Source organism: Dendropsophus ebraccatus, chromosome 4 (genome assembly GCF_027789765.1).
Source record: "Dendropsophus ebraccatus isolate aDenEbr1 chromosome 4, aDenEbr1.pat, whole genome shotgun sequence".
NCBI lineage: Eukaryota > Metazoa > Chordata > Amphibia > Anura > Hylidae > Dendropsophus > Dendropsophus ebraccatus.
The window spans coordinates 89,668,231-89,812,409 of NC_091457.1; the positions used below are offsets into that span (position 1 = coordinate 89,668,231).

At 40.3% G+C, this 144,179-nt stretch overlaps 1 protein-coding gene and 1 long non-coding RNA gene across 7 annotated transcripts; one reads left to right on the forward strand and one right to left on the reverse strand.

Annotated features, from left to right (window-relative positions):
• Positions 1-6,943: 6,943 nt before the first annotated feature.
• TSHZ3 (teashirt zinc finger homeobox 3) lies at positions 6,944-74,860 on the reverse strand. Of its 2 annotated transcripts, none has more exons than XM_069966238.1 (3): positions 73,509-74,860; positions 71,225-71,402; positions 6,944-11,888 (listed from the first exon to the last, which is right to left on the reverse strand). In XM_069966238.1, exons 2-3 carry the CDS (start codon positions 71,262-71,264, stop codon positions 8,698-8,700), a joined length of 3,231 nt encoding a protein of 1,076 aa, XP_069822339.1. In that variant the 5' UTR covers positions 71,265-71,402; positions 73,509-74,860; the 3' UTR covers positions 6,944-8,697. The 2 variants fall into 2 exon arrangements, with proteins under 2 accessions (XP_069822339.1, XP_069822338.1); XM_069966237.1 differs by lacking the exon at positions 73,509-74,860 and adding an exon at positions 72,257-72,379.
• LOC138788404 (uncharacterized) lies at positions 71,580-98,427 on the forward strand. Of its 5 annotated transcripts, none has more exons than XR_011362592.1 (4): positions 71,580-71,855; positions 73,768-74,644; positions 76,356-76,474; positions 98,056-98,427. It is a non-coding gene; the product is annotated as an uncharacterized lncRNA (long non-coding RNA). The 5 variants fall into 5 exon arrangements; XR_011362591.1 differs by lacking the exon at positions 98,056-98,427 and adding an exon at positions 94,197-94,706; XR_011362590.1 differs by lacking the exon at positions 98,056-98,427 and adding an exon at positions 91,428-91,593.
• Positions 98,428-144,179: the final 45,752 nt, after the last annotated feature.

The window sequence follows — 144,179 nt, forward strand, 5'->3', positions numbered from 1 at the left end:
GGGGGGGGGGTCAGATTGTGGGTACAGAGTCACTTTAAGGATACCAAGGCCAGATAAGAGTACTACCTCCGGAACAACATCTCTTTTTCTGTGGTAAACCGGCTTGGCTTGGTTACTACTTGTATTTGTTTGTGTGTCTTGTTTCAGTTCTGTGTATCACCTTTGGCCGTTGCCAAGTTGTCCTTTACCGCCTAGGGTAGTTAAGGGAAGTAGGTAGAGACAGATGGGTGGGTTTTAGCATTAGGGCTCACTGTCCTAGTGCCCCTAACACCCCCCCCCCCATTACTGCGAAAGCTGTTAGCATAACAGGGGGTCTAATTTCTGTATTTCATGGTTGTTCAGCAGTAGCTAAGTACTACAATTCTTAGAATGCATTGCTATCTATCACAGTCTCCCCACCCTGCCTACTCCCCTCCCACAGCACTTCTGTCAGTTCCCAGCCCAAAGTATTTACAGAACATTTCATTTCACTGCAGACTATTGCATCTGCTGCAACTCCCAGTCTGCTCTTTCTGTAACATTATTTAGTTTAGCATAAGGTAACATGTTGTAATTACCCACCTCACTCTCCCTAAATGTCCCAATTAAGATCTATATGTATGTGTATATGGCTGGGATACAGTGATGTAGGCTAGAGAGGCTGGTCAGAGATTGTAAGTAGGGATAGAGAAAAGATACAGCCACACCTCCTGTGACATCAGAGGATGATGCATTGGAGAGAGGGAGGAGCTTGGTTGCTGGAGACAATACACATTTTGTAGCTCTTCTATCTTCCACTTTATTGAGGTGAATCATGCAAAAGCCAGTACTGTTAATGGTAACACTGTATTAGTAAGGTATATATCTTGGGGTGATAGTTTGAATAGTTGATAGTTTGGACACAGGAAGTCCCTGAGCACTCATGGAGTGGGACAAGTCTTTACTGCACGTGTGTGTAGAGCTGCTGCACATCCACGTTCAGTAACAGAGAATCCTGGGGGTCAGCTCTCCTGTTACACAGCACCAAAACCTCTATAACCACACAGTAACCACCAAAACCGAGGGGGATGAGTGAGCCAGAAGAGGACAGAGCCAGCCTTGGTAGTTTAGAGACAGTTTGGGCACATAAAACACTGGATTCACATGTCAGGCTGCTTAGTGCAATGGAAGCTGAGCCCTGCTTTCAGATCTAGCACCTGTGTACAATTTGTTTGCAGAGTGCAATGAGATTTCGAAGCAGGGCTCAGTCCTGGAAGCTTTTTTTTTTTTTTTTTGCAAGAATCTGTTACTTTCCCCAGAACCTCCACAGTGCCAAGAAAAGAGGGGGTAATAAACCAGAAGGGGGAGTATTTTACAAATGTATTAATCCTAAAGCCAGATAACAGCGAAAGTCTATGCCTGCTCGTAGCTGGTATATGCTCCATGTTGAAGCTGAAACCAGGAAGCAAGGAAGAAATGAAGAACAAGACCAGAAATCAGAAGGTATACAGACGGTGGGAAATTCAAACAGTGACAGCTCAGGAGGGATGATAAGTATAAAAGCAAGGTTTCTGATTGTTTTTTGTTTTTTTTTTCCTTAGCGCGGGAGTTGTCCTTTAATATATTTAGAGCAATTCACTCCAGCAAATCTTTCTTTTAGACCGGCAATCCTTAAAGGGCTGTGTCAGTGGCTCACTCTCACCCTCCAGTTTCGCCTAGGTTCCACTGTCATCACAACCTGGCGGGAAGTGCCAGCTCAACCAGTCAGTGACTGAAGCGGCATTCCTGAGCCTAGTTGTGGTGTTGCAGGAGCTGCAGGAGGCCATCAGAGGTTCCTGTGTAAACATGAGATGTGAGGTTGATAACAATAAAGGCAAACTCACAGCACAAATATACATATATCCATGCTGTCAGTTTGCCAAACACACAGCAGTTGAATACTTACCTAGTGCGCTGTTGCTTGCGATACAGCATCCTCTTCATTGGTTCTCCTGTCCAGCTGCTGTCTTCAGGCCCTGCCTCCTCCAGAATGATTTAAGGTGACAGGGCCTGAAAAAAAACACAGCTGGATGGGAGAACCAGAGAAGATAATGCTGGATCACAAGCAGCGCACTAGGTAAGTATGCAATTGCTGTGTGTTTGGCAAACTGACAGCATGGATATATGTATATATGTGCTGTGAGTTTCCCTTTATTGTTATCAGCCTCACATCTCATGTTTACACAGGAACCTCTGATGGCCTCCTGCAGCATATGTGTACAGTATATCTGTGCTGTCAGTTTCAGTTGCCGCATGAACGATACATGGATCATTCATGCAGTCCAGTCACTCATAGAATGCACTGTAAACAAGCGCCCATTTTGCTGATCGGCACTGGTTTGTGGCAGCCCATGGGTGAGAAATCGCTACATGTAAAAGGACCCTAAGGCTGCGTTCACACTACGTATATTTCAGTCAGTATATTTCAGTCAGTATTGCAACCAAAACCAGGAGTGGATTAAAAACACAGAAAGGATCTGTTCACACAATGGTGAAATTGAGTGGATGGCCGCCATATAACAGTAAATAACTGCCATTATTTCAATATAACAGGCGTTGTTCTAAAATAACAGCGAATATTTGACATTAAATGGCGGCCATCCACTCAATCTCAACATTGTGTGAACAGAGCCTTTCTGTGTTTTTAATCCACTCCTGGTTTTAGTTGCAATACTGACTGAAACATACATATACTGACTGAAATAAACGTAGTGTGAACCCAGCCTAAAGGTGCGTTTACACGAAACGATAATTGGCCCGATCGAACGATTAACGATGTCGGAGTAACGATTTTTTTTTCATAACGATCAGCGTTTATACGGTATGATATATCGTACGGAAAATTCGTTTTGCGATCGTTTTTTGATCGCTTAAGCCTATCTCACACATTGGTTAAATCGGCGAACGATTGATCGTTCGCTGCGTTTACATGTACAATTATAATCGAATTTGATCGTTATCGCGCAAATACGCACGATAATCGTTACATGTAAACGCACCTTGAGTCCATGTTCACACTGCGTATGAGACCGTCCGTTCCGTGACTCCGGCCAGGTCACGGAACGGCCGGTCTCAGCCCGGATGACCTTTCCTCCGTGGAGCTCTGATGCAGGCGCATCAGCACGCGCCCACATCAGAGCTTCCCATAGCACAGAGTGAAGCAAATGGCCAGAGCCGCTCGCTTCTCTGTGTGAACTGACAGGTCCTTCTGCGGGTGGAATTCATTGAATTCCGTCCGCAAATAATGGACCTGTCAGTTGTTTGCGGTGGCGTATGGGAACCGGCCGGAGCGTATACGATGTGTGTACGCTCCGGCTGGGATCCCAAAGCAAATAATGCTATGTTTCACCCTGCAAATCTACGGCTGTAGTTCTGCGGCGAGAACTACGGCCGTAGATTTACGCAGTGTGAAGATAGCCTGACAGTGGTTAATTGTATTCTATTTTTCCATTGACAGCAACATATGAGTGTGTTTAGTTTTGATGGTTAAAATGACATTAACTTTATTCTGCAGATGAGTACCTGATAAAACTGCAGAATAGCTGACAAACTGATATGGCTCTGGTTATGTGTTATTAGTTTAACTTTATTCATCTTTAGGCTATGTCCCCACTAGCTAAAAATGAGGGACTTTTTTCTTGGATGGCCAAACAGCATTTCTCATGCAACTTCATGCCAGTGCCGTGATGATGTAGATCATAAGATCATGCTACTGGTGCGCTGTTTATGCACTCCCCTAAACCATTTGGGTACTAGGGGTTAGGACATGTTGCAGATTATGGCTATGTTTAGACATGGTAAGAGACCGGCCATTCCGTGACCTGACTGGGTCACAGAACGGCCAGTCTCAGAAAAGATCATCCTGTCCGGTACTGCAGTACTGGCCGGATGATCTTTAGCGCCGCTTAGTTCTGATGCGGGCGCATCCATGCACGCCGCATCAGAACTCCCCACTGCACACTATGGAGCATACAGCCAGAGACGCTCGCTTCACTGTGTGCATTGACAGGGTTTTCTGCGGACGCTATTCAATGAATAGCGGCCCAATAAAACTGACATGTCAGTTTTCCACAGCGCCGCTAGGGATCCCGGCTGGAGTGTATACCATGTGTATGCACTCCGTCTAGGATTTCCTCAGCCTGCAGCACTACGTACGTTCCGTACCAATCACGGCCATTGCAACAGCGGCCGTGATTAGTACGGAACTTACGTTGTGTGAACATGGCCTATTAGTGTATCGGCATTACTGCAGCAGAGGATTGTGCAGTATTTTCTGAGGAGGGGTGCTCACTTTATGAGGGCTCTTAGGTAACGTATATGAGTGCAGGTCCAACCTTTAGTATCCTCACTGTTAAAAACTAAGGGGCCCACGGCAGCTCCACTTTTGTCCATGGACACAAAGAAGAAAGTACATAACCTTTTTAATATTGAGGAGGGGGCCTTACTGTATATACATTTATACAGCTCTCTTTGAACTCAATAAATCTATCTTTAAAAAACGTGTAAACACTTCTCATTCAGTCACTGCAGGCAAGAAGGAAAGTTTATGTCTGTGTGAAAGGAAGTAGAGGATGTGTGGCTTTGTATCGGGAAAATGTAGCACTGAACTCCCTAAATCCATCTGAAAGTGTTGTGTAGAAAGTATAGCACTATAGAAAGTGTCCCAATATGACTGCAATTGCATATTCATGGAGTTGTCAGCTAATATACAAACAACTGGTGAGGCTTCATGCACATACCTGCGTTCTGAAAGACTATTCTTATTTATACATAATAGGGAATACTCAGTCGGAGGTAAAGCACCTCATTAGGAGCTATGCATCCAACAATATGGTTCTGTATCATAGGTCAGAATTCAGAAGGCCCAAGAGTTTGAGGTCTCTTCTTAATCTTGCTGAATATGAAGTATGTCTGAGTGTGTGCCAAATGCTGCATCAGAGTGTGAATCCAGATGGGATCTCCATTTAAATTAGGGGGTGTTCCCTGTACATCCTTATTCATCAGCGCTAAGACAAACTTCTAGCATGTCAGAAACCATTTTATTACCAATAGACTGCTTCATTGTCTTCTAATTGGTAATCTTCATTCCGTCCTCCTCTTCTGAGATTCCAGATATCAGGCAGTTTAGTGCTGACTATACGAGTTGTATCATCTTTAGGTAGAAGGAACTGATTTCAGGGTGTGAAAAAAGGACTTCACATTTTGAAGATCGAATTATATTATTATTTTAGAGTTTTTCAAACAAAAACAAAATGAAAATGGAAAAAAAAAACTCTTTATGTCACAGAGATGAATACTTGCAGTGTCCCACTTTATGCACTGGTTGTAACCACCTGATTTTCAGACTCTTTAGTGTTTAATTAAAATGGATCGTTTTAAATTATAAGATAACCACAATTATTTTTTCCAACATTTACATATTAAATGTTTGTATTTGCATCATCAATTCCGTTTTCTTGTTTCTTCATAGGAGCTCAAAAATGCCTAACTGTTGGACACCAATGATAAGACACACAGGATCTGTTGGAGTCTGTCACGATAGCCATCATTTTGAGAAGAATACAGCTGCATATTTCTGTCTAATAAGATAGTGACTCAACACAGAACAAAGCCTAATAGTGTCATATATTCCAATGATAGTGGACATCAGCTATGGAGCCTATACTGGATGCCTACTGAGGGAAGACTACACCTAATCCCACTGTATAGGCATACAGTGAGATATAATGCTAATAGGCTCCCACAATATAAAAAAAGGCTTTCTTTTATTATTTTATATCTTTATATAGAATAGTCTATTTTATTCTAAACTGCAATAAAAAGAATAGTGATGTATACAGTCTGATGGAGGCCAAAAAAGTAAACATTTTGGGGTGAAAGGAGTCCTAATAAGGGTATTTTCACACTGAGAAAACGTGGCGTTATTCTGTGACGTGAGTTCCCCTGTGGAATTTCACCACATTTGCTCAGTGTGAACATAGCCTAAGATATTGTTTGGAATCTTTTCCCAGGGTATATGTGAAATGTTGCCTTAAAACGTCATGTGAATAGAACCTAATGCTTACTGTCTATATAGTTAGAAGTCTTAAGTCTGCAGTATACATTATGTTGTGAGCAGCCAAATGTATGAAGGAATCCAGGAAAAGGAACTGTCCTACATGAAAAGTTTTTACCTTTTCTTTTTTAGTGGGGAGGACTATACAGCAAAAGATCTTAACCCCCTCCTGTCTATGCCTGATGCTGCAGCGACGTTAATTTACGCCGCGCTCCGGTGCTGAGAGTTAATCCTGCATGACCGCAGCATCTATAAGACTTCTGACAGAGAACTCTCCCTCTACAGAGAGAGATTTCTCTGTCTGGTGTTAATCGGGGCTCTGCTTCCGGTTTCCTGGCTACGGAGGTCAGCGGCGGGAAAGAGAGGAGGCTGGGGGCACGGGGCGGGCGCCTGTGAGCTCTGCCCCCTCCCTTCTCTCCCCTGCCGCTGTCACAAGATTGTGACAGCGGCAGGGGACAGAGGAGAGGTGGCAAACATGGGCACATCAGCTTATGGGATCATTATGATCCCATAAGCTGATGTACTAAAACGACCTGGGCATTGATGCATCAATGACCCATGGTCGTAAAAGGGTTAGTATAAATGTAAATGAGCTTTTTAACATCTATTCAGCTGCTTAAGTTTTTCCCTTTTTGTCCCTCTTTTTTTAATTCCACTACATATTACGCTTGTATATAAAAGTTTGTCATATTTGGAAACATTCTTGTCTACTGAACCATATGATGTTTTTCTATATATTTTTTTTTCCAGTGATTCTCCCCCCCCTCCCCCCATTTATTTTAGCCCCAGGTAGATGACTGGATCAACCTGTTCTGTAAGCATAAACACACACTGCGATTGTAATACCCTTGTTAGCTAGGGAACACTGCAGACATAATTGTGAATGTGAGTCGAGATTATATAGCAAAGGAAAAAAGACAATTTTTAATGCTGTTGTAGAAAAAAAGGTTATATGAAGAAGATTCATATAATGATATTTCATTGTCAACAACAGAAAAAAGGACACAGAGTGCATTACAGTGTCTGTGCTGTTTACATGCCAATATTGTATACACATTTTCCTTGTATGGTGTCAGCTGTCAGTTATTTCTGCAAATTAACTGCCAAAAATGGAGAAGAACAGAATCACTTAGTGAGTTGGTAACCACGGGTTACCTTTCATATGCTTTAAGATAAAGCGGCAGAATGGGATCTTGGGAAGATAATTAGACAAAACAAAACAGAAAAAAAACTTACAAAAATGAAATAAAAAGGCATTCTACAATACGGGCTAACAACCCGAGGTGCTTATAAATAAGTAAAAGAGGTTATATTACAGAATGCCTCTTCATGTTGTAAGCAAAGTTTTCTAGTACAAACAGTTTTTATTTTTATTATTATTATTATTTTTTCATTTTAAAGCATTAGCAATTCTCAGGAAATACAGTACACTTTTTTTTTTTAATTATCCGAATACTTATTTAACCCTTTGAGCACTGAGAATGATTAGAATATATTTGTTTTACGTTAATAAATATTAAGAGAAAATGGAAAAAAAAAAGTTTTGTGCAAAAAAAAAAAGCAGTGCCGGTTACGTATTCCTGTGGTTTGTGACTTTAATTCTTATTGGCGACAAATGATATTACATTGCTAATAAATATGTATAATTTAAACATGAACTTTTAACAATATAGATGTATAGTAAAACAATCATATTTTTTGTTTTTAGAATAGTTTTTGAATATTTTATAAAGACTATTTGTCGTATGCTTTGAATAATTTACACCATTTGGGTGAAAAACTTTTTTTTTTAGGAAAGCAAACCTCTCATTGACAGAATCAGCAACCCTGCTGGCATTTAAAAGGTTAATTAAAAAGTAATTTACACTATACATAGGCGCAGCTTATGTTAAATGGGATACTGCCTCGGCTACTTAAAAACACTAGTCAGAATTGCAGGGTGTACCAGGGTGGGTGGAATAAGGGCCGGTTTGGGGCTTTTGCTGAAAACATCACATCACAATCTCCAAAATGCAAAGCTGTACACTATATACAGTTTTTAACCCTTTCCAAGCATAAGGGGTCTGTTGCGCATTGCACTGCGATGCGTTCAAGGTTCCAGGGTGTTGTTTTAGAGTGATTAAAACAAAAATGACTGCAGTTGTAGAATTGAATCATGAAGTGGATCTGAGCCAGTAGTTTTTATTTAGAAAAGAAATAAATAATAATAAAAAGAAGGCCTCCTTCCCCCAAATAACATAAAATAGTGCTCCAAAGTACTCAGAGGGCTAAAGGTCATATGCTGAAAAATACTAGCACACAGGTCAAATGAAAAATAGTGTACCAGATTTAGATATAAATGCTTAATGAAACTGTCCTGTTAATTCATGCAGTCCGGCACACAGCTATATCGATTTACACAAGTCCCAAACACTTCCCATGGCATTATAACCTCCGTGTGTTACCTGTAACAACAGCTGAATATGCACCTCTATTAAACACTGTACAGTTTTACAAAAACAGTTCGCACCCCCAGAGAGAGAAAAGAGGAGAGAGTCTCTCTGGAGACAAAATAGGAACGTGTGCCAAGTATTGTAGCTTTAAGGCTTTATCCTGACAGTTTTCCTCAAAGCAAATTAGTCATTTTAACATAAAAACAGCATATACTACTGCTTTTCTAGCTCTGACACATACAGAAGGTGATCTTCTGGAGACTTCCCATGTGTTTTACTCAAATGAAGTTTTACAGCGTGCTTGCTCGCAAATGTCCGGTTGCAAAGCTTACACTGATAGGAAGTTCCAGTCTCTTCTTCTGGGGAGGATGCCACCAGCTTTTCAGATGGAGATTTTGCTTGTGCTATCTGATTGTGTATCTGTTCACTAGAAAGTTTAGACAAGTCCCTTATTCTAAAACCTAGATGTGATTCAAGGTGACTGATGTACGTTGAGGGTGTCCTGATTTGCGAGGCGCAATCATTACAAAAGAACACCGGATGCCCAGTGTCCAAGTTCTTGAGGAACTTCGTCCCACCTGTCCTTCGTAGCTGGTATTTCACATTAGCTAGCCAGTGACTAATTGTGGTCATTGAGAGTCCTGTAAACCTGGAAATGTGCATTCTTTCCTGGGGGCTCAAGTCTGACATGACATATTTTCCTTCAGACGTTTGTCGCAAACTAGCTGCAAACTGGGCTTGTAGGATAAGCAAATGCTGTGGGTTCCAGTTGGACTGACGCCCTTTCCTTTTTTGAGCTGGTGTGTTTTCTTCTGGTTCTTCTATTGTGGTACCGTCAATGTCAGATTTTTCAGATATACTGGTAGGTGTAGAAGATTTTGATGTGTGGCTTTCTGTCAGGTTCTTCAGCATATCTGATATATCTGACAAGGCATTCTCGCGCAGCGGTGAGTTTGACATGAATGACACGACTGCAGATGTCTTTGCTGTTGTCACTGTAGATGAAGAAGATGCAGAAGATGTCGATGTGGGTGACAAAAGCGCTGAAGCCAAAGAGCAGTTTTTGTCACTCTTTCCTTTCGTCAAATCTATGGGCTGGTCATTGTTGACATGATAAAAATAACGGTCTGTTAAGTGGTCTGTTTTTTTGGCTTGGATAGGTGGGGTTGCAACTGCAGCTTTTTCAGCCAAGCTGTTACTCATTTTAAATAGCATGCTCATGGGATCCAGAGCAGGGAGAGAGGGCTTAGCTGCCTTGCCAAGGTGAATGTTCATAACAGATTGCAGTGCACTTAATGGATTAACAAATGGTTGTTCTGGAGGGTGATCTGTTATTATAGCAGTACTGCTACTTAAGCTGCCTATTATTGACTTGACATGGTCCTTGCCATTTTCTACTGGCTCTAGAGTGGAGCTTTCTTTGCCATTGTCTTTTTGTGAAACTGGACTGTTTTGCTGGCTTTTAAATACAACTTCATTCAAAACATCACTTTTTGGAGGGTCACTAATCTCACTGCCACTGGGAGATGGTGTTGCCCTCTTAACTGGGGAAAATTTTCCTTCTGGCTCCTTCATTTTCTCTTCAACTTTAGCTACTTTTTCTGTCACTTTCTTGACTAATTCTTCCATGGCATGAAAGTTGGTTTTTGGCACAGGGGAGGTCTGACTGCTTGGAGGGGACACCAGTGGTTGATTTTTGGTAGGTGACATGACATCACTATTACCATACATTGGTTTTAATGGAGTACTTTTCCCTGAGGAGCCTAGCGATAACTTCATCATGTTGGGGAGTTGGTAGGCAGCATGAATGCTTGGGTAGCCTCCCCAACTTGGAGTGCCATTCTGAGCTTTATTAATGGCAGATGTTACAGTATTTTCTAAAGACTTGAGGATATCTAACCCACCTTTGGGACTTTCTTCTAAATCGTTTTCGGTCAGGTAATGATATTTGGAAGAGACATCAAACTTTTCCTCTTCTTCGCTGGACTTTTCCTTGTCTTTGATTTTATCATCTGAGATAACTTTATCTTTGTCCACTTCTTTTTTTATTTCAACAGTCAGTTTTGGTGAAAGGGAGGCATTATTATTAGCAGGGGGTGTAAATGTGGTGGCAGCTAGTGGTACGGATTGTACCTTTTCATCCAGTAAAGAGGTTGGCGTAGCAGGGGCTTCCATGACAGGTTTTCCTTTTTTGAGTGCTGAATTGGTCACTTTTATAAAATGTCCTGTGACCATCATGTGGGCAGTGAGTTCTTGTAATGTGTCATGTGAGCTGCCACATTCCATGCACTTAAGTATCTGGGATTTTCTAGCTTCAAAATGCCAAGCATAACTGGCCCCATTTTGGTGCCCATACCGGTTATTTGGTGTAATATATGGATTTGAATTCTTTTGCAAAGCTTCATTTGCATCTGAAATTGTTGGTTTTGTCGTCCCTCCTGTTGAATCAGGAGAACTTGGAAGATCAAGTTCTAGAGAGAGCTTTTTCCTAGAAGCTGGGACAATTTTTGCTGCTACAGGGGTAACAGGTTCTTTAAGAGGCACTTTTTGGTAGTGTTTTGTTTTAATCATGTGAACACTTAGGTCCTGAAGAGATTCAAATGAATGACCACAGTACATGCACTTTAACACTTTTTGGGCATCTTCTTTCCCTTCCATTTCAAGTAATGAACGTTTACGTGGCTTTGACCAACGTTTTGGATTATTGTTATCGGCTTCATGGTTATCATCTCTGTAATGTCCCGTTTCATTCATGTGAACTGTCAGTTCTACAAGTGTATCATATGCAGCACTACAGTCTTTGCAACGGAACTTACTGGCACCTGTGAAAATGGAACCATAGAGTTTACTGCTTTGTCGGTACAACTGGACAGTGCTGAAGAGGCTTGGCTCAGGTAGGACTCTGCTCTGAGATACCTGCTGTAGCGTTTTAGCCATGGCTGTCTGGTGCCAGTCAAAACTTCCACAGCTGCTACTACTACTACTGCTGCTGCTGCTACTGGCATTGTTCTTTTCTGAAGTTGACTGGTGAAGATTTAAGCTGAGGTTGGACCAGTAAGAATTTGAAAGGAAATTATTGTAGACTGCTTTCATCTGCTCTAAACTGTCTGACACATTGGAGTCCTCCAAAGGAGCCAACATCTCTTTGCTCTCCTCTTCATTTTTGATGGAGCTACTTTCAAAGTCAGCCATGCGGTCACTGGTCTCACTGACGTGAGATTCGCTGTCCATCTCATGGCTGGAGAATTCTCCGGCAGGAGAGTGCTGGTAGCTCGGAGAGTTATTTGTGAAATCCTTTTCAGGACAGACATATTTTGCAGATGGCTCGCCTTCAACGACAGTGTCCTCGGCTTCAGCATCGTCTTCAACAAGGGCGGCTGCCTTCAACTCATCCGAGACATATGCTGCAAAATCGTAAGGAGAAAAACATATTAGAGAAGGCTGTGACCTCATAAAATATCAATAACTTTCATTTACAATTTACATAAAAGTACATTCACATCTAATAATAAATAGTTAAATTGTGGTGTTTTTTTATTTTTATTTTATTTCTAAAAGAAAAAAAATAGCTAAAGGAAAAAAAAAATCTCTTCAAACATAATTTGCCACCTTATTCTTCTCAAGGGGCAACAGCTTGAAATTAAAACTAAATTTGAAATTAATGAAGCACATTCTAGAGGTGGCATTCATTTCTAAAGTAATAAATTACTTGTATCAACCTTAGAGACAGCAGTTCCTGTCTGTCAATTAATATGTCTTATGCTTTTTCTACCCCTAATGCATTTCTTGACAGACAGTTTCACAATTTAAATTAAGCACACATTTTTTTACCCACAACGTTTTTGATCCTCAACCTTTAATAAACATAAAGTAGAGAACTATCAATATGATTCCGACAATGAAAGAAATTTACATCAATTACAATAAATTAAAAAATAATTTAGATTTTGTATGTGTCTTCCGTGTATAAAGAAAATGGCTTAAAAGCTTATAATCACTTTTAAGTAATGTAGGTGCAGATCCTGTACTGCTAATTCATTTCCATTAACTCTTTGCTCTCCAAATAGCCCAACTAACAGTGAATTATGGGTAAAAAAAATCTTATCCTGTGACTAGTCTAAATGTGGATATATCCTCTTGAGATTAGAGAGACATGACAATTATTTCAGAGTTTTCTCATTCATTCCTAACTAGTTTACAAAAAAAAAAAAAAGAAAAAGAAAAACTGAACTGTAAAAAAAAAAAAACATTTTAATATTATTTTATGTGTCCTTTTGTAGTAATGTTGAATACTGACTTTGATAAGAATATCTGAATATTGTTATAATCCAATCCTTTGGCTCTCTGTCCCCCCATCCAGGAACTTTCTTGTTAGTATAGTAGAGAATATTCCTCCCTGTTACACGAGGAGCCCGAGGTTTGATTCTCTAACAGAAAGTCATTCAGCTTTCAAATAATAATAAAATAATACAAGGTCAGATTGAATGGACCATGTGGTCTTTTCCTGCTACCAATCTTCTATGTTTCTATTTGGTGGCATAAACCCAGTGTGAGAACCACAATCTTGTTCTATATGGCCTTTTGGCTGGCAGCTTTAAAACCTTTCATTTGTGTCACTTAGGCCTGGCATGTCACAGTGGGGAGTCAGGTTCATGTGCTATAGAGGATGTACTGTAATTTTATAGTAATGCAGTCGACATGAGGTCAGATGGACCAATCACACATAAAAAAAAATGTCAGCCACTTTACATCAGAAAGCAATAGGTCAGCTATGTTCCAGGTCTCTATTCTGAAAGAATGCAATAATGAAACGTTAAGTACAATGATGGGAAAAATAAAATCCAGCCTGCTCCTGAGATCTAATATCAGGATATAGACTAAGGGTGCGTTCACACCTACAGGATCTGCAGCAGATCTGCAGCAGATTTGATGCTGTGTTCAGTTATTTAAATGAAATCTGCTGCAGAAAATCAGCTGCAGATCCTGTAGGTGTGAACGCACCATAAAGCAACTTTATTCGTTATTAGGATAAGAGGTTAGCTTGTCCCAAGTCCACACTATGCTCCCCATGTATTGTTCTTAGCTATAACATATGTAAGACAACAGTAATGTACTGTTAACGGCACCAGGTCACTTAAAGACACAAAATAGCTGTTAGGATCTCTGCCGCCTTCTGAGGCCACAGATGGGTTAAGTCGTCAACCTACAAATGATAAATTCATGGGGAGGAGGCGATGGGAAGAGATAGATCAGACATGTAACCTCTCCACAGGGACGGCCTGGTACTTCCTGGGTGATTTTCCTTTGTGATTAAAGATGTGGCTTGTCGTTCCTCTGTGTATCATAACACTTTCACTATGGCCTATTACAGCACAAATTGATTCCTACCCACAAGAACCTGTCTCTCCTTTTGTTACAGAGGCTACTGACACCTCGGTGCAATTTTTTTCTTTTGTACAAGAAACTGCATATAGTGTGAAATGGCGAATATATATGGATTTTCTTTTTATCAGAGAAAAATTGTAGCTAAAAATGACCAGAGCTGAATAAAGACAAATTGCTGAATATTTTTAGATGGGTAAAAAAAGGAATATGACCAGATATGATCCTGCCCTAACACCCACCTAGATATGTGAACTATAGTAAAACTTTCAGTAAAACTACAGGTGCAACAACATACTTCCAACTTCTTGTACTGTCCCTATGGTTTGAGATTCTGGTCAGGGTTAGGACAGCATTACGTATCTGGAAGTGCTTCATATCAGGGTGATTTTACAATATGTTGGAGATATCTGGCTGATCACCACAATTTTTTTACTTTTCTGAGAAAAATGCTTTCACTGTTCAAGGGGGTAAGAGACAAGCAGATGTCATCTCTCTACCTATTACCATCCAAAGACAATAATAATATAAAGCCAAGACGTTTTATACTCCATTGCACCTTTGAAGAAATAAGAAAAAAAACATAAAATGCTTTGCAAATGTTTGAATTTAGCTAAAAGAACAGGAAATTTGACTTTTCCCACAGAACTGGCATGCTAACATACAAGAAGTTAGATATGTCTAGTTAAGTCCCCTTTAACCAACAGAGAATCTTAGCTTCACAGAAGGGAGACGGTTGTCAGGAGATTTTCCTTACAGGACCCTTACTGTGACTTGTGTTAATGAAGTTAATTGAATTTACGATCAATAATGGTTAATTATTGCAATTTGACATTCAAAGATAAATGGCTGCAGGACAGAGAAATGTCTTGGTATGTAGGTCCTCAAACACATTAGACTGCGAGAGGGATCACACGGCCGGTCATTGATCCAGGTACAAGACGATCGACCTGATAGCTCTGATGAATGCACACATTCCTCAGCTACAAGTACATGTTCTACTAAACTGGTCTAACCCTTGTCACCAGCTGGATCTATATCAGCTATACCCTACAAATCTATGGAGATAGATTAGAGAACTCATGCAGAAAAAAGAGAGGCTTCAATAAAGGTGAACTTTTATTATACAGAGTATTAATGTAACACTGTGTAATAAGACTTTATGAATCAATCTGGATTAAGGAGAATCTGTCACAGTGAAATATCAAGTACTGCCTGCAAAGCTTCTAAGTGCAAGGGATGAAGATTCGGACCTTGGGACCTTTATCCATGCTATAAGCAAATAACCATCATTTCATTCATGTATAGTGTTGACCATTTGCTTTACTGCCTCTTTGTGTGTGTTTCTGAGTAATTCACGTTGCATATGACCACATAAAGGTTACATATGTCCACTGTATTATCGACATGTATGTAGTAACATGGTTAAGGAAACAGCCTCTATGCATGGAGCTAGTAAAGACTTCTACAGGATCTGGGGAGCCAGACTGAATGTCCATTTATATCAACTTATATAGTTCTTAGTTTCCATTAAAATGAAATGACTCAAGTATTGCTCAGTATGTCTTACTGATTCATCCTTATATTTTCACCATCTGTAATAATTTTTAATAGTCAGCTGGGTCTTCAGCTCTCTGGAGGTTGTGCAATGAGTGTAGTGTTATAAATAATATGTTTGGGGGCTGACGCCTTAGGATCATTTATGAGTGGTATACGCCCATCTGGAAAACTACTTGTAACAGCTTTACATGTGAGATCTAAGATATCCTTTATTCCAGTTATTATATGCCAGTATCTGAACACGTCACGACTGAGAGTCCACATTATAAAAGACAAGAGCTGGAAGGCTCATAAAAAGTACAACAATGGTAAATGCGGCTGCTCCCAGTAACTTTATTTCAAAGTGTCCTCTTGAGTTCCACATTTCTGCAGCATAAGAGAGAGCAAACTGGGTTTATGTGAGGTTTGTAGCTGAACTAAAGCCACAGGATTTTATTAGTGTCATTCTAAATTTCCTCAGCTGTCATTACTTTATAAATAAGATTTTTATGCAGGAAAGCAGTGAGCGGCCATGTTTAAATACAAAATGATGGGTAATTAAAAAATGCACTAAATGTCATCTCTATGGGCGTGATCTGAGACTGTGATTTATTCTGCAAGGCAAGCGAGTTGCTCTTTGGTTGGTCCAGATAAATAAAAACAGTATAATACCCGACAAATCAATACTAGAGATGAGCAAATTTGCCGAAAGGTCGGGTTCGCAGGAAATTGTCATTTGATTCCTGTTTCCTGGAGAAGGTGGATGCAACCCAAGGACTGTCTGGAAAACATGGATATAGCCATAGGCTTCCCTAGGCAGTGGGATTCAAATGTTGATCGCTCTGGTTCCTGCGAACCCAAACTTTTGGCAAGTTTGTTCTTCTGTAGTGTTGAGTAAACCTGTCAAAATGTTTCCTAGCAGCCTTAGGGCCTGTTCACACTACAGAAATGTCAGTTCATTGAGTGGAGAGGCGCAGAGAACGGAGGCGCGTGAACCCTCCCATTCAAACAGCAGGCAGGATTTGGCGCCAATTCGGTAGTGTGAACGGACCCTTAGGGTGGCATCCAACTTCCATGTTGAGAGCTCGTGGTCGAAAAACATTGCCGAACCCAAACATCTTGACAGGTTCACTCAACAGTATTCATCTCTGACGGATACAAAGGTGAAATGTCTATAGTTTGGTGACCTTACATTATTTCCCTATCTGTACTGACCAAAGGAGCACTAGAGAGGAATCTTGGCATCTGATTGTCTAGCACATCAAGCCACATGGAGATCAGATAAACCAGCAAGGCATGACCCACAGGGTGACCTTGGCTTTTTGTCTACAATGTCACAGAATGCTGGACCCTATAGTTCCACAACTGGAATGTTCTTCAGTTATCTGGATACAAAGGACAGCAATACTCTACTGCCATGTAGTGCACTAGTCTTACACATGTAATTTAAATTGGGAATCCCTTTAAACAGGGACAACCAGGCTTTACAGGGTTAATCTTAGAGCAGTTGCAAAAAGCAAAGTTTTCTGTAAAATGACAATGTTTTTCCAATAATCCTTTCATTCTGCTTGGTGCATACCAAACATGTTAAATGACCACTTAGGAGATTTATAATGACAAACTAAATGTTGTCAAAGTAAAAAAAACCTTGCTGATTGCAGAGCTCTGACAATATAAAGGCGCTGTGGTGCTCTGTCAAAATGTAAGATTATGCAAAAACACCATTGAGAACGCTGCTAATCATCTGCTCCTGTCAATTACAGGAGGGGTGTGTGACAGCATATTTACATTAAACACGTTCCGTCAGCTGAAACCTTTAATGTTAGACGGCAATAAATTCCAGAACCAGGACCGACTCCTACCAAGCTGCGGCAGGACAAAATAGCAATCAGCGCTTGTACTGCCAGAGCATCCGAAGAGCATGCACATAATGTTATATAATCTACCTGTCTATTGTATTTATAGCTTCAGCACACATGGATAGAAGACAGTGAGCTCTACTGCTGCAGTATGTGTCCGTGTATATCTGTGTCTCATAGTCTAAGGTCTGCAGGTGGGTCACTGTACTTGCTTTACAATACCGTTCATGGCTGGGAGACAGGATGCAGTGAGAGGAGCAGACAGGGGCATAATAAAGTGATCCCAAATGTTAGGAAAATTACTTATCAAAGTGGACACTGCAGCAAGACTAGACTGTCTCGTCACGTCACTGGAGGGAAGTGATGCAAACCTTTCCCATGGCATACATTTTGCCATTATGACGTATAAGGTTCAGAGACCCGATAGGGGTAGTGAGTGCAAGTATACCTATGCATAAACAACTATAGCAATGCAAACACACAATCTGTTAGGCTCAGGGCACAAGGACTGTTGTGGTGGTGGTACAGAATACAAGAATTCTCTATTTGGTGATCATATACATCCCTTTGTCATGCTCCACTCCCCCACACCCTGAACCAAGCTTACCCGGTATATCTGTTCTGCCATTTAAAGGGATTGTCCGTCAAAACACTTTTTCTTTTTTAAAATCAATTGTCAGAAAGTTAAAAATATTTGTTATTTACTTGTTATGTTTTCCCATACTTATCAGCTGCTGTATGTCCTTCAGGAAGTGCTGTATTTTTTCAGTCTGACACAGTGCTCTCTGCTGCCACCCCTGTCCAAGACAGGAACTGTCCAGAGCAGGAGAGGTTTTCTAGGGCGATTTGCTACTGATCTGGACAGTTCATGTCTCGGATAGAGATGTCAGCAGAGAGGACTATGTCAGACTGGAAAGAATTCACCAATTCCTGTAAGACATACAGCAGCTGATAAGTACTGGAAGACTTGAGATTCTGAAATAGAATAGCTGAAGTACCCCTTTAAGCTCTGCTTATGGTTCATTACTTGCTGCAAGTAATTCCCCTCTGTTCTACTGACGAAGGAATGGCTGCTCCTTGTGGAGTGAACAATCTGGTTGATATGGTCCAGTACATACACGTCACCTGCCACTCTTTTGTTCTTTTAAGAGGAACTTCATTAATACAGAGATTCTCAGATTTACTATGTAGAAAAAAATGGGGAATGAGAACTTTCCATTAGGCCCTGATAATATTCCGGCAATTTCTCCACCCTTTTAGCAAATAAAACACTGGAACGTCCCAAATCATTCTGTAGTTTCAGCACAACAGATTACCATGGGGTTGACCTCTAAGCAACCGACATATGCTAGGCTGGGATATTTGTTTTAGTAAACCTTCAAAAGACCTCTGCTCAAATATTATCTTAGTGCTTAGATAAATATCTTAGAGGATCTGTTCTGATTGACAGCGGGGAGTTGGAGTAATGTACTGTTCCCTGAACTCACCTAAATCCATCTGCTGCTATTGAGTAGCTGCTAACAATACTAGCAAAAATCTGGATATGATTTGTATGTGTGAATGTGATGCTGTGAATATCATGTATACAATATGTGTGGCTATGATATAAGTTGTGCATATGAAATATAGTGTGTGTATTGATATAATGTGGATGTGGATACGGTGGGTTGATATGATGTATATATGTGGCTATGATATAAGTTGTGCACATGATATATAGTGCTTGTGTGTGTTGATATTATGTGGATGTGGATACAGTGGGTTGATATGATGTATATATGTGGCTATGATATAAGTTGTGCATATGATATACAGTGCTTGTGTGTGTTGATATAATGTGGATGTGGATACGGTGGGTTGATATGATGTATATATGTGGCTATGATATAAGTTGTGCATATGATATACAGTGCTTGTGTGTGTTGATATTATGTGGATGTGGATACAGTGGGTTGATATGATGTATATATGTGGCTATGATATAAGTTGTGCATATGATATACAGTGCTTGTGTGTGTTGATATAATGTGGATGTGGATACGGTGGGTTGACATGATGTATATGTGCAGAGATATTATGTGTATGTAGATATGATGTGTAAATGTGTGTGTTTGTGTATATATATTAGAAATGATCAGATATGATGTGTGTGTGGTTGTGCATATGTATATGATGTGTACTTTTTGTGCATATGATATATGCATTGATAGGAAGTGTATCAGACGTGTGTTGTAGACATGATATATGGATATGGTATCTTTATTGTTAGCAGAAATTGATTTACATCCTCTACCTTTCATCTGACTTGCCAGCAGAGGGGACTCTCCAGGTTTACAGTCAGGTGCTGCCCTTAAAGGATAAAATAGGGAATCATTTTACTTTCCGGGGAACACAAAGCTTTTGCAGCCCATGCTCTCTGCTTATACAATGGATTAAGTGTGAAGCACCATTTAAGAAGGTGAATGGCTGCCATATTTACAGCAGAACAATCATTTGGGCCATTTTTATATGGCCATATTTTTCACTAGTATTTGTAAGCCAAAAAAAGCTTTGAATTATAAATGTATTTATTCTCTTAATGTGTATTTGTTTCCTGGTCTTGGCTTACAAAGACATATGCAAAATACTGACCACAATAAAAAACTGTAATTCAAGTCACATGGTCCCTTCTCCCCGATTATGGAATTAGCCAAAGAGTAGCAGGATTTCATTTTCGGCCCTAAACTTACCTCCTTACAATACTAGGAGTGAAAACACACAATATGGTGTCGTATGGGGTTGAAATGTAGCAGCCAATCACTGCATTAGTTTGAGGGCAGGTGGCTGACGGATCCTGCATTTTCATCCTAAGGCTATGTTCACACAATGTCCAAAAAAGGAAAAAGGCGTCCACTTTTTGTTGTAAAAAGGCGTCCATTATTGCATCATTTTAATTGACTTCAATAAATTGCAAAAGTCTATGGAATTATGGACATCTTTTTCGCACAACATATTCTCCGTCATTTGAGGTGGACGTCATTCAACACACTGTGTGAAAAAGATGTCCGTAATTACATAGAGTTCAACGCAATTTATTTAAGTCACTTAAAATGATGCAATAACGGACGTCTTTTTTAAAACAAAAAAACCACGCCTTTTTTGGACGTGAACATAGCCTAATTGTAATCTTCTTAAATTGCAATTATATCATGTTATTATCTGATCTGCTTTGGGGTTCTAAAGCTGACCAATCACCCTGAATGCAGGATGAATTTAGATCCCCCCCCCCCCCCCCACACACACACACACACCTCGCCAGCATATCCTGGAAACTGCAGTTTTTAGATATCTACACATATGACTATATAGGAATATGAATTGTGCAGCTGTCAAAATGACCTTTCAAGGAGTTGTTGTTTGAGCAATTTCTTTGCAGCTTCTAAGAAGCACCTAGAAATAGGGGCAAGTATTTTAGTAGGTAAAAGTTGTAGCAGTACTCGAGTGACTATACACTGTGGAAAAAAATGTGGAGGAAAGGGGGAATTTTTTAGGAAATGTGCGGTTTGTGGTGAGATCATGTACGTTCTGTAATTGAATGGTACTATTCGGCAGAGCTCCAGCTCCCGCCGGTGAGGCATTAAACTCTTAATGGTGTTTGTTTTTACAGATGAAAATGTGTGTTTGCATTAAAAATTGTAAAATAAATGTTGTAGTAAAGGGTCTTACTGTAGGAAAATATGCACAACGCAGCACATTCTCTGCCCAATCAGGACCCTCGCTGTGTCACCAAAGTCATAGTAATACCGTACCAGATGATCAAACAGCATCAGCTACAAAACTTTTGTGGCCATAAAAATTAGAATCTATGTAAAAAAAAAAAAAAAAAAAAAAACAGAAACTGACGGTGGAACAAGTAACAGTCGTGAATTTCGCTCTTGTTTTATTCCTCAGAACGGAATCATCTGAGCTCCGCGTAGTAGAATCTTTTACAAACTGGCCTGTCAATCATGCCTCCAGTGCACACAATGATTGACAGCTCTGCTTCATAAGAGGTCGAGTCAGCTCTATAAAACAATACAGAGTAGGCACTTGCAGCAGATCAGGGATATTGAAGGGGTCGGGCAGATGGGGAAAAAAAGGATATTTATATCTTTTCATCTTTCAGAGTTGCACACAGGTGAGGTGTATGGTTACATGGGTGGTAGAAAGTTCTAGTTCTGCAACCTTGTCTGAACATAAAAACTAGGTTCACAATTAGCTAGTATGCTGTATAGCAATTTACTGCATGGCGAAACTGCATGTGTTTTACTGCAAACTTCCACACTATTGCGGTACAGTATTTGGCCATTGACAAAAAAAACACACGGTATAGCTGTGCAGCTTATTGGTCAAAGGTCTGTACAAATGGGCATTCCAATATTACATAGCATGTAAACGCTACAACAGTAGCAATAATTTCTAGAATTTTTTGAGCTTTCAGTTACTTCATTGTCCCCGTTTCTCTTTGGGAAGTGTCTATGTTTCCTGAAAAGCATCCAATTTAAATGTGCTAAAAAATACAGTTATAGTATACATTTCCATACATCGGCCATATGTTATTCCACAGAAAATAGCAGATGTGTCTATGCGTATTGGATGCATTGGGACAGAATGTGTTGGATTGCTGTACAGTATAACATTATACAGAAAACTGGTACAATGTTATTTCATGCATAGTAGCCACATAGGTGAAAAAAGGGTGAGCGCAAACATCAAGTTAAATGGGGACATGCCTTGAGGACAACTGAGGAGGAATGTTATGGCCACCCTTTGCCTTATACCTCTTCAGGAAGCTGAGCTATATATCTGTATATATATACACTCACACACAATAGCTGAAAATAAAAATAAAAAACATAACACAACTGGTTCAGAACATCAGCAAAGACAACAAAGGGGCTATAGAAAATGGCTGATACGGCTGTAAATCAGCACAGTCAGAAAACAAAAGTCAGCAATAAGCCAAACCGTAAAAAAGTGCAATTAAATTTATCATAATAAATTAGCTTTTAGCGCCAGGATCAGAATTTACAATACAATTTTCCAATCTCTATGTAAAGGTTTAAATATTTTATTGCATACGTGAGCTGGAAAGAAGAGACGACAAAAAAAGGTTTAAATATCACAGATCTGCGCGGAAACATTGACGGGGGGGCTGTGCCGATGCACAACTGTATCCAAGGTAGTTTGTAAAAATTATTTATTTCCACACCAGTTAATTATGATGAGAGTCTTTGTTGAATGCACAAGCATATAAAAAGTGCTGATATTTTATGCATCTTTAACAATACCGTGCCTCCCCGCAGTGCATTGGTAGATCCTTGACATTTACCATCCACGCACAGCAACTATAATAACGGGGTTGATTGCCTCTTTTGCAGATGCAGTAATTTAATAACTGTGATCAGTTGCATAAATTTACTATACAACATCTTAAGTTAGCCACATTAAAATTAAGCAAAATTGTAATCTGTTGATAGATTGGTCATACTGCACAGTTCTAAGTGAAAGCGATTCACTGCTTCTCAGAGAATTAAAATTACAGCAAATGATGGCGGGAGGATATTGATTTTTGGTGCCAAGCCCACCCCCTCCCTTGGAACAGGGCTAACTGGGATATCTGTAAAAACAGAGAAACATTTAATATGGGTGTCACATGGGGACTCTGAGGTAGTGACAACTTGGTGCCTCATTATGATGTGTAGAGCAGTTGTCACATCACTAAATTCACACAATGTATATTTTTTCAAGTAATCGTGGCCGTTGTTGCAAATTGCAACACTGGCAGTGATTAATTGAAAATATACATTGCATTGAAGTCTATGGAATCCTGGCTGGAATGTATACACTCTGTATACACTCCGTCCGGCATTCCTTGCGGCAGCACAAGACAAACAGGGCAGACAATGTAAAATACACCTCCAGCCACACTTTACATTGTCGGCTATGGGTAATTGGAATGTGGGCACACCTGAATGTGCCCACATCCCAATTCAAAAGAAATTACGTTCATCTGGCCGGTAATGCAGTACCGGCCAGGATAAACTTCACTGACACCAGCCATTCCATGAAACGTCTGTGTCACAGAACAGCCGATGTCTCATGTTGTGTGAACCCGGCCTAAAGTTTGAAAAGGGCTGGATGTTGGTCCTAGACCACGACTGGGAACCAACCTGAGGGACCATAAAAAGGCATATAGGGCAAATATTGTTGGAGCCACATCTACTGCTGTGGTTAAATGAGGGTATTTTCATTATGAAGCTATTTGCTGTCTACTCATATAAAACCAACGTAGACAGTGAGATTTACCTTACAGTGGTGAATTATGGTGCCTCTTAGTAGTAGTTCAACTGTGCAAAAAAAAAAAAAAAAAAGATACTTTATGCCCCTTTCCAAGAAGAATAAACTGTATCAGTAAGATTCCAAAAAATCTCGGATTAATCCATCACCAACTTTAAGTTCCGAGAATAACAGTAGGTTACACAGAACTTCTGAGATGACTGCAAGTGTCAAGGTCAAGTACTTCTTGTATTTGTCAGGAAATTCCAAGCTGCCTTGTAATACTTATGATATTATCCAGTGGTTTAAGTTACAAACACTAAACCCACGCTCTTCACTGTGCAGGTGAATACAATCCATTGCTCCTTGTTATCAGTCACTGCAGGCTAGTTTAAGGCTTACTGTAGTTTTCCTCATTGGAATGACAGAAAGGGCAGAAACCTCCCTCCCTGTACCCCATGATCGCTACTCTTTCACATATCTCCAGTGCTGAGAACCTCCAGAGACATTTACATCCATACGTGTGACTGATATCAGCTGCTCCTCTTATAACACTTCTACAGATGACTTCAGGTCAGTGGTCCTTAAATAGCAAGATTTCCTAAGGAACACTTCAATTATGATCTTAAAACTAGATGTTTCTACAATTTCTACTTACAGGAGGAAACAGGTTGGTTAAGGTTTTTACGAATTATACAACTGTAGTGAATAATCTGCTAAGATATGGGCCATGATACCATCAGATGACTGCAGTTTTGTCATTCTACTGGACTTTCTATCCATAGACATTCACCATAATGTAGACAGAGGCTCTCAGGGAAACTGAAGGCTGCCGGCTACTAATTGGTGCAGTCATATTTTTGTGGTTAGAGAGGATGCCGGAGGTGCTCCTGCCTGACCCACCCCTAACAATCATCTGTGCTCCAGTTCACTTAAGGTGAAAATTAACCAGTAAATCTTCTCACAATCATCAATTATTGCAATTATCCATGTGAGCCTGTCCAAAGCTGACATTATCCAGCGCCTGACTACAGCCACAATGCACTTGTGTGAATCTACAACGCCCCTGAAATCTAAGAGTAATAAACACAAGTGTCTGCATACATTAAGGGAACGTGAAATTATTAGCTCCATGGAAATACATGTTATACTGTGCTGCAAGGTGTAAGGCTCTGTGCACACTGAAAGGGATAAATAAGAAAGGAACTGACTGATTACCAATAAAAAAACAATCACAGCTCAGCTTTTACTTTACCAGAGTTCATGAAGATATGAAAGCTGAGCCGTGATTTGTTTCTTTGGCCAAATCAGCCCATTTTTTACCCAATTTTTAATCTCCCCCTCTTCTCCCCACAGTTTAACCCTCTTGGAAGAGGTGCAGTATACGTTAAGGGGGTATTCTCATCTCAACTAACTTAGATAAACCTGTAGGGCTTGTCAAGTTAAATATTTGTGAAAATACATTCATTTAGTAAACTTGCCTCCTTCCCCTGATATGCACGCTTATTTTCTTCTATTGTTGACTGATTGTCCAGGTTACTGACCACCACTCTGCTCTAAAAGCCGTAGCATGACTGGTGTATATATAGCTATAAAGTACATGCATACATATATAGGGGGAGATTTATCAAACATGGTGTAAAGTAAAACTGGCTCAGTTGCCCCTAGCTACCAATCAGATTCCACCTTTTATTTTCCAAAGAGTCTGTGAGGAATGAAAGGTGGAATCTGAGTGGTTGCTAGGGGCAACTGAGACAGTTGTCCCCCATAGTGTATATACTGTATAATATATAAATAGGTATACTATAGCTATGTGTATACCAGTTAAACCACTGCTTTGAGAGCATAACGGTGGTCGGTAACCTAAACAATGAGCTGTAAACAATGGAAGGCACAGAGCCGCATATCAGGAGAAGGAGGCAAGTTTTCTAAGTGAATGTATTTGCAAAACTGTTTACCTTGATGTGCCCTACAAGTTTAACTATGTTAGCTAAGATGGAAATACCTCTTGAATAAGATTTTCTGGCATATACCTCTGACAGGGCTCTGACCTATGCCACTGTATATGCACAATAGCAAGTAATGCCCAATAACACCACATGTAAAAAAAAAAAAAAAAAGAACATGTACAGTATTTTGTACAGTTTGTTTTCTCTCTCCAATAAATATTGTCAAGGACACTTGTGTGGCCTACATTAGGCAAGTAGAGTTATATGGTTTTACATGAATAGAAACCAGTGTCACAAGTCATGTGTATTACGGTGGCCATTAAGCCCCATTTACTTCAACTGAGCTAAGCTGCTATACCAGACACAACCCATGGACAGATGTGGCACTGTTTCTGGAAGACAACCGCCATGTTTTTCTAATCCTGTACAAACCCCTTCAGCCCCGCTATTTCCTATGATGTAACTGATGCCTTCAGTACATACCAATTGCCTGTACTATATAAAAAACAGCTTACATAGCCCAGAACATCTGGTTCCCTATGTGCACCTGGCACTGATATGGTTCATTAGAATTCTGGACATGTCTCATAAGCACAAAAAAACTTCTGCACAAATATGGAACTTTTTACAATTTTTTATGCATAAAAGATCAATTTTATTGATTAAAAAACAAAAACATTTTATTCCTTCTCCTATCTTTTATTCATTTACAAGAGAAAACATTTGTTCTGAATACTTATTACTGAGTGAGAATGCATAATCTTAATACAGGTTATGTGTATTAATCTGATCAAGCACTTCAGCAAGAATCAGCACAGACTGTAAATGGTTAAGAGCCTGGGAAAAGGCACAAAAACTTCTAACCAGAGGTTCATAACACAAATAAAGAGCATACAACAATGTTGTCCGTTCTGTACGGTTCTATCTCCTCTCCAATCTCATCCCATCCCATAATTATTTTAGGAAGTGACATTAGCACAAGCTTGTTCACACAGGGCTGATTGTAAATATACCTGAACCTCCTTCTGTTTTGCAGATTTTTTGGCTTGGCTTGCACAGTGTCACAGCAGACGCCTCCTGCTAAGAATACGTTCTCTGTGTGCGCGTCCTATGCAAACAAACCCCTAACAGAAATGTTACTGGGGGAATAATAGCCATTTCCAATGATAATACACAATTTTAGCACTGTCGCTTAGCTGATTTAGGTGCTTGGCCAGTGTGTCAGGCAGACTGCCTTAGTTAGGTAAGCTTCTAATGGGTAACTGGCAGATTGCGGCAGTCCTATTTCTGCTGTAGATTTGGTTTGTCACCGAGTATCCATTACCTGCCATTCATGTTTGATCTCTTTGGACAGGTCTGATCAAAAGATGTCATTTGACCTACTCCACTTGGCAGTCACTTGCCTGACTCTCATAAAAGGGGTATCCGGGCTATAAATAAAATGACATTATTATTTTTCTGACCTATCATGTAGTAGAGACAATTATGATAATGCAGTGTCTGTCACAGGGAGCCCCAGCAAATTGCTGGATCTCACACCACTGTTTAGTTTCCTTATTTGTTTTTTTTTTTTCTCCCCTTTTTTCGGCTGCTTTTCTCCATTTCAACTTCGAAATAAAGCAGAATTGAAACAGCTAATGCTCTTCCTTGCACGGTGACAGATTCAGGGCTCTCTCCGTATGTTACTGACATGCAGATGTGACCATCACGCTGTGTTTGTCAGTAGTGGGAGGCTGTTAGGAGTTTCTCTTGGATTCGTGTGATGGATACAAGCTCGCCCCAACAACCCCCCCCTTCCCCCTTTATCAAGCGACTTGAAAAAAAGAAAAATTATTAATACGGCAAAATTACACACCATATATGACAGATGTGCAGCAATAAGGACATGCAAACTTGTGGGGCCACCGGCTGATGTGACAACTATGGGGGGGGGGGGATCCAGCAAGATAACAAACATTGGATATGATGTAGTCTATAAGGAAACTTTGTGTTGTCTTCAACATAATCATTTCTGCACTAAGAAAATAAAAAATGAAATAACAAAACCCCTCTCTAGAACATCCAAAAGAAATACTTAATAGTTGGGCCTGAAGTCTGCGCCTATAACTTCCTCTGGCCCAGACAAGTCCCAATAAAACCTGCTCCAACTTAAATTTTTCTGAAATGTTATAAAACATAAGTCCTGTTGCTACTGGATACAACAATATTTTTTTTAAGATTTTCAAGGCAGGCTAATAATGTGGATAGTAATAGTGAAAAAACCCTCTTGTACTTTAGTTATCCAGATTTAAATACCTATTTCCTGCTACAATGCTAGTGACCTCCGTCAACAGGGTGAACACAACTTTAACAGTAGAGAAATGACTCTCATGAATATGAAAAATAACATTTAAATGAGATAAGAAAGCAAAAAAAAAAAGAAAATAATATATATATGGCTGTAATCAGAGTCTTTTTTTAAGAATACGGCTCTCACTAATGCAGAAAACAGCAGCGCTTCGAGGCAATTTAAGACTGCAAAACACAAACCATTAAGTTTCTGCATTATCTTTTAATTTAATCTTGAATGATTTATAATCCATCACAGAGGCTTCAACCATATCCAATTATTCTCTGCTCCTTGATTGACAAGAAAGGTGATTTATTAAGCTAATAAAAAGTGATGTGAGCTGAGCTCATATAAAATATAACCAGCCGGACAAAGACGTTAAAGATACACTGTCCCCCTTTTTATTTTTTATTTCCTGTTCTCAGCCAGGGGGTGGGAGGATGAATACAATTCTGTAATTCTCCAGTAATCAAGTGACACCCAAAGCCAGTGTGGCTAGGCCATGTTAATTACTGTTCCCCGGATGGAGATGACCCTGTTTAACAGGGAGGTATGCACCAATGCAAATGAGCCGAGTTTGGTTTTTGCAGCCTGATATCATGGGGAAGGGAGAGATAGCGCCTCCTGTAATTTTATTCTGTTGCAGACAGAAAATATTAATATCACATAGCTCTGTTTCCCAGTTACTCGGCAGATTCCCCCCCCCCCTTTCCTCCATCCCCAGCACTAAAAATGCCTTCTCTCTTTCCCGTCTGTGAAAATGAGGCTGGAATCCCAGTATGTCTGTTTGCAAATCTCCATTATACATCAAGCAGTGGTAACGGCAGAATGCGTGTATGCATGAATTAAGTAGAAGGCAGAATAGTACTAAAGTCATCTTGTGTAATTGTTTACCTAATGCAGCACGAATACTCTTGGGGTGGGAGGGGGGGAAGCAGGTTTGTAAGATGAAGTGCAGGACTATAAGTCCTTTCCTCATAAACAACAGGATACCAGTTTAATGTCCAAGATGCTCGCCTGTCTCGGTGAGCACAGCACTTCAAAACTAATGGTGCAATCAAAGTCTCTTGCAATCACACAGCCTGTGCCTTTAGAAATAGTGCGATTTGCAGCAGTCATGTAGCGCCGCTACACAGTGCCAGAACGCTGTCCAAATAGCACAACGCTACGGCGCAGTACAATTACAGAACCAGTCACTGCCACAGGATGTATCGTCAAAGGAGTTTCACACAGTCAGGCCTAGTCGTAAAAGAAAAAAATCTGCCTGTAATATATGGTTTTAAGGGATACATGTATTTTTTATGTTTAATTTTACGTTGGCCATGAGAATAACAGCAATTATTTAAAGGGTGAGAGGTGTCGGGGGTTTCAGGAAAGATTACTTAGAGCAGACACTTCCAGAATGCCCAGGGTCAGCAGCCGATTTGCTTCTCGTGGAATGGTTAGAGAGCACTTGAGCATTAACATACGCTACTATTACAGCCCCAGGGGTAATGAAATCAAAGAAAGGTTTTTGAAGGATGGTCTAATGATGCTAAATGCACTTATATTTTTATGTCGGAGGCATTGATTTTTTTTCCTTCTCCTCCCTAGCAATCCTCCTCTACGTTTGCTCATGTTGTAGACATTAGGGCTGCAGGTAAAAGGGTGGCGGTGATTACAGGAGGACAGTAAGCTACACGCTAAAATTAAAGACAAAAGGATGTAAACAGGATGCGTAATTAAGACACCACCGAGCCAGACACTATGACTGCTGTATGACATAAGACAGAGCGCCGGGGAGCACAACTGCAGCTTACAGGCTTGTCTGCTTAGGGCCTGCACATCGAAACACACATATAACTGCACATCTGAAGAGCCTCATCGCATATCTTGTCTACAAAGAACTGAGAACATGCATTCTTCTTGTGATCAGAGCAGTACACAACACATTTAGTATTTGTTCAGGGTTCTACTAGGCCTACTAGCATCTATCCAGAGGAATTCCTAGCATAATCCAATCTGCTCAGTATGAGAAACATTGTCAAATCAGGGGCTGTTTGGAAGCCCAAAATACTACATGACCCTGATATAGATATATAACTGAAACATTATATATATATATATATATATATATATATATATATATATATAATAGCTGTCAATCACTGATTAGGACTGCCCACTGGACACCTAAGCCTAGAATGAACAGAGATTTAGATCAATAAATAACAACTTATATTGAATCTTTCTCAAGAAAACTATATACTAAAGGAGAAATCTCTTTAAAAAAAATAAAAATAAATAGGCAGAAGGTGCAGGAAAATTATATAAAAAAGTATACTACCCATTCCCATGCCCCCACAGCACAAGTGCTGCCTTGTCAATCTCTGAAAGCTGACAGCACCCTACAGCACTTTCTGCTGGAACGTCACACCGCTACAGTAACTGACTGGCTGAGGGGGCGATCCATCAGTGAGGCTGTGACATTACAGCAGCAGGAACCGGACTGTGACGTACCAGAAAGCAGGGCAAAATAGCATCCGAGAGTAGCTCTGCAGGGGCAAGGAGACAAGTATACTTTTTTTTTATTATGTTCCCACATCCCCCTGCCTGAAATATTTTTATTTTTGTGAGTTCTCCTTTGGGCCGTTATTTGGCCCTCAAAACAAGGGCCGTTGTTTTGAGTATCGAACAACAGCTGTTATTTTAAATGAAAAATTGCATTGAAGTCTATGGGCAGCGGCCGGAAATAAATGACATGAACATAATTTGGAAGTCTTTAGCCAAACATCGGACGTTGTTCAATACGTTGTGTGAAACAATGGCCATTGTTTGCATTGACTTCAATGCAAATCACTGCATTATAAAAAGAACAGCCAATCTTTATTAAAAAACTATGTTGTGTGAACCTAGCCTAAATCTGTTCAACTCCTCTTTTCCTACAACTTATTGCCTGCATACTGGACTGTATTTGTAATGTGATTTACTGCAGTGTTTCTGAAACTGCAGTACACTTCCCAAAAGAGGTTTACACAACGCAGGTTGAGAGGGTATGTGGGTGGCGTTGTGGAAAAAAAAATGTAAAGCACTGGGACATTGCTAAATTGTTATTGTTAGCATTTACCAATGCCCTGGGGAGCACCAATAACCCCCACCCCCGGGCGTAGTTAAGGTAGAAAGGGCACCTGTATCTGTCCCTTCTTTCAGGGCAGTCTGTAGCTCAGCGCCTCTTCCAGCAGCTGTACTCAAATGACAGTCACTGTGTGCGGAGCAGGGGGTACTTGTGTAACACTGTATGTAGCTACAGGGGGCATTATTATTTGACATTACTTGAGCATTATTGCTGGAATCTGCAAGTCAGTCACATTGTTATACATTTATACAGGGCCTATGGTAGCTGTGTGATCTCAGCCTTAGTTAGTCAACATTTACACCCCATTATATCTTTGGGGTTATTCGTCTGTACCTTACATATACTGTAGGATTCAGTAAGTGTAAAAGACAAGAAGAACATATAAACTCTGAATCCCGCACCTTAGTGCATCTCCTTATCATATTTAGATTATTCACTGTATTTAAATCCCTGCAGTAAGGCTTTAAATCAGCCAACTGACTTCTATTCAGGTAATAGTGTGCATAGCAAAACCTATGAAAGCATTAGACTGGACTGGGCCATTGTGAGTAGACAAGGTCTGTTGTTTCCAATCAATATTCTCAAATGAACAAAAAACGCCTTTAGGTGGGAAATCGAACTATTTTTTGAACTACAATATAAAAGTAGAAGAAATGAAGGAAGGAGGCTCTATTAGAAGCTGAACGATGAACGTACGTTTAAAAGATCCATAAACACATATTTGTCTGCAAAATGTTCTTACATAAAGCGGTTATTGAAGGGGGCTCCGTTTTATCTTGGTGTTATTGTAATTTTATTGAATTGCTTATTCTGTCTTTGATATTGTGTTTTAATGGTGACATAAATCTGTTTTATGTCTGATAAAAAAAAAACTTCATTCTTAGCTGGTAGAACAGTTAATTTGACAATTCTCCTTAAAAAATGAAGGAAAAAAACAAAATAAGAAAAAGAAAACAAAAAAACAAAACAAAAGAAAGATAAAAATCCCAGGAATAAGAGATTATACGGACGCCACTATAGAACCGTGGTTGGTGTTTTACATTACTGTCTCTTTACATCTGCTCGTTGCCATCTGTTAAATGCAGAATATCTGTTCTGTATATACTTCCCTTCACGGGTCACCACGGTGTGATTTTTTTAAAGTATGCTATTCCTTGACAGACGGCACAGCCAGCCATTTTGTTGTCCCAGAATGTGGTTTCATCTCATATGGACATAAACACATAGGCTCACTAAGAAGTTACTTCAAAAACTTATGATAGGAATTGCTTCCAGCACATTATTATTGATGTGCTATCCTGAACTCAGGAAAATAGATAAAACAGAAGCTATTAACAGAACTGATGCCCCTCCAGGGATTGTAAGGTTACCCCCTGTCAGCCCTAGTATAATTGGATCACTCATGATGTGCTAAGTGTGATGGTCCCAAAAACAAAAGTCTCATAATCCAAGGCATGCATTATACTTATTTTTTTTTTATATGTGTAAAGGGAATTTGTTACCTCAGATGCACATATAGCACCACAGATACACTCACATAGCCACATAACTGTCCACGGAGTTATTTTTTTTTTTAATAAAAGTACATTTTTCTGTCCATTGAAAGTGTCATAGAGATGTAACTGTGATGATGCTCGTGATGATGTGCTGCCACCCCTTCTTTCCCTCAGAGCACCCTCTGCCATCTCCTGCACAGAGTGACAAGCAGGGCTCTCATGGTCCCAGTGTCGGACTGGGGTATCTGGGGCCCACCAGAGGAAATTATCCTTGGGGCCCACCAATGAAGAACCAGTGAGAAACAATATGTCAGTCAGTGTTAGTGCAAGTTCTAAAGCTGGGGGCCCACTGGAGGATCCTCAAGTCCTCTGGTGGGCCAGTCCGACACTGCAGGGTCCTGCTAAAATCCCGCTCTGTATTTACACTTCCACGTGTAGAGCAGCGGCCTCAGGCACCCACTGTGGGTCTCTGGTGCCGCTTTTGAAGACGGAGAGAAAGCACAGCTCCACCAAAATTTTCAGCAGGGCTGTGAGAACTCTGTCACTCTCAGCGGGAGATGGCAGAAAGGGTGGGGGGGGACATCAGTGCGGGCATCATCACAGTTACACCTCTATGACATTATGCACTAAAACGTAACTCAATGGACAGCCATAAAATGGTGATGTTACGACACAACTCTCAGAGCTGGATGATAGCAGGGGGACACTGAGGGGCACAGGGCACTGGAGGACACTGAGCATACCCCTGCCATCATCCTCTCCAGCAGCCACAGCCCGCACAGCTCTAGGAGTCGGGTCGTGACATCACCATTTTTTCCAGGAAGTGAAGCCTTGATGCAGTAGTAAGTGCAGGGAGAAAAGCACTTTATGTGCATTTCCCGTAATAAGTGTATATTGGTGATTTGTATAACTTTTGGGAGGCAATACAATACTTAAAATAAAAAATTTCAACTGACTCTTCTTTTAAGGAAAGCTACAGCATGAGACTATCTCTTTAGGGCCTGAATTCTGTAAAAATAAATATGAAAAGTTAAGGATTCCAGGCGACATAAACATCAAGTGTCACAAAAAAAAAAAAAAAAAAAACAGGACACAGAGGAGCTTGTCTCGAAGTTTATAGGGACGGTTAATTAGTTTGAGAGGTATAATTCGTTTAATTACCACAGTGTCTGCTGTGTCATTCTTTCATCTCCCTCTCGTACAACTCAGCCTGCTCCCTGACCCGTAATTCTAACAGTTTCACAGATATCAACATGGGAAACGTGGATCCAATCCCAGTGCCCTGACACACTGCACTGAGAGGAAGACGTTCCTGCAAACCTAATGAACCCTGTTTTATTTGGGCTCTCTGCCCACACGAGCCTCTGCCAGGAATACTTGCAATTTCCAGACTTATCCTGTGAAGCTGGGACGGCAAATAAAAGCTTGGAGAAAGATACCCGACACATTTCGAGGATCTCAGATGGAATACATTGCATTGATAATATTACAATCTCTAGCAAGCACCAAAATGAAGTCAAGTGTCCATTACTAAGATGTAAATGATGGCCTAAGGAGAACAATTTGAACACACAATGCCCCATATTTGCACCCTTGCCCCCTTTCTTTAGCAATTTAGGGTTGCTAGCTTTGTTAGGGCATCTTACAGACAGATTTTCGGTATATTACATGCTGTGATCCGTGGTCATAGGGACAGAATTAAAGAGGCTAGGGGCTTATCACACAGTGCACACAACAGTTTGCTATTTTCTCTTTGGAAAATGCTGTTTGACTGTAAAGGGAACATGTTTGTTTTGCTGGCCTCACAGTAGGACAGACTGTGTTGCAATCCTACATCTTCTGCCGTGCCAGATTTTCCAAGATGAATCTCACAATACATATGGTTTTAAAGAGCAAATAATTAGAAGCAAAAATGATTAACCATTAAGGGGGTGTCTGCCAGGCCAGTGCTCTGCTGTTGGTTCTAGAAACACAAAGGGAGTATGTAACTATCATCCACAGTGCTTCAGCTATAAAAGGTTTCTTATACTAATTAGATATTGTACATTTTTACCGCTACAGGTATCAAGAACACTAAAATCAATGTCTTATAAATAGTGATACTTTGGGAAAACAGTAAGGAAGAGGATGACCTAAATAATGGAGATGGAAAGACATTTTTGCACTTAACCCCCTAAAAGGTTATTTATGGATGCAACTGAGTTCAGTAAAACAATGTCATAATATCTGCCTACCTTTAAAGACAATGCAATGATAAACTAATCAAAATATCTGTCAGGATCCTACAGGTATACTCACATAGACACAGATTATTGTAACCTAGTTGAACTTAACCCAAAGTCAATGATCTCCATAGTGCACGGTCTACAGCAGTGCTTTGCAAAGCATCATGAGGTCATGTGATCTGGCACTGCTGAACAGGATACTCTATGTGTAATGTCCCACCTTTTATCAGTGTTCGCCACTAGGAGTGATCGTTGGACCCCATCGTGCTGTTTTTTGGAGATATTGAAATGCCAAGTAGGAGTATATACGAAGAATAAGCGGCATTCACCATGCAATGAACAATGGGTCATTTATTTATTTGTGCAAACTCTGATACATCAGGTAAAGGCATTGCAGGAGCGTTCCACCAAAACAACAGCTGTTTTGTGCATGGGCAATTCCTCAGGCCTTGTGCTACTTGTGAGGCATAGAGTCATTAGGCCTGACCAGGGCAGGAGGACCACCTAATACAAGCGGCAACCCTGTGTAAATGAGTCCGGTTGGTGTACACTACTATATACACTTGTTCTTTCTGAAGATATTGTACAGCAATCCTCAATGCAAAATAAAAATTTCCAGCATTTCCATAACCTATGTATATCATCTGTGAATAGGATAGGATAATTATGTATATTTACTTACTTGTAAACCTAGATAAACAGATAGCAGTGCAACAGAGATACTGTATTTGCACATTATGATGGAACAGAAATATTTATTTCCCGATTGTCTAAATGAAAACTGCATATCCAAAGGCAATAAAATGGCGCCACAAGGAGATACAGAGCTGCAGGGGAGCTGATGATCTTGGCAGCCATATTTAGTACTAAATTCTAGCTGTCCTCATCACATTTCTGAGAAGTGAACAGTGAATTAATTCTAAGTGTCTGACTTCACCTCCTTGCAGAGATCTACTCTAAAACACTGAGTCTTAAAGAACACATCTTGGGCTGAGTTCGGTTAATCTAAGGACAATTAGTTCTTGCCCTGCAGACAGCACAATCTATTCTAGTCCCCTACACAGGGGCCATGGAGTAAATTTCCTGATTCTCTCTTTCCAGTTACTGTTCTAATGCCCAAAGCACATTCACTGAGCACCAACAGACTAAGTGAATGCTGAGAACAGGCCGCTTCTTACTCTTCATATCCCAGGATATATGCTAAGCCACTCAGTGTGAGCAGAAATAAGTGAAGATACAAAGACCCCTGGGCTGGGTGAAATAACTTGGGAATTATAGCCACAGAATGAAGGGGTGTTTGTTTACATATGTTCATCCATACAACACCCTATATAGAGATCAATATATTCGCATATGGCTACAAAATGACACAATATAGACAAGGAGTACACTAATAGAGCCTTTACCTGTTGCTATAATACTTGTGATGAGACACTTAGACTCTGTTCACATAACTTCTTTGGTTTTCTTAAGGCAAATACAGTACATCAGCAGCATTTCTCAAGGTATGGAAAATGGAGGGCTCCAGCGTATATCTCTGTATAAGTATACAATGGCATACACAGGCCACTGACAGCCACTGTAAAAAGAGTATACTATGTGATATAGTAATTTCCAGGTGCCTGTCTCTAGAAAACTAAACTGGCATATACCCACATATCTGAGATCTTTGGAGAATTATTTGAGCCTTTAGGATAAGTTTAAGGGTACGTTCACACTTACCGGATCTGCAGCGTATTTTCTGCTGTGGATCCGCAGCAGATCCGCAGCAGGTTTCATTTAAATAACTGAACACAGCATCAAACTGCACCATCAAATCTGCTGCGGATCTGCTGCGGATCCTGTAGGTGTGAACGCACCCTAAAAATACTTATCAGATGATTTCCTGGTGTAAAGAAAATGTAGGGTTTGAAGGGGTTATCCAGCAGCTGCTGTATATCCTGCAGGAAATGTTTTCTTTTCAGCCTGACACAGTGCTCTCTGCTGACATCTCTGTCCGAGACAGGAACTGACCAGAGCAGGAAAGGTTTTCTATGGGGACTTGCTACTACTCTGCACAGTTGGCCACATGACCTCTGTGTGTCTGAAATCCCTGCCCACCCGCTACTTGATGGCTCACAGTGCTTGCACCGCAATTGATACAACCAGATACCACTATGTCAGCTGTCATTCTGCCAGGGCACATGCAGAGTTTTAACAGCAAGCAGTAGAAGAGTGGGTATTTTTTTGCACAGAGGTGATGTGGCCATCATGATATTACATGATATCATGGTAAGCCACACCAAAACACAACATTTCTGCTAAAACTTTGTGGGTTTTTTATCATAAGCCATGCAAAAGTTTACTCCATAATAAGTCATACAAAATTGCAAAGTTTCTGCTGATAATGGAATATACTTAATGCATATTTGTTAGTTTCACTATTTTTGAAGTGCAACTTTTTTTTTTTTTTAATTGTCTAGGAGGTCCTGGACCTAATGGAACCTGTCATGTTTTGTAGTGTTTCTACCTGGCAATAGATAGATAGATAGATAGATAGATAGATAGATAGATAGATAGATAGATAGATTTGGGTTCATTAGGTATAAAAATATATACCAAGGTTCTTTTACCAATGAGTGTGCGTTATGAGTGATAATGGAGGCCACATTTCTATTACAGGACTCTGAATAATATATGATGTTGCCACCACTACATTAATCCATGCTATGGATATGTGTGGATGAAATTGCTTACTCTCCCAGCAATGTGTTAATGAGCCTCTCGGGCCGTCCATGATGGGAGCATGCCGCTCGGCAAAGGTAGTCTGCAATGTAACTTAATACAAACTGAGAGCCTGTATGGCTCATCTCTTCCTGAATGAAAATATCATTTTAATCAGATGTCTCTTCCAGAAAAGTACTTCAGCGTTTCTTTGTTAAATCTTTTGGTAAGGTCCTGACAAAATGATATTAGTTTTCAGATGTGAATGTCTTATCATAAACACCTACCCTAAGACAGAAATAAAATGTGCAGGATTTTTTTTTTTATCATTAAATTATGCGTACATTTTTAGTTGTTTTTTTTTTTCCCCAGATAATATTCTGTGCTGGGAAAATGAATGTATTGAGGTGAATGATAAAAGTCAGGACTGGCAGACTAGAAAATTCTAAATGGTGTATTACGAAGAGGATGTGGGGTAATTACTTCTTGGTGTCGTCACACAATCAGGGAGCCCATTACAATTTTAATAATTTGTATCTGTAGCACTTTGTATTAATATGCATGTCGCTCCCTAACTCCTGGCATTCTTATTTTATCATGGTGTCTTTTGCCGCTGCAATAAGTGGATTTGCTAACAAACAATGTCTGCATAGGGTATGTTTACACATGGTAGATACATTGCAAATTCGCTGCAGATTTGTTGCAGATTTTTCTAATTCCCTTTAGGCTATGTTCACACACAGTATTGTAGTCAGTATTTCTGTCAGTATTTGTAATCAAAATCAGGAGTGAAATCTATACAGAAGAAATAGACTGGAAAGATTTACATGGTTTCTGTGTTTGCAACCCACTGCTGGTTGTTGAATATATACTGACAAAATACTCAGAGAAATGTTGTGTGTGAACATATGGAGTAGGGAAATCCAAATCTGAAACAGATCTGCAGAAAATTAGTTTATGTGCCATAAGTAAACATAAGTGATCACGGGACATCAGTATGTACAGTCTATGACAAGGTGCATATGAACCTGCCATATGAACCAGATCACTTCACTAATTTTGTTCTTCTTCAAGGTATGAACAGGGCTACAACATGAACCTAACCTAATATACTAGGGATTGCATGTGTAGTAGTTCCAGTTGTATGACTCCCTAGAGATTCCTTTATAGTGCCGTTCTTGCAGGTTTAGAGAGCATGCTGGGTAGTGCCAGAATAGGTCTGGGTTGCCCAGGTGACTATGCTGGATCTTCACACTCTTGTACTTCTAACTACATGACTACATGCACTTTAGACCTTGACATTTTGGACATCAGTCTTTACATTGAGGGATTAGAAATGAATATTAGATTTAGGAAGTACAGTATTAGATAAGTTAAGGTTTGAGTAGGAAAAATGTTGTCATTGTGATGAATGGTTTTTGGTAAAGTTTTTAGGTAGACATAAGATGCAATGCTTATTTTTCGTAACATAACCTTGAATTGTTTCATGCATTCAGCTTTAGAGATGTGATTTTTTTTTCACCTTAATTTTAAAGTGTTTTAATCCACTTTTGTCCATAATCCACTTTTAACAACCATTCTCTGTATTTTAGATCAAATGCAATAAAATGGCACTGTTCTTAAGAACAAAACTCGCTGTCCTTTCTCTGTGTGCCGCTTTCATTTGCCTAAACGTATATAAATCTTAAGAAATACCAGATTAGGGATTGTCCTAGTTACGGAATTTAATCAAAAAGTTTAGTTTCTAGCATCCCTTTGATGGCGCAACAAAACTGTGAAATTCTATTTCAAAGGCCTGGCAAAGACTACAAGTACACTGTACAGACTGTAAAACCAATTGTGCTTTTAACGTACTGTACATAACTGGGGAAACACAATAACAGAGGCAAAGCTAAGAAAAAACTTTTAAGAATATTCACAATGTGACCTGTTCTTCGGTGGTCAGATCAGAGCCCTCCTTGTATCATAAAACAATGTAAAGCTAAAATATAACAGACTTTATAAGATGATAACTGACCTCACACAGTGACTGTAAATGTGAGCAACCACTTGGATTACATCTAAGCGCTAAATTCACCAACAAGATCATTTACTAACTTCCTAACATTACTTTCTCCTAACCTAAGAAAGAAGTTATAGACTACCACATTATGTAGGACATACGCGCTAATCTTTTCATTCCCATTTCAATGAACATGTCCTACACGGTATGTACAAAGAAGCCATCCAGCAGATTACAGGTACCGAAACAAATGCCTCAGATATAAGGCTCCTGTGCTAAAGTGATCATGTCTTTTGGATCTGGTAAAACTGTATACACATTCCCCCTAAAACTGCCTGCTCAGCCAATCATTGAGTAAAGTGGCACAGGGCTACAGCCAGTGATTGGCTGAGTGGGCAGTTCCCTGCTGAGAGAACTCGAAAGCAGGAAGAAATAGTGATGAGTAGAGACTAAATGATGTCTGACCAGAACCTGTGGGGGATCAGGGTAGGCGAGTATGACCCAGCAAAATATAAAATATTTTTGTGCCTGGATTAATACTGGTCATTTCAGCCATATTCTTATATAATCATACTAAACTGGTAATAATGGGGTCCATATGTGCATGCAAATCACCATTCCAGATTAAAAAAAAAAATCCTAAATTAAGTAGAGCAGTAAGAAGGAAACTCCTGTACCTCATGATAGGGGCCAAACCCACAGATACACACCCAGAAAAGCCAATGACCGGAACAAAAGATAACACAAAAGAGTTTTCAGTTAACATTTTTCAAGATTTGAATTCATGGCTAATGCTAATATGTATCCATTCCACATCTTAAAAGCAGTAAATAACAAATATTATAAACTATAGCAGAGATACAATCTATCTGGTTTACTGTAGACACCACACATAACATACATATAAGAGAATGGGCTCAGTGCTAACTGGAAACTGGCCACTAACATCTAGTAAAGATTTCACTCATAGTAACAAGTAGATTCTTATAAAGATCAAATTAATCATCATGAAATCGAAGGTAAAACCTAGTAAATAGTGCTATCTCCTTGTTTTTCAGTGTTGCGCTGTAGCGTGGGGTTACTGGAAGCGCGGCACTGTGATGCTGTATCATCCCCAGAATTGCACACTGTCATGTGAGTCTGTGCTGAGAATGTGTCTCAAATGGGCAAAGTCTTAAATACAGCAAATCTCTTTTATGAAGATTCCCTCAGGAGAAGACACATATTTCCTTTCAAAACGAATGCTTTTCACAGACATTACAGCCACAGAAAGAGCGGCTTTGATCCTTTTATTAGCAGAATGTTTCTCTATGATGTGCACAGAGATCCACTTCACCTCTTTTCCTGTACACAAAGTAATCCCTTGTCTTAAAAACCAGCAATTCTGACACTGAAACACAAACACGTCCTAAAAAAAAAAAAAAAAAAAAAAAAAACTGAGAGGAAGCAAGACAGAAAGCTGGGTGGTAGGGACACTTTCAATCCCCAGGGACATGTGGCTCGGAAGCTGTCCCATGGATGCTTGTTTTCTTAGGGGTTAACATTAGTAAACACAATAGGCCTCAATGGTAAATCCTGGACATGGAGTGTGTGCTCGGAGACAAGCCTTTTACTCTTGTTCAGCTGAGGACAAAGAATTACACAGGCTAACAGAGTGAATAAAACGGTGTACAGACACAATGGAGGGAATTTACTTTTGCTCAGTCGTCACATATTTGTACTTTCAAACATTGGTGCACGACAGGTATATGGCATTTGAAGGGGTTGTCCAGCGAAAATCTTTTTCTAAGGTTTCCTATGAGGATTCCCATATAAAACCTCTCCTGCTCTGGACAGTTCCCGTCTCGGCCAGAGATGTCAGCAGAGAGCACTGTGTCAGACTGAAAAGAAAACAACATTTCCTGCAGGACATAGTATACGCTCCGGACAGGATTGCAAGCGGCCGCAACGAAAACTGACATGTCAGTTTTGTGAGGCCGCTATTCATTGAATAGCGGCCACACAACCCTGACAGTGCACACAATTGAGAGTGTGGCTCCGGCCGCACTTTCCATTTTGTGCAATGGTGAATTGGGATGCAGGTGCAAACGGATGCGCCTGCATCCCAATTCAATAGAAATGAAGTTTATCCGGCCAGTACATAAACTTCACTGACACCGACCATTCTGTGACACAGCCGGTCACAGAACGGTCGGTGTAATTTGTTGTGTGAACATGGCCTTATAGGGATATAATCACTGGAAAAATGAGATTCCTTTGTTTACTACTGCAGAGGATGACTGTTAACATTAGAAGGGGCCCCAATGAAAAATAATTCTGATCATAGCAAAATACATATAGTTGATGAGCAAACCTGCCAAATGCTTGGGTTTGTCCAAACCCAAACACTTGACTCCTGAGGTCTGGAGAAGTTGGATGCAGCCCTAGGGAGTCCTAGAAAACATGGATATGGTGCTTGACAGGTTTGTTCAACGCTAGTTCTCCCCTCTTAGGTGGAATGGAGAGCAATCTCTTGCTCTGAAGAACTTGTCGGCATTACACAGACAAGCCATTTATTGAATGCACACTATGGGGGAGATTTATGAAAGGGTGTAAATATACAGCTGGTGTACACTGCCCACAGCAACCAATCACAGCTCAGCGTTCAGCTCTGGTAAAATATAAGAAGAGCTGTGATTGGTTTCTGTGGGCAGTTTACACCAGCTGTATATTTACACCCTTTCATAAATCTCCCCCTATGTCTGCATGGGGACACGCTCTGACCATTGTATTGTCAAGAGACTCTTCTAATATGTAGGGATTGTCCAAAGAGAAAAACAAACTTTTACTGAACCACTGAATCGAAGCATATCATAAACAGATATATAGATACATAGATAGATACTGTATATCTGTGTAAAAGTGTAAAACCTTCTTATAGGGTTTAACCAGGCGTAGAAAAACATGGCAGCTTTTCTCAAAAAACAGTGTCCTTAGTCTGGGTGTGATTTTACCGCTCAGTTGCACTAAAATAAATGGAAATAAATTGTTATACCACACACAACCTGGAGACAGGGGTGGTGCTGTTTTCGCAAAAAAAGTAGCCGTCCTTTTTCTAAGCCTGGATAGCCCCCTGAAAGGGGGAGCAGAGGAAGGCTAAACATGCCAGCATGGAATTTCCAATAGCTGCACAGTGCCTCCGCAATATCGGAGACACTGTGCAGCTACTGGACATCGAGTGCAGGTGTAGTTTTGCCCACATGAAATGACCGTGACTAGCCTCACCCCAACATCTTGGCAGGCTTACTTCTGAGACATGGAATCTCTGGAAGTGAGCACTGGAGAGCAGAAGGCATCAGACGTCTTTTGCTCCCCAATCCCTTTAACTTATCATCACTAAGAAGCCTTGTGTACCATCTTAACCTCTCAGCTATACAGAACTGTGATTTGGGCAGAAAATATGAGCATAGATGGTGAGCATGCACTACAATCCCTCTGCATTCAAGCCATTTTTCCATAGGTTATGCATGCAAAATTTTGTCCAATGATCCATCAAACTCCTTATCCTAAACCTACTTCCATATTACAAGAATCCTCAGCTATAATTTAAGCTTGTCACACACAGCTGTTAGTCACTGACCGGTCACTCATTACCCACAAGCCCCTGTGTCTGTATCGGCCACTTTCCTCTGGAATTTACCAACGCAGCCGCTTCTATTGATTTCTGTAAATGTCTCTGTATTTATTGTGCCATGTTGCTACATGATTGCATTGTTTCTGTTTTAATTCCCTTAAATGTTCCTTTACACGTTACATGCAGATAAATGCAGCAGAATTATATATTTTCAAAGTCATTTAATCTTGGCTGAAATATTTGCTTCAAACTGTGCAATATTTACTTGGAAATGGAAATATTTTGTACCTCTCTCTTCTCAGGTGTTTCCTTTCTGTATATCCAGTGGGGATAAGAAGGTCATGGCATTTAGCTGTATAGATGCAGAATTTACACATGTCCTTTAAAGAGCACCTGTCATCTATGCATAGTGCCGCCATTTTGTGAGGTGATCTAATATTAATGCTTCCTGTCAATTCCCTATCACCTTCTGACATTACTAAAGCGATCACGTCAAATATTTATGGTTCAATTGATGTCAAATATTTAACTGGGTACTTTTTGCAATGGATCAGACTAGACAACTGGCGCACACAAAACTGGGAGGCATTGCTCACAGCAGCCAATCAGATTTTAGCTGTCACGTTTCTAGCCTAAACCCGATTGGCAACTCCAAATGTTATCTGCATTGGTTTGCATCTAAGAGCTCAATTCTGAAGGTCAGGACACAGATTCAGGCCTGAGTAGATGAAAGTTCCAATCTGTATTTATTTTAGAATGATTATTATTGTTGAGTGGACTTCTTCAGCTGTTCAGGTTTGGCAACGTTCGTCGAACCTAAAACCAAACACTCGGCACTTGACTCCCAGCGGCTGTAGAAGTTGGATGTTACCCGAAGGAGTCCTGGAAAACATGGATACAGCAATAAGATATATCCATGGTTTCCTGGTAGCCTTAGGGCTGAATCCAACTGGTTTCAATATAGGGTAGATGAGTATCAGGCCAAAGAAGTTCTATAATTCTCTCAAAATTAATTACAATAATAAAAAAGACCACAAAAAAAGAGCATATTATATACTAAGACTCTGATTGTTGCTGATTTCTGATTAACATGCAAATGCAGGATCTGAAGCTTATTTAAGTCATCAAAATATGTTTGTATGTAAAATCAATTATAATAACCTTGCTACTTATTTAATTAAGGATGCAACCGACGGAGTTCATAGTGTTACTTCTGTCTTTTGTTGCTCAGCCTGTCAGACATTAAGACTATTAGGGGGAATTCACATGCCACATATTTGTTATAGGAGTTTGCAACTGTTATATTCATCTCAATGGGGCTTGGAAAACATCTACATACTTGCCACCAAAACAACCGCATTCAGATATATGGAATGAATTTTCAGTGTCAGGCATTTCTGCAACAAATCTGCCACTTAGGAATATACCGTGAATTTACCCTTAGGTTTATTATGACATGTTGTCTTTTTTTCTGAAAAACCTGCAATCAGAGTATGTTCATACTGTATGTTGCGGTCAAATGGTATGTTTGCAGCTATAACACTAACCCCTAACCTCACACACTGTCATAGACACAAATAACTCTCCCACTCTGATGTTCACCTTAGTTATTTCTCAGTCACTATCTGATCATACTGTATTACTCTCTCTCTCTCTGTATATATATATATATATATATATATATATATATATATATTAATGTTTTTGGAACATTGGAGATCTGATATCAGCTTATTAACCCTTCTAAAATCTTGTCCAAAATACATACATGCTGCACTCACGATTTGAAACAGACTTTAGAGCCATGTATACTGAGAGAAATCACCGGCTGCTCTATACTGTTATTAGAATGACAGCGGCACATCTGCATAGTCAGCAATGGTGGGTAACAAGGAGCGCTGTGTGACAACAGCAACATGCTCAGCCTGCGTGCATCTGCCATTCCATGCCAAATACCTGGATATCAGCGCGTGTAGTTTATTATTCCATTTTAGGCCAGAGCGGACCCGGCAGGCTCAGGGAAACAATACCAGGCAGTGTGCTATGAAGGAAGGGACCTGTTAGTTTTCTATATTTTATCTGTTATTAATAGCATTAGTGAAGACAGGACCAAGACTAGTCATATAAACACAGCAACAGGCAACTTAAAGATCCAGAGCCACTGTATCACAGGATATTGGAACCAGGGGGTTAACCACCTAGAACCCTTACCATCTATCTCATACAGTATATAAATGATAAGTGTCAGTGGCTGGAATACCTCTTTTTAATACTGATGTCATTTTACTATTTATTTACTGTGACAGACAGGCCTTGTCAGAAATGATCCATACCCCTATAGCTACTCCATTGTTCATAGGCACATAAGACCTATAATGGAGAAAGTAAGTGCACTTGGCATATTCTTGGGATACCATGTGCTTTTGTTTTGCTTTTAGTTTTTCTCATACTAAGGCATGAGGCTTCACTTTTTATTAAACAGCCTGAAAGAATTTATTTTTATTTTTTTTTTTTTTTCCAATGGAGAGAGAAAAATTTTATGTCGTTTTGGTACAAAAGACATTTAGATGCAAATGACATGATATGCCTTCAGTATAGTAGTTCTGTGGTTCCTTGGGGGACAATTCTCAAAACAGCATTCAAGATATCAGGCTTATATTAGTGCTATGCAGAACGGAACTGGAAGGGAAACTCGGAGCTGCTGCTTAAAAAGTCTCCCATGTTCCAACAAGACACTACATACTGCTCCATCTGCTGTGTCACAAGGTGGCTTATTAGTTGTAGCTTGCATGTCTACGTATGAATGAAAAAAATAAACGAAAAAGTCTCATCCATTCTAAATATGTGCGATCTCTGAAATCTTTATCAACCTATTATTACAGTAAATTGAGGATTTACTCAGTTAACTGCACCTTCCACAACAAAAATCACACAGATACAAGTAAAAGAAATTCTATACAATAAAAAAAAAATCTACTAAAGGATTTTTTTTTCTTTAGTAGTGTGGCCAGAACCACTACAGAAAACTATTAGACTAGCACTGAATGAATGTGAGTGATATAAAGTTGTGCTGCTATACTGCACTGTGTCCTAAAGCTGTGATGGTGAAGCAGGGTAGTAGAGCTGCCTCCTCTGTAGGGCTCCTGATATGTGATCCTGATATGTGCCCTGTTCTGACACAAAGTCTAAACTGTCTATATTGATTTATCAGTATCTGACTTGTAAGAAGCCGACAGTGATGTGAGAAAGCCACATTCTGTGCCCCTTCACCAGGTACTGTAAGGCCTTTGTGATTGCTATACTGTGCCTGTAGCTGTCAGTCCTGGACCGCAGCTTGGAAACGGAACAAGCCAAGCAGTTTCAGATTCACTGCCACAGACATGCAGTGACTGTACTGTGTTGGGGAGAGGCCAGGTTTGTGTAAGCAGACAATTCAGGTCTTGTTCCCATTAAAATGCCTGTGTAACAGAGGCAAAAGCCTTCAAAACCCACATTCACACAGTGTCCAGATTGATTTGGGACTGACTACCTAACACATGAGCATCAGTCCCCAATTGCAGATGGAATGTCATCTCAGCCAGTCGGGTTATAAAGTGGCACTAAAGAAACTAGAAAGCAAAATGCCTGCTACCTTTATTCAACAAATTTAATATATATTGTTAACAAATACTTTTGATTCTTAAACATATTCTTTCTATAAGGATATTGTAACTTCTCAGACATAAGCATGTAGCTGCGGCCTATGGAATGCAGCAGTGTTCCCTGGGCAGGCCATAAACCCGCCAAAAACCCCGGCAAAATGGAGGAATGGTAGAAATTTACAAGGCGCTGGGAATCTTCCATATTTAAATCAATCAATTGTTTCCCTCTCTCTGGAACACGCACTTCAAATCCTTCCTGCTCCAAGTGAAAATGTTTGTGATTATCGCTCTCTTCTGTCTGTCACAGCTGCCAGAAATGTGTTTTACAGACCCAGGAACACAGCACGCATTATTGGGCCCTGGTAAATCCTCGCAGCGTACGTCATACTGAGATATGTGCACAGGGAGACGGCAAACTCTGCACTTATTGTGACCACCTGTGATAATGTGATCCCTAACTTATTGATACATAGCTTTTTTTTCTGGCCACCTCCAGTTTCCTAAAGCCATTGCAGGACATGATAGAGGTAAAAATGTGAGTTTGATGGGGAGAAGGGAACAATGAAGGAAATAGCAAATTTATCACCGGCAAAGATTGACCGGCAAAGAAGTGACCTACTGAGCGTCTAGGACATGTTTTGGGCACTTCCCCCATTGTGGTCAGACAGTAAATTTATCATTATGAAAATATAATTGGTTGGCGTGTTTTCCTGCTGTGCTCTGAGCTCTTTACCTATTTACGACCGTCAGACAGGGGAATTTCAGCCATGGCATGAAGGAAAAGTTTCCTTTCGTTGTTTACAGTCCCAGAAATTGAGAACAATTGCGGTGGAAGATGTTGACACTATGCCAGGTTTATGCAATTCTATGGAGACACTGTGATCCCTGCGTTTCCTCAATGCCTACCGATTAATCAGACCAGACTTGCTGTATGGTACTAAAATAGTGCAGCCGAATTAACCTGTGCAGTACTGGGGAATGGAATTACAAATATTTAATGAATGTTATATTATATTGTGTTTATTTAAAATAACAATAAAACTGACAGGTGAAATGAATGATAACATTGGTACTTGTAGATGGATAGGATCTATTAGGCAACAAGTGAACAGTCAGTTCTTGAAGTTCTTGTGTTGTGTTGTAAACAGGAAAAATGGGCGCACATATGGATTGGACTATTTTTAAGTGCTTAAGTTGTGATATGTAAACAAATGTCTCAATGCATCTTCAAAACGCAGGTCTTGTGGGGTGTTCTATATATGGATTACTTAGTAACTATCAAACGTGATCCAATAAAGGACAACCAGTGAACTGCGACACAAACTGGTTCACAAACTGCTAAAAAAGATGGCTGAAAAAGATCTCAGAACATACAGTGCATTGCAGAATGCTGGTATGGACCTATGTAGCCTTCAACTGGTCAGAGATGGGAGCATCAGAACCATGGACCATAGAGCAGTGGAAGAAGATGGCCTGATTCGATAAATTCAATTGAAAGAAAACAGACAAGTAATACTTACCTGTTCTAGTTCCCTGTAGTGCTGCTGCACCCGACCCTTTACTGGTCACTGATTGGCTTAGCAGCCAGTTCCTGTAGGGCTGTGATGTCACAGGAACTGGAAGATAAAGGAGAACAGGAGGGAACAGGGGTCTAGGACTGGCAACACTGTGGCTGTAGGGAACTGGGACAGGTAAGTATAATTTATTTATTATGCTTCTAACACCTCCTGCCTGTATTTTTTTTTTTAATTTTGCCTGAACTTCCTCTATAAAAGATTTGCTGTTAATGTTTTGATGCTGTTGAGGCTTTGCAAGTTTTAGCCATGTAGTTATTTAATGCTATGATTTAACTGAACATTCAAGCTAGTATTACCGTATTACCCTATTTTTTAGTTTTGGGGATGTTTAACTGAGGTAGTCGGTGAAGATTTATCAAGATCATCGTATCATCGTGTTAAATAAAGCGCCTCTTACTAAATTAGACTGACCCTTTGCCTACTGCACTGCCATGGTAAACACTTGTATGCAAACGTATTCATGATAAATCAGGAGTGGGAGGATGCCACAGGCACAGATTTTTGCAAAATCTTCACCTATTTTCTGTGGCGTACACAAGGGGCACAGATGATAAATCTGCCCCCTTATGTCTCACCAGAGGCTCAGGCTGCTGCTCCCTGCTCCTTTCATGCCTAGCATACTGCAGCTCTGCTTTCTAAGGTTGGCTGCTGTGTGTGAGCACAAGCTCAGCAGGAAGCCAGTGCATGTTGATAGGATTTTCCCTTACACCAAGGACAAATGATTAAACTATAATGAAGCTCCTGTAAGACAAGAAGATATCAAATAACTAGCCCACATACTGAGCCAAGGAGAGAGCTTGAAGTTCTGCTTCAATTTAGGACCCAGCGATCCCTATCTCCTATTAATCTGGCATGTATGAAATAGAGCATTGTGCCAGATTACCAGGAAACCACCTGCCAGTCCAGCACTGGCGTCTGTGGCAGCAAAGACCACTTGATGTATTTTAATTCCTAGTGTTCATTGGCTGAACACAGACGTCATCACATTTTGCTTTTAGTTGGAAAGTAATCTTGAGTCAGCTCATAGTAAGAGAGAATCTGCAGCTAAGGAATAGAATAGGATATAAAGGGAATAAAAAACAAAACAAAAAACAAATTCACACGATTCTGCCAATGATATAATTAGGTCGGATGAGTAACAAATGAAATAAAGTCAAATAAGGCCCCCCTGATCTGCCATTACATTGTGCAAATGTCTCCATTGTTTACTCTTGTGCTTAATACATTTTCTAATATCAGACAAAGCATTGAACCAGGCTGGATTAAGCAGGAAGGAACTTGGGCAGATGCCTAGGGTCCTAAAATGTGTGGGGAGCATATAAAACAAACTCGCAAAAACTAATCTCTGACTTAGGTGCAGAAATACAAAGAACACAAGAGCAAGACCAAACCCTTTATGTGATGAAAGCTAACATGAAGAACAGCGTGGCACAAGAACCCAGCCAGAGGTATGCTCAAGTAGACATCATTTACCCTTGCCCTCTTTTGTTATGGGCATGTCTGCTATGTTGCTTAGTTTAGAACATTCACCACTTAGACTCAGAAATAAGACGTGTTCCCCCCCCGGACCTCCTCACATCCTTGCGGGACTGGGGGCGCTGTGCAGCGGGATGGGTAGTGGCATACGGTGGTGTGCGTTGGGACATGCGGAGGAAGTGGGGGCCATGGACCACTTTCAGGGGTGCCCTAGTTTACAATAGGGGGTGCCTTGTTTTCAGGGGGATGCCTTACTTTAGGCTAGTTGGCAAGGTAGTCGGGGTGTCTTGTTTTAGGACGGCAACTTATTTTCGGGCAAACACTATTCTGGGGGCCTCTTGGCTAATAAGATTTGTTTATAAGGTATACAATATACAGTACATATACTATACACATTCATAGGTTCCATGTACTGGTTGCCGCATTAGATCCACTAGAAATTTATATTATTACTATGGTTTGCAGGGATTGAAATGACAGGTCCAATGTCTTTAAAGAGACTAGTTTATGCTGCCCTTATTTAAGACAGCATAAACATAGTGACAGATTCCCTTTAATATCAAAGTTTATATTGAATAGTGGCTTCTGGAAGGTGGACTTGATATGAAAGGTGACTTAGATCCATATCATTTTCCTATCACAACAATGAGCTGCCTGGGCACAGTACAGTTAGTGTTGTCATAGTAACACTGGAGTTTTTCCAAATATTTCCTGGACACTTCTGGAAATTTTCCTTAAATTATGTAATATCTTTATTACAATGAGTTACCAGTAATTAAAACCTGCCAATAGACTGTATGATATAACAAATATGCTGAAATCAAAAGTCTGCCTTCCCTCTATTAGTTCTGGAATCCTACTGTAGCTCAGAGTTGTCTCTATAAATAAATACATTTATATGTATGTGTATATATATATATATATATATATATATATATATATACACACACACGCTTCCCATTTATGTGTCACCAACGTCAATATACAAAGTAGTGTGATCATTACCAAATGCTCTCATAATATACCAGAGATCTGATCCTGGGACCGCTAAGGGTGCGGCAGCAATTTTGTGATTAGGCAGAATTTTTATTTATTTATTTATTACTTTTTTTTAGCCATTTAATCATAAGTTTATGCATTGCAATGAATGAAAATGTTTCTACATATGTATGTGTAGGAGCAATGATTTAACCTCTATTGAACTGATTCTGTAAAAACTAAGCAGAAGAAAGTGACTCCCACAGGAATTTTATAGAAGAAATCCTTGAGATTGTGGGAAGGAGAAAGGAAGAATGCAAACTGTGTCATCAGTGTTTTACTGGTATCCGCCTAATACTCAACTGCTCAGTATAAAAAAAAGCTTCCCAGTCCTGGGTGGATACTATTTGTCACTTGGTTCAGAAAACAAATGCAGCCCACTAAGAAGTTTCAGTTCTTCTTGTGAAACGCGTTAGCAATTACTCACACAACCCACACACATGAATAATGATGTGGCCCTGTGCTAACCCTGTCAATCTGAGCCCTGCACAATCTTATCTGGACCAGTCATTACGATTAGTCAGGTGTTTTTATATGGTTTCCTTTTAACTATCCAAGTTCTTGCCAGGGTACACAAATAAATGTCCCGTTATGTGCTACATGGTATAACAAAGTAACTGTAAAGGCCCTCTTACACCAAGTGATTATCAGCGGCATTTGGCTGATTTACGGCCGTTACGGCTGATAATCGCTTGGTCTAATAGCTAGTGTTAAAAGGCAAAGATCAGCTGACATGAACTATGTCGGCTGATCCTTGTCTTTTTTAAGACGCTGAAAACAAATGATGCCAATATTGGCGGTCTGCTGGCTGTCGCTCTATGTAATAGGAGTGTTGGCAGCAGACCACCACTCTCCTCTATGGGCTACACGAATGATCTAGAGGTTGCAGGGCAGCCCCCCACAGCTCCCTGCGGCCCACCCTGCTCTTACTCGCTTACAGTCAGTATGTGAAATAGCACTGGCAGACTTGCCGGACTTCAAACTCAAATGAAAGACAAAGGGCTTGGAGCAGCATGATCTCTTGGGTCATGGACCCATTGTGATGCACTCTTCTAACATGTCCCTAAGACCAACAGGGCCAGGCCTGTCTGCAATGAGAAGTAGATTGTCTTTATACACATGGGAGGTTTTACAATCATTACTTGCGTTAAAAAATCTTACTAGAAGGATTAAAGATTTTATATGTAACTGCGGCTTTATTTGTGGTGACCATACATTGGTATCCTTGTTCATTGGCCAGACATCTCCCCATGTAATAAAGGATGTGTAGCTAAAAAGTAATGGAAATAAAGGACTGCATGAAAGATCTAGTGATCATTCGTGCACCCCTGTCTACAAGCTAATCAAACGATGTAAAGGTATTTAGAAAAAACAATCACCGGTTATGTAAATCACCTCTCGCTATCATTCTGCAATCGGCCCATCTCAAAAAAGTACGATTAGTGACTTCCTAGTTATTCAATTCTATATCATAGTGGTGTAGTAAATCAACAAGGCTGCCTTGTACCATTACAGTCCTAGGTTACAATTAGAGTCCCTCTATTTTGCCCTTCTGTTTGTAAGAGGTTTGGCCTCATTCCAGCGTCCGTAGTTCTGTCCAGACAGGTCCTAGTAAGGATCCCTATCTTCAATGCAGAGGTTCGTGAATAGCGGACTACTAAGAATGTACACCAATAGTCCGGTCTGTAATTGTGGGACCACACTACACACATGTGACTGAGGCCTTTCTACCACACTTATACCGATAGGTTAATCATTATCTGAAATCAATGGCCTACCTTTAGTAGAGTCAACTAGTATTAGATTATTGCAGGTTCCACCTCTTGGTACACTGACAATTAGCTGTTAAAGAGGCCAGACACAGCTCCATACTTATAATAAGCTGTAGAAAGCTATACCACCAGTGCGGCCTTTACTAAAAGTACTGAGCTGTGTCTACTTAACAACAAAGGGGAACCCCACTGATCTAACATGGATGGCCTCAGCTTAGGATACGCCATCAGTGTAAAGTACCTTAAAGTGTAATTGTCACTTAATTTTTTTTTATTTGCAGAAATCAATAGAATAAGCGATTTTAAGAAACTCTACAATAGGTTTTATTAGGCAAAAAAGACGCTTTTTGTACTTAAAAAGCAGTTTCCCAGCCTCACCTCTCACTTATCTGTTCATTATCAGATAAAGCCGTCTTCATAACAGAGAAGCAAAGTGAAGACAGGTTTGCTGAGTGCCATTATATCCTATGAAGGGGGGAGGGGCTGAGGGGGATGAGTGAGCAGGAAGAGGAGACAAGCTGTACAGTTTGGAGACTGTCTAGGCACATAAAATGCTGGATTCAGGGGTCTGAAAGGTCAGTGCTTATCTGGGAGCTTGGTGAGATAAGAGTGCAGTATGTGGCATTGTGTAGGGCTACCTTTTCTAAAGCTCACTCACCCCCCTTGACCCCTCTCCATAGAGCGGACACAGAAATCCTGCTTCTTCTGAAGTGAGGGGGAAGGCTGGAAAACAGCCTTTTGAGGTTAGAAGGAAACTTTTTTGCTTAATTAAACCTATTACAGAGTTTCCTAAAATCGCTTGTACTATTGATACTTATTAATTTCTGAAAATGTCATTTAGGGTAAATTCACACGGGCGGATCTGCTACAAGTTTCCTGCGAAAAAACGCTGCTCAAATCACACAGACATCCTATGGTCAATAAAAAAACGTTACAAACACGCTGCGAGTTTTAATCTGCGGATTTATCGCAACGTTAAACTTGGGGCAGATCCGCCCATGTGAATTTACCCTTAAATGACAGTTATGCTTTAACCCCTTTCATTGGCTTTTTTATGGCATTTGCCCCAGTGTGTGTGTGTGTGTGTGATCTTCTGGAGCTGACACTGAAGTATGTTTTCAAAGCTGCAGAATATACTGTCGCTATACTGTAAGTAAAAGTGATTGAATAAGGGTAAAAAAAAATATTCATGGACAGCTAATGATGAACTTTAACAAAGTCAGTCATCCTGTGAGCTGAACCAAAGACAGTAAATGATTATTGACTGAACTGGCAAAGTCAAGGAGGCAACAGGGACAAAGTACAAGTTTGTAAAAGAATTGCTAAAACAATTTCTAGAAGGTTCCATCTAAAAATGTTTGATATTAAATGCTGGAAGTCTCTTCTCTCTAGTATACTAACCAGAGGGAGGAGGAATGGCAAATACCTCTTTGCGCATTAGTTTACAATATTTTAACATTCTCCATTATGGATTGCTGTGTGTACAATGTCTACATGTGTTGCTGGGGAGTGTAAGCAGAGCTGTATGTCAGATCAATGACCCTGAACATTTAAGTGGAAGTGTATGCATATTCTAACACATTCATGTCAGCACTAAACACACTATATGACTCTATTAACTGTTTAGCAGCTCAGATTCCTGGGAAAGTACTGACAGGCATGAGAGGAAAAATCTGTGCATTGGTTCTTTGGATTACTTAACTGAACTTTCGAGATCCATGTACAATGGATCCAGAAATGCTTAGGTTGAAGAGTTGAACATTTAAATAAATAACCTCACGGTATATACCTCTTGCCTCAGTGACATCATATGCATTCGGTCCAGATAAGGGATTTGTAGTATGAGCGTGACTTGAGCATGAGTTAGACTGCTTGGTATTTGAATGCCAGTGGCCTTAAAGGGGCTATGCAGTGCTACAAGAACATGGCCACTTTCTTTCAGAGACAACACGACCCTTGTCTCCAGTTCAGGTGCGGTTTGCAATTAAGCTTCATTCACTTCAATAGAACTGAGCAGCAGAACCCCACCCAAGCTGGAGACAAGAGTGGTGCTGTCTCTGGAAGAAAGTGCCCATGTTTTTGTAACGCTGGATAACCCCTTTAATACCAGAACATGTGCGAGTATCGCTCATCTCTAATTTGTATTTAAGAAGTATGCATTGTTCTCCTGCAGTACTCTGCAATATATTACCAAGATGGTAACAGACCTGCAGATTCAATGGCTTTTCAGAACTATACTTCCTTGTTTAAAACAAAGCAAACATGGTTTATATAAAAATTATGAGGGGTTGGAGCTTTTAAAGGCAAATCTACAGGAGAGGTGATAAGTGTCTGATTATGGTAGGTCCGACCTCTGAGACCCCTGCAATTTCCAGATCAGAGCCCTAATACTGCATGGAGAGGTGGGTTAGCACAACCTACATACATTGTCTATGGGAGTGCCGGAGATAACCGAGTACAGCACTCAGGTACCTTTGGTGCTATCATAGACAATGCATGGACTGTGTGCTGATCCACTTGACTATACAGGGAGAAGTAACAGGTCCCCATTCTGGTAATCCCAGGGTTGGACCTGTGGATAGGGTATACGTTTGCAGAGTCGGGAATCTTGATTTAAACTCCTATGGGCTCTTTCTAACTCACCTGCAGACATTAATTAACTATTGCCTCCTTCAGATTAATTTAAACAGGACTGAGTCTCCGGCTACTTGGAGATGCACAGCAAAAATCTGCACATACCTTCAGCTTCCTGCCTCCCAGTTTCACTTTGTATGCACAGATTGTGAGGTTTTGGACACAGATAACCCCATTAAATGTTGCTAATCCGCATCCAGGCTACCTGATGCATCAAGAAGTGAAAAAACATTTCTCATAAAACATGCATCAGAAAAGCTGATGGGACATGAGTGTGACACATATTTCGTGTGAAGTTTGATGACGGTTCGACATCAGAATTTACACAGAATTCAAATCATGTGAACATTCCCTTATGTCCATGTATGCTATGAGATAACCCAATGAACTGTGGGGTGGCCTTTTGTTGGTCAATTGCTATCGCGTTTGTCCAAAGAAGCCTCAATGTGGTTTCAATTGGCATCTAAATAAAGCCAAATCTACATAGCCAAAATTAGAAAGCATGGACACATTTGATTCCCGAAACTATTATGTGAAATCACGAAATCCTGGGGGACAACGTTAAAGCGACTCTGTACCCACAATCTGACCCCCCAAACCACTTGTACCTTTGGATAGCTGCTTTTAATCCAAGATCTGTCCTGGGGTCCATTTGGCAGGTGATGCAGTTATTGTCCTAAAAAGCAACTTTTAGGCTGGGTTCACACACAGTATATTTCAGGCAGTATTTGGTCGTCATGTCAGGTCCTCATGGCAACCAAAACCAGGAGTGGATTGAAAACACAGAAAGGCTATGTTCACAAAATGTTGAAATTGAGTGGATGGCCGTCATTTAATGGCAAATAACTTCCATTATTTTAATACAACAGCCGTTGTTTTAAAATAACAGCAAATATTTGCCATTAAATGACGGCCATCAACTTAATTACAACATTGTGTGAACATAGCCTTTCTGTGTTTTCAATCCACTCCTGGTTTTGGTTGCCATGAGGACCTGACATGAGGACCAAATACTGCCTGAAATATACTGTGTGTGAACCCAGCCTGCAACTTACAGCCCCGTGCCCTACAGGCGTGGCCTATAATATCTGTGCCCTAACTTTGCACCACCCCTCCGTCCCTCCTCCCCACCCTCTTCATCATTAGGAATGCCACTGGAACATTTTCTCCATGCTGAACATTTGCACAGGTGTCTTAATGATCCAGCCCATGTGCCGGGCTGACACAGCTGACGAATAGTAGTCAATCTGCCTGGAGCATTCCTAATTATGAGGAGGGCGGGGAGGGGGGACAGAGAGGTTGTGCCAGCCTAACGTATACACAATTTAGGCCACGCCTGTAGGGCACGGGGCTGCAAGTTTAAAAGTAGTTTTTTAGAACAATAACTGCATTACTTGCCAAATGGATTAAAAGCAGCTATCTGAAGGTACAAGCGGTTTGGGGGGGGGGGGGGGGCAGATTGTGGGTACAGAGTCACTTAAAAAGAAAATCCAGACTCTCCATTATCTATTAAACCACAGACAACAATCTAGACCAGGAGGGAAGGGGTTCAAGAAACTAGACTGTAAGTCACGTACTCGGCAGACATTGCCACTTTAAATATCTAAAAATGAGCGCTAGCTACAAAAAAGGTTGAATCAAAGTTCTTTCAACTTTTTATTTAATGGAATTCCAGAGTGGAGATAGAAACGCTGGGGGCGACTTATTGCAAAGTATGCAGGAGATTTGTGACAGGACGTTAAAACTTCATGTCAAGCCTTTCATGCAAACAATAAATATTACTTCTGCTCATAATCAGACTTTTTCTCCAGCTTCGTCTTTGAATGTTGAACCTTTTTCAATTAATTAAAAACTATGCACTGCAGAGTGCATATTTTATCAGCTCTCAGCTGCTTAAGTGCCTAGAACAGACCAGGCAGTTTTTCTTTTTCTATTTTTTTCTAGGCAACCCAGAGTAAGTACTTGCAAGGGTCATATCTTTTTAATTATCTTTTCTCTCTTTGATTAATTATTCCGTCTGACAATAGCGGGTTTCTAATGCTATTCACCTGCCTCTGATGATTGACAACTTTTCTGTCTGATTCAAAGCAAACAGCTGCTGCCACGAGTGCCTAGCAACGGGGCTGTGATGGATGAGCCCCCAAGATGGATTGATGTAATAAATCATGTCTACGGCTATAAAACTGGGGGGATAAGAATACAAGAGGACAAAAACAAAACAAGGTTTCTTCCCATGAGTCCACCCGCACCCTCCCAATTACACCTGAAATAGACTCTCCCCCCCCCCCTTTTGAACGACAAAGTTCTTTGCTTAAAAGGGAAGTGGCTCAAAGCTATTAGTGTCACATAAACTTTTCCCAGGTGAAAAAGGTAACTTTGTCTGTCTCCAAGGGACAGATGTTACCTATAGTCATAGTTATGATGCACTTTTTCTTGCACTTCTACATTTTTATACTTTTAACTTCTGCTGTTTGTTGTCAATAAATTACCTGCCTTGCAAAAATGAAAATAGTATATCTATGTAATTGAAATGGGATCAAGTTTTCATGACTGTATATCATCACCCCAACTCACCAAATCTCACCCTTACAGAATTAGAAGGAACAATTGGCAACCACGTATCCTCAGCTATATGATTATTATTTATTTTGAAAGCTGTACATATGATAGGGGGCTAACATACACATGGTAATGTAAAATCATGTACAAACTGGTACTATACTCTACAAGGTGAAGGGAGGTAGACAGTACATAAGGGGAGCAGACGGTCACCGGGCCGTTAAGTGGCAGCAAAGTTAACATAGGTTGTAGCCTATCCTGATAATATGAGATTTCAAGTTGCTTTTAAAAGTTGTGATGGTGCTGGGGTAGTGAGTTCTAGTATAGGGTAGTGAGCCAGATGTGTTGGGGTAGTGAGTTCTAGTATAGGGGAAGCTCAAGAAAACTCTTGGAGACGCGTGAGTGAAAGACAGACAAGCCATAGCTTCTTGGGCATGCATGTAAACTTTTGTTCCAGAAGCTTCACAATTGTTATGTGAAATGACTTTGTAGTGTAAAGATCTGACAGAAAACCTACACATACATTTTGGGAATGAGAACCTTCAGAAATTTTGGAGTAGGTGCACCCGTATTATTGTCTGTACTTATAAACATATTGAGTAGTTCTTATTACACCGATGCTAAAAGTATAAACATTCCTCTAAGGTTTAAACAGAAATCTGTGTTCCCCATGTCTACTCTTCCTGTCATAAAGGTAAATGCAATCTATAGTTCTCTGTTATCAGACGTTTTACATCATTCCTACAAACTAGTGCCAAAAACCTAGAAAAATGCTTGCTATCCATGACTATTATATATGGCTCTGTTCTGAAATTCCATTTACAGCACTGTAAGCCAATCACAGATCTGTTAAATCCTGAATGGGGGTATGGGTGTACTTGTATTGTGGAATCTGTCACTATAAAGTTATAGAACATATTTAGTACTGTCATTGTCGCTGTTGGTCCCCCATAATATTTTAGAAATGAGATTTAATTTGTGGGCTGATCACTAAGGAGGTAAGTTACAAGAGTGAATTTTATGGCATGACTGATGGCCCATCCTTTAGACCATTTAAAAGCAGCTGCTGGAAAAAGTCAAAGACAAGTTATTTTTCCGAGCTATGCAGTTGAGTTTTACTGGTGTGCAAAGTGCCAAAAGATGTAATAATGTCTATTGTTATGTAATTATTTCACAGACACAGTGGAGACAGACAAGTAATGAAGTATGCGTTCTCTAGACAATATGTAAAAACAATCTTTTTCTTCTAAAAAAAATAAAATAATAATAATAATAATAATAATAAAATTGATAGCTCTAACACATGTAAACGGTAGATGATCTCCTGCGCTGAATGACACATGCATCATACGATAGTCACCTAAAGATTGTTCTTTCTGTCTAATGTACATGACATATATTAACTTCCTGTATTAAACAGCCAAGGAAAAGGGAACTTGGAAGAATAAAATGGGGCTTAAAAGACAAATGTATCAATAATCTCATAATAGCTAAACTCATTGATTTTGATCCGGTTTTCACAAGGTAAGAACTTATGACCAAAGAAATGAAAAATGAAAATATAAATATTCAATTTAAAACACATTACAAAACTCACATAGAAATCTATGTTCATGTGATATACCAGATATTCTGAATATGATATAAAATAGTCAAAACACAATAACTGGTACCTAAATATATAAAGATGACTGCAAGCCAAAAACAAAGTCAGAATAATATATCAACAAGGGAAGATAAAATGTATTCTTCATACCACCTAGGCTTAAAAGACTATTAAAACACAAAACCTCTTTAACATCTTAGGTGAACTACAAATATCACACTGCAGAATTAAAATAGTTTTCTAGAAATAAAAAAACATGATGGTCTACACTTAAATAAATAGACCACACCACAGGCAATGTGGTTTGTCCATCCTGTTGATCAGAGGCCTAATGATAGGCAATCAATGTTATATATCCAGAAAACCCTTTAAATAATGACTAGTACTGGCAAACCATTCTTATAAGGCATAATAAATACACCCCACAACTATCATCATTTCCACTCTATACTTATAACCTATGTCACACTGCACTGTATCTATCACATCTTCATCTTACTCCAGGTCAGTATAAAAGTTAAATATTAACAGAAAGATACAATCTGAGTTTTTAAGCCATGACAGGTTGCATTGTTTCCAAGAAAAGTTGAAGTAAAGGAACCGACCAGGTGATGATATCCTTCGGTTACTGAAGGTTTTGGCTTACAATACACCAGTTGAGGGATGGTGGTTTATATAGGCTAAAGTCTCATTTTTTTCTTTGTTTTTCCTATTTGCTTTTAATGTTCTGCTAAGTTCCAAAAACTGCTATGACGACACTTTATGAAGGGCTAAAGTTCTCTGCTAATGACTCCATACAAACAATAAAGGAAGAGCAAGTCATCCATCAAAATCTAGAAAGATCGAGGCCTTCATTCAACCCCTGCTCGTCCACCTCTCAAGTTACTGATGTACACAGCGAGTCTAAATAATATTCAAAATGATAAATGGCACCGCAAGCCTGATATCCGTCATCAATCTTTCTGAAAACACATCCATCTTCCGCAATGTTTGATTCCTAAGGAACCTGGAGTTTGCAGATTCATTTACACACACCCCACCCCCATAAGCAGATGCCAGCTGAGTGATATCTGTCAAAAAGGTTTGCTTTCCCACAAGTACTTAAAACTTAAACAAAGCTACACACAGAGAAAAAGTTGGGAGAAAACATGAAAAAGACTGGATGTGTCCGATAAGCAGGAACAACACAGCCTCTTCAATCACAAGGCTGAATAGTGCCACCCCCTACAACTGTACACACGCTCCTTCCTCCTCACAATCTGCACTGCTGCTTCACTGTTCTAAGGGGGAACAGACAGGAGAACACGGAACGTTGCTCTCTTTTCCCTTGTTGTCTGGCAGGGCCCATTTGATAAATGACACATGTCATTCTGTCAAGAGCAAAGGGTGGGTCAGTGATATATGACTTAGCTGAAACGGAAATCGACTCTTTGGCATTGGTGAAGCTATTCTCCACCAGGATTCAGTCAGAAAATTAAATCTACAACATTTCAAAAGCACAGTCAGGGCAACAGGACAACTTGTCCTTTATCCCTTTCTTTGCCCTTCACATTGATACTTTAAAAGATGGGAAAAAAACATATATACATATTGACTATTTGGGTCAAAAGCAGCAAACAGGAAGTCTTTACTGTAAGGAGTGATGCTGTGTTCGGTTGTGGGGCAACATAAAGGGACACAACAAGCAAATTAGTTTATTTTTCTACATAGTGCATAAGAGAAATAATTTAGATTTTTTTTTTTGGGGGGGGTGATTCAGTTAGGGGTCTCTAACTACTTGGAGTATTTGGAAGAGGTTAACTTGGGGGAGAGATTGTTTTTGTGTGGGGATTTTTTTTTTAAGCATATTTTAACGTATGTAAATAGGCACACATCTATATATGCGCGCACACTGAGAAATATATAAAAATTAGCATGTTTGCAGTAATCGTCCTGCAGCTTGACATCTGCATAGTAAATTTTAAAAGAAAAAAATTGTGTAAGACAGGCTGGAGCGTCTCCCTCCCCCTCTCTTTCATTAGCTCACTGGCAGGGTGGCACTTGTGAACCTCATTACCGAAAGAGGATTTATGAAGCTGAACCCAATGGCAGAGGAAAGGCATCTGTCAATAATTGTAGAGAGCTGTAGTCACAGCTTTGAAATCTCATTAAGTATGCACTTATCAGACATAAAGATCAAAAACATTACTCAACTCCGACAGAATCTTATGGAGGAACATTAATTAGCTACAGGCCTACAGTACAAAAAAAAAATAAAAATGAGAGACTTCCTCTCACACCTGCCCAACCCACAAACCCAAATCAAGCAACGCTCGCCCTCCCCCTCCCTCCCCGTAGACACAAAAAATAATTCTCAGCATCTGAGACTGATCAAGTACATGAAACAAGAGAGAGAGAGAGAAAAAAAAAAACTCAGTTCAGACAGTCTTGGCGGTGAAAAGAGAAAAGGAAGGAGCTGTCACAATTGAGAAGGATGTCAGTACTGGCCCTGATTACAAGGGTCTATACAGTTCCCAGGCCTTTTTATCATCCTTGCCATCAAAAACAGACTCTGTGTCACAGATGGATGACTGATGGATGCCAGTCTTAGGCAGCGTCCGCCAGTCTTCCAAGGCGCCCCTGCTGTGATCCTGCCCTCCAGCAACAGCCCTGACCCAGCTGGAAAGGAACTTTCTGGGCAATGAGCCCAGACCCAAAAAGATACTAGATATAATAACGTACCTCCATCTTGTTCCTGTAGCAAATAAAAAAAAATGATAATAGGTTACTCTGGGATAATCTGTTCAGCTGCAGGAAGAACAGGATGTTTTTATAGACCAGACTGAAACATATGCAAAAGCCTGAGCTGAATAAACCTTCTATGCATGTCCCTGACAAGTCCATTCAAGGTGCCTGCCTGTAACTATACAATAGAGTGTCAGCTCTTTTGTACAGTGACCTCACCTCTAGTATTGTTGTCGTTGCTTTAGAGCCTTGTGTATAGGACTTATTTGTTGCACTAATTCTGTCTCCGGCTGAATAACACACTTTGCATATTTCACTGATCAATTACTCTATATGCAGTTATTAGTATTTACAGAGCACTGTATACATGGGGAAGCGAATGACTTCTGGAAGGACGGAGGGGCAGGACCCTGCAGTATATTACTGTATTAGAAAAAAAATCTGAGCAATGACAAAGCAGACAAATCTGTTGGGCTTTTCTAGAGACGCCGGAAGTCCGGAGAAAAAAAACGCACTGACCCTGGGCAAATTAGAGAATCGCGCAAGGCAAGTGAATGGTGACCAACCAGGATGTGAGAGATTCTTGATCAGTTTCCTGTGAACACCATGCATGATTTCCACATGCATTATTAAAGGCCAACAAAATCCACTCTTCTATTTGTGTTGTTTAATGATGTTAAATAATTAGAGGGTCAGCTCTACAGACAAGGGTTCCGTGGAATATGTCAATGCCCTATAGGAACCTGCGTCTCCGCAATAACAACTACAATGTCCAATCTACTGCAAACTTGTGATCTAAACTTTAGCTGAAATTAAAAAACACAAAAGGCAAAAAAAAAAAAAAAAAAATGGCCATCAATTCCCTACAGTTATGTCTGCGCCTATACAGTATACTTTTCCTTATGCAAATATGGTCTGGAACATAAGGACTGCAAATATGTTTTTTCATGTGCCCATACGTATATCTCTAAAACAAAGCAACAGCCAATGCAGAAAGTGTCAGGGACATCTGCTTCGATAGCAGGCTACCAAATAAAGCAGCAAGTTAAAAAATAAAGGCAGCTGAGCAGCATTCTGTTTCCTGAAACGGTTAACAGCGATGCCACTCTCAGCCTCAGAGGAGCCAATGGAGGGATGAAGTCTGAACTTATGTGGGTGACATATTCTGTAATGCCATAGCTTTCTCTGCATATTTCTTCTAAATATTAGGAAAAGCCTGCTGTGTCTAACAGTAAAGACCACCCATAGCTAACCATTGTGTATTGTCTATGGCCTGTCAATTAAAGGGACACTAAACTGCCAGTATTACAATCTTTATTTGTTGTGTATTTGTTGAATCTATTGCTTTCTGTTATCAGCTATTTCAGGCTGAATGGCTATACAATCACCTCTACACACACAGAGGTCTTTTTCTTGGGGTAATTTTATCAATGCTTACACCAGAAAAAAAATGATGTAAAAAGTCACAAATATTTGCAAAAAACACATAAAAGGCTTGTAAAAAATATGGCTCAATCAATATTTGTCACCATAACCACAAGTGGTCCAAAATACCGAAAAAGGTACACATTCTTCCAATATAGTACTCCACTGTGTTGGTTTTACTACTTGCTAAAAATACTGATCAAACTACTATGTGTGATCACAGACATAGGAGAGGTTGATCAAACATTGTGCAAGAGAAGGGATGAGCAGTTGCCCATAGCAACTAATCCTCCATTTATAAAAAGCCTGTTGAAAATGAAAGCTGGAATCTGATTGGTTGCTTTGGGCCACTGCTCCTCTGTTCTGTTGCACAAATTATGTACTGGTGTTGTACGGCTGAATGTGATGTCTAATCCCTTAAAGGTGTGATAGTGGCAACTAAGTAATTTTAGTTGCAGACCAAACTAAATTTAGAGGCGCAGAATATAATACAAATGCAGCTCTGGTACATTGGTCTTTTATGAAGTAAGGGAAAACTGGTTCATTCCCAGTTTGGACTATGTATATCAGTACAAGGTAGAGTTAGGCCCATATATGCCAATTTATATAACTATTACTGCACAGTCAAAAATATCCCAAGGATCTTCTGGTTCTCCGGGATTAGCAAAACATGGCTGCCTTCTCCGAAACACAGCACCACACTTTTCTGCATGTTGCATGAGGTACTGCAGGTACTAAGCAGACTGCAGTGCAACACGAAACCTATGGACAGTTTTGGCACTGTGTTTGGGAGAAAGCAGCCATGTTTTTTCTAATCCTCTTTATCCACCTGCAGCACAATGAAAAAGGAAAAAGAAAATGATCATTGGTTTTGCAAGCAGCCATAAAAGTTTCATGCATCCTATTGAAGGCTGACAGATTCTTCCACGGAGTCATCTTTATAAGTAACACAGGTTTCCTTGGGCGCATTGAATATGCCAATCACCGGAGGTAGAACGCAAATGTTACTAGCTCCAAAAAATAACTAACGGGCCATTTTGCAATTCAAACCACATAGAAAATGCTTATTTGGAGAATTACAAGTGGGTGGTTTGCAGTATATTTTTCCATATGCTTTACAGCGCTATCTGTGCCGCGTGTAACATTTATGTGATTAAAGCAATTACATCTTTGTGAATTAATTATAAAATAGCTCTTCGTTTTGTAGACTGCTCAGCCATTACCAGAGATAAGGAACAAACAAATAAAATACAACTTTATTGACTGTTTTAACAGCAGACAGCCAAGGGGGAAGAGACCTCAAAAAAAAAAAATTTGTAAAAATGTCACCACTGCCATCATGTTCAAGAAGGAGATCCATAAAGGACGTATTACCTGCCACATCGACACCCTACACCGCTAACTGCTGTCAGGGCTGTATAATTAATTAGGCCTGTCTCATTAAAAGAAATGGAAAAAATGGGGGGAAAAAATGGTCTAAAAAATAAATATGTTCTTAAATAATGACCACGCTTTATTAATGACCATAGTTAATGGAGGGAAGAGTTATACATCTTTACTTATGCAAAATAAATTCATCCGGCTTCATTAATATTCATCTATATTCAAATAACATTTAAAATGGAATCGAGCATTTTGATAAGCCAACAGCTAATTGTATTCATATTGTAATTTACAAAGGAGAATACAAGTGTTAGGAGGCTGGCGCAAGATTACGTGGGTATTACCAGCGACCTGGACGGCACAAATTCCAGGAGAGCTTTTTCCATTTGATTCCCTCCTTGCTTTTTCAGGCGTAAAAGTATTATTATATATGCTTATTGGCATGTACTATTGACCTCAGGATCTTGATACAAACTCAAAAATGTGTCATTACCACGTCAAAAAGAGATATTCAAATGACGCTAATGATGTGTTATTTAAAAGCTTTGTAAAATCGCGTCTGCAAAAGCGAATCCACATATCGTGTTAATGTTCTGTTTTCAATAGAACGCTGGAAATTTCCAGACGTGTTGTGATTTGCAGAGACTTTTTTTTTTTATTTCATAATTTCCACCGAATACAGTTCAACCTGTTCCCCTTTATTCCCAAACAGCTGCTGTAGGTGAAAAAAAAAACCCTCATAATTAATAACATGTGTCCTGACAGTATGAATTAATAATTTATAATTAAAGCACAAACAAGGAAACTTACATCATTCTTCAAGGCTCACACTTTAAGATATTCAGGGAGATAGGACTGAGGGGGTTAGGGCAGGCTGTTGGGCCTGTTTATCGTGCATTGGAATATTAAATCATTTATTAATTGTTTGCTAAGCAACACTGACTCATTTACTAAGTATCTAGTGAAAAACCTTTACATGGGTATGTTACATGTCGCTTAAGCAGCAAATTTACCTAGGGTTCACATGCTCCAAAAATAGAAATGAATTGCATGTTTGACATGTGCTCCCAACACAATAATAATCTAAAGTGTTGAATGTTACATTTTACATTTCGAGTCCCGAAAATAATTTCTCTTATATAGGAGATCAATAAACCCCCTTAGAACCACATACCAGTGTATTGTTTTATTCCTAATATTCCTAATATATCAATGGGATATGAATAAGAAAGAAGTTGTATTGCTACTGCTTAAAGGGAAAAAAACTGCAAAAAAAAAAATACAACTGTTTGAGATTGGTGTCAGTGTAGTGATAGATACAATATAAATTGGCAACTGGGGTGAAAATTTTGGAGTGAAGGATGCACTAAATATTTCTTAAATGTGTACATCATGGGAGTTTATCAAGATGCCCAGAAAGTCCCCACCCTATCTTACTATATGATTTGGTATGACGAATGGGTCCAGTGAGGATGGCTATTACTTCATCTCATCGGAGCAATCATTAGATCAGGATCAGGAGCAATGAAAATAATACTGTTAATAACAATTTGGGAGAAATTTTGCAATAGGCAAGAGCTAACAGATTTGTTGGGACACTTCCCCTGAAGTCTCCTTTTGGTTTTCCAAGCCCTCATTCCGCCATGCAAGACTTCCATATTAATTACGACAACGATAAATTGCAACCTTTTGCAGCAGACCCTGTGTAGAAAAAGATGAAGCGCTACACCTTGGGAATTTTTAACAGCTCAAACTAGTGAAGAGGTACGGCCCAGGGTCAGGCAAAACTACGGCGTCTACGTGTGGGTTAATTGTCGCAATATCTATGGTATTTTAGTGAAACGTAGGCCGGGTGTCTGAGGAGTCTACTTTCCCCCTGTTTAATGCAAAAAGGTTAACAGTAAGCTAATTATGGGTGGCAATTTACCGTAGAGCCAACGGGGTCCTACTAACATGGCCTTCTGTAAAATAAAATAACACTAATGTCACAGAAGAGGTGGAACAATCTGCTTAAAATTTAGAAGATGCCCACATCTAGGAAGTCATCTGCCTGCAGTTACTTTTCAGTCTGATCCTGAGAAACAAACAAACCCATCATCTCTATGGGCCACTGTAATCATGATGCCTCCACTACCCAACCCCTGGCTCAAGTGTATTTCTCATAATCCTATTGCAGTCACAATTCATTCTAATCACTGTACAAAACAATCTTTAGGAAAAAAAAAAAAAAAAAAGAAAATGCAGAGACTTGTGAGCCAATTTACAAAATAACTGCTGATACATCAGCTATTGACTCTTTCAGTCCTGCTCATGATAACGCTGTAGGCAAAACACAGAACAAATGACAACATCAACGACAGGCAATAAACTGAACTGGGAGCGAACACTGAAGTACTAATTGACAGCTGTCAAGCTAATGGGAGAGATGGCAGCTGATTCTTAAAACGGCTCTTATTTTTTTTTTCTCCTGTCTCTGGATATCACTGGAATCTTAAAGCCAAGCTCACAATTTGCACACACACACACCCCATCCTTTTTTTGCTAAATTCCCCCTTTTTTTGCATTGTTCCTTTTTCTTTGCAATGGACAGCCATAGCTAATCATTTTGTCAGCTTGCTACTAAGGAGGAATCTCTGTCCCAATGAACAAATGTATGGCAGATAATATGCTGCAGGGGGGTAACTGTAACTGAATCTATACTAGGAAATATTCAGAGATTTCAGTGCAAGGCCTGGGAAAAAGCAGATTTTGGTGTTAGTGCAAAATGGCCGTGGTGGCAGCGCCGTGCGTCCTTGTGACCCGTGGTTTTATGGTGAAAAATTCCAAATGTATATATGCATAAATGCTATGTGTTAATTCCACAAGGAATACTGGTCTGCAATTGTAAGGGTCTCAAATAGGCTTAAGGTGTAAACTGCAATGAGGCGAGTCTTAATCAATAAAAGGATGCATTATAGGAATAATGGAATTTTGGAAATGCACCAAATTCCCAGCGGGTGCTGTACTTACATTGAGGCCTGTGGTGCCTGCTATTGAAAAAGTGTTTTACAAGACATAGAAAACAAGGCCATATACTGGCTAAAGGAACTGATGCTCTAAGGAGGCCTGGATCATCTGTAGGAATTAACAGGATCTCTGCAAAAGCAAAGCACACAAACATGCTGAGACCAAAAGCTTCCAGCTTAAGCTTCATCTATGACATGTCTACAAATACAGATATATAGATAAATATATAGTGCTGAATATCCTCCAGTATTATTCATTATTGATTAGGATCCTCTGGCATGGCTTGGGTTAAGATGGTGGACTGTACAACTCTCAGTAAAGGTCTGCCAGGTTGGGGCTACTCGCTGCTCCTGGTGCTGCTTTCCTCCCGCAGACCATTATAAAGGCCTAATCCCTATGAAATGATTAACCAGGTACCAAAATCCATTTGTCACCTGCAGCAGCAAATTGAGTTAATGCAAGTAAAGGCAAGCAGGACTGTGTAATATCAACTTGATTACATCAAACTAGCTGCAAACCTAATTCTCCTGGATGACACTGCGTGGAGCTTGTCATTTCCAATCATTAAAGCTGTCAGGAATCCATCAGGTTTACAGCTAATTAGGTGAACACTAATGAAGCTGGCAAAACAACTTTTCTTTTTTTACGGCTGAACGGACCTTTCAGTTTGGGGAAAGAAGAAGAATTTTTTTTTTCTTCCAAGTATTCTTAAGGTTGCTGGGCAAATAGGTTGAAGAGTTACCAACCAGGGCTGTCCCTTTCTCACTGTAAAGCTAATTTGTCATTGTTCTCTGCAAGACACTAAAGTATTCCTGAACCCTACATCTTCCAGCACGGCCATGTAGGTTGGGTGATTAGGAGATACTCTGCATCATAAAGAACTTCCATGTTATTAGCGTTACTACTACCAGCCATCAAGTCTGTATCCACTCCATCTGTGTTTTTCCAGAACGTCCCTGTCTTGTGTTCGGATCTACAATATGCACCTAAGTCTAAACCTATTTCCTGTCATATTCCAATCAACAGTATAGTTGACTCCCCCCACCTTTTTATTTCCTGCTTAAATAAGCAACAATCTGGCCATTCCCAGCCACGTCCATTAAACAGAGACACTACCAGTCTATGAGATCCGTACAGAACTCCCTGGCAGCCTGTGATTGACCATTAGGCTATTGATGAATGTGCTTGTCAGGAGAGAGACAATTAAATCAAATATGAAACAAAGTCGTTTTGACGGGTCATTCTGATAGAGTAAAGCCATTCTCCCATCTCTTATTAATTGTGCAGCCGAGGTTTTATTTTTTATTCCTCTTAACTAACCTGCTAGTTAATTCAATAAAAATGTACAGCTAAATTTTGACTAATAAATCTGTGTATGGCATGGAATAGTAAACTGGGAGCAGGGTGACCATGATGCTTGCTGCTATCTGAATATACTACAGTATTTTACCAGCAGAACGCTGGAAATGTGTAATAGACCAACGAAGCTGAAAGGCAACGTCACCAATCCCATCACGCCGCACACATTTCTGTTCCTTAAACGGAAAGAGACAATTTCTATATAATTAATAGATCTCGTATAAGACATGGTAATATCGAGGTGCATTTATGGATGACATTATGGGCACAATATTACTGCAACATGCTCCTACGTATAAACTGTCATATGCTCAGTGTAACGACCATTGAATTGGTTCTTGTAGATGACCGCAGAGAACAATATTTCGCTCATATCAACAGCGAAAACGCTGGGCTGTAAAGTTATTTTGTGCTGCCTGAAAGAGGGGTAAATGGGAAAAAAAAAAAGACACCATCCTATACACTGAGTTACAGTGGAGAGAGTATAAAGTATAATATTCCTACAATTAGATTATAACCTACTACCTGTAACATACACTTGTATTTATACCTAATTACATGCATACACACTTTGGTATATGCATATTAATTCCACTATATTTCCTGGATATAGAGAGATCTATACTTTTTGTGGTTACACATTTACAGTATGCAGCAACATATACGTTATAGTTGCATTCAGATTATAGGTTTAGTTGTCAGAACAAAGTTTGGTGCTATCTGTGCTTTTTAGCTATATATTTTTCATTCCCACATACCTGTGTAAATATATATATGTGTACACACATATAGACCATATTCTAATAAATGCACTTTATATTCAGTAACACTGCAGCTGCTATCGAATCACTTCAGAAATACTGATCTAACACCACAATGCAAAATACAATAGAATTAAAACAGCAAACACAATGCACACCATTAGGAATAAACTAAAAGGTAATGGGAGCGAGATTTCAGCCAGGCCCAGGCTACATGAGAGACAGTTGGTGCAATCTGCAGCCCAGTCAGTAATACAGTGAAGTCTACACAATGCCACAGATGTGGAAGGTCACCGTCTGTAACCACATGGATCCTGTAACAAGCTCACAGTGCGGAACCTGGCAGGAAGTTGACATGGCACCAGTGACGTCACGGTGCCTGGTGTTACCATGGCAAGTGATTTATTGATGTTTATTGGCATTGAATAGATCAAAGCTGAGCTGGATGACAGGCAATCAATCAGTTGTCACATGAAGGATGGCAGGAGTCCATAAAATGAAATCCTTTCTCACTACTCCACATGTCCTAACTGAGCATTATTGCAAAATAATGTTTGGCTCTGTTCCCCCCTCCTACCTTATCCACCCCTCCTTCCCCTCACCCCCTATAGCCTCAGACAGAGATTGCTAAATCCTTATAAGATGTGACATATGCAACAAGGGCTCCGCATTATCAGACAATATATAGCCTAGCAAAAGGGTGAGGAAGGGTACCATCTCCTGGGTTAGAAGCAGACCTTCAGTGCTGCTTACATTCACCTCTTTAGTTCAGTTAAAAAAACACAGACACAAAAATAGGAGCAGAGGATTTACAGAATCCTCCTATGTGCATTGTGTAGCCAGAGAACAATGTCACACCTCTGCCAGAACCTTGGGTGAACTTTCCCTGCCCCCTTGTTACCCCACTAACCTTAAATTCATCCCATCCTAAGCGCCTCCTCTAAACAAACATGCCCTGACCCCCAGGAAACAATTTCCTCTTCAGAGGCTGCTTCACAAAATGAATTAAAGGAGTTTTAAAAGTGAAAGAGGAAAAAAGAAAAACAGACTGATACTGTGCACAATCCTCAGGAGGGAAGAAGGGGACAGGGGGCACAGTAACCCCATGCCCCCTAAACTTTCTCAGTTCTCTCAGTTAGTGCCCCCCCCTCACCCACACACACTACTACACCCAGCAGGCACAATCCATAAATAAACATAGAAATAGACAAGGTGAATAACCCCTAGAGGCTGCAGAGGGATGAGGAGTATACAATGAGGGGCTCCGTACCTGCAGCTCTCCTGGGCGCTTGCTGCTTTCTCCTCGGCATGCTGCTGGTCAGGGCGCCCGCCTGGGCTCTGCTGGCTCTGGGCACGAGGCACGAAGAGTTCTCGGGGCCCCACAGATCCTCCTGTGATGGGATCCACTTCTGGAAGGCTGCATGCACCGACACCACAGCCCCGGCTGCCTGCACAGCGCAAGTTTGCAAGAAAACAACAGAGAAAATAGATATAAAAATAGAAGGTGTGCAGGGAGTGTGGCCCCCAGGCTGCAGCTGAGTGAGGGTGGGGGGCACATTCAGGACATGGGGGGCACATTCAGGGCATGGGGGGCAATGGAGGCTTCCAGCCTGCTCCTCACTCCGTGCCTCCAGTCTCTGCAACAGGCTCAGGCTGATAGAGGGAGAGCTGAACGCGTCACTCAAACTAGTGTGAGAGGGGAAAGCTCCTCTCTGAGAGACATCAGCAGCACCCACAGGGGCTGTCACTTTAACTCCTTCCTGGGGGGAGCAGCGCTGCTGTCACACTCTCTCTCTGCACAGGCTGCCATTTAACCATGTGTGTGCACAAGAGAACTCTTCCTGAGACTGCCTGCACACAAGGAGCAGACTGAATGCACATGGGCTGCCATTTACAGACTGGTAAGTATATATGTATATGCATTCTCACTGCTTGATGTGTGCACCCAGCTGTACAGTGCCACAAACAGGAAGTAGATCTAGTGGGGGTGACTAAGATGACTGATGTCTATAGAGAGATTCACATGCATTGTCCCCCTCTTTGCAGTATATACAGGGCTGTCTGGACTTTCTGGGCATGCAGTTATGGAGGCAGCTGCTACTTTATAGACACAACCTATATGCATGCACATGGCCTGCCATTGCTCTTATGACAAGATACTACAAGTCAAGATATCTAAGATGCAGCTTTTCACACATTCTCCAGAGACACTAGATAGGAACAGGCTTTGGTTTAACTATGCATGCACCAAACAGCATTTACTACCTATTCTGTGTTGTGTTTGAATGTCAATTTAACTTACCAACCAAGACTGCTGTCTATTTACACACAACATCAGAGCTAGAGCCTAACAATTAAAGTGCAAGCTTCCTGGCAAGAATGGCTGGCATGTACAGTGTAGCTGTCAGATTAACTGTTTCTACTCCAGATTGTAAGCAGCAGCTACTGCACAGACAGATAAACTGGTTGCTGTCACCTTAACTCTTATCTGTGCTGCTACAAAGAGGCAGTGTCTGACAAAGTATATATACACACACACACACATCCGGCTCTGTCTATTAACTCCTTGTATGCCAGTGTGACACAGAAGCATGCTCTTTTTACACAGGAAAACAAGCCATACACATGCATAAGCTATTTGGAAACACTTCTCATTTATCTAGAAAACCCTGGTGACTTGTATGTCTAGAGCCTGGCACTTTCTAACAGAGCTATGCTGCCCCCTTTAATGCTGTGATAATGGGAGAGGATCCAGAAAAAGCTCAGTATTCTACAGACACCAATCCAAGGGTCATTGGATCCCAACTGGGAGTCACTTATTAACAGACTCTGGAAAAGATGATAGATGTGCATAGCCATCTACACTGGCAGGAGACTGGGACTATGATCATGCATACAGCCTCACAATATGTAGGCGCTGTTACCCTTTATAAAGTAAGTAAGTAGATTTCAACTTTGCATAGAGCAACAGCAGTGGAATGCTCATTCTATTCAATGATGCATCAATGGGTTCTGGGTTTTTCTATGTCACAGCTCCCAACACCCTCCCCTGTACTTCGCCTGACTCTAAGCGGTGTAAAGTCACAACATCCTATGAGAGTTGCAGCAGTTTCCCATAACAGACACGCCTTACCTTCTTTTCCCATTTTTTTTTTTTTTTTTTACATGGAGTTAAGTTCAGGCCACTTCCAGAACACAGCATGTTGCTAGAGGCCTTATCCTAAACTATGTGTGATTGCCAAGACCCCAGACCACATGCAGACTCTTCACCCCCCTGCTACAGCTACATCACACTGACCCCTGAATACCCTCACTTTGTGGCTCTGCACATTCCAGCAAGCATAAAGCATGCATCAACTATCAGCATTAGCTCAGATCTACAACAAAACTTTCAGAAAGAGCTAGGAAGTCACTCGAAATGTTAAAGCTTCAATCTTTAAATTTAGAAAACTTTATCCTAACAATAACAGGAAGAATACAGTCTCTCCTGGTTCTACAATGTTTAATGTGGAAAAATGAGAAAACACAATGTGGGGGAAAATGAATGTACTTACAAAAAATGTGCTATTGTTCTCGGGCCAAGCGTACGGTGATGTTTTTTTTCCACGTACACAGATCAATGCATGATTGACAGCGAGCACCTTCCGGTTTCCCAGTGCAATCCCAAAATGGCTTAGTGAGAGGGATTTGGAGTTTCAAGGGAAGCCCTACAAGTTTCTTTCGGGTGTGCATCAAGATTGATCAGCAAGAAACAAAATTATATTTTCTGATTTTCTGTTCTGATTTTGTGTTTTTTTTTTTTTATGTCTTTAGAGTATGTGCCTCGTATTACTCTCGGCCACAAAGACAGCCTTGTCCAGCATCTGGAACATCAGGTCACTTTTGTTTAAGAGCCGGATCCTGCAACGCCCTTTTCTTTTCTCTGAGCGGATTACTTTGATGTCCAGGATCAGATGACACTCTTATGTGGGAGCTGTGGATTACTTGAATCCAAGTTCACAAGAAGGGAACCCCAGGCAGAAGTACAGACGATCGATGCGCAGTGAGCTCGATTACGCATTCCTGGCTGGAATCCTGTTAACATCAGAGAGGGATGGACTCTTTCCTAACACTGTCTCAATGCTTTTCTGAGCCTGGATTGCAAGCTATTGCCAAACACCTTCTTGGCTGCCAATTGCAATTTTTTCCACCCTTTGTGTAGCTAATAGATATTTCATGACAGCAACAGCAAATCACAGGCTTCACTCCAAGTCCCATGCGCCTTGTGCACTCTCTCCAGATCTCCAGCAGATACCAGTAGCTCTGTGCCCTTTACTTTCAGTTTACAGGGAAGAGAGACGAGGAAGGAAAAAAAAACACAGAGAGAGAGGATGAGCTTACAAGATCAAAAAATCTCCTACTGCCCCCATCCTTCAGGACCTGGGATATTTCCAAATGCCTCCTTCTCTCTCTGCAGATGTTTCTTCTTCACATGCTGCATTCACAGGCAGAACAAGACGACTGGTTTCCCAACCAACTTGCAGAAATGCTGCTCTTCTCAGGACTTTGAAGTTCTTTCTTTTTCTCAGATATTCTCTTGATCTAACTGATGCAAAAAAAATAATATTGCTGCTTTTTTCCCTTGAAATGCACTGGAAAATGAGGGATTTGAAAGCAAAAACAAAAAAAAAAGCAGTCAGACAAGAAGATGGTGAGTTGTTGAGATGCTGCTGCTGAATGCCAAGGGTCTGGGGTGCTGGTATTAAGGGGTGATCAGAGGAGCCAGGGTGTGATCTGCAGAGAGGTAAATGCTTTCCACATCCAGTGTGTTGTCTGTCAGGATTAGGTGATTTTCAAGGAATCGGGATTTTTGCAGCCTAACCTCCTTCTTGCCTCCCTCCCTCTCTCTCTCTCTCTCTCTCTCTGTTCTATCTGCTGGTTTGGCATTGCATAGTCTTAGATCCGCCCTAACATCTGTCCGTCTAACCATTGGCTCATCCATCAGTGTCACACTGCTGCACTCTGAAAGCACAACACATCACACACACACAGGCTGCCATTCAATGTGGGACCCTGCACAGCCACACAGCTCAGTCAAGGGGGCTCTCTCTGCCTGCACACTGCTGCTGCTGCTGCTTCTGCTTGCATGCTGCCAACTAACCTGGATTTATTCTCCTATTAACTTCCTATTACTTCATAGAGACAGGATACATCTAACCTCACACTCCCATTCCCACATTCCATACAAATGTAATTGCTACATTTAATGCAAAAAATGACTACATTGCGTCTAACTGGAATAATTGCATTTTATTTTCTTATGCTCTGTACTTAATAAAACACAATACATAGCCTCGCCAAAGCAATAGTCTGTATGGATTAAGTTGAAAATGTGTATTATTATTATTACTACAGTTTTTGGGTAGTAAGACCCATTTTGTTATTTTGCTCTGCATGCAATCACTATTTAGTCTAGAAAAGCAGATATCTGTTCATTTCTAGAGTAACCAAAAAGTTATCATTATGTAGAATAAAAGTACTAGTGCTAATAAGAGAATGGCGAGGAGCAGCGAAATCCATTGACAGTCATGTTCCCAGCACTTTGTCACATATCCAGCTTCTTTTTTTTTTTTTTTTTTTTTTACAAGGGAACATTAGCAGAGAAGTCTCCTTTAAAGTTTTACAACTTAATTTAATCCTCAGCTATCTACCTCCATTGTCTTACATCCTTTCCTATCCACCTACATGTGTTTACATTATTGACTTGTAACTTATACATTTTGCATTTGGACATAACATTACCTATCATTTCCATTTTTATTCTATATCTTATTGGTAAGTAAATGTTAATGTGTCAGTAAATATGCAGGTCCAGTAAACCCCTGCCTGCTCAGAGACCATACTGACAATAGCTTAAGTAAATAAAATACATTTTATGATGATGATGATAATAAGGAACATATGTGCAGGGTGCGGAGGGGGTGGGTAGTATTGATTGGATTCATAATCGGCCATTTTTTTGGATGATCTTTTTTATTAGAGAGGTGGGAAGGTCAGCACCTGCATTAGACACACAGGACCCCTTTCCTGCTGTAGAATGTTACATTAACCTAAGTATTGTAAAGAAAAATCAATAAGCATCCACTTCTGCTTTAATCTGCTGCCTAATCTACAAGAACCTGGACACCCCCCTTGATTTACAGGGATCTCACAAGCCTCTAACCTGCGTGCCCTCATTCAGGCTTTAAAGCATAATATGTCAAGAGGTGGGTGGTAACAGTCATTGAACAGATTTTTATTTTTTTTTTATGAAAAGATTCATTTCATTATGTCTTTTTTTTACTAGGTAAATATTTAACTGATGAATATAAACATGTCATGTGCGTTTACTTTTATTTATTTTATTTTATTTTTTTATTCAGTCAACAGAATTCTACTTTTCGGCAGGGAATGCCAGGGTTATGTGTACCGCTAAGTACCTGCGTTTCCAATATTATACAAGGGAACCATTGTCCTGTCTTGATCCTTTATTAATCTCTAGGTGAGCGTGAATGGTATGAACATTTTAAGCTTTATATATGAAACTTATGCTACTTAAGATAGAAAGTTCAGAAACATTTTTTTTTTGTACTGTATTGGGTATAATGTAATGTGCAAGTGGAAGGAGTGATACATATGTTGTATTTGCTCATAGAAAGATGGCTATATACAGATAGATATGTGATAAATAGATATATTGATTGATAGATAACAATGCATGCTTAAGGTCTAATAAAAGTTCTAAATAAAAGTATATATATTTGAAATAGTTCAATTTGATGGCATTATGCACCAAAAAGCAATCATGTCAAATCATTAGTTTTTTTTCTCCCACTTGTTTTGGGGAAAATTAATTGGAATACAAGGCAATGTTGTAGTTGCATATATCAGATACTTTAGCTGCTAATGTAAGAAGAACACACATATACCATGATAGATAGATAGATAGATAGATAGATAGATAGATAGATAGATAAAAGTAGCAAAGACTTTTCAAGCCAAGATACTATTTTCAAGGTACTGTACAAGATAGTGCAGATCAGGTTTGGACACCAGTCCTGCAGAGAGTGGCATACTAGATAGTCAGGAGGATGGCATGGGGCAGGACAGTGGCAGCAGGTTTGGTGGGGCAGGAAGGAAACAATTGTACACAGAGGTAACTCACACACTGGAGGCTTTATTGTTACAGGACTTAAAGTGCGCTTGTATACTAGCTCTGTTTCTGTGTATCACTTGCTTTACATTAAAGGTAACCTTTGGACTCTCTGCCTCTATTTTTAAGTTTTCTTTTCTTGCAGATATTAAATATAATTGCTGCAGGTGTTTCCTGACTGTACAGTCCTGTGGAAAGTGTTAACGCTATAGAGACAGTAATAATATTGTTCTTAGTGATATACATCCTTCCTGGTCTTCTCTTTTGAATGAGTGATCTTGGTAGACACTTCCCGACCCCCTGTACTGCACATTTTAAATAGGGGCATTGCCTGGACAATTGTCATTTTGTTTTGCGTCATTATAACAATAATAAACGTCTATAACATCACCTGATTTTTACCATTATATGTATGAGGCATTGTTTTCAGTCCAGGTGTATGGGGGAATGTGCGCAGATATGTGACGATAAAGTACAACTTTTTTACCACCATTTTCTATTAGCTGAACCACTGTTTGCAGTGTGTTGCATAATCTCTCATTCTCTATGGTGTTTTAAGGCATATATCATATTTAATAAGGATCCTCTCATCTGCGCTGGTAACTAGCACAATTTCAGGTAGAGGTCTAAAACCAGAAGTATATTCAGTAAGAAGGAGAAGTATAAGTAATTTCCTTATATTCCTATATTCCTATTTCTTTTAAATAAACTTCTGAGTTAACCTAAAAAATGGATCACAATCTGCAGAGGAAAATGCAGCCCCCCCCCCCCTCTTCAGCAGCAGAGTGTCCCAAAAAATGTAAAAACAGTAAATATAAAATATAATATTAAGCTTCAGCGTGATACTTCAGTCTTGTGTTCTATCTATAGAGGGAACTGTAAATCATTCACCTTTCCCCTATATGCCTAGAAATCAAATACAGCATCATCAGACATTTTATACATCAATTCTTGTGAAATCCTAAAAATACATTTACAAAAAAGGAGAATCAGAAAAAATAGCCATTGTGTGGATTTATCACAGGAACACTATTAAGGACCAGGAAGAGCATTCAGAATTCTATCAGCATGTAATTCATTATTGACCTATTATAGAAAGGATCTGATGGCTTAAATTGATCACTAAAATGAGGCAAAGTGTCTGTAAGGCAGAATAGGATTTAGGTGTGTATGAGCATATGATAGATAGACCGATCGATTGATAGACAGATATATAAGGATGGATAGATAGATAGATAGATAGATAGATAGATAGATAGATAGATAGCTATGGATAGATAGATAGATAGATAGATAGATAGATAGATAGATAGATAGATAGATAGACCGATTGATAGACCGATTGATAGACAGATAGATAAGGATGGATAGATAGATAGATAGATAGATAGATAGATAGATAGACCGATCGATAGACAGATATATAAGGATGGATAGATAGATAGATAGATAGATAGATAGATAGATAGCTATGGATAGATAGATAGATAGATAGATAGATAGACCGATAGATAGACAGATAGATAAGGATGGATGGATAGATAGATAGATAGATAGATAGATAGATAGATAGATAGCTATGGATAGATAGATAGACCGATCGATCGATCGATAGACAGATAGATAAGGATGGATAGGTAGATAGATAGATAGAAAGATAGATAGCTATGGATAGATAGATAGATAGATAAATAGATAGATAGATAGATAGATAGATAGATAGATAGACATAGATAGATAGATAGATAGATAGATAGATAGATAGATAGATAGCTATGGATAGATAAATAGATAGATAGATAGATAGATAGATAGATAGATAGATAGATAGATAGATAGATAGATAGATATTCCACAAGAGGGATATGACTGCAGTCATATCCCTCTTGTGGAATATCTATACTACACGGGTGGAACCAGGTGGGACAGCTGGCACCCGATTTATAGCCTTACCAGAGTGCTGCGGTCTTATTTTGTATATAGATAGATAGCTATGGATAGATAGATTCTCTCATTTAAAATGACTGACAGTACTAATGTATTTTCAGAGTTGTAAATTTTGACTTTTCATCAAGTACTTGCATAGTCTTGAAGGGCTGTATTTTTATACATTTCGCATACACTGATCGTATTTTTGGATTGCTTTGACTCCCAATGCATGTTACACATCTGTATAAGATAACAGTAAATATATGTACATCAGTGAGGTCCTATTGCAATGACACGTGAGCAATTATGTGACATATAAAACTAAAAGAGGCCAGGAGAAGCAGCAACAAAACAACTTCCGGTTATTAGTGGTCTCTTTCTTAAAGCATTCTGTGATTGTAATTTGACTACATCCAGGCAGACCCCTCATACTATTGTGCAAACTGCCTGCCATCTGATTTATAGATACACTGAAACTTACGAGGGGGCACGTGCTATACAGAAGGTGTTTAGACAAAAACTGCATGGCCTGTCATTGATGCAGAAAATATTTCTGATAAAAGATCATTAAGTGACCTGAAGGACCTCAACATGATTCATTCTTATAGAGAAATGCTTCTGACTGCTATAAATAATTGGGGACATATGTCACCAGTCACACCAGCAATGTAGTCCTCAATATTATGAGACATTTGCAAAATCTCCTTAACATGTAAATCCTGTATACATATAAAAGATGTCCTCCTCCCTGTCTATAGTCCTGCTGCTCAATCTGATCAGACCTAGGGGTCATCCATCAGCATGGTAATGGGCAGATTAATTACCAATGGTAGACTCCTCCCTATAAAGATCTGTGGGCTCCGATCACATGAGAAGCAGTATGCTGAGTGCTGTATACACATTATCATGTGTCTTATGGAATGCAAAGCGGTCTGAGACTAGGGTTTTGTTTTCTGGCTTTTTATACGTTTGCAGTCATTTACATGGGTTTAGTATTTTTTTTTATTTTTTTTTTAGACATTCATTTGCCATAAACCTTTCAGATAGCATTTCCCTGTTTGTAAATGACATTGTGGTATATATATATATATATATATATATATATATATATATATATATTGGTGTCAATTACAAAACTGCACCTTCAGTTACACCTTACAAACTTACAATACAGGTATGTTGTGACACAGTCAGATGTGCTTGGGAATGATTACTAATTCCATAAGAACATGACTGGAGTCTGTTTCGTGGGTAAAAACATTGATCAGATTTGTAAGTAGTTCTCACTATTGTTTAGTGATCTGTACATTGGCCCAAAATGTTCCATTAGGGAAAGTAAACATACAGCCATGTTTTTCAGATAAACATAAGCCATAGTAAAGAAATTGTGCATATTTGTTGTTAAGGTTGATCTTTCTGGTATCCTGTCTTTGTATCTGTGGGCAGATTGCATTGTGTACAGCTCCCTGCTGGATAAGGTATATGGTAGATGTGGTTAGACAGTCAATGTACATTATCTGTCCATGTATGTGGTTCTTGTCTAGACAAAGAAAGTAGAGTAATTCAGCGGGTAACATAGAATGCTTTCTATATTATTTATGAATTATGGAACCACATTCGGGACCACAGGTACGTATTCATCCTATTGTCCACTCATACTAGATGCTCATGTTTGGCAAAATAGAGCCCAGGGCTACAGGACGGACAGTGTTCTGCACCAAGACCCATGCAGGTCTTGTGAACTACATAAAGCATCTGTGGCTCATTTCAAGGTATGCCCAGCCAATAATTGTGGAAATATATATATATATATATATATATATATATATATATGCATATCATATTGTAATTTTCTATGTACAGTAATTAAAACTTTGTCCTATGGTATTCACAACGTAAACAGCTATGGTTATATGTGTGTATATATATATATATATATATATATATATATATATATATATATACACCTTGCAGGTTTTCTCACTTTTAATTACCCATAAGTCTGTGGGATTCTATATACACACACATACACATATATACCTGCCGCTTGCTAGGACACACGCACACAAAAAAATCAATGTAAGAGGAGCAGAACAGTTTGCTCCTAAGTGTCTCCCCCCAGCCTCTTAAATTCATATTATACAAAGGGTTTAAGTCCTGGCTAAGTCTTGCTAGAATGTAAATTGTTTTGCTCAGTAAAAAATTTGCACAGCAGCAAAGTTTGTTTAGTTAATTCGCTCTGGATTTTTCCTTCTCTTCATTTTGTAACAATCCAGATGCAGTCTGTAAATTCTCCAATTTCGACATATTGTGAACCTTGAACAGTGTGAATCGGCGGCAGAGTCAATCCTGGCTTTAAAAACTTTTTGTAAAGTTTATCATCTAACCTCTGCAGGGGAAAAAAAAACAGGGCAGGAGCCTACACCTTCTGTAACTGTGTGAGAGACAGTAACAATTGCAGCCTGCCAGCTTCTCTAGGACTACAAGTGCCATCTGCCTGGAACTAGTATATCCACACAAGCAGGAAGGCTATACACTACATAACCCTGCAGCTCTGCATTGTATGTAGGTTTTATTTTAACCGTTTCCCTACCATAATATTTTTATAGTGTTTTTACAAATTTAGATATTTATTCTATTACATTTTTTTCCGGCCTAACTGGCAAGTGGCAAAACTGCTTCCAAACCCTGCTCCCTCTTCTGGGAAAACGTCCTGGTTGTATTTTTTCTCCCTCAGTTGCAGGTGGTAATATTAGCGACAATATTAGCCATGGACAACAATCAGCAGAGAATTTCTCAGGTGGGGCAATACAGACAAACTATTGCATTGATCTTTCCTATAATAAGAATGACTTTCTACAGGGAAAATATCTCCAAATGTAGCAACATATTGGTGTTTTTATGTCAAGGATATTGATTAAATATACAAGCATATGTCTGAATGGAGGGAAATCTTCACATCTATGGCCAGCTATATTCAGAGAATCCTTTTGTAAAGTTTCCAAGGTCACTCAAGGTCAAAGCTTCCCTAATATGCGGAACATTTCATTATAAAAGCATTACAGATCTTTTGGCAAAAACTGTAATAGGAAGAAAATAATAAAAAAAAAATAATAATAATTATAAATCCAGGCTGTTGTAGATTTGAATTAGGGGACTATTGTTCTTTGTACTCTCTCTGTTTCCTAGATCTCATTTCATAAGCTCTCTCCACTGCAGGAATTTTTAGGACCCTTGAATCTTATAGAGATAGAGGCTTATTATATTGAGATTATATTCATAATACGTATTCCTCAGTGATAACTGGTTCGGGGGATACAGAGTTTATGACCTTGTCATAGGCTACTGTCCCCAAACTGAGATATGATACAAGCCACAGGCTTGTTATCAGGGCCCATGGCCAAATTGACACTTTTGCACTTCTGTGCAAAATTTTACAAATTCCTGGTGAATTCAACAGCGCGTATCCATGCGAACACAAGAGTTAATCCTTTTATCAATCATCAATGACTGCTTATTTACCATGTAATAGAAATCTAAAGATGCAACATTTTAGATCATAGTTAATACCCAGGAAGACTACAATGGTGTTATGAGTGCAGCATTCTGGGTGTTTGATGTCCATCCTCTCAAATTATCGTCCAAATGTGAGGGGGGTGGGGGAGTCAGACGCAGGGCTATCTCAGTCCTGATGATGCAGAACACAGAGGCATAATTAAACGCCTTAATTGGCAGCTTTACTTTTGTGTAAACTTAGCAACTAGTCTGTAATCCGCTAATGATATCGATTGCTGATCGCTAATGGAAGCATTATATCGCAAGAAAGCATTGCTTAATTACCTGACTGTACTGTGAATCTTCCCGATGGGTCCCTAGCACAATGGCTAGGGAAAACAGACTGCACTAAACAGAATAGGAAGGAGAAGGGAAAAAAAAAAGATATTGTAACACTCACCTGCCCTGCAATGAGAACATTCCTTCACACTATAGTGACTATGGAGTGGAAATACAAGCTCCAGCATTGCTTAGCAGCCCCCAGAGGTATGCTGGGGCTTGTAGTTTTAGTGTGGCTAAAGAACCAGAGGCTGAATAATAAAGTGGACTCTTTAAGCTAAAATTCTGCAATCATTTGCTACTTTGTTACATGACGTTATTATGAAGCTAACCTATGTTTTATTTGCAAAATAAATAAAAAAAAATATTTATATATATATATATATATATATATGTATATATAGAAAAAAAATTAGGCTGATATATTGTCTATAATTTAATGTTGAAGGTAAAATAATCATCATTCAGCGTTAAAATAAAAGCAGATCCACATGGAATCACCAGATTATTATGTAGATAAAAGATAAATGTTTTTTAACTGTGATTTAATTGCCAGGAAGATCCACCTGACTTATGTGCTTTTTCTATTAAGAATTAATCACATTTGTTGTCTCTAATAAAATATTTAAATGGTATAATTACAATCAAGCAATGCATATTGCGCCCCCCTCCCTGAAATAATAAATTGTCTATGATGTGAGATGGGTCCTCCAAGGCAGGTGTCTCAACAAACCCATAACAGCTATTTCACATATAGTCAGAAGCCAATGAGGACATGCCGTGTACATAATAAATTGCAATAAATTATTCATCCTGTGTCTTCATTTAAATAAGGTAGTGGCAGACAAGAACACATTATTCTTTATTGGTCACCTGCTACATAAGTATCTATTCCCGACACTATGGGAACGCACAGCAAAAAAAAAAAAAAAATCACATAGAACTGAGCTACAAAAATACAAGGTACGTTATTGTGCATCGCAGCCTTTGCTTTACAAGGGGCTCTTGGTCTTTTTTTTCTGTGTTTTTATAATTCCCCATTTCTCAGCTAATTTGTCTCCCTTTTTGGCCTCCTATTAATTCCCATCTTATTTCTAGATAGACACTGCATCACGATTTTCTAACTGCAATAATCTGGAATTACCAAGATGCACTTAACAGGAAAATAATATCTATATATTTATTTTTATTTGATTGTTTGAAGTGTATTTATCTAATTTCCTCAATTTAACCATAAAAATGTAATGACTGCTGGAAAAAAAAAGTCATGTAAAAATCAGATAAAACTGAATGATTGCCCTGCAAGTAACTGGAAAAGGGACCTCTGCAGGCTTATATATTAGCTCGGAGTCATCATTTAATGCTCCTATATTTTAGCCCTTGCTATATATTAAAGTGTATTCAGCTTATTGATCTCTTGCATAGATGTGGAAGCATGCATGTTCTGTATTGCCATTTGCTTTGGAGTGGAACCCATGCCTCAATGCGTATTATTACAACTAGAAAAAAATACATATAGAGAGAGAGAGAGATTTATACCTAATATGCATTTATATTTATCTATCGCCACTAAAGTCGCAAACTTTCATTTTTACTTAATGTGTCATATAGATTTCTTACTAAATAAAAGTCATAATAAATTAATAAAGAAATAATATTAAAATAGCAGGCATTACAAGTATAGAATAAATATAATATCGCTATCTGTCAGAATACCTGCTATAATGTGTGATTGAGGCATATTTTAATAAACAATAACTATTAACTAACAATTACAAAAAGGAGGAAAAAGGGCTTTTGATGAAGTCTACTGCTTAATTGTAATGGGCATGCAACACTGCCCGGGCCCCTTCTCTATACATGTTATGTTAATGAACATGGCCTTTAATAGGTACACAAAGGGTCTGCAATGCTCATTTAACAAGGCCTTTCAGCAGCACCCTTCTATGGCTAACCTTGTTATCCTGGTTACTATGTAGACAAAAAAATTATAGAATGAACATATTGGGGTCTCTGCTGTTTGATGGGTTACTGTGCATCATCAGATTTTGGTTCATTATGAAGCTTTCTTTTTTACTAGTGATAATAACATCTTTATATATCATTGTTTAAAAGTGGTCCCAGGTACTGTGTGCGCACAGATGGTCAATTCCCAATAGGCTTCAATAGATCACATTATTAGGCTATGGTCCCACTTCAGGAACATATCAGGCTAAGGCGGCCCCCTCATAATATAGACAGCCGCTAATAATGATCATGAACATTTTAATTTTGAGTGAAAAATATGGCTGTGTTTTCAGTGTAAGGCTATGTTCATGTCCAAAAAAGAGAAAAAGCATCCACTTTTTCTATTTTAGGGTGGAAACACACACTGGATCTGCAGTGGATTTCACGCTGTGAATTTGCTGCGAAATCCGCTGCGGATTACTTGCCTGTCATTTTCAATGAGAAGACATACTCGCAGCGGGATTGACATCCTGCTGCGTGTATGTAAGTGAAAGCCCCCTTAACCCCCCCGCCGGCCGGGTATACTGTACCTGCTCCACCCTCCGGTTCCCTAGGTCTGGATATCCTGCTTAGCCAATCAGTGGCTGCGACGAGGAAACACACTGATTGGCTGAGCAGGAGGTCAAGCCGGGAACCCCTGAAGCAAGCCAGAGCGCGGAACAAGAACAGTATGCTCTGGCCGGTGGGATGTAAGGGTGCTGTCATTTACACAACACCTGTATGCATCAGTGAAGAGAGAGGTAGTAGCCATAGCAGCCAGGCTCCAAGGGTAGATGCCGAGATCCCAAGCCAGGAGATCAGGGAATGGAGAATGGTAGATAAAGTGTTGGATCCTCGGGGTAGGCGGGGACCACAGGAGCCAGAATGACGGTGCTTCACGGCTTCAGGTTTAATGAAGTAAAACGATGAATTTTAATGGTCTCATAAACAACGCGTTTCGAGGCATAAATTGACCCTTTGTCAAGTAGGAGAGACATAGTGTATCATAGGCAGAGGGTCCTGCCTATGATTCAGCTGTGGCTGTTTCAGCCACCTCTGACCCCAGGGGGCGGCACCTTTTTTTACAATTTCCTGCCAAAAAGATACTTTGGCATATATATAAAGGACCCTCTGTCTATGATACACTATGTCTCTCCTACTTGACAAAAGGGCAATTTATGCCTCGAAAAGCGTTGTTTATGAGACCATTAAAATTCATCGTTTTACTTCATTAAACCTGAAGCCGTGAAGCGCCGTCATTCTGGCTCCTGTGGTCCCCGCCTACCCCGAGGATCCGACACTTCATCTACCATTCTCATTGAAAATGACCGGCAAGGGATCCGCAGCGGATTTTGCTGCAAATTCACAGTGTGAAATCCGCCGTGGATCCTGTTTGTGTGTTTGTACCCTAAAAAGATGTCCATTACTTCCGCGATTTAACTGACTCCAACGCATTGAAGTAAATGGAATGACGGACGTCCAATACACACAGTGTATAAAATGGCGGACATTAAAATAATGATCATGTCAATTATTTTTGGACGTCTTTGCCAAATAGCAGACATTATTTTTACGTTGTTCACACACAGTTTTTCTTTTTATACCGTCCTTTCTGTTTTTACTATTAAAATCAGTGGACTTTTCAATTAAAAACACACCCCAATGCCAATTAGTCCACCTAAACTGAAATAATGTACCAGCAGCTGTTGTTGCACTGATGGGCGGCCAATCCTCAAAATAACGCATTTCATTTTAAAAATTATAAACGGACATGAAAAAACGTTGTGTGAACATAGCATAAGGCTATGTTCTCACTTTGTGAACATATCATGCAAAGGCGAAGTGAGAACATAACCTTACACTGAAAATACGGCCATATTTTTCACTCAAAATTATGGACGTATTTTGCAAGTGTTTTATAGTATAAATGGTGCACACACATTTACCTTATTTAAAAAAAATTGTACCAGGCGCCAAGTTTAGCATTTTTACCAATAAGGTACTGTCAGACTGGTCATATAGAATATTTAAAGAGGATGTACCACCTGGTACATCCTCTTTAACCTGAACCCACTGATCGAACGGCGCCAGCACGGGGAAGCCGATGCCGCGGTCCTTTTTTCAGACCGAGGCTCCGTTCCTATGCACGGCACCGTTCTATGCACGGGAACCGGCCCGTGCTCAAGCACTGGAGGCCGGCCCACCTGCCCCCAGTGGGAGGGAATTCCCCCCCCTGTATGACGCGACTCCGTTCATTCTAATGGAGCCGCGTCATACAGGGGAGGGAATTCCCTCCCACTGGGGGCGGGCGGGCCGGCCTCCAGTGCTTGGGCACCGGCCGGTTCCCCTGCATAGAACGGCGCCGTGCACGGGAACGGGGCCTCGGTCCGAAAAACGGACCGCGGCACCAGCTTCCCCGTGCCGGCGCCGTTCGATAGGTGGGTTCAGATTAAAGAGGATGTACCAGGTGGTACATCCTCTTTAAAGAAAGTTGCAAATGGAGTGTATCCTTTAGGCTAAGTTCCCACAACGTCTTTTTTAAGTAAAAAAAAAAAAAAGAAAAAAAAAAGGCATTTTTTAATAATGACAGCCATTAATAATGAGCATGATCCTTACTTGTGACCGCCATTATAAAATAATGGCCATTATTTTGAAAACAATGCCTATTATTTCCCCTTAAAAGACATTCTGGGGACCTAATATTGTAATATTTGAGCTTGAAAGCCTCATTTACACTAGCCCGTGCGCATGCCTAGAAACATATACTTTTTAACAGATATTTTAGTATGTGGTCTTCTGATTTTTATAATCAGAACTTTTATTTAAAAAAAAAAAAAAAAAAAAAAAGTGACTTTTGGAACTTGTAATTTAGCGATTTTTCCACACTCGGAAAAGTCAGAGTTAAGCAAGTTTTACAAAAGCGTAATATAGGCTTATTTCTGAATCCATATTATCTGAATCCCAGTCTGACTTGGGGCCTCATGATTTGGACTGACAGCATCATGAGTCCCTGTGATGCGGTCAGTTTGGATCATTAGACCTGTGGTTGGGCCACGAGTTGCCTCCATAGTATGGACACTGATGCACATCTCTAATAACCACTTTCTCTGCGCTCAGTATTTTGCATCAATATGTGTCACACCAGTGGGTCCATATATTGTGTTGATGCTGACTTTGTTCACACATAGCTTTCCTCCACATACTATGATGCACATTACAGACCAAAATATTTTGTGAAAAAGGCATGCCTGTTGTTTTCAATAGTATTGCATTTCAATGCATTATATTACAGTTTAAGGCTATGTTCACACTACGTGAAGAGACCGGCCGTTCCGTGACCCGGTCGGGTCACAGAACGGACTGCCTCTGCGCGGATCATCCCGGCCGGTACTGTAGTACTGGCCAGATGATCTTTTGGCCGCAGGATTCTGATGCGGCCGGAGCCGCTTGCTTTATTGTGTGAACTGACAGGTCTTTCTGCAGCCGCAATTCACTGAATTGCGGCCGCAGAAAACTGACATGTCAGTTATTTGCGGCCCCGTACAGGATCCCCGCCGGAGCATATACAAGGTGTATACGCTACGGCCGGGATCCCATAGAAGATAGGCTATGTTATACACCGCATAAAGTACGGCCGTTGTTGCCGATGGCAACAATGGCCGTACTTTTACATGGTGTGAACATTGCCTAAATATGCCCGATTAAGTGACATTTCACTTCTCCCATTGAAGGGATCTATTCTGTGTCCATAATTGCAAATAAAAATGCTGACCAGTCTGTCAAAGTACCCTCGGAATGTCTGCCATGTATTTCACAGCCTAGTTTCCTCTCTCAGGAACACAGAACATTTACCTGCACCTTATGAAAAACATAAGCGAAAATGACAGATAGATAGATAGATAGATAGATAGATAGATAGATAATAGATAGAAGATGGATAAATAATAGATAGATTATAGATAAATAGATTATAGATAGATTGATAGGAGATAGATAGAGAGATAGATAGATAGATAGATAGATAGATAGATAGATGATGGATAAATAATAGATAGATTATAGATAAATAGATTATAGATAGATTGATAGGAGATAGATAGATAGATAGATAGATGATGGATAAATAATAGATAAATTATAGATAAATAGATTATAGATAGATTGATAGGAGATAGATAGAGAGATAGATAGATAATAGAAAGAAAGAAAGATAGATTATAGATGGATTGATATGCTGTACATATGCAGATATGACTATAATCTGCTCTCATAGTGGGCATTTTTGGCTAGCCATTTTGAATACTTGTCATTATTATAGTGATCATACTGAATACATAAAATAAAAATGTATAGTCTGAAGGATGTATCACATCTAAGCTGGACTGATTTCACCATAGACTGACAACTTATTGGTAGGAGCAAAAATCATTGATCATATACTGTGGCTTATTTCTATCCTGTTTAATTGTGAATGGAAAAACTTGAAAGGGAAGGCTCATTGCTAAACCATGTGCTGTTCTGGCTGTGACCACTAGTGGAAGATTGGCTGCAGAGACAAGGGAAAAAGCCAATTCTGTCTGCTCACAATGAGATTCCTCTCATTTACAGAAGGAAGCTAAGCATTCAAATTCATCCTTTCTATCCAAATTCCAGTGACCAAGCACATGTTCTGCTATAGTAAACTGATACGAGCGCACAGTATAAGAGGGAGTTTCTGAGTCCATAGCAGAGGTTTTTACCAAATAAACGCTGGCAAATTCTGGAACTGCAAGTCCCAGCAAACCACCAGATCTTGTAACAATTTAAAGTGCAATAGTTAATGTAGACAGTAGATGATTTTAACTTAACCAAGGAAACCCGAGATGTAGAAGAACTCACAGCACTTCCAATCAAATAACTATTTACTAAAACATTAGATTAAAAGCGTTATCCAGGCTTAGAAAAGCATGGCCGCCTTCTTTTAGAAACTACACCTCTTCTGTGGGTGTGGTTTGGCAGGTCAGTACCATTAAAGTGAATGGAGCTGAATTGTAATATTAATTGTAATATATGACAAGGGTGGTGCTGTTTTTTGCAAAAAAAAAGTATCTTTGCTTTTTTTCTTATCCTAGATAACCCCTTTAAGAAGCTAATCTGAGTGGATTGAGCAATAATAAGTGGTTGATAAGTACTATAAGTTGCCTCATGATGTCTATGGAGTAGAAATTACTATTAGCATAGAGGTACTATAGATACTGCAGAAACTTTGAGCCAGCCAACAAGAGTCACAGCACTCCTGTTCTCCCAATCCCTGTTCTCCTTCGAGATGAAGCTATCAAAATTGTGTGCCATGTCCGGTAGATAATAAGAACAGCTACATGACCAATACTGGATGCATCCCTTTATGACAGGTCAGTGTCTCCTGAGCTGTAGTAGAACTACAAGTCTCCGTATATACAGTCAGAAAGTGATGCAACAGTGATGGTCAATGATAAGGAATTATTATTATTTCTGAGTACTAAATAACGAAATAACAAACTAAATAACTAAATAAAGTTTTCCAAACTTTGGCGGCCATGACGGTCATTGATATAGTATTTAGGGTTAGGTTCAATGACGGACACTTTAACACCCTTTTGGGTGTGGCGGTTTTTAAAGGTTCACAGCATTTTTTGAAAAGACGGCCAAAAAAAAAATCTGTGTTTACAAATCAAAATAAAGGCCACTGTTTGATAAATAACAAATGTTATTTGACCATATTACTTAACTCCTTTCTGCCGAATCACATACCGACACATCAAATTCTGTATAGTGTTCCGGCAGATGGATGTGCATGTATGTGACAGGACCTGCGCCCGTGTCATCTATTGGGGGGGGGGGCTGTCAGTGATAGCCGGGCACCCGCCGCAACTGCTGAGATCGATGTGATCGCAACCCCTATAGTGCTAAAAGAAGGGAGAATCCTCTCCTGGTTGCTGTGACGTCTGGATTCTTCCCCAAAGCCTCCTGGTGTCACAGCTACAGTGGCTGATCAGGCTCAGCCTAAGGCTGAGTCTGATCAGCTTTGCCTATTACAGGCAAAGCTCATTACAGTGCAGATTAGCACTGCAATGCAATATGCCTGTAATCACACAATTGCACAGTCAAGTCCCCATGGTGGGGCAATAAATTAGAGTGTAAAAAAAAAAAACACTCACACAAAAATATTAATAATAAAGTAAAATTCATATATAATCCCCATAGCACCCAATACAATAATACAAAAATGCTAACTTACTCATTTTTTCATGAAATGATTGCATTTTTCACAAAAAATGTTTGCATATTGGCGAAAATTTACCACTAACTTAAAGTACAATATCAGAATCAGTAAGAAAAGTTATAGCATCACGTAGCTACAACCGCATAAAGTGAGACAGGTTGGATTTAAAAAATAGCCTCTGGCCTGGAAGCCAAAATCAGTCCAGTCCTGAAGGTGTTAAAGTGTCACTATCGTTATAACTGTGAAAATATAAATCAACAGTAGATGTGAAATAAAGCAAGTTTGCAATTTACATTCATTATTGTTTTTTAGTTATCATGGAAAACATGGCACTTTCACTTCCAATGGAGCCGCGTCACAGAGGGGAGATCATCACACTGGGGGCTGGTGGGCCCGCCTCCAGTCCTTCATAAATGGCTGGTGCTCGGTAATAGACCGTCTACATGCGTGGAAATGGGCCACGGTTCAAAATAAGGTCAGCGGCACTGGCATCCCTGTGCCGGCGCCAGTCTATTCATGTAAAAAACAATAAACAATATACCTAGTGGTACGTTTGCTTTAGGCCTTGTCCAGTTCACTTGAATACTTCAAAGACACTACTAAATGACAGTGGTATTGTTGTTTAATAAGTCACAAAATTAAGAAGGTCATAAATGGAAAATACTTCATTACAAAAAATATCTGCAGAGGGACACTACTGATCCCTACATCCAACAGAACCTTTCAAATGTGGACTAATATCCTCAAAAATGGGTTCCAATAGGAAAAAAATATCCCTCCATGGTAAAAAAAATATGTAACCGCTGTGTTCTGTTGGAGCCCATTTTTGGTACTGTTAGTCCACATTCAAAGATGGAAAATACAGTGAGGGCATGACCAAGCACAGCCGGTCTGGAAGTGATGTGCTGGGATACATACATGTAAGGGCTGTTCATAAAATACAATTCTATCCCATAAGCCTTGATTCACAATCTCAAAACAATCATAATCTAAAATTCCAAGTTAATAGAAAAAAAAATAAATGCATAATATAGGTCGAAATAAGACAGACATCTAAAACACACTGATTCTGTAAATGAGCCAGTACCTTAATATATTAGAATTAAAGAAATACATTTACTAAGCTATTAGTTATAGTGGGTGCAACCTTCAAAAACAAAGTCCGGTTGTGAGTTGTCACATGGCAGTACCACACCGTTACAGCAAGTAATGTGTTAAGTTTGTCGACGGCCAGTTCAGACGCTCTCATCTCCTGCTCATTAATACCAGTTAGTAATGTGCAACATTTTACCTCTGGCATCATATTTATCATGCAGAATCTCCGGAAAAGTTTACAAAGCGGCTGGTTTTTATGCAATTACCATAGCTAATTTGATCAGCATAAAATATCTCTGAGATATCACGGAACACACAGATCTAAGAGCACTGGGTTTTACCCTGCTATATCCCTACTAATTGCCCTGAGCAGCTGAAAAATAAATAAATATATAAATAAAATAATATTAATAATATTTTATATAATTAGCTTCATGATTTACTTCACCCCTAACGCCAGTTATTACTGTATATAAGGGGTAACATTTTATATGGACAGCATGGACACTTAGACCCCTTGCATATATCAGGAATCTTTTCCGTAATTGTGGATCCACAACTAGAGACAAGATTACGGATGTGTGTGTAACAATCTGCATTTGCACGGTACCATCGATTAAAATGGGTGGATGCGATCATGGCCTGATTACAGATCAGTAGCAAATAAAAGGGTCTATAGAAAAGTGTAAAAAGGTCAATAGAAATCAATAGAATTTATTAATTACGGACAGTATTATACTAATGTGTGAGGAGGGCTTTAGGGTTCTTTCACGCAAGCATTTAATGCATTGTTTTGAACTTCAATGCTCTAATTTTCTGTGTTCAAAGTGTAAGTCTCGTTTACATTTTTTTTGCAGAAATCAATAATACAGGCGATTTTAGGAAACCTTGTAATTGGGTTTATTAGCAAAAAAAAATGCATTTTTATAATGGAAAAAGCAGTCTGAAACTCTCCCCCTGTCTTCATGGTTGTCTATGGAGAGGGAGGGGTGGAGGGAGGGAGATGAGGCACCAAAACAGGACCACAAAGAGTTAATTTACAGCTACATCATCTAGCTATCTCCTCTGAAGTCAGCACTGACCCCTCTGACCTCTGAATACTGGCTTTCACACAGCTCCCACTGTGTAATCCTTTGTAATCCTCCCTCCTCCTTCCTTCCTTCCTTCCTTCCCCCTCCCCTCTCCATCGGTTAGACAGGGCTCGACTGATTTCCTGATAATGATGAGCAGTGAATGAGAGAGAGGACGGAGGGGGTGGACCTGGGAAAAGTCTTTTTGAATGCAGATAATAGCATATTTGCCTAAAATCGCCTGCACTTGATTTCCTGAAAAAAAAAAAAACAACAACAGTGACTCTTTAGCTCCAGAAAAGCTTCCCCTCTCCATGCTGCCCATGGCTCAGTAAGAGCCACACAGAGGCTCAGCACATGGCCACATCTTGTGCAATACATCAGCATCTGGCATGTACATATCTATGTTTATTGGAACATCTATGGAGCATGCATTGTTTTAACAGCATGTTGCCTTTACTAAATGATGCTTAAAAAAAAAAAAAGAGAATAGATGCAGCAGATGCTGCAACCTAACTGATTTTGCAATAGTCTTCTGTGGAATTGGGTGTGATTGAGAGCTGAGGGAAAGCAATGCATACTAAAAATTGTAGTACTGAGCAACTGCTTATCCAGGAAGTACAGAACTAAGACCCTCAAAACAAAAAACGATTTTTGTGGTTTCAGAAGTGGAGCAGACGGGTAAGCAATGATGCAATGTATACTTCTGCAGCATGTTTATTTTTTACCTGATGTCAGAGTACTCCTTAAATGTAAGTTAGTGATTTAACCAATAGATGTTATTATTATGGTTGCCATGGCTACTTTTAGTGACGTGTATAGTAAAGTACAAGTAGATACACAAAGGTAAATATTAACATCTTTTATGCTAAAATATTGTAAGTTATGGTTTAAACGTATTTTCCTATTACTGCAGGATTTCCTGATGCAAAGAACCATCAGTTTCTTCTTATCACCTGGATGTCTGAGGTTTTTCTGACCAGCATTGCTGACTAGACCTGAGTATATTGGAAGACTTTGCAGAGAGCCAATATACTTTTTTTTCTTTTTACCCAGGATAAAAAGCTCCTTTAAGTCGTTCAGGTAGAAGAGATCTGGGAGTGAATGAGTGTTCTGTAGTGAATCACAAGTCTCTCATTTGTAACTGGATATATTTTGAATGAACTCTACTCCCCACTTGACAAACACTTAAATCAATGAACAACACTATATAATTGCCAAGTTGGCTGATTACAAAGGCTGAAGCTTGCGCTGTATAGCCCGTGGTGGAGTTACTCGGCTTGTTTCGTGAGAGAGAGATCTGTTCTCTGGTTTGGATTTAATTTTTATTTTAGTTTTGAATAGCAACAGGCTTCTCAGTTTCATTAAAAGTAAAGTTTTAAAGGGACAACAACAAAGGATTTCAAAATTTCAAGCTATAATTTGTACTGACTACATATTTTCCCATCTAATGCTTACTCCAAAAAAAAAAAAAAACCCACAAATTATATATCATTTTATTTCCTTAATAATACAGTGTGAATACAATAAACTATTACTCATTTCCTGCACAGTGATCCTTTGTTTGTTTTGGGGAAATCATCCTTACAGACTACATCTTTATAGGATAGATATATGTTTATACCAGGCATGTTTACGGTCAGTTACTGTGAGTTTACTAAGCACATCTGCTGGAAGATTGTTCCAAGCATCTACTACTCCCTTTTACCATAGATTCTGTCATTTTAATTCTTTAACTGTAACTTTTCCCATACAGTGATTCATCTCCATGTTCAGTAACAGGAGAGGCTTTGGGAAAACCCCTATAAACTAAAAATATCATAATATTGTGGCATGAACTTTGGGAATATTGGGAATATTAAAAGAAACTCCAGCCCTTTGTATTCTGCTGTAGTCAGAGCCAGACTGGAATTGAAAAGCAGCCCTGCCATGAAACAGCCCAGATAATAACACTCATATCATGGAGAAAAAGGCACACAATGTGTATTTTGGTAATTTCTTTTGTCACACCCTTTACCGTTCCTATAAATATGTAATCCACACTATGACGCATGAAAAAAAAAAAAAAAGAAGTAAAAGTGGAACACAGACATGTCTGATCCCATGGACAGGGACATCTGTGTTTTTAACCCACTCTTGGTTTAGGTTGAAAAAAAGACTAATCAAGACTGGTGGAAATATTATGTGTGAACATAGCCAAGGACATGGGGTTGTTATTAGTGATGAGCGAATAGTGAGATATTCGAATATTCGTACGAATATCCCGCGAATATTCGAATATTCGATCGAATATTCGATCCCATTAAAGTCTATGGGAACAAGTATTCGATTAGTAAAAAAACATCTATTCGACCACTTGAAAGGGTGAAAACGGAAGCTGGGGGATTTGAACACTTATCGAATATATATCGAACATTCGCGGGATATTCGTACGAATATCGAATATTCGAATATCTCACTATTCGATCGAATATCTATTCGATCGAACAGTATTCGCTCATCACTAGTTGTTATCCATGCTGTATCCATACTGTACAGCCCCAGAAGGTAAGTAGTGATGCCCCTGCATGGCCAGTCCATGAAACAGGTGCTCTGTGCCCAACCCACAGAGCAAAACAGTGGTAAAATACAACTCCTCTAGTGTGGAGTCGGTGCGCACCACATGTGTGATTATTTGTAGCACACGATAAATCATGTCTACTTTCAGCGTAAGCTGAAATAGGCATGATCAGCATATATTGGGGAAAAATCGCAAAATTTTCCACTCCACAAAAGTGGCTTATATTGTTGATAAATCTTCCCTTATGTGTGAACATAGCCATAGTCAAGAATAAGTTTACACTACCACTATACAAGAACCAATTTAACCATTAAAGGACAACTCTGGCGATTTGCCTTTTTAGCTTATTTAACACACATTACAAAGTTATATAACTCCCTCCCCCTCCGGTAGTGAAATAAAGTAAACATACCTGATAACTGTCGACCACGTCCTCTTCCCATGGACACCATTGTTTGTCGATGTCATCAGAGCTGGGGGCGGGCCTGGTCTTCTTCCACCTCGGCATCTTCCAGTAAAGTGAATGGGAGAGGAAGAGGCTGAGCTTGCTGGAAGCCATGTGATGCCCTCCAGCCAATGAAAAAGCTGCCGGTGCCTTTGCTGTTCCATTCACTTCGCTGGAACCTGGAAGTGAGGGAGTTCTTAAAACGCTGGCTGCATCCCCGTCCCCTTCTGGCCGACGACTTCGGGACTCCCTCACCTCCAGGGAGATTTAAGCGGCAATCATCATCAGAGCCATGGTGAGTATGAAGTGTGTGTCTTTTTTTTTTTTTTTATCCCGCCGGAGTTGTCCTTTATTACCACCAATAATACCATATGGTGATCAGTGGTTAGTGTGTTAGTGAATACTCGTATTCCCCATGAAATAACATTTCTGGAACTCTGAATCATGCAGGTCCTCTCTTATTCCTCCTGGAAATGTATGAATAAATTGTGGTGAGACCATTCTCATTTTGAGGGGCAGAACAGATTAATAGATAATGTTTATGCTAGACCATGATCTATTTTGATTAACTATCCATGGGATAGGGGAGAAATATATGCCTGCCGGAGGGTCCAGACATTTGGGCCCACTGATGATAATCGCTAGAGTCCCAACCTCAGCTACCTCCCATAGACAGTGAAATCCTCCATACGTTTCCATACATCTCAGTAAACCCAACTAACACATTTCATTCAATAATACTCTGCATTTGAGCTTTAGGATACTGAATATTCCATTAAAATTCAAGATTTGACATGCACTTTAGTAAGGAACAAGAAAAAAATATAATATTCCTATTTTTAATAACACAGTTACTTATTTATCATTGTTATTCTTGTTTCAGCTGCTATTACCATTAAATCTTAATGGCTGTGCAATTTTGCTGTTTACCTGAAAATTTGTGCAGCCATTAACAAGCCATTAGAAAACGGCCAGCTTATGGCACCCGCTGCTGTGTGACATCGGACCCATCGTCTATGTTCACACAATGTTTTCTCATTTTAGAGCATTAGACTATGTTCACACATTGCAGTTTTGCCACAATAGCCGCAGAATGATGCTATTATTTGTATAATGGTTGTAAAAGCCTCAGGAAAAACACAATACAACCATACTGCGTGAACAAAGCCTAACCACACCCCTATTTCTCCCCCCAAGATTCCCACAATGTTTCAAGTAACCTTAACAAAACCACATGGCTATTGCGGGAAAATTGGGGTGTGGTTTCGATGGTGTTCGGAACATATTCTTGAACACATATATGGTAACCCAGACTAAAATGTCTAGACCAGACGAGGTTCACCTGACAAGTATTATTATCAGTAATAGGGGTTCATATCACTTTCTTGTATCTTGGCATATAGCCAGGACAGTAAATGCATTCTCGGTGAAGAGAATGCCCCTTTGGTGCTGTCTGTTTTTATGCCTTGATTTCTTAATATGCTAAAATGTTTAATATGTTCCATTACTATTCCCCACTTGCAAGATACCCAGTGCTTGTAAACATTTTAGCAAGAATTCACACAAGAGATTTCTTGTAGAAATGTATGCAACTGTTCCAATGTTCTAAATTGGGCTTGCAGAAATCCTTGGATTTGCCACCAAAACAACCAAAATATCTGTAACAAATTTGCCATGTGTCAGTTGTGGACGTATAAAATGCTTTTAACTTTCATTTGGCATATTACATAATTGACTTTATTTGACTTTATAATTTTATTTTGATTGCAGCTCTAGAGTGTAATACACTCTGTACAATGGGACCTTGAGCTTGTTTGGAGGTTCTAGCAGGGGAGTGCAGCTACCCGTATACCCTTGACCGAAGATCGGTGCTACCGGGCAGAGCCATTGTCTTCGACTGAGCGCACAGCTTTGGTACGAATGCACATGGAGCGGTGAGGGAGGAAGGCGACACCTGTCTAGCCGGTCAGATCAGCCAAATCTCTCCTAGCTCAGTAGGTCAGCAATGGTGTTCTCCTTCTTTTACTCCCCCCTCCTCTTCGTTTTCCCTCCTTGTCCCTCTCCTTTTGCTCTCACTTTTCTTTGTTCTCCCCTTGTTTGAGCTTTGGCCCTTTTGGATTGGGCCCGTTTCCGTATTTACATTATATGACATTATTTGCTGTAACAATCTTTGGGCCATTTTCTTTGTTGTCATGTCTACCCATGTAATGTGATAATTTTCTCTTTGCGCCTTCCCAGCGCCTGATTTTGTTATATTTGGAAAATGTTAATAAAATTTAGAATTTAAAAAATAATACAGTCTGTACAGGATAAGTGATGTAATGTATGTGTGTACAAAGTGACTCCACCAGCAGACTATAAATGATAATAATAACAATCAGGTGTAGTGGATGTCCAGGAGAATGGTTCTTCAACCCACAGTCCAAGTCACAAGAAATATATATATTCAAAAGGGCCCGTGGAGCCTCATTTAACCCCTGGGCGACCCTGGGCGTACCTGTACGTTCCAAGTTCGCCTAGGTAACTTCAAAGCGGGGCCATGCTGGGGTCAGCGCCGTAATGGCGGAGGGATATCTGGCTACTTCTGTTTTTGTGACCCCTTCCCCCTTATATACTATATTTTCCAGGACTTAGACAGCCAAATACTACTCGGATATCCTGGAGGTGATTTCACCCAATGTGGAGAACATAAAGACAAAACACACCGCTGGGTAAGTGACACCTATACTGTATTATTTTTAGATACCGACCATTACTGCGTGGATACAAACAGGGCAGAGGAATGTTTTTGGACTGCTTGACAGTCCAATTGCATATATACCATCACATAACATAAGAAGAGGGCTAGCAAACACAGAGAGACACATAGGGGGACATGTATCATCGGGCGTACGGATGATTTTCGGCGGAAAGTGCCGATTTGCGTATTTTTTTATTCGCAAATGCCCGATTTGCGAATAAAATATTCGCAAATCGTCACTTTTCGCCGAGTACGCCGGGGGGCGGGGAGGGGGTGTGAAGGGGGCGGAACGAAGGGCGCGGACTCAGAGTCCGCGCGATTCACCATCCGTTCCGCCAAAAGATACGCCGAAAACCTACTCCAGTCCTCAGCTGGCGTAGGTTTTCGGCGGTGCGCACCAGAGTGCACGGGATTTATGTAGAGGCAATCCGCCTCTACATAAATCCCTGTAGCGCCGGAGATGCGGGGACATTTATAAGTCCGGCGTAAAAAACGCCGGACTTAATAAATGTCCCCCATAGTGTATACTAATACAACTGTTTGTTTCATCCAGCTAGACACTTTATCCATCTAGCAGAGTAATCTATTCCTCTAGTTGCTGCACTCACACAGGAGCCACATTTTGAAACAGATTACCTCCAATTTATTGATTAAAGGTATCAATAATCTGACACGCAGCTCCAACAACCTAAATTAACATCTATATTGGGTTGTGCAAACAATATAATATAGGCAGCGCTTTCTAAGTACAAAAAAAAACTCTTTTTTCAGTTTTGGTCATTTGATGACCTCTATCAAATGGGATTGACTACTAAGCGGTACAGGAGGTCCCGAAGTGTGCCCCAGCTGGAGTATGGTGACTGTTTCCCTCTAGTGTCCACAGCTGGCAGATTCTGTAACTTAAAGTTTATTCCTTCTCTTTCACTGTAGTGGACCTTGGCTCTCCCATTACTGGATCACATATCATTTAATGCTGGCTATTCTAAACAATACTATAGTCAATTAGGCTATGTTCACACTACGTGTCTTTCTGGCCGTAGTGCGAACCGCGAATATACACATTTAAACATAGTAACATAGTAAATAAGGTTGAAAGAAGACAAGAGTCCATCAGGTTCAACCTAGGGAAACCGTACTGTGTTGATCCAGTAGTTTTGAGGTTGATGCGTTCGCTTGAAAGTATACGATATACGCCCGCACAGTGCACACTACGTATGAGCTTACGGCCGGATCGTATACCGCGCCGTGAAAAATGAACAAGGCCGTGGATTTCCATGCGGTCCCGTACGGAATACTTCTTTCAGCCAAATTGAACGTGATTTTTCGATCCAAAAGGTTCTGTGTGTTTTATTGGGCTGGGCGAAGATTTCCAAGTAAATGACCTGTTTCAGATCGCTTCGAAACAAACTAGGGAAGCATAACTCTACTACGGGCGTATGTTCGTGGTTCGCCCGCATGTTCGCATTCCGGCCGCATGTCTATTTTTCCCATGGCCGTACTTTCAGCCGCACATGTACGACGACATACGAACTACGGCCGGACTCATACGTAGTGTGAACATAGCCTTAAAGTGTAACTGTCATTTTATTTTATTTTTCAGAAATCAACAATACAAGCGATTTTAATGAACTCTGCAATAGGTTTTAGAAAGCAAAATAGTTTCCTTCTGTACTCAAAAGCAGTTTTCCTACCCCCCCCCCCCCCACCTTCTCATTATCAGGCAAAGCCATCTTCATTACAGAGGAGCAAATCTGGGTTTGCTGTGTCTATTATAACCTATGGATGGGGGAGGGGCCGAGGGAATGAATAAGTAGGGGGAGTAGAGAAATAGCTTTTGCAGTTTGGAGTCTGGCCACATAAAACACTGGATTAACTGGTCAGAAAGGTCAGTGCTTATCTGGGAACTTGGTGAGTGAAGTTTTCAGGATGTTGTGTTGTTGTGCCATACACAAGCTGTTTGTCTCCGCTCTGTGATCCCTTACCCCTTGACCCCTCCCCTCTCCATAGACCATAATAGACACAGATATGGGAGGGGGGGGGGGAGGCTGTAGAACAACGTATTGAAACCTGTTTTTTTATAATCACTTGAACTATTGATTTGTGGAAAAAAAATGAATTAAATAACACCTTAACTTAACACATTTTGTAACCTTTTGTCTCCTTACATTGCATTAAAAGGTTATCTTGCTGCCACTGCGTATATCAGTTCCATAATTCTCCCTATGCAATCATACACCAACCTGGGTAGGCCACAAGCACTCATGGCATTGTTGTGATCACCGGGAAGCATCTGTAACACACTGTATGGTTTTAATAAGCACATAACAGATGGACTTGTCTTCTTTCTGTGGAAATAATGGAAAATACATCAGGTGCACAGAGATTATATACTTAGGTATAATAAATGCTATGCAGAATTATTGATATCTTGCATACAGTCTAGCAATTATATTTGTGTAGGGATAACGCATCAATCATATAAACCAGCTATAGGAAAACAGGCAAAAGACCGATAGCATTTTCTACATTATGTCCCAATCAGACCACAGGAGAGACAGGGATGCAATTTAAAGAACTATGAACATTAACAGGCGTTTTATTCTCCATTAGCTCTTCTTTACATATCTGTTGCTAGAACAGATAGTAGTTACATCTAGAAGGAGTTCCTTTGGATTCTTCTAAGAATTCAGATTTGTTACCTGAGCCCCTTTAGTGAAGGGCTCAGAAAAATTTCACTTTTATTCGATCAGACTAAATCTGCATATTGTAGTCTGTCACATTAGGAAAAAATCCCATGGAATTGGCCCAAAGCTCATATTTTGCTTTCAGGACCTTATCCAAACTTCATTTATCAAGTTTAGTTATTTTTTGTTTCCTGAATGCACACCTGCACATGCCTTACATTATGGAAAATGAACCACACACCATCATTTACCAAGGATACAGCTTAAGTGACTTGATGGACTGTGCTCAGACCTAAAAGTTCATGGCACCTTTACGTTAACCTGCATGTGGCCCTGGGCTGTAAATCTGCGCCATTGTATATGCACAATCTTAGTAAAAAAAAAAAAAAAAAAAATACTATACTTGACTATCAGTAAAAAAAGAAGTTCATGGTGGCACTACTAATCCCAGCCCAAAACATGCAAAGTGTGGAGCAGCAGCAATAACGGTGGTGCCAGTTCAAAACAAGCTAAGTAATGAAATATAATGCAAAAAAGAAGGAAAAAGAACTGCACTCACCGTTAAAATGTCTTTATCTTTATTTATAATCCATCTTCAAAAACACAGGACAAAGTGCTGGACAAAGTGCAGATAGTGCGGCAGCAGACGCCACGGAGGTAAGGTGACAGGCTGTGGTCCGAGGGTGGTCCGTAGAAGCGCCGGAAAAGAGGCGTGAAACAGCCTGTCACCTTACCTCCGTGGCGTCTGCTGCCGCACTATCTGCACTTTGTCCAGCACTTTGTCCTGTGTTTTTGAAGATGGATTATAAATAAAGATAAAGACATTTTAACGGTGAGTGCAGTTCTTTTTCCTTCTTTTTTGCATTATACTATACTTGACTATGTTCACATGACGTTTTTTTCCTCTCCGTTTATTTTTTTTTACAATGATGTCTGTCATTTTGAGTTGAAAATAAGGTCTGTCATTTCACGGTTTGGCTGCTGATCATTACAATGACGGCTGTTAGTACATTGTTCTAGTTTAGGTGGACTGATTACCCCTTTGTGTCTTTAATTGAAAAGTCTATTGAATGTAATAGTGAAAACGGCGAAAGGACGATGAAAAAAGAAAAACTTTGTAAACAGCTAAAAAATACTGTCTGTTTGCAAAAGACATCCACAAATACTTGTCATGAACACAAACGTCTGTCATTTAATACACCGTGTGCATTGGGCGGCTGTCATTTAATTCAATGAATTCCATTGAGGTCAATTAAAATGTGGTAATAATGAACTTTTTTTTTTTTTTTTTAACTTTATGTGAACATAGCCCTTAAGTGTGATACTGTCTGAGTGAATGTAGCTAATTCTGTAATATGGGATCCTGCCTGTGGAGCTAATGTATCTAATCCTTTTATATATAACACTGTCTGTTGGGATGACATATGTAATCTTATGTATAACACTGTCTGCTGAGACAACAGGGAATATATAAATAAACAAATTTTGGCACAAATTATGATATTCAATACATCTTTAAAACAAATAAAACAAAAAAGTTTTTCACTCTACCCTATGGAGAGTGGTGCTTACCCAAAGAGGGTTTGGTTTTGCATGAAACGGGAGTGGCTTAACATGTTAAAAATGCTCTACCTTGTATGTTCTACAAACAAGTGTGCAAAAAAAAAAAAGAAAAAAAATTAAAGATTGTGTACACTAAAATGAGATGGTCTAAATTCACACTAGATTTTTAAGGGCGCCCAAGATTTATCACAGCGGCACACATGGCGCACATTGTAACATCCAGCCACCCACCCTTTATCAAGGCCCCCTTTACAGAGGCCACTCCCCTTTTGTTGGGACTGGGATCACATTGAAAATGTCATCACACAGCGCTACCTTTTCATCCTGTAATATTATCAGGGCCGAACTGGGACTTAAAATCAGCCCTGGCACTCAAACTCCAGCAGCCCACACACCACATATCATGGATAGTGGTGTAGGGAGTCGGGAGCCGGAGAAGCAGGCAGGAGCGTGGACAGGTAACTTATTAGTCCGGCTGCTGCTGGGTTGAGTGGGAAGGGGCTACATTCTTGCAGAGAATGAAAAATCCGCTGGGAGAATGTAAAGCCAAAAAAATTACAGTACCACTATTGCAAAAGATTTTGCTGCAAAACTCACAGTGTGAAATCCGCTGCAATATGATGCAATACCATACATGTGAAGGCATCCTTAAAGCGATTCTGTACCCACAATCTGACCCCCCCAAACCTCTTGTACCTTCAGATAGCTGCTTTTAATCCAAGATCTGTCCTGGGGTCCGTTTGGCAGTTGATGCAGTTATTGTCCAGGCAAATTGCTTCCTATTCCCCACATGTGTGCATAATGAACATGGGCTGGATCGTTAAGACACCTGTGCAAAGCTTAAACAGCAGTAAATGTTCCTGGATCATTCCTAATGATGAGGAGGGTGGGGAGGAAGGACGGAGAAGTGGTGCCAGCCTAATGCATATACAAATGTAAGCCCCAGCCGTTAGACACAGCGCTGCAGGATTAAAAGTTGTTTTTAGGACAATAACTGCATCACATGCCGAACAGACCCCAGGACAGATCTTGGATTAAAAGCAGCTATCTGAAGGGACAAGCGGTTTGGGGGGTCAGATTATGGGTACAACGTCGCTTTAAACTACCTATAATACCAATAAGGCCTAGTTTACATATATATGTTGCATCCGTTTCCGTTTTTTTGTAAAAAAAAAAAATGACCACAACTGATGTCACAACTGATAAAAACTGACAGAAACTAAGTTCCATCAGTTCTATCAGCTCTATCAGTTGCCATACGTTTATTAATCAGTTGTCATTAGTTTTTTCTTATACAGCATTACAGGGGGCCATCGATGTAGGGGGCAGCAGCACACCAGAGCCTTGGGCAGACCTTGGGCAGCAGGACTTGGGGATATACCCTATAGCAGGGGTAGGGAACCTTGGCTCTCCAGCTGTTGCAAAACTACAACTCCCATCATGCCTGGATATCCCAGACATGATAAGAATTGTAGTTTTACAACAGCTGGAGATGCAAGGTTCCCTACCCCTGTCTTATAGTGCTGCACCTGTACAGAGGAGTTGGGGGGCTCCATAGACTTTAGTGGATGCGGTGCCGCATAGCCTAGCGGGCCGTATGTCAGAACGCTGCATGCTGCGTTCTGACGTGCAGTCTGTCCGGCGGCATCAGTTGTAGAACGGATCATCCGAACAGTCCCATTGAAAAGCAGAAGAGCAGTAAAAGGGTTAAAGGGGTTATCCAGCGCTACAAAAACATGGCCACTTTTCCCCTACTGTTGTCTCCAGTTTGGGTGGGGTTTTGAAACTCAGTTCCATTGAAGTAAATGGAGCTTAATTGCAAACCGCACCTGAACTGGAGACAACAGTAGGGGGAAAGTGGCCATGTTTTTGTAGCGCTGAATAACCCCTTTAAACCTGACACGCAATAATTAAAAAAATAAAAAAGTTACAGATAAGGAGACAGGAGTAGCCAGGGAATGGAGCACCCCCCCCCCCCCCTCCCAGGCCATGACAGGACTGCTGCCCCCACCTTAGGGTAACTCTGTGCTGTTCCTAGTAGCCCTCACTCATAGTGTTTACTCACAGCTGCTGCTTTGTCAGGACGGTCAGCTGGGGGAGGGGTGCTTCCTCACTCTGCTCTGTCAGGACGGGTCTGCTGGGCTTCCCCGCTGCTCGCTCTGGCTTCCAGTCTCCCTGCAGCTCAGCACGTAAGTGACACTAAACCTCCTTGGGGGTGGGGGAGGTGCGATACAGAGGGGAATCTGCTGCTGCTCCTGTCTCCAATCTTTGGGACCTCTCTGCACCATCTGCCCTGCAGGCATGGAGGAGCTGCCTGAGGTAACTTTTTCCCGGCAGGCTATCAGCCTGGGAAGAGGGGTGGGTGCCTTTTCCTCCTTTTAGCTACGACCTCCTGGGTTGGCAGAGAGGTAAACAGTGCTGATTGTGAGTAGACCCGGAACCCCTACCCGTGCTTTAGCAAAAGCCTGCAGCCCATAGGTATCCCTGTAGTGACCCCCCTTACCTCCCCTTAGGTGTTGCTAATCTTAACCCCCCCCCCCCCCCAAGAGCATTGATATAGAAGAGGCATATTACAAAATAATAAAAACACATACTCACCTGTCCCAGAGAAGTGTCCCCATCTCCACTCATAAGTGAGAACTGCTGCTCTCTCTTCCTGCTCACCAGCACACAACGAAATCCGGGGAGACGGGAGATAGAGCGGCCTCTTGTGGCCAGAGGTATAATGCTGCCTCCGGCCACAAGAGTGACTAATGGCTTCCTGGCTCTGTCAGTCAGAGCGCGGCCGCTGCAAACTGTGAGCGTTTATCTTGAACACTCACAGTTAAAGGGCCAGGGCACCGGCCCTCTGCACAAGCTGAATGAATAGCGCAGCGGCCGGCTGCGCTATTCTTGCAGCCACTGCTGAGGACCGTCAGCCTCCGGATTAATAATCCTGGTAGCCCAGCGAGCGTTTGCCCGGTTTGCCAGATTACCAATCCGGGCCTGATTATTGTATATCATTATGAAATAAAGGACATACTGCATGGAATATTACCAATAAACTGTGTCATGTTATAATAAATGCAATCTGATGACTTATGCCGAACTTCACCATCTAAAGATTGGATCTTTATTTCTAAAGATGCAGTGATGCACTATTTGTTCTTTTTTGACAACTGACAACTTTTCTAGGCTGCATAACATGCTGTACTTCTAATACCACTACCCTAGATGCCTCATCAAGGCCCTTTTCCAAGCTGTACTATGTAGTGGTTCTTTAAGAGATGCTTAATACGTTTATAAACACTCTTTCACAGTCTGAGCTGCGTCTGAGTGTGACTTGCCTACGCCCTACACTGAAACCTGTTTTGGGCAAGGCTGTGGCACACTCGTGTAATAAGATCGGCTCAGAAGGCAGAGCGATTTAACACAACACCATTTGTTAGGGGGCAGCTGAGCCAAATATGCTTTTTGTAACGTGTTGAAAATGGAAAATCCTCATGGTATAATCTAGACAGATCCAATGGCTGACCCACAAGAAGTAAAGAGACGGGCAGCCCGACAGAAGTGTGAAAGCTTCCATCTGTGATCACCATGTAAAGGTAAATACTAATAATAAATTAGTGGATATTTAGACTCTGCTGTGTTGATAGCAATATGGGAAGGGAGATAAAAAAAAATGACCTAACACTTATTCGTATGTTAGGAAACTCTGGATACAACTACAGTAAATGTATTGTACTATGTTATAATACAGCCAATGGTTACACCATTATCTAAAGCAGTAAAATCTACAAAGAGAAAAAGACATTTATCTAGACTTTATTGTAAATTAAAAATTGAGTGGGAGAGGACATTGATAGCCCTGAAAGCACACAGAGCAGTGCCTCTAGTGGCCGTACTGTAAACTACAGCCACATCAGTATGGGCTGCTTATAACAGGACTACGGAACTGAACAGGGAACACTGCAGAAACTCTTAGGGGGACGTGTATCAAGTGGCAAATCTTTGCTTTTTGGCGGAAAGTGCTGATTTGCGAATATTTTATTTGCAAAACAGCCATTTTGCGAATAAAATATTCGCAAATCTGCACTTTCTGCCTCGTACGCCGGGCGGGCGGGGAGGAGGTGTGGAGGGGGCAGAAAGGGGGGTGCGGTCTCAAAGTCCGCGCGATCTATCATTGCTTATTGTTAAAGATACGCAGGAAACCTACTTCAGCTCTGAGCTGGCGTAGGTTTCCGGCCGTGCGCACTGGCGTGCACGGGATTTATGTAGAGACAGTCCGCCTCTACATAAATCTCCGTAGCGCCGGAGATGCGGGGACATTTTTAAGTCCGGCGTAAAAAACGTCGGACTTAATAAATGTCCCCCACCGAGTACACTGGAATTTAGATACCAATTAATTATTTGTTAGCTTTCCGCACCTTATGGGTCTTAGAAGGCGAGGAGGAAAAAACGCAAAAGTGACAATTGGCCCGGTCCTTAAGGCCATTTGAGGCCCAGTCCTTAAGGGGTTAAATGTCGGAGCACATCTTGAAGCATTAGCATGCAACTTTGTACAGCACATAATATATTTTTTGTTATCTGTTGTAATTTTTCAGTGGAATTTCATTATCCTAGTAACATGTGTCAGTACCATTACAAACTAATAGACGTACAAAAGTTAAATATTTTTTTTTAGAAACAGTTTGTACTTTACATCACTTCTGTTACTAGCCATTTCAAAGCAATCTTGATAGGATGTCCACATCTAGACATTTATGACACAGATATGGTATAAATGTCAGATGGATGTTGGTCCCACCACTCGGATTTACATCTACCTTGAGATTGAGCACCTCTTACACCCCCATGACCTATTTGCAGATGTGGTTGGGAAGGTTAAAATAGCCAAACAGGCCTTTTACGGTTAATGGCAGTGGTCTAAACAGCATAGCACTTGAAGCCACTCTGATTTTGCAACTTGGGAGTTACAGAAATAGCAATATTCACAGAGCTACACTGTTTACACAACTCCCATTAACATGAATGGGAAATAAGCAAACTATTGAGAACAGCCAGCCTGGTCATTTATGGCTTGCCATTTATCTCTGGTGGTCACAAGCAGGCTACAGGGGGCCAGAGGATCCTTGACTTTGAGAGAGGCTCTGGTTCCAAAGATCTGCATCTATCAGACATTTATGACATTTCTTGTATATATGCCATACATGTGCAGATTGGAACATCACTTTAAGGGGACTTAACATACAGCTACAATCCACAGGGTTCTTTCACATTCCTTAAATTTCAGAGGGACAAAAATCTACATTCTCTATTGTTTCTGAGAGTAATATATTATAATATATCATAAAACCTAAAAAAAAAAGAGATCACATTACCTGCAATAAAATTGTAAGAGTCTGTTTAGAATAAGTGCTTCCTAAAAAAAATGATCCCATTTCTGGATGAAACTTGTTTTTCTAGTAAACAGATGGAGTTTGTAAGTGGACTGACAGAGAATTGGCCAGCAAGGAAAGCTCTCTTACACAGACCTAATATTATGTCTACAACACGCAAGGTTTAATCACTGCGCCAGATTACAGTTGTTGTGTGTCCTCCAGGGAAGTGAAGCGAACACTGAGGGCAACGTAATATGTTGTGTTCAGGTCATGTGATAACCCATTGCAAGGCTCCCATGAGATGCTGATGCTGAACCCATTTTGTGCCAGGGCCAGATATTTCGGGGGGTTTTTACAACTAGATAAAAGAAGTGGGAAAAAAAGTGATATAGAAATGTTATATCCCACCAAAAGCTGCTTGAAATTTATCCAGAGTTTAAATGTGATATCATAAGAAATGTTGTCATATGCTAGTAATTAAGAAAAAGGGAAACATTTATGTCACAAGATCTACTTCTATTCTAATACAGGCAAGGGATGTGTATAAACTATTATGTATGATACTGACCTCCCAGCATAAAGCTACCATGTGTGATATTACTCTCCCCAGCATATAATATAATATTGTTGCATTTTACTAATGAATATATATATATATATATATATATATATATATATATATATATATATTTTTTTTTTTTTTTTTCTTCTTTACTTTTAGGAATCTACTAAATGTACACATCTGTCGTGTAATATTTCATCTCCATTTCTAACTTACCTAATGCTACTAAAATATGTCAGTTCTGAAAAACGAGCAAAGGGGGAAAAAACAATAATTGATGCAATCAAAGAAAGGGAATAATGGAAGAAAGTAAATTGGACATTACCTAAAATATTGCAGAATAAGCAGAAAACCCTGATGTATAGTACAGCAATGTGTGTGCTGCAAGGACAGGACAATCGAGTGCCATACCCCCTATGTTCCTAAGATCTTCCCTATGTTTTCAACTCACCGGGGAGGGAATTATTTAAGAGTGCACTTGATGTACCCAATACATCAATGTCTCCTGGACTGGGTTTGAAATTAAACTTCCATGTAAAAATCTAAACAAAAATGGGATCGAAATTGGCAGGGGTTGAAGAGGGTCAAAGTACTGAAAACATAAAGGTGGACTCTGCCTCCCTTTTGATTTATGATTTGTGAACTCTGCAAAAAAATAGAAGAAAATTAAGGAACGCCATTGTCGGGTTTCTATAGATATAATGAATCATAATCTGTTGTATTTGGACCAATAATCGGCTCTTGGAGCATCTGGCTTCTCTTCTCTACAAACAATTACTATAACTCCCCCCCCCCCCAGTTATTATTTTTTTTTCTCCAAACATTAAAACCTCTGTCCACTCTCAGAGGAGACACCGCAGTAACTGATTGTGTGTGTGGGGTTTCTTCAGACGTGAATATACAAATCTGTTTGTGTGTCTGCAGACAGCGGGTTTTATTGTTTCAAAATATTTTTCAGGCAGATTCCACACGCATCTTCTTGCAGACAGGGATGGCTGCAGACTGTTTTCATTCTGAAAAAGGAAACAAAGCTGTTTTATGCCATTCTGTAGTTTCGTTCAATAGGAGAGATGCCAAGAGCTCAGAATGTATCTTAAAACTGGCTCACAGAAATATGAAGACTAGACACTGAGCGGCCTCTTGACTAGTTTTTTTTATCAAATCGTAACTTAAATAGTTCACGTTTTCAGTTTCTTCTCCCCCTCAAGTGTTTTTGAAAGTCTATTGTTGATAGGAAATTGAACCTGCGCCAGGACATTTTTTCCCCCATCATTTTTAGTATTTGCTTTTAAGAATGAGCAAAATAATAATTTTATATCAAGAAGACAGTACCTATAATGGTCCAACTCGCCCATCAGTGGACCCGACCAGTGTTCCCCAACTTGTGGCTGGGGCCATATATTTTGAGCCCCGTCTGTAACTAACATTGTACACCAGAAAACTGGCAATAAGGGGGAGATTTATCATGCCTGCCCTTAGTAAATACCTGAAAATAATCACAAATTTTTGGACAGAACGGCCGCTCTGTGAAAAAAATATGCAATTATTTTTAAATATTCACCGGGCACAGCCCTGTTTACCTAAAGGGCAGGCAGGCGGGAAAAGACTTGCCAAATTTACTAAGAGTCTTACTTAATTCGGTGCAGCACACAGGGGCAGTTACATTTATTAGAATGGTTAAAGCTGTATGCCGGTTTGATCAATTTCCCCCTAAGAATAAATTTAAAAGGAATAGGAAATATAACAGAAAAACTTATACTTCTGCTTACCACTAGATTCATGTCCACTTTTGGCTCAAAAACTACAGTGGCAGCATGCCATAAAAGTGCTGTGTGTGACAGTCTTAGGGCAAACAAAGCGGAGAGCAGTGCTACTTTGTGATGGGATCAACCTCATCCATACATTTATACAGACACAGAAACCAGTGTTATTCCAAATTTCTTCTGTGTTTGGTGCTATAGGAGTATGCTACTAGGCATAACTAGACCCAACACAACTCTAAGGCTATGTTCCTACAGCATCTTTTTTTTTTTTTGGGTCATTTGAGTCCAAATAACAGCCATTATTTCATAATGAAGGCTGTCATATATACAATAATAGCCGCCATTTTGAAACAACAGCCTTTATTAGGACTTAAATGGACAAAAATGACTTTGTGGGAACATAGCTTAGGGCTATTTTCACACAACGTCTTTTATACAAAATAACATCCGTTAGTTTACAATGAATTACATCAATAATGATCATGAACATTGTTTATCTCCGTCATTATCAAACAGCGGACGTTATTTTGCCTAAAAAAGATGTTGCGTGAACATAGCCTAACAGTAACAATAGATATTGCATTAGATATTGCAGTTCCCTGTAACTGGAGCTTACTGCAGAATAGTACAAAGTAAAATATGCTAAATAATAAAGTCTTTCTTGACTTTTGAGAGACAGAGACTAACAATAAAAAGCTAAAAACTAAATAAAATGAATAAAGTAAACACATGAATTTAAATAACATACCAATAAAAGTCTCTCTCTCACACACACACACACACACACACACACACGCACAAACATCCTCCATCAATCATTGTCGTCGGTTAACCCTGACCCAATTACCCTAAATTAGACGTAATATATCAAAATTAACTGTATATAATGACAAGGCACCATATGATTACTTAAAATTCACTAGCATGTAAAAGAAACAAAAAAAAACAAAAACATTTTTACATTTTTTTTCTAACAATATGTGTAAGGCTGGGTTCACACTCAGTATTTTGGTCAGTATTTTTAGCTAGAACTAGGAGCTACATTTTTAGGTTTGAGCTCCTGGCCTGAGCACATCTAGAGACCTGAACTGATAACACAATAGATCTTTAGGATGGTCACTTCTTGTCAGTCAACCCACAGTCGGGCTGGGATTTGCGGTCGTATTAAGGACGCAAAAATGCAACCATAATAACTGGCCCTGAAATGATACCTACAGACAAATAGTATATTAGTAAAGTACAAAAGTGTGTCTCCTCTACTGGTTAAAGTGACTGAATATTATCCTTAAAGGGGTTGTGTCACCAAGAAAACTAGGTCTATAGTGAAGCATTATGTTTCAAACATATTTCAAATGTACAACCATTTCTGAAAATGTCCTGGTTAAGAGCTATAGACTCACTAATCCCCCCCACCCCCCCCCCCATGTGCTGCTTTGTTTGATAACCTATTCTCCTTGGTGAAGGCCCACCAGGCATCCACTAGGTTTACTAAAAACAGCACATTTGTTCTCCTTTACATATATGTATGTGGTGCACATTTGATTTTACATTCTTTGCGTCTTGCCACCACCCATTTAGGCCCTTTAACCCTTTGAGGACCAGGCCCAAAATGACCCAGTGGACCGCGCAAATTTTGATCTTAGTGCTTTCGTTTTTCCCTCCTCCCCTTCTAAGAGCTCTAGCACTCTCAGTTTTCTATCTACAAGCCATGTAAGTGCTTGTTTTTTACAGGAATAGTTGTACTTTGTAATGGCGTCATTCATTTTACCATAACATGTATGATGGAATTCCAAATATATTATTTATGAAGATATAAATTGGTGAAATCGTAAGAAAGAATGCAATATGGTAACGTTTGGGGGGTTCCTGTGTCTACGTAATGCACTATATAGTAACAGCGACATGACACTATTATTCTATAGGTCAGTCCGAACACAACCATATGCAGGTTACACAGATTCTCTAATGTTATATATGTATTTTTTTTATGAAATCCTTTTTTTTTGGCAATTAAATATTAATAAAATGGGCCTATTGTGACGCTTATAACGGTTTTATTTTTTCACCAACGGGGCTGTATGGGGTGTAATTTTTTCCGCCATGATCTCTAGTTTTTATTAATACCATATTTGTGAAGATCGGACGTTTTGATCACTTTTTATTGATTTTTTTAAATATATAATGTAACATAAAATCGTTAATCTGCACACTTTTCCCCCTCTTTTCGTGTACGCCGTTTACCGGTCGCAATGACGCTTGTTATATTTTAATAGATCGGACAATTACGCACGCTACATATTATATGTTTATCTATTTATTAATTTTTATATGTTTTATTTATATAATGGGAAAGGGGGGTGATTTAGACTTTTATTGGGGGAGGGGTTTTGGGGTAGTGTGTTAGTGTTTTGAACTTTTTTTTTTTACACTTTTGAAGTCCCTTTGGGGGACTTTTACATCCAGTACTTTGATTTTTACACTGATGAATGCTATGCCATAGGCATAGCATTGATCAGTGTTATCGGCGATCTGCTCATTGAGCCTGCCTGTGCAGGCTCAGTGTAGCAGATCGCCGATCGGGCCGCACGGAGGCAGGTAAGAGACCTCCGGCAGTCCGTTTCAATGATCGGGACCCCCGCAGTCACACTGCGGGGGTCCCGATCGGTAAGTGACAGGGGACTCCCCCTGTCACTTACACTTAAACGCCGCGGTCGCGCCGCAATCGCGGCGTTTAAGGGGTTAATGACACGCGGCAGCGCGATCGCTGCAGCGTGTCATTGCCGGTGAGATCCCGGCTGCTGATTGCAGCCGGCCCCCACCTGCTATGAAGCGCGCTCCGCTCCGGAGCGCGCTTCATAGCGGGAAAAACACCCAGGACGTAAGGTTACGTCATGGGACGTCTGGGGACAGACTTCCATGACGTAACCCTACGTCCAGGGTCGTCTAGGGGTTAACAAGGGCCGATTATTGCTATCGAATGTCCCTAGAAGTGCTCATTTACCCAATAATCCACCAGTGTAAAAGGGTCAGCGATCAGCCGGTAAGCAAGCAAACGTCGCTTGTCTGCTGATTTGTTCTTTTGTGAGGCCAGTAAAGTCATTGTAATTAGCCGCACATCTCTCAGGAGAGATAGATGAAGAAACAAAGGGGAAGCTCAGCTTTCAAATATTCATGAGCTCTTGTAAAATGAAAGCTGAGCTGCGATTAGTTGCTATAGGTAATAAAAAACATCCCTACTATAAAAATGCTTGATAAATTGCCCCCCCCCCCCCCGAGTGCTCAGCTGAGAGCTTTTGTCCCTTCATTTTATCCATTGATGGGTGTCCCAGCAGCCACACCCCACTCATCACAACTTCTAAGTATGACATGTCACAAATAGAATAAAAGTTAAGGTACACTTTGGTTCAGTAGAAAAAGATTATTGGTCTGAGATTCTGAAAGAACGGCAAAAACTTTTGTTAAATATTCTTTCTGCAAAATGGAAAGAGAAGTACTTTGATGGACAACATATTCACATAGACAAGGTTTATGTAAGAGGTTATTTAAAGGGGTTATCCAGCGATACAAAAACATGGCCATTTTCTTCCAGACACTCCACCACTCTCCAATTCAAGTGTGGTTTGCAATTAAGCTCCATTCACTTCAATGGAACGGAGTTACAAAACCCCACCCAATCTGGAGACAAGAGTGGTGCTGTTTCTGGATGAAAGTGGCAAACGGGGGGGGGGGGGGGGGGACAATGACACTGCTTCAGCCTCTGATTGGCTGAAATGATGCTGGAGCATCATCTCAGCCAATTAGCGGCTGCAGCTGACACACTGCAAAACACAATAGAGAAAAGTAGTTTATTAAAAAAAGAACACCCCACACCCCTCTTTGACTATTTTGTTTAAAAAAAAAAAAACAACGCTGGTCAAAGTAGTCCATAAAATCCGATGTAATCCTCTGGATAACGATATCTGAAAACAAAAGGAAAAACACACACAAAAAAGGCCAGGAGCTGAACACCCATCATTATGACAGGTGTTCTGCACCTTACAGTAGGCCGCATCTTGGCAGATCCTGCTTACAGCCTGGCACACAAAGTTAAAGTGACTGTACCACCAGGCCCAGGCTGAAGCACTGGAGGCGGGCCAACCCACCCTTAGTGGGAGGAAACCCTAGCCCCTCTATGATAGGGTTCCATTGATTCTAATGGAGTCCCTTTGTGTGCCAGACTGAACAACGTGGCCCCCAGGAGGTTAAGTGAGGATGCATGCCATCCTCACTTGACCCCATGGGGACAACATTGATGTCACAATATACCCATCCCAGCAAGGAAGAGAGTTAATTGCCCCCCTTTCTGGGATGGGTGCAGTGCTGGGGGAGAAGGGGCGCCAGGCTCTGCCTCTTCAACGATGAAGCCTCTGGAACAACGTCTGCAGCTAGGACACTGCTGCAGCCACTGATTGGCTAAGAGGATGATGTTCCAGCGTCATTTCAGCCAATCAGAGACTGAATCAGTGTCCCTGCACAGCCACTGATCAGAAGAAGATGGAGAGAAGACTAGAGGGTAAGTTAACCATCCCCCCTCCCCTTGGCACGAAACATATTTAACCCCGTGGACCAGACTGTGCCGTTTTGCTGAGGAGAGGTTGGGTATAAGGTGGGATGGGATTAGGTGAAGTGCGCAGGTGGTGAGATATGATGTGGAGGGTAGTTTGGAGAGATGTTCTTCTGTGATGGTGGAGAGGTGAGTTAGTGGGGAAGAGCAATGGACGGGCATGAGGGGGGCTGACGGGATTGTAAGGTGAAGCTTACTCTGATGTACTCGATTTTCTACTTGAAGAATGTGGCAGAGATAAGAGATGTGGGGGGTGACACACATCCTTTTTTATGGCATTTTCAGTCCTCCAAAACATTTTTTTTCCACGCATTAGCATTTTTTCTGGCATTTTTTTTCCTGGTGTTTTTGACTTAGTGTATGAATGATCTTTTTGTGGTTTAGATGTTTTTGTGCTGAACTTTTTTCCCCTCTGCCATCCAGCACCTAGTTGCTGGACCACAAAAGGTGAGAAAAATGCCATACACACAGCACTGGCGTTTTTAAGACAACCAGAACAATCCCATTGATTCTATGGGAGAAAAGAAAGCCAAAGTTTGCCAAAAAAAGAGCCACACCCTTAGCATGCTACATTTTGGAAAAACTGCCACAGAGCCTCAAAAACGCCAGAGAGAAGAGAAAAACATCACCTCCCCAAAAAACGCCATGTGTGTAAGGCAGATTATAAACTTCCATTGACCTCCAGCTAACATCTGGCCACTGGTGTTCTTTCAAAAAATAAAAGAAACAAAAACACCATGGCATTTTTATTGGTTTTTTTTTCAAGATTTTAAGGCAGTGTGATGTCAGCCTCAAAGGAATAAATAAGGTAAAATAGAGAAAGCTTACTTGGGGGAAAGATCAGAAGCAGTGTATACAATACCGTTCAAAAGTTTGGGGTCACCCAAACAATTTTGTGTTTTCCATGAAAATAGAGTCAAGACATTGACAAGGGTAGAAATAATGATTTGTATTTGAAATAACATTGTTTTTACATCAAACTTTGCTTTCGTCAAAGAATCCACCTTTTGCAGCAATTACAGCATTGCACACCTTTGGCATTCTAGCTATTAATCTGTTGAGGTAAGCTGGAGAAATTGCACCCCACGCTTCTAGAAGCAGCTCCCACAAGTTGGATTGGTTGGATGGGCACTTCTGGCGTACCATACGGTCAAGCTGCTCCCACAACAGCTCAATGGGGTTCAGATCTGGTGACTGCGCTGGCCACTCCAATACCTATGATAGAATACCAGCTGCCTGCTTCTGTTGTAAATAGTTCTAGCACAATTTGGAGGTGTGTTTAGGGTCATTGTCCTGTTGTAGGATGAAATTGGCTCCAATCAAGCGCTGTCCACTGGGTATGGCATGGCGTTGCAAAATTGAGTAATAGCCTTCCTTATTCAGAATCCCTTTTACCCTGTACAAATCTCCCACCTTACCAGCACCAAAGCAACCCCAGACCATCACATTACCTCCACCATGCTTAACAGATGGCGTCAGGCATTCTTCCAGCATCTTCTCATTTGTTCTGCCTCTCACAAACGTTCTTCTTTGTGATCCAAACTCCTCAAACACCAAACACCTTGTATTCATCCGTCCACAACACTTTTTCCAGTCTTCCTCTGTCCAATGTCTGTGTGTGTTCTTTTGCCCATCTTAATCTTTTTCTTTTATTGGCCTGAAGCCCAAAATCCCGCAGCCGCATCTTCACTGTAGATGTTGACACTGGTGTTTTGCGGGCACTATTTAATGAAGATGCCAGTTGGGGACCTGTGAGGTTTCTGTTTTTCAAACAAGAGACTCTAATGTGCTTATCTTCTTGCTTAGTTGTGCAATGCGGCCTCCCACTTCTTTTTCTACTCTGGTTAGAGCCTGTTTGTGCTGTCCTCTGAAGGGAGTAGTACACACCGTTGCAGGAAACCTTCAATTTCTTAGCAATTTCTCGCATGGAATAGCCTTCATTTCTAAGAACAAGAATAGACTGTTGAGTTTCAGATGAAAGCTCTCTTTTTTTGGCCATTTTGAGCGTTTAATTCACCCCACAAATGGGAAGCTCCAGAAACACAATCTGCTCAAAGGAAGGTCAGTTTTGTAGCTTCTGTAACAAGCTAGACTGTTTTCAGATGTGTGAACATGATTGCACAAGGGTTTTCTAATCATCAATTAGCCTATTGAGCCAATGAGCAAACACATTGTACCATTAGAACACTGGAGTGATAGTTGCTGGAAATGGGCCTCTATACACCTATGTAGATATTGCACCAAAAACCAGACATTTGCAGCTAGAATAGTCATTTACCACATTAGCAATGTATAGAGTGTATTTGTTTTAAAGTTATCTTCATTGAAAAGTACAGTGCTTTTCCTTCAAAAATAAGGACATTTCAATGTGACCCCAAACTTTTGAACGGTAGTGTATATATTTTACTTTACTGAAAGAGTAGTAGATGCTTGGAACAAACTTCAAGCAGATGTGGTTGGTAAATCATTCCACAATAACCAAAATTAAACATGGGTGCGATAAACATATTTCTATCCTACGATAATATGTAAGGAAATACTAGGGCAGACTAGATGGACCCAGTGGTCTTTTTCTGCCAACAGAACGCTAAACGTTAAGGTGTCCTCAGAGACATGGTCCCTACCTTCTCTAGCATTTTTACACTAACAATGGCCTCTCCTGGGCTAAACCAGCCTAAAACTGGGTAGATACTATCTATAGCGGTGCTGCCAATTTTTCCTTTTTTTTCTGTTGAATGTAAGGGGTGTGGCTACCTCCTGTTGGCTTGCACTCCACCCATGTCCCAAGGGTGCTATAAAAAGAGACCTATCTGCCCAGTTGTAGGCTTATTCAGCCCAGGAGAGGCCATTGCTAGTGTGAAAATGCTAGAGTAGGGACCATGTCTCTGAGGACACCTGAACGTGGTGACATGGTACACTCTGTTTGATCAAATAGTTTGCTAAGATCCTCAATTTTCAATATCTACAGAGCAGGTTTTTATTGTGTGTACATCGGGGCGAGTATACACGGTAACATCTTGCACCTGTGGGTTTCTGTTGCACTTTTTGTATTTTTTTTCTGCCGACAGTCTTCTATCTGCCGACAGTCTACAATTCTTGTAGCAAAAGATGACTATTACTGCATTTAACAAGCACATAAAATGCAAAAGAGGTAGTAAAAATGCAGTCTGTGAACCCTGCCTCATAGTGAAGGTGTTAATGTAACACATAGTAACAAGAACACAATATACTGTACACTGCTGCATGAAATCCCTAATAAGACACCAGGCCGCTGTTTCGAACATTGTATCAACTTGCACGTAGTCTGGTTTTAGCAAGCTATTTTTCTCTGAGCATCATTCAGGGACCTCGGTGTTTTAAAGATACTGCAGACACCTCGGTGAGACATTTTTGTGATGGTAATATATTCTTCGGATAGGCAGCATTGATTCCCATAAGCAAAGGGATTTGGATTTATATAGCATCTATACATCCCCATATCCCAGAGCTTTTTAAAATACCGAAAGGATAGAAAGACTAACAAAAGTAAAGAGAAAATCAAGGGTGAGCTGTAGAACCGAACAGAACCAGATAGTTCTAGGGCAATTTTAATGCTTCCCTTTGACACATGAGATTGAACTGAATAACACGCCTGCTTTCTTCCTGAAACAGCGCCACACTTGTCCATGGACTATGCCTGGTACTGCAGCTTGGCCGTATTCACTTGACTGGGGTTGTCTGCAATACAATTATTATCCTGTGGACAGGTGTGGTGCTGTTTTTTTTTTTTTTTTTTTTTTTTTTGAAGAAAAGAAGGCTCCATATCATCACATCTTCAGAAATCTGAGGTCATACCGGACATTAATGTTCATTCTGAATCTTTGCCATAGTTTTGAAGAATGCGGCTAATCTGCATCCTGGCAACCTCATGCAATTTCATTGCTAAAACACTTCAATAAGGGATTGATTCAGGCCATGTGAACTACAGCAAAGATTACCATAGAGAATAATTGGGTACAGGTTTGGAGAAGAATTCACAGAAATGCAAACAGATTTCTTTACTGAAATCCATTGTGTGAATATACCCTAATCCTGGGCACATTTGCCATGAATGTTTAATTTGTGCAGGTGCCAGCTCTGGTCATCCAAGAACAGTGGGCCTTGTCTCAGCTTGCCAAAGAATACTGTATATAGTGTAGTCTATAAAGCAATCAGCCATTTTACCTAAAAGAAAACATGGAATTAGAGAAGCTGCTACAGGAAGATGTAAAAGGGTATAGTGTCCTATGCGTGACGCCAAGAAAAATTATCATGTCCCTTTGGTGGTATTATTGTAATATGCTGAGGGAATTGTGTTGTTGGGTGGTGTAGTGCAACCTTAGGGCTCACCTTCTGAAACCTTCCTGTCATGGTGGGGTCCGAGGGTGCTGGGGCCCTTGTCTTCTTCAGGATACACGCGGGGACTTACAATTTTTAATAAAAGTCTATACAATAGAGGTGAAAGTATATCAAGACTTCGCTTGAAGGATAACTATATACAATCGAATACAGGGGCATCTGATGGTGGCAAACTGTTGGCTTAATCAGAGTCCTTTGCTTCAGGGGGAGGGTTACCTTGGTTACTATAGCTTAGACTTGGTGGATAAATAGGATTTCAAAGAGACAGACCTGTTCCAGAGACTCTATAGCTTTCCGCATTTATAAGGTAAGTGTAATTAGGTACTTGAAGTTACTGAAGAGACTTGACGCTGTCAACGCTCACTATTAGGAAGGAGGAAGACGCATGGACACACTGACTTGGAAGCCAGGAAGATGTGGATGGTGAATGGGAGACCCTCTATCACTTCACCAATCCGACAGCAGGCACTTATAAATACAGAAGATGTCCTGCTGAGACTTAGAAGACATGTATTAGTCCTTATGGCTGACTGGAAACAGGTTAGGGGGCTGAGGATGGAGTCTGACAGGATTACTGAGGTGACGTAGGGAGGTTAGATTTGACTCTGGCAATGCCAGTCTACCAACTGTCACTGACAAGACAGCACAGCCCTTCTGGGTAAAAGGTGGGCGGAGCTAGCTTTCCCCTGGCCAATGACTAGCGTGTGATAGGTTGCAGGGGAGGAGCAATGATCAAGCTCAACACTTGTCTCATTAGCAATTAATACATACAATTAATACAACATATTAAATAAACACATAGCAGAAAACAATACCACTACAAGAGAGCTAAGGAAGAACAGCAAATACATAGGCCCTAATACAGACTGTCTAAGGTTGCCAATAGCAACAATACATCTCCAGACGCCTGACAATAAATACCGTTCTGGGCCATTACAGAGGGAACCAAGTATTATAACTTTACATTCAGCATTTAATGTGATTTTTTTTTTTTTTTTATTTTTTTTTATGGAGAACTTTTAATAGAGTCACGTTAAAATGATTTCTTTTGCTGTTTTCAGTTTTTCTTTATAAACAATATTTTTATTAGCTTGTTGAAATAAATATACAATGTTTTAATTAAAATACCTCTATAAATGGAGAATAAGTCGATTACACTTAGGGAGATCAGACACAACATCACAAGTGTGCGCAGCAATTTTATGTTCAGCCTAGCCTTTAATGAGTATAATAATATGCTGCAATATGTGGATACTCCAGGGACAGGGTGTGTTCTATTCTCATTGCAGCAATTACAAGAAGTAACAATTAATGGGCATTTAACACGTGTAAACAAGTGCTGTATGACAGATGTTGCATGTTTGGGAACCATCTGTGTATTATTAGAGGCCACTAAACTAGCCTTAAAGAGAAAAAACTCACACAACACAGGCAGATCTAATGTAACACACATACGGAAACATTTGCATCAGATGAAGACAAAAATACGGAAACAATGGATGTACAAAAAGTAGAGCTGGAAACTGGATCACTTACTACTGATATGTTTATAATAATTAGATCATCTTATATGCTAAATATAAATATTAATGAGGCCAAGAAAGGTAGCGGGTACCCAAAGATGAATAGTACTCATCAAGCTTTTATTATAGCTATCAGCGTGCAACTCGAGAAGGGATCCTGATGTATAAAGATGCTACTTCCAATAGATGGCACTAGAGAGCAAACTCTTTTTATTCTGGAAGAAAGCTATATCCATACAGATGCATGGCAGGGATAGTGTGTAAATGGCTACTGAACATGTTATTTTTTCAGTATTTTCTGATAGTAAATATTTTTATTTCATTTTTTTTTGTACATTGGGATCGGCAATCTTGCCTGATCTGTTTTAAAGAATATATAGAAATATGTTTTACAGCAAGCCTCACGAATATAGGCACAATAGAACTTTTTTAAGGCAGGCTCTGTGACCTGTGGAGAGGTCCTTATAAAGCAGGAATGTCAAACTGGCGGTCTTCCAGCTGTTGGAAAACTACAATTCCCATCAAGCTTAGACAGCCAAAGTTTTGCCTGTCCAAGCATGATAGAAATTGTAGTTTTGTAGTTTTGAGGGTCGCAGTTTGACAACCATGTTCTACAGAGAGGGGAGACTGAGCTCTGAGTTACAACTGTTGTAAAGCGTGCTTTATACTGGTATCACCTTTCACTGTTATCCTGTCTTTGATATTAAGGAGAGCACTGCTCGAGTAGGGAAGGAGGCAGGCACATGAGCAGGCACCGGGAAGCACCGGGAGGGAGGCTGGCACATGAGCAGGCAGCACAGGGAGGGAGACAAATGAGCGGGCACTGGGCAGCACGGGGCAGCACGGGGAGGGGGGCTGCAACATTAGCAGGCACTGGGCAGCACGGGGAGGAAGGGAGGCACATGAGTCTGCAGCACGGGGAGGGAGGCACATGAGTGGGCAGCACGGGGAGGGAGGAAGGCAGATGGGAACGAGATAGATGGTAACTAAAGAGTTTACCCAGGGGGCTGGGGACAGGGATGATTGCACTACATATACAATACCGTTCAAAAGTTTGGGGTCACCCAAACAATTTTGTGTTTTCCATGAAAAGTCACACTTATTCACCACCATACGTTGTGAAATGAATAGAAAATAGAGTCAAGACATTGACAAGGTTAGAAATAATGATTTGTATTTGAAATAACATTGTTTTTACATCAGACTTTGCTTTTGTTAAAGAATCCACCTTTTGCAGCAATTACAGCATTGCACACCTTTGGCATTCTAGCTATTAATCTGTTGAGGTAAGCTGGAGAAATTGCACCCTACTCTTCTAGAAGCAGCTCCCACAAGTTGGATTGGTTGGATGGGCACTTCTGGCTACCATGCGGTCAAGCTGCTCCCACAACAGCTCAATGGGGTTCAGATCTGGTGACTGCGCTGGCCACTCCATTACCGATAGAATACCAGCTGCCTGCTTCTGCTGTAAATAGTTCTTGCACAATTTGGAGGTGTGTTTAGGGTCATTGTCCTGTTGTAGGATGAAATTGGCTCCAATCAAGCGCTGTCCACTGGGTATGGCATGGCGTTGCAAAATTGAGTGATAGCCTTCCTTATTCAGAATCCCTTTTACCCTGTACAAATCTCCCACCTTACCAGCACCAAAGCAACCCCAGACCATCACATTACCTCCACCATGCTTAACAGATGGCGTCAGGCATTCTTCCAGCATATTTTCATTTGTTCTGCGTCTCACAAACTTTCTTCTTTGTGATCCAAACACCTCAAACTTGGATTCATCCATCCACAACTCTTTTTTCCAGTCTTCCTCTGTCCAATGTCTGTGTTCTTTTGCCCATCTTAATCTTTTTCTTTTATTGGCCAGTCTCAGATATGGCTTTTTCTTTGCCACTCTACCCTGAAGCCCAAAATCCCGCAGCCGCCACTTCACTGTAGATGTTGACAATGGTGTTTTGCGGGTACTATTTAATGAAGATGCCAGTTGGGGACCTGTGAGGCGTCTGTTTCTCAAACTAGAGACTCTAATGTGCTTATCTTCTTGCTTAGTTGTGCAACGCGGCCTTCCACTTCTTTTTCTACTCTGGTTAGAGCCTGTTTGTGCTGTCCTCTGAAGGGAGTAGTACACACCGTTGTAGGAAATCTTCAATTTCTTAGCAATTTCTCGCATGGAATAGCCTTCATTTCTAAGAACAAGAATAGACTGTCGAGTTTCAGATGAAAGTTCTGTTTTTCTGGCCACTTTGAGCGTTTAATTGACCCCACAAATGTGATGCTCCAGAAACACAATCTGCTCAAAGGAAGGCCAGTTTTGTAGCTTCTGTAACAAGCTAGACTGTTTTCAGATGTGTGAACATGATTGCACAAGGATTTTCTAATAATCAATTAGCCTTCTGAGCCAATGAGCAAACACATTGTACCATTAGAACACTGGAGTGATAGTTGCTGGAAATGGGCCTCTATACACCTATGTAGATATTGCACCAAAAACCAGACATTTGCAGCTAGAATAGTCATTTACCACATTAGCACTGTATAGAGTGTATTTGTTTAAAGTTAGGACTAGTTTAAAGTTATCTTCATTGAAAAGTACAGTGCTTTTCCTTCAAAAATAAGGACATTTTAATGTGACCCCAAACTTTTGAACAGTAGTGTATTTATATATATATATATATATATATATATATATATAATAGATTGTGACAGAAGTTCTCCTTTAAGGCTATCCTTTCTGTATAGTCTGGTGGAAAAAAGGGAAAGGGGGGGGGGCATGACTTAAACCTTTAAATATATTAAAGAACTAAAGAGGGTTCAGGAGGGGAGTGTTTTTAATTTAAAGAGGATGTACCACCAGGTACATCCTGTTTCGTCTGACACAGGGATAGAATGGCGCCATCACAGGCAAGCCGATGGCGCGGTATGTTTTTCGTTTTTCCTGTGTACAGCGCCCTTTTATCCACGGGCCCATGATGCGGCTCCATTGATTCTAACGGAGCTGCGTCATACAGGGGAGGGAATTCCCTCCCACTGGGGGCGGGCCGGCCTGCCTCCAGTGCTTGAGCATCGGCCCGGGACCAGGGGATAGAACGGCGCCGTACACGGGAACTGGGCCGTGGATCGAAAAACGGACCACGGCACCGGCTTGCCCGTGACGGCGCCGTTCTATCACTGTGTCAGATTAAAGAGCATGTACCTGGTAGTACATCCAACTGAACTCCAGAACAAGAGGTAACAGTCACAGGTTAATTTGGGAAAAATTACAAGCAACATGAGAAAATATTACATTACTGAAAGAGTAGTAGATGGACAAATTTACAGCAGATGTGGTAGGTAAATCTAAAATAGCTGCCTGAGATAAACATAAATCTATCCTAAGATAATAAGAGAGGGAATACTAAAAGGGCAGACTAAATGGACCAAGGGGTCTTTTTCAGCCGACAATCTCCTATGTTTCTATTTATTTCAGCTGGATGTTTTTTGTTTGATCAAAACTTAATAGAAAATAAAGAGGTGGCTGGGCAGCAGAAGCTTTGCAGAGGAAGAAGCGTGTCTTAGCTTTCTGTCCACTTCCACTCATACCTCTTCCAGCCCCGCTGTCTAAACATTCTGACGCAGTTTATAATTATATATAATGAAGACCTTGGGGAGATGTTATTTTGTAGACTGTGAGACCTTTTTAATTTCTCCTCAGCACCCTTGTAAATTAGGTTATTAATCAAAAGAAATCCTTAAAATAAACTCTTGTCACAAAACCTGATCAATACTGCAAAAGGGGCCGAATGTTCAAAAACAAGGACTCTTGCATGTTGCGGAGCGGATTCCTGCTATTGCTGCCATGTTGTTTTAAGTGTCCCCATTAGCCTGGAAGGAGCTTTCATGTAAGTCAAAAGCAAATGCTATGAGAAGAAAATCTTTATTCTTGACTTGAAATTCTAAAAGGGGAAGAATTTAAGGGGTGAAGTTGTGTCCAATGCACCATTTTCCAGGAGTACGAATGAATACTAAAGGGACGTCAACCTTCAAATATTTCTGCTTAATTTGAAGAAGCATAAGAAAATGTATGCCGTATAAAACTGTATATTACCACTATAAGCAGCCATAGGAAACTGTATTACTCGCACTGTTTAAGATAAGTTCCAAACATGTTATCGGACCATGAATAGTTCAGTAAACACTCTGACGTCAGTTGATGTACCTTCTCTATTTTACGTGCCACTCAGCAATAATGCTATAAGCTAGGGACCTTTTTTTTTTAGCATTATATATATATTAAATATAAATATTCAAATGAAGAAACAGGCATGAGCACTCACTGATCCTGTGGTTTTCTGTATTCGGGTATGATGGACAGCAGGGAGGGAGGACAGATGGAGTGTCGGGTCTTCACTACACCAGGGTAGTGCATGCCCGCCGCTCCATCTGTCCTTCCTCCCTGCTGTCCATCATACCCGAATACAGAAAACCACAGGAGCAGTTAGTGCTCGTGCCTGTTTTTGTATTTGAATACATCTTCTGCTTTCATCTTTTGCATTGAAGCACCCCTCTAAGTTATCTATTCCCCTGCCATAATATATGATGAGTGCCTAAGAGTTAGTGTGGTGACAACTTTATCTCCCATTGTATATAGTAATAATATTTTACTGTCCCCTATGTACAAGAATACACTGCCATGATACAACTAGCTAGGTATTATTACTGTATATAACTACTGCCCCAATGTGCAAGAATAGAACTGCTATAATACTGACTTTTTGTACAAGAATTCTGCAAAGGTACTGAAAATAAGTGGCCACATTGCACCTTAAAGGAGAAGTGTGGCGGGGGAGGGAGCGTTGTTTAAAAATCAATTTGGGCATAGGGCAGGGGGAACATAATGAAGTATGCTTACAAGACCTTGTGCCCGTAAATGTTGCTTTCTCCCAATCAGTGACTGCAGCAGTGTCCTTACCCCAGCCAGTCACTGGCCGCCAGGAGCGGGACACGGCACTGCACAGGAACCAGGACAGGTAAATATACCTTCTTCATTATGTTCCCCCCACCCCTAATTGAAAAAAATATTTTACCCCCTCCCCATACAAATACTGGTACATGTGCAAGTTTTTTAGTACACTGGTCCAGCCTACAGTCATTTTACATCAGGGGGCCTTGAGAAAGGGTCATAATGATAGCAGGTCATATAGAGAACAGGAAACACTGAAGGGAGAAGTCTAAAATATGTCAGGATTTTATAGATGGTGTAAATCTGCAGTTCACAGTTGGTCAAGAATGACTGACATATAGTTTAACATTGGTGCACTGGAATTACTTGACTCAGGTAGCCTTGATGAAAGGGAAATGGATGGATGCAAATAGGCTGGGATAAAACAAATAATTCTGTTAAGATATTGCTTGTGTTCACTGCTTGAGAAAGGCTACACACATAGAGCCGAAACGTTGCATTGGTGTGATTAAAGTGGATATTCTTTTTGGAAGTGCGGTCTCCTTCATCTTTTTGGATACTTCATACGAACCTGCGTCCGGTTTGGTGAGACTTCGGCTACTATTTTTTCTTGTGCTGCTGAAAACTTGTTTTTTGCATTGTTCACTACTAGTCAAGTACACTTTCATTATATGAGGGTTTGTCAGGGCCTATCATGTGGGTTTGATGGGAAGACTAATATTGCCATGATATATGGCTATTTAAGACATGAGCAGAGCACCTGGTGCAAATGTGGATAGATTCTTTCTTTGCATATTTTTAATCAAGTGAAAGAAGTGATACTACAAATATTTCTTAAAGGGTTTTTCTGACTTCATAATTTGTTTTCACACAGGAACATAGGGATGGTGGAAAAAAAACACGCAAAAACTTATACTCAACCTGCTATTTGGTTCTGGTCCAATACTGCCACTGCTCTGGGGTCTATAGCAGAAGCCCACAGATTACTTCAGTGTACACTTCACACGGGAGGGGGCTGAGAGGTGAGTATAAGTTTTGTTTATTTCTACTACTATCCACGACTCCTGGACAAATCATTCATGAAGCACTAAAGCCCCATTAATTCCTATACAAAAGAGTATCTATCTATCTATCTATCTATCTATCTATCTCCTATCTATCTATCTATCTATCTATCTATCTATCTATCTATCCCCCTGAAGAAATACTCTGAATCTCCCTTGACAGCAGCTAAATTGACTGGACATGTGTAAATCTAGGCCTTAGCCATGTTAGGCATTACACTGTAAAATGTGAAGGTCATTTGATTAGATCTGGACATGGGTCAGGGGGCAATGAAATCGAGTCAAATTTTGTTCCAATTTACAAGACTGTAACACATAAAAAATAACAGATTTATATGATTTCCTCTCCTAACACAAACTTTGTGTTTCAGATTATAACAAAAAAAAAAAAAAAAAAAAAAGGAAACACAGCTAAGCACTGAATAGGTAACAAGGAGCTGGGTCTTTGGCTTCAGTTAGTTTCCACTAGGTTAATACGTAGCATATGTGAACCTCGTAGTGAATTGTTTCCGTGCCATGGAATGTGTAAGATGGGAAACTAGAGTATACAGCTCATATGTATGTAACATACTGTGACTAGAGCTCTGCTTCAATCTCTCCAGACATCCTCTCAATAATTTTGAAATGAAAACTTACGATACCCAAGTGACCTGTGGCTTGCTCAGACAATAAAGCTCTTTCCATGCTTACTGATGTGAAGTCATATAAACTAGTTTTTATTTTATTTTATTTTATTTTTTCTTCATTTTCCTGTTCCTGGCGAAAAATAAATAAATAAAAATAAACCAGACAAAATAGCCCAGATTTATCAATCTTTCTAAAATCGAAACTGTCTGGTTTTGCCTATAGCAAACAATCACAGCTTAGAGTTCATATTTAAAGTATCACTGTCGTTTAAAAAGTTTTTTTTTTTGCAGAAATCAATAGTACAGGTATTTTTTATCATGAAGTGATCTTTATGGTTTTCTATGGAGAGGGAAGGGGTGGAGGGAGATGAGGTACCAAAACAGGACAACAAAGAGTTAATTTACAGCTACATCACCGGGCTATCTCCACTGAAGTCAGCACTGACCTCTCTGACCTCTGAATACTGGCTTTCACACAGGTCCCGCTTTGTTCTCTGCTCTCTGATGGTGACTAATCTCCTCCCCCCTCCATAGGTTAGACAGGGCTCGACTGATGTAAAAGAGTCAAGATTCATAGGTGGGGGCCGTCTGCAGTGAGCAGCCTGGCCCTCACCGTCAATGACAGACTGCAGTGAAGTGATCACGCTGCAGCCTGTCATTAACCCCTTAAATGCCACTGTGTGACTGCAGCGTTTAAGTGTAAGTGACAGGTGCAGTCCCCTGTCACTTACCGATCATTTTAACAGACCGCTGGAGGTCTCTCACCTTCCTCCATGCGGTCCGATCGGTGCTCTGCTGGTTAAGTGTGCCACAGGCAGGCTTAATCAGCAGAGTGCCTATCACACTGATCAATGCTATGCCTATGATCAGTGTGTATAATGTAATAAATGTATGTTAAAGTCCCCCAAGGGGATTTAAAATATGTAAAAAAAAAAAAAGAAAAGTAAAAATGTCTTTATAAATACCCCAAAGCCCCTCCCCCAATAAAAGTTTAAATCACCCCCCTTTTCCCATTATATAAATAAAACATATAAAAATAAATAACTAAACATATAATATACCGTAGAATGCATAATTGTCCGATCTTTTAAAAAATAACAATCATCATCGCGAACGGCGTAGACGAAAAGAGGGGAAAAAGGGCCAGGATTACCTATTTTTTGTTACATGATATGTAAAAAATAATAAAAATAAAAAGTAATCAATCTTCACAAATATGGTATCAATAAAAACTAAAGATCATGGCGGAAAAAATGATAACCCATACAGCCCCGTAGGTGAAAAAATAAAATAGTTATAAGCGTCACAATAGGCCCATTTTATTAATATTTAATTGCAAAAAAAAAAAAAAGGATTTCATTTAAAAAAAAAAAAATTATATATATATATATATATATATATATATATATATATATATATATATATGTAACATTAGAAAATCTGTGTAAACCTGTGTTCGGACTGACCTATAGAATAATGGTATAATGTCGCTTTTACCATATAGTGCATTACGTAGACACAGGAACCCCCCAAAAGTTACCATATTGCATTCATTTCACCAATTTATATCTTCATGAATAATATATTTGGGGTTCCTTCATACATGTTATCGTAGAATAGAAGACGCCATTACAAAGTACAACTATTCCTGTAAAAAACAAGCCCTCACATGGCCCTGTAGATAGAAAAATGAAAGTACAAAAATGATTATGCTTGGTCCTCAAAGGGTTAAAGAACTGATAAAATGAAAGCAGAGCTGTAATTGGTTATTATGGGCAAGGCCAGACAGTTTTGGTTTTAGGTAGACAAATCTGGGTTATTATGAGTAAAATATATGCAATTCGGACTTCAAATATGACCATTCTGCAGACTTAAATAAATATAAGCTGTAATGTTATTACAGTCCAGAAATGTATCCAGGATACATTTTACTGATACACAAAAGAGCCAATCACCCAATGTTTCCCCGCTTATTGGCTGATCACTGGCTTTTTTACACAGGCCGATTATTGGCTGAATGAGCGCATCTTGGAACTCTTTTTGCCAATAATCGGACTATGTAAAATGGCCTTAAAGGGGTAGTCCAGGCGTGTAAAACCTTTGATATGTTGCTGCTTTGGCAGAGAACATAACAAGCATGCTATTCTTATGTCGCTGTTCTCCCTCGGTGTCCTCTTACGGCACCTCTGGGTCTCCTGCTGAACAATCCTGCCTCCATGTTTGAGACACACTCATCTTGGTAGTGACAGTCTGCTCAGGCAATCACTGGTTGTAGTACTTTCCCATTTCAGTCAGTGATTGGTTGAGTGGGCTGTCACTGTCCATCTCAGAGATTGAGGTGGAATCGTTCAGCAGGGGCCCCCAGAGATGCTGTAGGAGGACACTGTGGGAGCGCAGAGAGGTAAGCATAGCATGTTTGTTATGTTCTACATCATGGCAGCAACATATCAAATGTTCAGAATGCCTGTTTAAGGTTTTTAACAGGCCCTAACAAATAGGAGAAAACAGGAGTAGATGTTTTTATTCCCATGATCATGCTTAGTTACAAGGTCACCCCTCAGCCATCTTTTTTATAGACTAAATATTAGATATGTTTTCTTTTCAAAAATAATCATATTACTTTTCTCTCTTAAACAATAAAAATGTAACATTTTCCCAGCTTTATACACTAATCCAGGGAGGTGGGGGGGGGCAAGGGGGGGCAGCTGTCCCGGGCGCAGAGACCAGGGGGGCGCCATCACAGGGAGCAGAGAGAAAAGGATGACAGTGGATGAGGCAGCCTGGAAGCCTCCTGCCCTCTGTCAGTGTGGGGAGACAGGAGAGACGATTTTAACTTGATCAAAAGAGGTATTTCCCCTACTGTACTGTCTCCTGGCTGCTGTTTAGCTATAATTTGTGCAAAATCCCTGCGTTTTTACCAAGATTTTGCACAAATCAGGGCTAAACAGCAGCCAGGAGACAGTACAGAAAAGTTACTGTAGATGGTGAAGGATCTTGACATGACTATGATGTCACCGCAGGTCCTGTATGTATACTGCACTATGGAGGAGGAAGAAAGAAAATACAGGTGTGTGGGAAGGGGAGGACAATCAGGGGTGCCCAGTCTGGGGAGGAGGGTGAAGGGTCCCCAGTCTGGGATGGGGGAGACACACAAGAGAGTGTGCAGTGTCTATTTAGGCATCTGGTCTGGTTGTAAATTATTCTATACTTAACCCCTTAATAACTGCCCTCTCCAAATAGTTACCCCGAAACTATCGTCTGTGGATGGATGCCTGCCTTGGTAAACCCTTGTCATGTCGCAATACTCGCCACAGAGTTAGACTTTGACGTAAAAGGGGCCACCCTGGTATTTCCCTATTTATGTTCCAATACACTCAACCGAGTGGGACTTAAAGGGCTACGTATCAGAGTGGTTTGGTGATCTGCATAAAAGGAGAATATGTCAGCTCACCCTTGATAGCCACAATTAGCGCATGTGTGTGTGGACCTCCTGGAAGTGAAGCACGTTCTGGCTGTATTGCGGGCCGCAACCCGGAAAGTTTATTGAAGCCGTGGATGGAATTTTTCGTTTCATGGTTTGGTGATCTCCCCACTGGGAGGCACCCCCTTGGCAATAGGCTTCCCTCCCCTGGAGGGATATCTGGCTATTCCCGTGTTTTGAGACTCGTAACTGAGACTCCACGGACCCTTCTTTTGCATATCTAAATTTATAGGGGGCAATGTATCAATGGAGACTCTTCAGTGAGTACTCCATTTGATTTTTTTTGTCGCTGGTCTCCCTTAGCTTAGCGATTGCTGTGTTATGTTTAATATTCAATTTAAAAACTTTTAACCAGTTTTCTGTACGATCTTACAATCAGTAGATGAGCTAAGAACAAACACTTCAGAATAGAAGTTGTATAACATTTAGACTGCTTAGAATCGGGAGACTGAACCTATAGCTATAATTTAAACTTTGAAACCCTAAAAATATATGATATTTTGTGGATATTTGCAGAATGTTATTGTGCAGACTGTATGACTAGCACAGGTCCTGTATCATATCTAAGCATAACGTTATTAAATGAATATTTAACACAAGCCAGACTCATTTATTGCACAATGACGTTTACAATAGAATAAAATAAAAACTATGACCTTTAGGGTATGTCTGTGCTCCTATTCTATGCACTCGGCTGCACATAGAGAAACTAAATTGTCTTCCACGTTTAATACTCTTTAATGTTATTATTTACAACCTTAAGGAATTGCCAGATATGAATAATTTTCAGACAAGGACCAGCTAGTAAATATTTACTAACATTTAAATGAATTTAAGGAAATTGATTATTTAATGTTCCATAAAATGATTAGCTCAAATGCAATTTCTCAATAACATTTTAAGAGTTAAATGTTTAGCTTTAATTATACAAGCTAAACTACTATTATGTAACAAAACATTAAAAAGACTTTAAAATAAGTATGACTGGGATCTAAGTTGGGCAAATGTTAAATAGTACAGTAGTTACTTTGTTCAACAATAAATAAGCCCTGGTTTCTTGGCTACAAAATAAACAGTTTTAAACCTAGCTCACATTAGTCTTAAAGCATTCCTCTCATTTGTAATAACCTTTGACTGGTCATCAGATGTGTCAAAAGTTATTAATAGCAGCAGGTCTGTCTGCTGTGACCCACTCCGATTTTAATCCTGAGATACAGCCGTGGAGCATGGGTAGAAGTGGGTTCCACTCCCTGGTTGGCTGAACATCTGACTCATAGAATACAACAAAGTGAAAGAGTCAGAGCTGATTGACAGCTGGGGAGAGATGCTCTGTCCACGGCTGTATATCAGCATGGTAGTGGGTCTCAGCAGTCATACCCACTGCCATCAATAACTTTCGACATGTTTGATGACATAACTGTACACGATTTGGATCCAACTGCACCATTTGATAGTCCATGATGCACTTGTACTGGCCAGGTAGTGCATGTAGGACACATGCATCGGTTATTGATCAATTACACCTGTTGAAGTAATTAAACGTCATACCTCATCACTTAAGGATACTTCTGAACTTCTCTATTTATGTTTGATGACATTCCAAAACTTATTACAAATGACAGTGATGCATTAAAGTGAATTTGTTAGCTCTCACATTTATGATGGTGGCATCACTGGATAGATATCAATAAAAGCACTTGTAGTGTCCCATCACGGGTGTTAGTAGTTTATACACCCCTCGCAAAAGCCTGTACTCTAAGTAACAATGGTAATGAAGTAGTACCTAAGTTTTGCCACTAGATGTATATCTGTGTATGTATATCCCCTATATCTTGTACCTATGTATTGCACAGCTGTAGTACTCAAGGGGTTATTGTTATTTGTGATTTGTGCACCAATGAGAGCTCCTTTCTCTCCCCCACCTATATCTATTCTCCTTCTTTATCTGCACTCTCTTCTCCACCACTCACAGCAGGTATTACATACCCTGTAGGAGTTTGTCACATGGGAAGAGGAAGTGTAGTCTTACACTTAGTCAGTCTTAGTCTAATTCCCGCACAGAGAGGACAGTCTAGTGTAGTCTGAAGCAAGATAGTGGACAGACACACAAGGGAAGCACGGACACTCTTTTCTTGAAAGCAGCACTTCTACACTCTATGCAGTGCTAAACGCTCACAGAGAAAACTAAGTCAGGGATCATCCCAGCCCACGCCAGACAGTATCCTGAAGGAAGAGGAACTGATCTGGATAGAACAAAGTTGCTAGAAGCCTACGTACTCTATCTCGCAGTGCGGGTGTAACCAGGAATCCTTGGCCACTCTGCTCAACCCAGGTAACACGGTCTTGGACCTGTGTCACCTTCATAGGACGGGTTACCTGACACTGGGGGGCAATAGGTGGTGCAAAGACAAGAAGTCAAAACACAGGCACAAGTATTCTCTCTAATCTGAAGTATTCTACTTCTAAAGTTCCGGCAGAGCACATTACTACTTGGGTTGGGACTCTCGTGACATCCTCCTCTCTACTTCTCTGTACTCCCTTTACTTCTCAGCACCCAACCAAGCCAGCACGGCTATTCTACCTCTCAAGCTTTAAGCACAAGTCTTGTCAGTGAAGTCCAAAGTACATTGTCAAGTCATAAGTCTACTGTATACTACTGTATCAAGTATTCCTAAATTAAAGAAGAGTTTATTTATGGTAACAGGACTCAACACCGATACAGTCATTGCACCTTCCTTGGGTCATCTCCTCTTTCTGTGGGTGCCAATACCAATAGTCCGAGTGGGTCACAACTCCACTCTGGACCACCATGATAAGCACCCAAGGGACCCTCTCACAGCCCGGCAGGTCACTGACCACAGGGGAAAGGCAGGTGTGCCTCCATACCTGTGTGCCCTGGCACTGGCGTCACGACAGTACAACATGTGGCTGAGCTATTCCTAGACCAACCACCACAGTAGTGGCGTCACACAGTACCACCTAAAAAGTGACCGGTAATGCCTCACAGCAGTGCACCACGCATTCAGAACATACATTTGTTGGCTGCATTTGTGTTTTTATTTCCATCAAGAAAAAATACTTTTAATGTGAATAGTGTCAAAGAGGCGAAGGCCAACATTCCCTGGGCCCTAGCACTATGCCTCACTGGCTATGTGCAGGGTATATGTCCCTGATTATGCAAAGTGTGGGCATACAACAGGGTGATGTGTAGCAGTGCTAGGACCCAGGGAACAATAGGCTCTATTCACAGCCCAAACAAAGGTGCTGTTTTAAATTAAAATAAAATCACAAACACAGGCAACAAAGGTATGAAAAATGTTTTTATTGATATCTATCCAGCAGTGCCACCATCATAAATGTGGTAGCTAAAACGGTCACACCAGTCTTGAAACATAAAGACCACTGGGACATTGGAATAAAGACCCTAGCTACCAATTTCAAACATGATTGGAATCTTTCAAGCCTACCATGTTTACTACTGTTCAAGAGTAAAAAGAAATTCTCAGATCCAGATAAAAAGTTTAAATTCCACTCTCCAAGTCTCCTCTCTCTCTAAATCATCTGTCAGGGGAGAGTTGAGAATCCCCTATATATCGAGACAATAAAACCCACTGAAGTGCATGGGGACTCTTTACAGGTGACGGCCAGTGGGGCAGTGCTTCATGTTGTCCCTTTTGCAAAAATAAGAATAAATATGGATCTTCAGTTTTAAGAAATCACATTGCAGATGGAGTCTGTTACGGTGTCAGCACCTAGGCTCACGAGAGAATCCTTTAGTGGACCAATTTATTCTACGTGAACGGGCACCTTCACAGAAAACCAACAATGTTTGTTTTGCATGAAAAAAAATCTATTAGAAGATATTCAACTTTTTTTATAATTACATCAAACTAGGTAGGTGACATAAAAGTACCATCATACATGTTACCCCTCAGGTTGTAAGGAGGGGTCAGCAACCTTTCAGGCCGCATCATTTAAGAAATGTCATTTTCAATTGGTAACATCACTTACTAAAAAGAAATCTTAGGCTACACAAACAAGGTAAATTGCTTCAGCGGTAAGGTATACTAAGACTGCAGGCACTATATCATTACATCTTTAAAAAGTTTTCCTGTGTGGTGTACAAGAAAAATAGACAATGCACGTCACAATGATGCATGTTTTTGTGGCTAAATAGCAAAGCCTTAGGTCACAATCCGGCAATCTCGCAGTCATTCAATTTGAGAGCACATCAACGTCTCACTAAATGGAAGCCGCCTTTCGCTGCACACCTTATCATAATGTCACAAAAACTATAACATTACAAATCAGTTCTCAGGCAAAATACATGACAGCAAAATTCTGGTACACAAAAGCTGCATTTAATATCCGTCACTGCTGCCTCCTCAAACTTACCTCTGTGCGAGAAAGTGCCGGCTGTAGTTCCCAGCTTGTGGTATTCTAAGATTTGTTTCGGAGTGGAATGAAATAAAAATGACAGTTCATACAACACATGAACATAAGAAATGGTATAAAATATTTAAAATAAAAGACAGCTTAGAACAGAGGAAGCCAACAGAGCCTTTCTCCAACCCAGCCCCTGGGATTTTAACAGTCTGCAATTCATTGAAAATTTCATCTCCATTGTTATTTTTAGTGAAATATTTTGCATCGCTCAGGATTAGATACCCATGTTCTGTCCTTCCTCCTGACAGATAGGCTCTCCTTAAGATTCTGTTTTTCCATCAAAGAGATTTCTAATAACTTTGAGAAAACAAAAGAACAAGAACACAGCGGTTGGTGCAGAGACCTAAATTATTCTATAGGATACCTGGTAAAGCTCTACAATTACACAATGTCACAATTGAACACTCACAAAAAGCCAAGAAAGGTCAGTGGCACAATGTTCTGTGCTGAATCTCGGCTCTCAGGTGAATTCACACAGCGCCTGCAGAGTTCGTTTACTACATGTATCAGGAAAGCTACTAACGCAAATGTCAAACTATCCATAGGCCTCCATTCACCCAACAAGGCCAAGAGTTTCCTTGTTGGTATATGTCAGTATACCATTTTTCAGCTGTATGGAATAGCCCTATCTGCTTCACTATTTCATACAGAGACATGCTACATTAACTCATACCACTTGTCGTGTGGTAAATAAACATAGAAGCCTATGGCTGACAGCTCCATTTACTGGCATCCAATGGTGATATACGTAAAGAAATACATCAGTAAGTATCCAACACACACTTGGTTTTACATGGTAGTTACACAATACTAGACCGTGCACATCTTTTCCCACATAGCAAGAGAGCTCACCCTTCCGCAATGTTAAGATGGCCATATAGATTAAATAGAAGTAGGTTTGTGCTGATATGGTTCCCAGCAGCACAGTATAGACCTACTGTGCAGATCACCAAGGCTACCAGCTGCATCTGCAGCGGTATCTTTACACCGGGGAAAAAGGAGTTTTATTCCAGCACTCAAGGCCAGGAGAGGGGCAGCAACTAGTTATCTGGACAGGGAGCCGTCCATGACTAATCACAGCTCTCTTTCTGTCAGCACACTCTAAAGCGATAATTGACAGGCAAAGAGGTCACTAACAGTTTTCTCTGCCTGTCAATCATCCCCACAGAGCACGCTCATAAGCAGAGAGCCGCGACTAGTCATGGGATATTGCTGCAGATGTGGCTGGCAGCCTCAGAGAGTTGCACAGCAGAGCTATACTGTGCAGCTGCGAACCATATCAGCACAATTGTACTGTTTGGTTACCCTTAAGGCATAGTACATGGGGTGATTCATGTTCTAGCTCGATTATCACTAAGAATGTAATATGTACTTAATGACATTAAAAGATTTTAAGGCAGTCACATTTTTGTCTTCTAAGGGTATGTCCACACTGAGCAAAATAGGTGGAATTCCACCACAGAATCCCGCCTGTCTCAGTGTCCTATAGCCCGTCTATGGGAGAGCGCGCGCTCCTCCGCAGCTGCCGCTCTCCGCTCAAAGAAGTGATGTGTCACTTCTTTGAGCGGAGAGCGACGGCAATGGAGTAGCGCTTGCCCCCTCATTCACTCACAGCGGCACACTGAGCACGGCGGATTTCCGTGGTATTAGCTCAGTGTGAACATACCCTTATAGGAACCGGACTAATTCCATTGAGGCACCTGATAATGATGTACATCAGAGGAAAGAAGACCCTCTCTTCCCTGAATTACTACTAAGAAAATGACAGTGAGACCTGTGGGTGGGATTGTTCAGAGAAATGAAACCTGTTACATCTAGGTAGAAAACAACAAGACTGGGTGTTTTATCCTTTACTCTATTTGGTGCTGCTTTCCACTTCCCCAAACCATACATTTATCTATCTTTATAGGCTGTATCCATGTTATTCAAGACTACCTTGGGCTGCATCCAACTTCTTCAGCCACCAGTAATCAAATGCTGCACGCCTGGATTCAGACTAACCTGAACATGCTGGAGGTTCGCTCATCTCTAGTCCTCAGGTCTTTACCTTTGCTGTATTATAAGGCATTAAAATTTTTTACTTTGTAGTGTGTAAAAATATTCATTATATTTTATAACTGCGTGCCCTTGGAATACATTTCCTCTCTCTTTTTTTCAGTTTACCTCTTGCATCTAGGACTTTCTGTGCTGGGCAACAGACACCCCCTTATTACAACTATAAGCCATAATTAGTGGTATGAAAGGAGGTGGTGTAAGGCAGACAACATATAAACCTATATAAAACTATAAACCTTTATGGAACTGTCTGATGACAATTTTGTAGTCTTTTTCCAATGAAAACTTGCAGTACTATGAGTGTATGTTTGCCATGAACGAGAAACATCTATATATCTATATATTACAAGAAAAGGAAATGCACCATAGAGGTATAAGCCCCTCTGGTTATGATGGGGTTAATGAAGTGGATTTAAAATGCTTTGAGTGCTTGAATTCTTACTAGAAAAAGTTTCAGGAGTATATGAAAGAGATGAAGAGATAAGCTATTTGTGATAAAGTTGTGATCATGAACATATTTCTTCCTTTGCACAGTAGTGTCATTAATCCCTCTGAAGGACAATACAGCCAGGGCCTTTTAGCAGTTTAACAGAACAATAGTTTCCACTTCACTTAAACCATAAAACATTTCAAGTCCAGAAACTTTCATAAATACATTAGTGGATGTTATTAGCAGCTCTTTATAAAATTCATCTTATATTTTAGGGTTAGTGGTCATTAAAACATTAATTCCACTTCTAAGCAAGTGGTTCCATGAATTACACGCCGCCCCCTCCTCCAGTTTGCATAAAGTGTAGATTTACACGTGGGGGACCTGCGCAAAAAAAATTACTAAGAATTCTATTTCTTTTTAGAATTGTAAGCAAATATCAGTAGGGTAAGAAACAACCAAAACAGAAAATTGTGCTTTAGGGGAAAGTCATAAGAGAAATATAAGTTAATAAGTTAAGAGAAATACAGTCAGTATGCAGGTCATCAAAAGGTTAAAAGGGTTATTGGTAGAGCAGAAAAGGTCCTACCTGTTCTGCTCTCCAGCTCTGCACTTCCTCCCTCTGGCCATCTCCAATGAAAACTTCAGAGACAAGAGGTGATTGGGAGCGTGTTGCCGGCAGTAGGCCTGATGTTAACTACAGTATGTTGCAGCGACAACATGCAGCTATTGAACATTGCGCACAGGCGTGGTTTTGCCCACATGCAGTGCTTGAAACAAGCTCCCACTTCCACCTTATGTCTTGGATATTTTAATTTGAGATGGCTAGAGGAAGTACAGCACCAGAGATCAGAACAGGCTAAGTGCCATTGTCATTATATCCTCTATTTTATTTATATGTAAATTAGTAGGTCGGGTGCACTGGGGGCAGGATTACTTAATGCACAGATCCACCCCGCTGGCCTGCCTCCCTTTAGGAATATTCATCCAGTGCTCTGCAGTAAGGAGCCTCTGAAGTGAAATCACTGCAGAGTGCCGCTCCAATATTCATATGGAGGCAGAGGGTGGGTGGGGCAGATTGGTGTGATGAGGGCTGTAAAATGTCCCCCCAGTGCACTGAACCACCTCATTTACATATTAATAGAAAGCAGGATTTCAGGAAAACAGAGGATGAACGCTAGACAATTACTGTACCATCCTTCTCAGCATTCCCAGCCACATGGGAATATAACAGCAGGGTAAAGTGTTAGATTCCCTTTAAAGTCTATGAAAAAGCAGCTGTCAGTGCACGCATTGTATAAAACAACGGACACAATTTCAATGTTGGAATTATGGCCATTTTTATACGATGTGTACAGTGTCACTTTTTTTATAGCCTTTAAGGCCCCGTTCCCACTGAGGAAAGGTAGCGGAATTCCGCGACGGAATTGTCCGCCGCGGAATGCCGTTAGCCTCCCGCTCATAATGGGAGTCTATGGGAGGTGCGCGCTCCTGCTCTGTACGCGCTGAAGAATGAACATGTTCATTCTTCAGCGCGGACAGGGCAGGAGCGCGCGCCTGCCATAGACTCCTATTATGAGCGGGAGGCTAACGGCATTCCGCGGCGGACAATTCCGTCGCGGAATTCCGCTACCTTTCCTCAGTGGGAACGGGGCCTAACACATTATGGCCTCAAACACATTATTAGAGTTTTTATTTTTATTTTATAGTATGTGAACTCACTCATGGTGAAGATAGGAGACCCCCTTCAATCACAAGAACAGGGACACATGTGATTGGAGGGGGTCCACATTTTCACTGGTCGAATGCAGAGACAGATGGACATAAACTCTATAGGCCTCACAAACGCAGACATGTGCATGTCCTACCATTGCTCCATTCAATCAGGGGCACAGGACCCCATTCAGCTGTTGTACCCCCACCAATCAGACACTGATAAATTTTGAGGGTAGGAACGCTCTTGACGGTCACATATTCATACTGTGCAATCTGTTACAAAAATACAAACGGTGCCACGGTTGTTAATATATGTGTCCAAAGAATGAAGGGCAGTCTACTGGTGACCAGAGCAGCGGAATATGGGAGGCAGTACAGGAGCCAGGGAAGTAAATGTAAATGTATATTATTATTTTTTTCTTCACTCACCCCCTCCCTGGGCATTCTGCAGAAGGTCGTCCTTGCCGGACAACCCCTTAAAACCACTTCATAAGATTAATAAGATTTTTATTTGCCATTAAAACAGGAAGCAAAATGACACATACTGTAGATGATGCAGGTTCTTTTCACTGTTCTGGTTCAAAGCAGGATCCAGATGTTTTTTGCTACACAAGTTAATGCAATGGCATAGGCATTCTAATGTAAACATATCTTCTGTCTAATTGTGAATAAAAAAAACAATGCCTTTCAAAAGGCTGCAAAATCATAGTATGAGCGGGACATAATATCCAAGGTTTGCATGAACTTCCCATGTAAATTGGCATGTCATAGCTAAGAACCACAAGAGAATCTGTCAGATTGTAGAATGAGTAGGCATGATTGAGTCTCATCTTATCCTTATTGCATCCAGTATAGGTTTTATTTGTTAGCAAAAGCCTTTTAGCAACTTCTGGAACATATGGCCCTATTCATGTGGGTGCTCTCGTAATGTCAGGTGAAGAATTAAATGGGCCTAAAAACCCCCTGAAGCCAGAAAACAGAGCTAAATCTAATATGAGAGACACAATGATCTGATGTATAAGCCATATGGCAGTATTTTTAAATTGTGTCACAGAGCAAAGTAGATGGGAGACTGGAAGAATAAGGCAACATCCGAGTACAAAATAAATGCTGTGCAATGCCGTCTGCTACTTCTTACAGCTGAGGGGTCAGTACGGTTGTATCCAGTCTGGACAATCCTCCCCCAGGTAAATATGATAGGCACAAATCTCTCTTCCCACAGTTGGCTACAAGTTAAACCATATCAGTCTGGTGTCCAGACTTTCTAGTTCAAAGAGAATTCTCTATACTGGATGCAATTGTAGCCAACTCATATGTGAGTAAAATTAGACTTGTATGTGCTTATGGATAGGAATATTCACAGCAAGCTGAAGTCTTGAAATAGTGAGTGTATCATTGAATTCCAATTTTTTTGCACAGTTAGATATTAAGCAATCCTAAAAGCAAAATTAACACAGGGAAGTGGGATCTATATACAAGAAAAGGTTGCAGAACACAATTTATTAACCTTTACTTTCACGTTCCAAACTAATCTAAAAGCACGTGTTTCCTGCAGTCGGGTTTTACAGTGTTTTAAAAAATGTCAGCTAATGGCACACAGCAGTTCATTCACATAATACATCTCCTTTCACATTGTATAAAGATAGAGTAGAAGTGCCTAAAAAAATATAGCAGCCGGGCACAATTTATTTTATTCCAGTCATTAAAAAATATGCATTGGTAAGAGAAAATGGGTGAGACAAAATCTGAAAAACCAAGACACATCAATTTTTCTACCTCAAGTCGTACATCCTCAATTTACATGAGATATTGCACCAGTAATTACCGCGCTATTCATCAAACACACATATACATCACCGGGTGTCTTCTTCCATCTTGCATGTACTGTATGCAAACACAGACAGAAAGCATCATCCATAATGCTAATATAACTAGTGGCTGCCTGGTAGAGGATGACTGGACAAGAAAGCACCATCGGAAACAGAAGTTTATAGAAAGCAGATGTACAGGGCCACCTGGAGTCAACAAAGTCAACATCTGTATGAATAATACTACTACTTGCGGCAGCACCCATCACACCACTTTCCATATAGGTAAGATGACATAAGCTGATTTGCTGATTTCTAGAGAATTTGCCTATAGCTCATGAGTTTCTTCTGCATCACTGCCTATCATGTACTGCATTTTGCATACTGCATACCATTTAAAAAAAACTTCTGACATGTCATAGTGACATGTCAAATTTATATCGGTCGTAGACTGCTAATACGAGCAGTCTACGGAATTCAACTCCCTGTAGCAGGGATGAAGGGGCAAAGTGCGTGCTCCCATGCCCGGCAGCCCCCTCGTTATAGCTATCGGTGGGGTTTTCAGCAGCCGGACCCCAACCAATATACACTTCTGACATATTGCTTTGACATGTCAGAAGTTTTTTTAAAATGGAAGTTACAGTACAGACACATTTTGGTAATCATAATACACTAAAAGGCTGAGACCGAACGTTCTGTGACATGGCCGTGTCACAGAATGGCCGGTGTCAATGAAGTTCCTCCATTTGCATTTCTTTTGATTTGGAATGCGGGTACAGCCAGGATTTCATAGACTTTAATGTAATCGCTAATTTCATTAAATTATGGCCCTGGTTACAAAACTGCAACTACAGACGTTGTTTAATGAAATTATACATAGTGTGTCAGTTAAAGGCTATGTTCACACAATGTACCTACTGTACAACTGCCGTTGTCCACTAAAGAACAGGCATCCTTACTACGTTGTGTGAACATAGCCTGATCCTGTAAGAGTACTGTAAGTCTAAACATATCTAGCATGTTTTGTATTTCTAGGTACTGCATAATATGTGCATACATGGAGGTACTATATATAATAGCTATTTAACCATACTTTGCCAGTGGAACAATTCAAGTTAATCTGCTACTCAGGTCAGCTCTGGGTCATTCAAGGTGAATCTCACAGCATTGTTTGGAGTAATGGTGCATTTACACAGGCAGATTTATCTGACAGATTTTGGAAGCCAAAGCAAGGAATGGATTTGAAAAGAGGAGAAATCTCAGTCTTTCCTTTATGAACTGTTCCCTGTTTATAGTCTGTTCCTGGCTTTAGCTTCAAAAATCTGTCAGATAAATCTGCCTGTGTAAACGCACCATAAGTATACACCAAGCAGCTGCAACCAGTCCACGCTGAAGAAGTATCTACTAAAAATCATATTTCACCCCTGAGAGAAGAGTATTGTCAAAAGGGAAAAGAAAGGAACAATTGCATTACTGAACACCTAGAAGTCCTCTGGCCAGTGCCAGTGCTGTATGCCTTCAATGCTGCAAACCTTATCACTCTACTTCTTGCCATAGGGAATTAAAAAGAAAAGTCTTCTGAGTATTTTTATTTAACATGGGGAGCCAACCTGGGAATAGCTTATACAGGTAAACCATACCGGGATTGTATCTTAAAAAAACACACACACACACTAGAATTGCTTAAAGGGGAACTAAGAGCTGATAATCACTAGAGATGAGTGAACCAGCCCGATTTCTGGTTCGTATGAATCAGAAATCTCGGCGGCTGACTCCCGCTGTCTGTTCCCTCCGTGCAGCAGGTGGATACATCGTAAGGAACGCTGGTTCGCTCATCTCTAATAATCACCGCTAAAACCTCTGACAAGTATTAATACTACGAAGGACATACCTTATAGACTTATTTTTGTTTAAAATGTTCAGCTTGTCATTTTTGCAAAAAAATATCTTATTATTCCTTGATGGAACAAAAGAGGCACGTCTGCTGCCCCTGCTGCCCCCCCCCATCCCCAAGTTTCTTTAAGGCTTGTTGAATCCCCAAGCAGGTGCTCCAGTGGTGTCTGGGACCTACCATATACACAATTGCAATGATAAACCAAATGCTAGAGGAGTCCTCACTCTAACGTTCCTCCTAATAATGCAGGCACAGGACCC

Coding starts and splice junctions, on each gene's coding strand:
- TSHZ3 (XM_069966237.1), bottom strand. CDS start 72,289: ATGTTGTGTGTAAATAGACAGCAGTCTTGGTTG. Junction 71,403..72,256: donor ATAGACAGCAGTCTTGGTTG/GTAAGTTAAATT, acceptor TGCGCTGTGCAG/GCAGCCGGGGCTGTGGTGTC. Junction 11,889..71,224: donor AGCGCCCAGGAGAGCTGCAG/GTACGGAGCCCC, acceptor ACGATTTTGCAG/CATATGTCTCGGATGAGTTG.